This window comes from Oncorhynchus masou, chromosome 31 (assembly GCF_036934945.1).
Source record: "Oncorhynchus masou masou isolate Uvic2021 chromosome 31, UVic_Omas_1.1, whole genome shotgun sequence".
Lineage (NCBI taxonomy): Eukaryota > Metazoa > Chordata > Actinopteri > Salmoniformes > Salmonidae > Oncorhynchus > Oncorhynchus masou.
The window spans coordinates 92,718,629-92,862,807 of NC_088242.1; the positions used below are offsets into that span (position 1 = coordinate 92,718,629).

The following is a 144,179-nucleotide window of genomic DNA, read 5'->3' on the forward strand; positions in this document are numbered from 1 at the left end:
CTGGCCCGGGTATCCTGGAAGGACATTGACCTCATCCCGTCAGTTGAGGATGCCTGGTCATTCGTTAAAAGTAACTTCCTCACCATTTTAGATAAGCATGCTCCGTTCAAAAAATGCAGAACTAAGAACTGATACAGCCCTTGGTTCACTCCAGACCTGACTGCCCTCGACCAGCACAAAAACATCCTGTGGCGGACTGCAATATCATCGAATAGTCCCCGCGATATGCAACTGTTCAGGGAAGTCAGGAACCAATACACGCAGTCAGTCAGGAAAGCTAAGGCCAGCTTCTTCAGGCAGAAGTTTGCATCCTGTAGCTCCAACTCCAAAAAGTTCTGGGACACTGTGAAGTCCATGGAGAACAAGAGCACCTCCTCCCAGCTGCCCACTGCACTGAGGCTAGGTAACACGGTCACCACCGATAAATCCATGATTATCGAAAACTTCAACAAGCATTTCTCAACGGCTGGCCATGCCTTCCGCCTGGCTACTCCAACCTCGGCCAACAGCTCCGCCCCCCCCCCGCAGCTCCTCGCCCAAGCCTCTCCAGGTTCTCCTTTACCCAAATCCAGATAGCAGATGTTCTGAAAGAGCTGCAAAACCTGGACCCGTACAAATCAGCTGGGCTTGACAATCTGGACCCTCTATTTCTGAAACTATCCGCCGCCATTGTCGCAACCCCTATCACCAGCCTGTTCAACCTCTCTTTCATATCGTCTGAGATCCCCAAGGATTGGAAAGCTGCCGCAGTCATCCTCCTCTTCAAAGGGGGAGATACCCTGGACCCAAACTGTTACAGAACTATATCCATCCTGCCCTGCCTATCTAAGGTCTTCGAAAGCCAAGTCAACAAACAGGTCACTGACCATCTCGAATCACACCGTTCCTTCTCCGCTGTGCAATCTGGTTTCCGAGCCGGTCACGGGTGCACCTCAGCCACACTCAAGGTACTAAACGATATCATAACCGCCATCGATAAAAGACAGTACTGTGCAGCCGTCTTCATCGACCTTGCCAAGGCTTTCGACTCTGTCAATCACCATATTCTTATCGGCAGACTCAGTAGCCTCGGTTTTTCGGATGACTGCCTTGCCTGGTTCACCAATTACTTTGCAGACAGAGTTCAGTGTGTCAAATCGGAGGGCATGCTGTCCGGTCCTCTGAAAGTCTATGGGGGTGCCACAGGGTTCAATTCTCGGGCCGACTCTTTTCTCTGTATATATCAATGATGTTGCTCTTGCTGCGGGCGATTCCCTGATCCACCTCTACGCAGACGACACCATTCTATATACTTCCGGCCCGTCCATGGACACTGTGCTATCTAACCTCCAAACGAGCTTCAATGCCATACAACACTCCTTCCGTGGCCTCCAACTGCTCTTAAACGCTAGTAAAACCAAATGCATGCTTTTCAACCGATCGCTGCCTGCACCCGCATGCCCGACGAGCATCACCACCCTGGATGGTTCCGACCTTGAATATGTGGACATCTATAAGTACCTAGGTGTCTGGCTAGACTGTAAACTCTCCTTCCAGACTCATATCAAACATCTCCAATCGAAAATCAAATCAAGAGTCGGCTTTCTATTCCGCAACAAAGCCTCCTTCACTCACGCCGCCAAACTTACCCTAGTAAAACTGACTATCCTACCGATCCTCGACTTCAGCGATGTCATCTACCAAATTGCTTCCAACACTCTACACAGCAAACTGGATGCAGTTTACCACAGTGCCATCTGTTCTGTCACTAAAGCACCTTATACCACCCACCACTGCGACTTGTATGCTCTAGTCGGCTGGCCCTCGCTACATATTCATCGCCAGACCCACTGGCTCCAGGTCATCTACAAGTCCATGCTAGGTAAAGCTCCGCCTTATCTCAGTTCACTGGTCACGATGGCAACACCCATCCGTAGCACGCGCTCCAGCAGGTGTATCTCACTGATCATCCCTAAAGCCAACACCTCATTTGGCCGCCTTTCGTTCCAGTACTCTGCTGCCTGTGACTGGAACGAATTGCAAAAATCCCTGAAGTTGGAGACTTTTATCTCCCTCACCAACTTCAAACATCTGCTATCTGAGCAGCTAACCGATCGCTGCAGCTGTACATAGTCTACTGGTAAATAGCCCACCCATTTTCACCTACCTCATCCCCATACTGTTTTTATTTATTTACTTTTCTGCTCTTTTGCACACCAATATCTCTACCTGTACATGACCATCTGATCATTTATCACTCCAGTGTTAATTAATCTGCAATATTGTAATTATTCGCCTACCTCGTCATGCCTTTTGCACACAATGTATATAGACTCCCCTTTTTTTTCTACTGTGTTATTGACTTGTTAATTGTTTACTCCATGTGTAACTCTGTGTTGTCTGTTCACACTGCTATGCTTTATCTTGGCCAGGTCGCAGTTGCAAATGAGAACTTGTTCTCAACTAGCCTACCTGGTTAAATAAAGGTGAAATAAAATTTAAAAAAATAAAAACGTTGTGCCAAACTGAATAAGGCCTGGGATTCAATCCAATCACGGGTTATAAGCCATTTCTGATTGCGTCGCCATATGCAGTGTTTCCCGTAAATGTCATCTCTGCGAACACAGGAACATTACCTTAATACCAGGTGCTAACATGCCCTCATTTTTAGACCGGTGTAGATACAAAATAACTGATTGTGAAGGATATTGTTAGAGGATTGTTGGAGTTAGGTAAGAAAAAAAAAACAGGTATTTGAACTAGAAAAATATGTTTTTACAAACTAAAACCACAATGGAACTGAGCTTTTTTAAATTTTTATAATAAAAATAAAAAAGTTTACTCCAAAAACAGCTTGATACTTTGTCTTAATTAACAATAATCAAAACAAACCATACAGGCAATTCTACAAAGAATATAAAAATATTCATTTTCACCAACATCAGTGTTCAAATAGAGCTGATCTTTTCCAAAATCACACATCAACAGAACAGAAACATAGAACAGGTGTGTGCATAGGGAACTGGGTGTGTGCATTGGGAACTGGGTGTGTGCATAGGGAACTGGGTGTGTGCATAGGGAACTGGGTGTGTGCATAGGGAACTGGGTGTGTGCATAGGGAACTGGGTGTGTGCATAGGGAACTGGGTGTGTGGGAACTGGTGCATAGGGAACTGTGCATAGGGAACTGGGTGTGTGCATAGGGAACTGGGTGTGTGCATAGGGAACTGGGTGTGTGCATAGGGAACTGGGTGTGTGCATAGGGAACTGGGTGTGTGCATAGGGAACTGGGTGTGTGCATAGGGAACTGGGTGTGTGCATAGGGAACTGGGTGTGTGCATAGGGAACTGGGTGTGTGTGAATATTTTTTTAATTGAGGACATCTCTTCAGTGGCAGGTTATATGAAGCCCTGTACGTCATCGTTATAGTCGTTGTGGAAACCCTCCCTGTGGGACTGTTGTTGCATGTGAGGGTGGTGGGATGTCTCTGAACTGGAGGTATATCTGCAGTGGAGGGGGAAGAGGAAGCTGTCGGACCACATCTGTCTGCATCAGAACCACTGAACCTAACTCTTCCCTGACCCGCAGCCTGCAGAGGTGAGAGAGAGATGGCACACACTCTATACACACACACACACACACACACACACACACACACACACACTCATTACTAATCTGTTGACAGTGTTCTGTGTGTGTGCGCATGTCACTCTTCGTTGTGTGCATATTATCCAGTGGTTGAATGCCCTTATTGTAAGTCAGTCTGGATAAGACGTTCTTCAGCTAAATGCAAAAAAATGTCATTTGTACGTGTGTCTTACCGAGATGTGGCCTCCAGGTGCTCTCCTTTCGGGGTAGCAGTATCTCCTTTAGTGGCTGAGAGAGAGTCGACCAATTGACAAACTGGAGGAAGTAATTCAAAACCTCACTGTCTGCCTTCCTCAGGGTGTAAGGTTTCTGCAACAGTAGGGAGGGCTCCAGGCCTGCCTGAAGTAGCGTGGGCAACCAGTAGGAGGCATGGCGTACCATGTTGAGCGCCTCACACACCAGCCCACGCAACTCTTCTGGACTGAGTGGGCTGTTGCTCTGCTGCTCTGGCCTAGAGCACAGCGAGATGGTCCTGCTTCGCTGATCTGGTCTGGGGATGCTCCTTTGTTGTAAGACATACTGCAGCACATCGGATTTGCACATGGCCAGAATGTAGAGCCATTCCCGCCCGGTCAAAGTGGCCCCTGCGGCTACCAGCAAGCGCGCCGAATCGCTAAAGGGCTGGGAGGATGTGCATTTTAAGGCCAGGGTGAAGGTGAGCGGCGATGTGGTGTCTGAGCTGAAGAGGGAGCTACAGTCCTGGGCGTCTGGGCTGAAGCCGGCCCTCAGCAGCAGATCTACACAGTGGCTGTGATTGTTCTTCACAGCAGAGTACAGCGGACTCAACTCACCCTCTCCACGGTCACACACCCGGTGTGTCACAGCAATCAGCCTGGCCAGGACAGTGTTGTGGCCGAACTCGGCAGCTGCGTGGATGGGGAGCTGTGGCCAGTTGTTGGAACAAGACAGATTTGGGTTGGCATTGTGGTCCAGAAGAATCTCCACACAGCCCTCGTGGCCCTCCTGTGATGCAATCAGCAGCGGTGTTGCCAAGTCTGACGCCTGGGCGTTCACATTGGCACCTACAACCCCAACATGTAAACAACATACAATGTTTATACAGCGACTTAAAAGGCCCAATGCAGCCATTTTTATATCAATATCAAATCATTTCTGAGTAACAATTAAGTAACTTACTGTATAAGGTGCATTCACACTGCATTTCAACCCAGGGCTAAGGGAGATTTTGGCCCTGGTCTAAGCGAGTGTTCAGACTTGCGCATTGTAAAGTGGGCTAGCACCAACATTAGCCCAGGGCTAGCTGGCTCTGGGCCGGAGCAGGGTTAGCACTGACTTTTTGTGGCTAGCCCCAGAAACATGGTGCCAAAATAGCCCGTGTGAAACGAGGTCATGAACAGCGCATAGAATTCACTGTCTAATCACAATAACTGCACTTTCACTTAATTAGCACATGCTCGTGATGCCTTCTGCACGCTATATTAAATACATTTATAATATTTCATCCAGCCATATGCAGACAAAAACTTGAAATACTTTAATCCGTGTGAAAACATTGGTTGTTATGGCTATTTTCTATTGTCATTGAATTGGATATATCCATGATAATAATATTGTTGCATGATTTCGCCTGGACCAGAAATGTTCATGTCTCTTTCCTTCATAGCATTCTCTGTACAGGGGCGAGATCGCATTTTGAAAGTGAAACATTGTTGCCGAGGTCAGACAGGCAGACTGCAAGGTTTATACAAACCATCACTTATGGAAATCAAATGCTAGAAGCAGGAGGACTTCAAATGCTAGGCTACAAGCAGGAGGACTTCAAATGCTAGGCTACAAGCAGGAGGACTTCAAATGCTAGGCTACAAGCAGGAGGACTTCATGTGTTAATAAATGTCTTATTGTTTATAACATTGGTTGCGTGGCAGAGAGAATGTTGGTCGCCCGTTAGCCCAGGGTTAACAAATGGTTGTGTGAACACAGGATAAGCTAGCCAGTCTCGCCTGGGGATATGAACAATGCAATGTGAAAGGGCCTATAGATTTTCATTTAAAAACGGGCAAAAATGGCTTTTTAGCAACCTCGAGCAACAATTTTGTTAGGGCTGTCAGAGTGGTCTATGTGGGGAGGGTGAAAACTAGCTGTAATCGGCAGTTTTGGAACTTTTTGTTATTGGTCTAATAACCAATTTACTGTATAGTGACGTCACCATGGAAAGCCGCAACTCTCCATGGGCAACCATGCAAACCTGCTGATTAGAAGGTCCTGTGTAGATTCTATTTTTAACCAGCAACTATCAGGAAATAACACATTCAATTTTTACAGTGCTTGTTTCATCAGCTGTGGTACAATATGATATAAAACACAGAGATAAAAATAACAGAATTTTGACTGAACTGGGTCTTTTTTTAAATAAATAAATAAATAAATATATATATATGTTTTTTTTATAAGAAAGCGCACACACAGATATGTACCTGCGTCAGCGAGGATCTGGAGACACTGCTTTTGTCCGTACTGTGCAGCCACAAACAGGGGAGTGATCATGTGATCGTCAAACACCTCCAGGCGACACACACCCACCAGGATACGCACAATGTCACTGTGACCTTTATAGGCAGCCTGATGAAGGCAGGTCCAGCAGGAGGCCGTGTGTGTTCCGTTAACCTCTGCCCCTTTCCGCACCAGCAACTCCACGATATCTGTGTACCCACAGTCTACTGCTACACACACACACACACACACACTTTTAATAAGACCTATAACACAGTTCAAGTGTTTTGTCTATGTGGGTGTGCCTTACCTGCGTAGAGAGGGCAGGACAGGTCATTGGTTGGCTGGTTGATGTCAGCGTGTGCTCTGAGGAGGAGCTTGACCACGGCCAGGTGTCTGCGTTGCACGGCCAGGTACAACGCCGACTCACCCTCATGTGTCAGAGAGCCCACGTAGGCACTGCAACCACTGGAGGCTCCTGCTGAAGGAAGAGCCAATGGAAAGAGGAGCCAAGGAGGTTAGTGGAGGATTCCACAAAGAGGAGCCAAGGAGGTTAGTGAAGGATCCACAAAGAGGAGCCAAGGAGGTTAATGAAGGATCCACTTTTAGAATATTGAAATGCCCCTTTTAGGTGCCCTGTTCAGATAGGCTATATTCAAATTAATTGAAAACCCATCTCTTCCCTTTCACTAATTGGAAAAGACTTGACAGGTGAAAACAATATGGTGGAAGCTCATCATTAGGTTGCAGTGGAGGCTGGCTCATAATAATGGCTGAAATGGAGTCAGTGGGAATGGTATCAACCACATCGTTGATGTGTATGATACTATTCCATTGACTCGATGCCAGGTTTTCGCTTGGTCAGTTCCTTCGGATCAGAGCAATGAAGGAAGTGGATTCATTTTATTTTCACAAAGAGACATAGAATTATAGAGATGGTTCTCTTCTCTCAACTCAAACCTTACCGGCAGCCTTAAGTAGCTGGCGCACACATACGATGGTTCCGGCGGCTGCAGCCTCGTGGAGGGCGTTCCAGCCACGGTTATCCCTGCTGTCCACACTGCAGCCTCTCTGGATCAGTAAGCTCACACGCCTGACATTTCTCTCGCGTGCTGCCACGGCAAGACTGGACACCGTGTCGCTGTAACACTCAGTAAAGTCCATCCTCCTTACCTCTCATCTGAACGACTCTGACAAAAAAAAGACACGGATAGAATAGGCCTATGAGTAACGAGGCGACGGAGAGAGGGATGAAACAACACATTGGAGGGATCAGAAGAGGGAAAGGAGATCCACTTAATAGTCTGGACCTAGATCAGTTTGTGCTCTTTTCAACTCCATTGCTGTCATTATCGAGACAAATGAGTTGGGGTGATGGCACAAACGGATTGGCATGCAAACTAATTTCAATAGTCTTAATATATTAACCTGTATGTATAATGTTAGCTATCGTTACTTCAAGTAGCCAAAATCCTCTAGTGGTGATCCTGGCTAAGCTAACGGGTTAGCTAGCTAACAGAAGTAATAGGCTTGTAAGACTGCATGTTTAGTCGACAGAAGTGTGGTTGTCTATCAAAATTATTCTTACGCTGCTACAATTTCTAATAGGACATATTAATTCAATAGGAAAGCAGTTTTGCTACCTTTTCTCGTCTTCTCAGCTGTTTGCAACATTGACAAAACACACTCCGCACACACTCGATGTATACCCTATCATTGGACGAAGAGTGAAAACTCCGCCCATCCAGCGGCCCGAGGATGGTGACGTTGACCAATGCGTTCACCAATCATGAGCAAATGATGGTGAGGATATCGTTTAAAATAGAAGAGCTGACAGGTCCATCAGATTAACATGAGTAAAAATATGGAATTTAAAATCTTTGTAGGGGTGACCATCGAATAAAGAAACTTTAGTTCGTAAAGAGAATCAGAGAGGTACAGATGATCGGTTAACTTGTTTCATCAAGACATTTAATGTGAAATCAGTATTTACAAGATTTAAAAGAACACATGTGGAAAGCACGTATTTTAATAAACATTACTATTCATGTGAAATCTTGGATCGAAACCATTTATTAGAGTGGTTCAGGGTGTGCACTGAAACAGCTTCAGTCAACACTGGATGTAAGGCAAGTACGTCATCCTCTCATAGAAAGATGTACACACAGCACTTTTTATTTACCCAAAAGATTGGAGGATACCTGTATTGTTTTATCATGCTTTTCAGTACGGTGGTCACTGTTTCGGTGGAGGGTCTCAAAGTACACCAGGGAAGTTCTGTTGCCCACAATTCCACTGTAACAGAACCAGCAGTGTTGGCAGCCATCTTAGCTTGCCTATATGACAACTCTCAGATACAAAATGGGGGGGAAAATTAATTTAACCTCCGAAAACAAGAGGGGACAGAGCGGTGTCCTTTTACTCATTTCCTGTCAGGACGTCCTTTTCCACCCTTCATCCCTCCTCTTCCACCCTTAAATCCTCCTCCACCACCTCTGCCTTTTCCTTTGCCCCCTCCTCCTTTCCCCTTCCCTCCTTTCTTGCCCCCTCTCTCGCGCTGCTCTTTCCTCTGCATGCCTCTCATGTCCTTCTTCATGCGGCCGTCCACCACTTTGAACTGGCCCTTGACACCGCCTGGACGACGAACCCTCTTGGTACCAGAGCCCTTCTTGGCTACGACGTACGTGACCTCCCTCTTCTCTTTACCAAGGCCCGCCTTCTTATAGATACTAAAAAACAGAGAGAGAAGGGACTTGTTGGTGGTACATGTCACTGCCAGAGGTAGAGTAAAGTGGTATTTTATTTAGCTAGCCACGGGTGTAGTAAAGTCCTACTGTAATGGGACATGTCACTGCCAGAGATGTAGCCGTGTAAATGGTTGTGGTACATTGTCGTCGCAGAGGTTTTGATGGTGTAAAGTTGCATTTGTACCTCTTTAGCTGGGCCATCTTCTCCCTTTCACCAATGTCCACTGTGTTGACCACGGCCTCCGCCTTCTTCTTGGCTGACTCCATCTTCTTCAGCATCTGTCACACAGCACAGATAAACAAAGGTCACATACTGCATCCTCCATCTTTACACCCTGTCTCCCACCTTTTTACCCAACATCCTCCTCTACCCTCATTCCCCCGTCTCCCTTCATAATATTATCTTTCCCCCTCTACTTCTACCCTCTCGTTCCACCATCTCTCTCGCTCTCTTACCCTCCTCTTCTTCCTGGCCTTGGCCTCAGCCACTCTTTTAATGGGCCTGGCGTTGATCTCCTTCCATTTTGCCTTGTACTCCTCCACCATCTCCTTGGTGACGGGGATAGGCTTATTCCTGTGTTTCTTCTCGTCATCCACGAACCACTCGGGCACCTCGCACTGGTCCTCCGAGCTGGCAAACCTGAACACATACATCGTCACACAGAAATAATACATTACATGGCTAAATAAGTAGTATCATTAGTGAACACACACACAGAGAGAGTAATCAGCTAATCTTGCCTGTGGAAGGAGCCATCAACCAGGTCCCTTGATCTCTTCTTGGAGGTCGCGATCTGACAGCCCAGGGCCAAACCCTCTGCATTCATGATGCGAGCACGCTTGCCTGTGGGAAACACACACCGCTTAAAATCTTGCCATTGGTCTAAACAGTCACTAAGGCCTGCACCCTAGACATGTTCTCTTTACTCACTGGTGCTCTCCACTGGCACCACCTGGAAGTCGTCGCCGTCTGCGTCTCCTTGGATACCACCAGACCCTTTAGCCTTCATCTGAGCGATACTCCTGTAGACCACACACACGTTTACACTTTTAGATGATCGGGGAAAGTGCATATTGTGGTCATAAGCCAAGTCATAATGTCTACCAGAATTACCCCTGTTGGAATCGGTCAAATAGAAGACAATGTGCAATCTAATATTAATCTCAAATCAACAAATTCCTCCAATAATTTTTCAATCTGTTCGCTATCAGAATCCTACAAAATTATTGAAAAGGTATTTTGTTAACAATATGACAAAATGGGACAAAAGTTCTAGTCTATTCTTTAATAAGTCATGTGACACGAGTCCTGACTTCTCATCGTCCTCGTCACTGCTGTTGTCATCATCAGAGTAGCTGTCGCTATCCCCCTCTGCCCCAGCTTCCTGTGAAGGCCCCGCCTCTTCCCCCTCGGGCTGGGCCGTATCAGGCTCCTCTGGGGTTTTCCTCTTCTTCCCCTTGGCTGGAGACACAACAAAGGTGTTACAAAAAGTTCATCCAACAGTCTTCTCTCACTACGGACGGATCTCAGTCTAAAGTGGACTCTTCCCTGTTACCTACACTGGGCTGAAAGCACCTACTGGGAATTTCCACCTATCAAACAGGAGGGGAGGAAGACACTTTATTGCGATGCTGTACTCATCCTGTACCTGTAGGGTCCTTGTTTTGTAGCATCTGTGTCTGCCGCAGCTCGCTCGCTGCATCTCCGTCCAGATCCAGTTCAGCGAAGATGTCCTGTGTGGGTCAGAAAGTCAAATCATAAGGTCAGAGGTCGCAGAGATGAGAGAACCAAGGGTACTATAAAAGTACTCCATGTGCATGAGGAAGTCTGTTCGTGGGTGGACGCGTACAGCGTGTTGTGTGTCGGTGAGCATGTATGTGTGGGTGGGTGGGTCAGTGAGTGTGTGTGGGTGTGTGACTGTGTGCGAGTACAGCGTGTTGTGTGTGGGTGACTGTGTGCGAGTACAGCGTGTTGTGTGTGGGTGACTGTGTGCGAGTACAGCGTGTTGTGTGTGGGTGACTGTGTGCGAGTACAGCGTGTTGTGTGTGGGTGGGTGACTGTGTGCGAGTACAGCGTGTTGTGGGTGGGTGGGTAACTGTGTGCGAGTACAGCGTGTTGTGGGTGGGTGGGTAACTGTGTGCGAGTACAGCGTGTTGTGGGTGGGTGGGTAACTGTGTGCGAGTACAGCGTGTTGTGGGTGGGTGACTGTGTGTGAGTACAGCGTGTTGTGGGTGGGTGGGTGACTGTGCGAGTACAGCGTGTTGTGTGTGGGTGGGTGACTGTGTGCGAGTACAGCGTGTTGTGTGTGGGTGGGTGACTGTGTGCGAGTACAGCGTGTTGTGTGTGGGTGGGTGACTGTGTGCGAGTACAGCGTGTTGTGGGTGGGTGACTGTGTGTGAGTACAGCGTGTTGTGGGTGGGTGACTGTGTGCGAGTACAGCGTGTTGTGTGTGGGTGGGTGACTGTGTGCGAGTACAGCGTGTTGTGTGTGGGTGGGTGACTGTGTGCGAGTACAGCGTGTTGTGTGTGGGTGGGTGACTGTGTGCGAGTACAGCGTGTTGTGTGTGGGTGGGTGACTGTGTGCGAGTACAGCGTGTTGTGTGTGGGTGGGTGACTGTGTGCGAGTACAGCGTGTTGTGTGTGGGTGGGTGACTGTGTGCGAGTACAGCGTGTTGTGTGTGGGTGGGTGACTGTGTGCGAGTACAGCGTGTTGTGTGTGGGTGGGTGACTGTGTGCGAGTACAGCGTGTTGTGTGTGGGTGGGTGACTGTGTGCGAGTACAGCGTGTTGTGTGTGGGTGGGTGACTGTGTGCGAGTACAGCGTGTTGTGTGTGGGTGGGTGACTGTGTGCGAGTACAGCGTGTTGTGGGTGGGTGGGTGACTGTGTGTGAGTACAGCGTGTTGTGGGTGGGTGACTGTGTGCGAGTACAGCGTGTTGTGTGTGGGTGGGTGACTGTGTGCGAGTACAGCGTGTTGTGTGTGGGTGGGTGACTGTGTGTGAGTACAGCGTGTTGTGTGTGGGTGGGTGACTGTGTGCGAGTACAGCGTGTTGTGTGTGGGTGGGTGACTGTGTGCGAGTACAGCGTGTTGTGTGTGGGTGGGTGACTGTGTGTGAGTACAGCGTGTTGTGTGTGGGTGGGTGACTGTGTGTGAGTACAGCGTGTTGTGTGTGGGTGGGTGACTGTGTGTGAGTACAGCGTGTTGTGTGTGGGTGGGTGACTGTGTGTGAGTACAGCGTGTTGTGGGTGGGTGACTGTGTGAGTACAGCGTGTTGTGGGTGGGTGACTGTGTTTACTACAGACCTTGCTGAACCACATGCTGGTCTCACGGTCCCTCTTCTCCTCCTTTCCCTCCAGCTCCACTATCAGTCCACTCCCTTCTTCTTCTTCCTCCTCCTCCTCCTTCTTCTCCACATTGAAGGACACTCTGCAACACACACACACCAAGCATTGAAAAAAAAAGTAACATTGCAACAGCAGTTTTGCCAATATTTTTATGAAGTTATTATAGTTAAAAGTGGATTGAGTAGAAGTCATTTAATGTGTGAAGTTAAAGGGAATGCCCTGAGTGTCAAAAGCAGTGATACAGATCGATGCAGAGAGAGAGAGAGAAAGACGTACTTTTTCTTGGTGGCCTTGTCCTTGGCCATCTCCTTCTGTTTCTCTATGATCTCATCCAAGTCGTCATCGTCCAGGTCAGAGACCAGGGAGACCTCGTCACTGTCACCGTCGTCAGAGAAGTATAGGTCCTCCTCCCCTTCCACCATGGCATCTGCTAACTTCATGTCCCCCTTGGTGATCTCACACAGAGCCTAGGAGAGGGACGGAATGAGGGGAAAGATGACGCTTTTCACAATCATGAGAAATAAAACAAGACCTTTCTAAAAATCTATTCAAAACCATGTCCGTGGTCAATTGGTGTGTGTATGTGCATGCATATCGGTCTCTGTTACCGCGGCCTTGTTAATGGTAATGAGGGAGAACATGGAGGAGTCGTTGCCATCTGCGATCGAGACTCCCGGCAGGTCCATCTTCAGTGCCACCCTCTCCCTCTGCTTCCTCCTCTCCTTCAGAAGCTTCTTCTTCTTCCTGGTTGGCACAACACACCAGCACGCACATCAACACAACACCTCACATTGGACAATACAGCACTGGTCACAGAATACATCAGCAAACATGTCAACACACCTTACAAACAGGAAATATAGCACATCTGTGACATCATAACTCCCCCCTTAAAAATCAGGAAGCAGTTGCCTTCAGGCCGCAGATCAGGTCTCTACCTCTCAAGACCAAGACACCAGTTGTGCCAGCATCAGTAAGGCTTTTTAATGAACATTGATTCTTGGGACTTGTGTATTGTATCTGTAATGTGTGAATAGTGAAATTATTCTATATTGGTCCATCAAATCCCATTGTTGGTATATGCATTAGAGAGCATAAAGTTGAGCAGTTGAGTATAGACTATATAGACTTAGTCTCAGCTCTGCCATCTCTTCAGTATAAAGACTTACCGTCTCAGCTCTGCCACCTCCTCGGTATAAAGACTTACCGTCTCAGCTCTGCCACCTCCTCGGTATAAAGACTTACCGTCTCAGCTCTGCCACCTCCTCGGTATAAAGACTTACCGTCTCAGCTCTGCCACCTCCTCGGTATAAAGACTTACCGTCTCAGCTCTGCCACCTCCTCGGTATAAAGACTTACCGTCTCAGCTCTGCCACCTCCTCGGTATAAAGACTTACCGTCTCAGCTCTGCCACCTCCTCGGTATAAAGACTTACCGTCTCAGCTCTGCCACCTCCTCGGTATAAAGACTTACCGTCTCAGCTCTGCCACCTCCCTCTTACCGTCTCAGCTCTGCCACCTCCTCGGTATAAAGACTTACCGTCTCAGCTCTGCCACCTCCTCGGTATAAAGACTTACCGTCTCAGCTCTGCCACCTCCTCGGTATAAAGACTTACCGTCTCAGCTCTGCCACCTCCTCGGTATAAAGACTTACCGTCTCAGCTCTGCCACCTCCTCGGTATAAAGACTTACCGTCTCAGCTCTGCCACCTCCTCGGTATAAAGACTTACCGTCTCAGCTCTGCCACCTCCTCGGTATAAAGACTTACCGTCTCAGCTCTGCCACCTCCTCGGCTTTCAGCTCGGCAAGTTTCTGCTCCATCTCTTCCTCCTCCAACTCGGCCTCTTCTTCCTTCTTTTCAGCCACCGTCATTTTCTTTTTCTCCTTCTCCTCTTTCTTCTCTTCTTTCTTCTCCTCTGCGTCGCTCGCCTCCTCACCTGAACTCAGTCTGCAGACAAGCACAACAATAAAGGCCAATGTTATTGATGCCTACTGCTCTATATAATGGGATGTGCAACTTCAAATAATATTAATTTAGAACCTGACATACCTCATACCTTTGTAAAAGAGATTCTTGTCTACCAAAATCAGGCCCAATCCCTAGATAGGCAAATCATGATACTCTCATGTGTTCAGACTGGATGGGAGTAAAACAATATGGAGGGAACAAACAGAAGACCAGGTGGAGTCGATACCTACCTGGATCTGTTCTACTAGGGGCCTTAGGTAGTCACAGGGTTTCAATCCGGACTGGGAGCAACGGGCGGTTTCAATCCGGACTGGGAGCCACGGGGGTTTCAATCCGGACTGGGCGCCACGGGGGTTTCAATCCGGACTGGGCGCCACGGGGGTTTCAATCCGGACTGGGAGCCACGGGCGGTTCAATCCGGACTGGGAGCAACGGGCGGTTCAATCCAGACTGGGAGCCACGGGGGTTTCAATCCGGACTGGGCACGACGGGGGTTTCAATCCGGACTGGGCAACTTCAAACTAATATTAATTTCAATCCGGACTGGGAGCAACGGGCGGTTCAATCCGGACTGGGAGCAACGGGCGGTTCAATCCGGACTGGGAGCAACGGGCGGTTCAATCCGGACTGGGAGCAACGGGCGGTTCAATCCGGACTGGGAGCCACGGGGGTTTCAATCCGGACTGGGAGCAACGGGCGGTTCAATCCGGACTGGGAGCCACGGGGGTTTCAACCGGACTGGGAGCCACGGGGTTTCAATCCGGATCTGGGAGCCAGGGGGTTTCAATCCGGACTGGGAGTCACGGGGTTTCAATCCGGACTGGGAGCCACTGGGGGGGTTTCAATCCGGACTGGGAGCCACGGGGTTTCAATCCGGACTGGGAGCCACGGGGGTTTCAATCCGGACTGGGAGCCACGGGGTTTCAATCCGGACTGGGAGCCACGGGGTTTCAATCCGGACTGGGAGCCACTGGGAGCCACGGGGTTTCAATCCGGACTGGGAGCCACGGGGGTTTCAATCCGGACTGGGAGCCACGGGGTTTCAATCCGGACTGGGAGCCACGGGGGGTTTCAATCCGGACTGGGAGCCACGGGGGTTTCAATCCGGACTGGGAGCCACGGGGGTTTCAATCCGGACTGGGAGCCACGGGGTTTCAATCCGGACTGGGAGCCACGGGGGTTTCAATCCGGACTGGGAGCCACGGGGGTTTCAATCCGGACTGGGAGCCACGGGGGTTTCAATCCGGACTGGGAGCCACGGGGATTTCAATCCGGACTGGGAGCCACGGGGGTTTCAATCCGGACTGGGAGCCACGGGGGTTTCAATCCGGACTGGGAGCCACGGGGGTTTCAATCCGGACTAGGAGTCACGGGGGGGTTCAACCCGGACTTGGAGTCACGGGGGGGTTCAATCTGGACTGGGAGTCTCTCTCAATAGAACTTGCTGTAGATATAAAGATTAAGGAATGTTTAAAAGGATTCTTACTTGATGTCCCCATCCAGCTGCTTAGCCTCATCCTTTAGCTTCTTAGCCAGGTATCTCCTCAGCTTGGACCTCCAGTTCAGCAGCAGACTGAGGACACACACATACATACACAGGGTCAGAGGGCAAAGGTCATTGGAGAGCCCTATAGGATTGGCCGGCGGCGAGACTTGAGTTGCAGCACGTATTTGGGTCTATAAAAAAACACTTTATGAAGTCAGTGTATTGTTATCATTACAGTATAACAATCTCATTGGCTTACCGGAGCTCCTTGCGGCCCAGAACCTTGATGTCACGGCAACACTCTATGACCTCATCAGAGGTGGCCTCGTGAGACTCCAACTCAGGGTTGTCAAAATTGATCTGGAGGGACACCCCAATAAAAACAATATTAAAATCTGCTCAGAGACAAATGCTATCGTAGCTAAATGTGGTTTAGCTAGCCAGCAAGTTAACTTGCCATCAATGCTGACTGCCATTGTAAAGTTCTGTATGATGCGTCTCACCTCGTTGGCTTTGCTCAGGAAGTCCACAGGGTTGTCAGCCTTGAGGAAGGCGGTCGCTGAGAAGGTGTGATACAGGGTCAGATCACCATCTGTGTATCCCTCTGCCTGAAACACAGCATGAGTGAATGAAGCCACTAAAATACACAGTCTGTTCATTCAGAAGACTTCACTGTAAAGAATTACACACAGGTGCAGACACACACCTTCGGTTTCTTCAGAGGGACCAGGTCTTTGATAGCCTTGGCTTGGACCTCCACCTCTTTGAAAGCATGTTTGGGGTCGAAGAACTTGTTGTCAATTTTGTCTGGGGCCAGGTAGCCTGAAATGGAATGAAGTCCCATCCTCAGTTACTCAACAAGACCAATATTTACCACAATAAACCCAAAGTATATATTTCTCAATTTACTCTAGATACCCGGTGCTAAAGAGCAGGGTTGGAGTCAATTCCATGTCAATTGAGGAAGTGAATAGGAATACCAATCAGATTGAAAAATCCTCAATGAAAATCAATGTCACTTCTCACTTTTCCAACTCTGCTATAGAGAGTCTGGGTGAACCAACCCACCTTGGCAGATGACGAAGATCTCAGCCGACTCGTTTCTGGATGCCTGGGGCTTGGTAGCCTGCACCTTCTTGAAGAACTGCTGGAAGATCCACAGCAGTGGCTGGTAGTCTTTGGAGCGGAACACCTTGGTGACAAACGTGCCCCCTTTGGCCAGAAAGTCACACGCCAGCTTCAGAGCCATCAGGGTCAGATGAGCTGGTAGGGTGAGAGTAAGACAAAGATTGTTATCTGCTCCTCGACACTAATTTATTACCTTCGAATTTCATTAATTTATTGTTAATCTAATACGCATTTCTACTGTACATGTGTTATGAGAGTGAACATGCCATATAGCTGATGGACGGACAAACGTGGTGTTAAGGTTATCCCCTCTCAGTTTACATATAAAGGTGTTATCAGTGTGTTACTTACCCTGAGAGAAGGCATCATGCACCCAGTTGGCTCCAACATTTGGAGCTCCGTCGTTTAGGACCACGTCCACCTTCCATGTCTGGAGCTCCTTCCTCAGAGCCTGGGCAAAACAACAGTTACATTAAACACGGTCCTCTTTGGACTAAAAGTTGTTACAATTTGGTGACGTATGATGAAGTTACCAACGAATATGACTCGGACAGAATACTGTCCGAGAACATTCAATGGGAGTTATGTCAACACTGTACTGTGATGAACTACATTAAAACACCATCCTGTTATGGACAAATAACAGACTCACTCATTTGACCTCTGACCTACCTGCCGGCATTTCTCTGTGGTGATGTCCTCTGTCAGGGCGACCACGTTGGGGATAGATTTGATTGGGACCAAATCGACACCTTTGGAGATAGGAACGCAATGACCTCATCAAATAACTATAACAGCATTTCAACAGGGATTTTTTATTTATTTTTTAAAGATGTCGGCTAAGTATTACGGAACACAGTAGTCGGTATATGTTAGAGGTATATGTTCGAGGTGTCTGAGACGAGGTTTGACTCACCAATAATAAGACTGGAGACAGGCATAAACTTGGACGCCACCTGTAACCTATGGGTATGGGTATGACAGAGAGAAAGAATATTGACAAAAATAATAAATAAAACAAGATACGACAATTATTTCATAGGCCTACTACAGCACATGTTGATGTTTAACATATCAAATCGCATGTTAAAGTAAGACGTGACAGTCAGTAGCGTATGAAAGTATATTGAGATCATGTGACACGCGATGTAGATAGCTCCGGTACCCACCAACCACCCGGAGCAGCGCACAAGTCCACCAGAGCCCTGGCTTTCTGTAAGAACTGGAATTTTCGGTTCAGCTGAATAAGCTTGAAGGAAGAACGTGAACGATATCCTGAGGGAGAGGAGAGCGAGAGTATTACACATATATAACCAGACAATGTCATTTCTACATTACTAGCCAGCTGTTTTAATGCTACACGATCCAGCTGGCTTCAACTATCAGTATCACTATCACAATCCTGAGAAGCCAATTAGCTACAGTATCTCTCTAGATAGTTATGATCTTGAATATTGATGGCTATATGATCAAGGGTACCCAATCCCTGATGAGCAACAATAGCTAGGTAGCTATACATTATCTGTTTAAACTCAAAAGCACACAGTACAACGAGCTTACTGTTTAGTTACTGTATTAATTAACTTGGACTTGATTTAGCTAGCCCATTTAAATTAGGCTAATAGCGCGATGAGTTCTCTGCGTTTATAGATCTTACCCGTTTCCTTTGCTAAGTGGTAGAATTTATCTTTTCTGGTCTTTCCAACTTTGAGTTTCTTCCCCATGTTCGCTGGTGTTGTTGATCGCTTATTATTTAAATTGTGATTCCTTTGGAATATTACGATTTACAAATTACCGAAGCAGATTACCAACCACCTCCATGAAAACATAACACGTGTGGCTTCTATGCGCATGAAATTTACGTCACATATAAGTTTGAAGCCTGGAAACTTTATTGAACCAAGGACTACAACAGATGGTGGAACAGACAGATACATTCATTGCAACTATAAAATAATGTGAGCGACGTACTGCTTGGATTCTTTACCTACGATATAAATAAGTCGAAACAATTTTATGTAATTCATTTCATTATTCTTTTGGCCAAATTCCATATTCACAAATGTACATTTACAAAAAAAACACCACATGTTCTTACCTTACAAAAATAACTATATTTTAAGACAACTAAATACTATATTTTAAGACAACTAAAAGCTGTTCGAGTTATGAGTGTGTGTATGCCCCTTGAGGTGTAATGTGATATTTTACCCCCTAGCCCAAATTTCCTTTGTATATTCTTTAAATATACTTGTGTTCCCCCATGTACCTCTTGTATTGATATGTTAACACTAAAGAAAATATATAATAATTTTAAAAAATATATATACATTAGTTTGGACACACCTCCTCATTCAAAGGTTTTTCTTAATTTTTTTTACCATTTTCTACATTTTAGAATAATAGCGAAGACATGAAAACTATGAAATAACACTTATGGAATCATATAGTAACCAAAAAAGTGTTAAACAAATCAAAATATATTTGAGATTTGAGATTCTTCAATGTAGCCCTTTGCCTTGATGACAGCTTTGCACACTCTTGCCATTCTCTCAACCAGATTCATGAGGTAGTTACCTGGAATGCATTTCAATTAACAGGTGTGCCTTGTTAAAAGTTCATTTGTGGAATTTCTTTCCTTCTTATTGCGTTTGAGACAATCAGTTATGACAAATCAGTTGTGACAAAGTAGGGGTGGTATACCAGAGGGGGAGACTGTGAATCAGGCCTTCATGGTCGAATTGCTGCAAAGAAACCACTATTACAGGACACCAACAGGAAAAAGAGACTTGATTGGACCAAGGAACACAAGCAATGGACATTAGACTGGTGGAAATCTGTTTTTGGCTGTCAACTGTCTTTGTGAGATGCAGAGTAGGTGACGTTAAACAGGTGTCCTGACTCTCTGAGGTCATTAAAGATCCCATGACACATATTGTAAGAGTAGGGGTGTGAACCCCGGTGTCCTGGTTAAATTCCCAATCTGGCCCTCAAATCATCATGGTCACCAGTTTACAATTGGCTCATTCATCCCCCTCCTCTCCCCTGTAACTATTCCCCAGGTTGTTGCTGCAAATGAGGATGTATTCTCAGTCAACTTACCTGGAAAAATAAAAACAATTATTATAATACTAAAGACTCCAATAATGTTTCAGTTTTCTTTATGAATGATTCCTTTGTCACATTTTATATTTAATTTTCACCCAACCAATCATTTCAACATCTCAAAATGTGTATCTCCAGCAATATAGACATTTTACATTTTAATGTAGGCAACATCTCTACCTTATACAGTATTTGGTCTGCTTGGCCTTCAATACAAAGGACGATGAATGGGATAAATGCATACTTTTTTATGACATTGGGTAAAAATGAGGTATCCTCTTAAACTAAAGACTGAGGGGAAGTTTGAATCCCAGACCAGTAGCACAGGACAATACTGCTGTTGTTGAGGGTGCTCAGAAGGTTCTGTTTCTGGAGCGTGCGTTGATCAGTCCAAGCACTTGCTGCAGCCGTCACCAAAATGATGGCCCCAATGGCCCATGTGGCCTGTGGACACAACAGAAAATAACAATTGTACCCGGTAAATACAATAACGCCTAATGTAACGTCATTCAATTATATGCGTATGGTGGTGGAGAGGACAATACCTTAATGACTATACCAGGGTATATCGATTGTAAGTAGTGATAAGGGCTAGAATGACCTTGTATACATTGGAAAAAAGGAGAGAGTAATGCCATATGTCCAAATTGTCACCTAGGCACTTCTGCATGTAGGTCTCAGAGGAATACATAAGTATACAGCAATATGGTGGAAACTCCACCTGCCCTGTAGGAATTGGGCATCAAGAGAGAGAGAGAGAGAATACAGCGCATACACAGGAAGAAAGAGACAGGAAGAGTGAGAGAAAGAGATAAAGAAGGAGTAAAATACCTGCTCAGACACTCCCTCTCCGTAGCGCAACAAGGTGACAAAGTGCTCGCAGTTTGGTCAAGGTCATTAGTGGCCATCTATAGGGGAAGGAAGTGATCAACAATGTGGATATCGCTTGCATTTACAATCAATATGCTATTATTTAGTATCTACACCAGTTGAAAGAGTTTACACATTTACACTGACAACATGTGCATAAAACAAGCAGTGTTTGTCATTACTGCTACTGGTTTAAATGATAAATCAATCAAAACTGTATTTAGTGAGTGCACATTTATTTTATTTTTTTTCAGCATCTGAAAATACTTTTCTTATGTATAGACTGTGTAGAGAATGGCAGTTGCACACTCTACGGTCAATTAATTTAAAACGAAGTCAGTCGTCAAGGGAATCAACGTGAAATTTTAAAATGATATAATTGGAATTGAAGAAAACGAAAGAAAATGGATGTACACATTTGGAACCATATATGGTTCCATCTCCCAACCTGCCCCATCTAGCTGAGCTTTAAAGATAAAAAATAATCATATATATTGTTATTTGTCACAGATGTAGGCTAACAGTGAAATGTTTACCTACAGGTCCTTTCCCAACAATGCTTTCCCTAGAAGGTCAACAGGGTCATAGACATAGAGTAGATGCAAATATTGTATAGGCCTACATATTATTCATGCATTACAATAACAAATACAATTGTGAGGTGAAAATAAGAAACTTTCAACACACAAAATAATACTCACAGTAAAGGTTGCGTTTTTTTCTATCCATCCCACATCATGCTTCCACAAATTCTGAAAACAGAAACATTAATGAAACTATGTCACTCTTCCCTCCGCCCACCCTCCCTCCCTCCCTCCCTCCCTCCCTCCCTCCCTCCCTCCCTCCCTCCCTCCCTCTGTTTGAGATACCCTATCGTTCTCTTTGTGCTATAGACTGCATGTATGCTGTGCACGATAACTCCACTATATCCAAATGGAATTTCAATAACAACCATTCTCTGAAGGTTCAATCAATAAAAAGGAAAAGTGAGATAGACTATTTACTTGGATTTTCATGTTTTTTTTATGGTAATATTATACTTTCAAGGTAGGAAAACTAATTTCATAGAGAGAGTGTGCTGGAGAACAGGGTACAATGTAGAGAGCAAAGGTCACACACATACACAGACAATAAACACACACACACACACGCACATACGCACACACACAGACAATAAACACAAGCTATTGTGCCACACACAGTCACAATAGCGCCGACTTAATAGAGAAACGGACAGAAAAATAGTTAGTCATTCCGGAAAATTGACTTTGACATGGGAAAAAACCTAAATGTGTAAAAGTCACAGTTCAATAACATAATTGTGACTCCATTAGAAAACTAGAGACAATAAATTCCAATAGAAAACATGTAAAGGGGAGATAGACAATGTCCATTCATTTGTATTCTGCCACACAGAATAATCTCTTGAGTTCACCTGGCATGTGATGAAATCTATATCATCCTGGGGGAGCTATGTATTAATTAATAATATCATTAATTAATAAGTCAAGTCTGAAGCTACAGTATGTGGTGAAAAATTACATGTTTTCTTTTACTAAATTATCAAACACATCAATATTTTAGTACTTCAACTTTAGCTACTTGACATAATTTAATAGAGGTCCTATTTGCCAATAGTTTAAGTAATGTGCTTTAGTTACGTATAACTAAACTACTATTCAAATGAATACAAAGACTTGAGGCAATACTTACTCAAATACCAACACCTTTTTCTTCCTCTCCATTTTAGCGTTCCATGATTTAACGTTATATTTACGTTTGAAAGTCAAATGAGAAAAATAATTGAATCCAAGTCCTTAAAATGGTCGGTTGTCTGAGAGAAAATTATAGTCACTCAGATTGCATGGCAAAAAAATGAAGTGTTGCTTGAGGTCCTACAGGTAGGTAGTGTTTGATGTATCTACTTTGACAAATGATGACAGTCACCGGGTTACCGCCATCCACAGGCCACTGATGCTCGAAGGCGATAACTTCGGCAGCAGCACTGACAGCGTTGATTCAGGTAATTGCTATCTGGGATCATTGGGACGTCCATACCCCTAAACCCTATCCTTACCCATCCCCCAACCAAACCATAACCATTCCTTAACCATAACCCGTACATTTACCATTGTAAACTTCAATGGGGTAGGGACGTCCCAAGGATTCTGATTGCACGGACCGTTCATTCTTGTATCAATTTGTAAAATGAAGAATGCCTTGATATTATGTAGTACTGATGACTGACTAGCCCTGCAGCACATCATCACTGGCATGGAAATGATTAACATAATTACAATTTGTGGCTTGATGATTAAAAGGTCAATCATTTTCGTGAGCCTTGAATATTTTTTCTGTTATGTCTGTTTTGAATAGGCTATAATGTAATTCCAATTGACATTTTTTCTTGAGTAAAACATTAACTCTTCAACAGAGGGCAGCATAGCCTACCTGCCTGTATTTGTTTTCTTTAGACTATGTCGTCAGTGATATTTAATCGGGCAAAACTTGATATAGGCTACAAAATGAAAGATGTTACCCATGGACATGAAGACAACTAGTTGAACTATGACCACACGTTATCTCATTTTCAAACACGGCCGATGGAAGTATTATTCTCGGCATATTGCAGTCATGTTCAACATTAAGGTGAACATATTTATATGGATACATTCCAGCCGTTTGTAGTCTTGGCTTTTATTGATCAGTTTAATATGATTGTTGTTGCACCATGCATACAAAGTCTATCGTACTGCAGTATACATTTGTTTCCACGATTTCAGCTTTGCTAATTTAAGTTGATGAAAAAGAGGTGCAGCGCAAATTTGCTTTCAGTTTCCTTTTTATTGCCGGTTCATTGAAGCACAATTTCATTGAAACAGCTCTGCTTCCTCGGGCTTTAATCTTACAAAACCGGTCCTCTTCATGAATAGTCTCACCCAATGTGGTATTTTAACATTCTCTATGAGCAAACTAGTTATTGGACAAGATTCCTCATGACATAGCTAATTAACTATTCATAATCCACATCTGGACATTTCATGTAGTCAGTGGTATTAGGCAAAACGTGATATTGTAGGCTACTAAATGACAGATTCAATGTTACCCAAGTTATCTTACTTTCGAACATAGCCCATAGAAGTGTATTTTACTGTAATAGCCCACTGCAGTCATGTTTAAAATTAAGGTAAACATACTTGTATTGATACATTTCATGCTTTTGTCGTTTTCTGTTTTGTAACATGCTTCTATAAGCATTGTTAAAAGTCAAGGTGCAGATTGTTCTTCTATTTAACGAAAAAAAAAACATTTCTGGCAGATTGTGTCAGATACAGTAACATTATTATCCACATTAGTCCATTGTCCCTGCCCGACATATGTTCAACTTTGGTCCTGAGCTGTTGCAGACACCATCTTCTTAAATAAGAAGAACTCTTGACTCTAGGTTTTAATGCACTCAGTCAAAACAATTCTTGTGCCCTTGCCAAAGTTGAAGAATGGGACACCAAGGAGTTGGTTGCATTCTTTGGCCATTGATTGGATGACTCGTGGTCACATGTTGACATATAGTCACTCCCCTTTGCCCTGATCGTTTGGAGCTGCTGGGACTGAGTAATAAATGAATTGTTAGCTAACGAGCTGTATCAATAACCTTACCAAATATTTACTATTCATTATCGGCAATAAGGGTTACTCCTGTCTGTGGTATGAAAAGGTAGCTTTGGCCATCTCGCCTGAAGTTGTGGTAAGGGGAATTCAATTGACTACCATGAAGATAGCTAACGTAAGCTAGTTAGCTGACATAAGACAATGACACGCGTTACAAAACAGCTGAATTTAAATAATGCGAAATAACACCAATTTGTTAGTTAGCAATACATATATAACAAATAACATTGTTTGTAATGTAAAGAAATTCCAATGTTGGTAGGTAGTTGGTTTCTGCTAATGACTTGTTAGCTAGCTAGCTGGGTGCACATAGCTAACATTAGCTACCCAGCCACATTCTTTCAATCAAGATGTTTGTTAACATGTCATTCAATATCTGTCGCTTGTCAGTGTAAGGTTACTCAACCTTTAGATAGTTGCTAATGTTTTGTCGACTGCTGGAATGTTTTGTAGCCAACCAAAGTATTTTAATTTGCTAACCAGACCCTGTTAACCAACCCAGACATGTAGCTAGTTGTGTCATACACAAGTCTTACAATAGTAATAATTCTTATTTGGCTTTGACTCATGAAGGCTGATATGGAATTATTATAATTATTTTTAAGTTGTGGTGTGAATGTCTGTTAGCTGACCAGCTGTGTTCATTGGGAAAGTGGTGGTGGTGGTGGTGGTGGTGATGATGATAATAATAATGCTAAGTATCTAGCATGGTCCAGGCACATGCTTGGGCATCACGGCTAGTCAATATGTCAAGGAACAGACTTGTCAGTATTTGGGGAGAAGGACAACTTGCAGTGTATAATGAGGTAGTGCACTTTTTTTGTAATGTGCATACTTTCTCTCTCTCTCTCTCTCTCTCTCTCTCTCTCTCTCTCCCTCTCTCTCTTTCTCTCTCTCTCTCTCTGAGATCAGAAAGCTGAAGCATGGATTCGCCTCAGGACGACTTTTCTCCACTCAAACGCTTTGTAGTGGCCAAGAAAAAGATAAGTGACGTGTTTGATCAACTGCTGGAGTATGTGAAGGAAGGTTCTGTGTTTGTAGAAGGTGAGTGTGCTGTATATTAAATCAGATGCTTCGACCACATTTTGAATGTCAAAGTAAGTAGTCGAATGCAGAAAGTGTTTTGATTTTTATGTTGTGAGTACACTGTTCTCTTATTATTATTTTTTCTGTTGTTGTGGATTTGTCAGAAACTTGTCGGAATGAAGCCTTAGAGAATATTGCAAGTCGGGAGCAACAGGAGCAGATTCGGGCGTATGCTGGCAAACTGCAAACTATAAAAGATGTGCTAGCACGCAGACACATGAAGGTGGCCTTCTTTGGCAGGTAAATGCGTATAGTCTGCTGCATTTTTATTTCTCCACTCTTTTGCATGTGTTTTTATTTTACACAGCTTCCAGGATAGAACTGAAGTGTGCAACCACATTTGAGCAAAGATCAATGGATTGTGACATTGAGTTTGGCCTTTATTGATCAGTTAACATTGTTCATGTTACACCATTGCATACTAAGCACTGTATTGTACTGTTGTAGACACTTGGTGTCCCAAGCTTTCAGCTTTGCTAATTGAGGATGAAGAAAAGGTGCTGTTCTGCTTTCACTTTCTGTTTTACTGCCTGTTCATTGAAGCACACGTTCGTTGAAACTGTTCTGCTCCATCAGGCTTTTATCTTATGAAACCGGTCCTCTTTATGAATAGTCTCGACCTGTGGTATTTCTGTATGTGCTAACTAGCTATTGGACAAGATTCATAATGATAAATTGCCTAGTCATAAGCCAGTAAAACCATAACAGTTTGACATTCCTGTAGTTATTTCCTTATAAGATTGTATGTATAGTTGAAGTCGGAAGTTTACATACACTTAGGTTGGAGTCATTAATACTCGTTTTTCAACAACTCCACACATTTCTTGTAAAAAAAAATAGTTTTGGCAAGTCGGTTAGGACATCTACTTTGTGCATGACACAAGTAGAGGTCGACCGATTAATTGGAATGGCCGATTAATTAGGGCCGACTTCAAGTTTTCATAACAATCGGAAATCGGTATTTTTGGACACCGATTTGGCAGATTTTTTTTGGACACTATTTAACTAGGCAAGTCAGTTAAGAACACATTCTTATTTTCAATGACGGCCTAGGAACAGTGGGTTAACTGCCTTGTTCAGGGGCAGAAGGACAAATTTTCACCTTGTCAGCTCGGGGGATCCAATCTTGCAACCGTACAGTTAACTAGTCCAACGCTCTAACCACCTGCCTCTCGTTGCACTCCACAAGGAGCCTACCTGTTACGCGAATGCAGTAAGCCAAGGTAAGTTGCTAGCTAGCATTAAACTTATCTTATGAAAAACAATCAATCACTAGTTAACTACACATGGTTGATGATATTACTAGATATTATCTAGCGTGTCCTGCGTTGCATATAATCTGACTGGGCATACAAGCATCTAAGTATCTGACTGAGCGGTGGTAGGCAGCAGCAGGCTTGTAAGCATTCATTCAAACAGCACTTTCTTGCGTTTGGCCAGCAGCTCTTTGTTGTGTGTCAAGCATTGCGCTGTTTATGACTTCAAGCCTATCAACTCCAAGATGAGTCTGTGTAACCGATGTGAAATGGCTGGCTCGTTAGTGGGCTGTGCGCTAATAGCGTCTCAAACGTCACTCGCTCTGAGACTTGGAGTGGTTGTTCCCCTTGCTCTGCATGGGTAACGCTGCGAGGGTGGCTGTTGTCGTTTTCCTGGTTCAAGTCCAGGGAGGAGCGAGGAGAGGGACGGAAGCTATACTGTTACACTGGCAATACTAAAGTGCCTATAAGAACATCCAATAGTCAAAGGTTAATGAAATACAAATGGTATAGAGGGAAATAGTCATATAATTCCTATAATAACTACAACCTAAAACTTCTTACCTGGGAATATTGAAGACTCATGTTAAAAGGAACCACCAGCTTTCATATGTTCTCATGTTCTGAGCAAGGAACTTAAACGTTAGCCTTCTTACATGGCACATATTGCACTTTTACTTTCTTCTCCAACACTTTGTTTTTGCATTATTTAAACCAAATTGAACATGTTTCATTTTACTTGAGGCTAAATTGATTTTATTGATGTATTATATTAAGTTAAAATAAGTGTTCATTCAGTATTGTTATAATTGTCATTATTACAAATGAATTTGTAAAAAATTGGCCGATTAATCGGTGTCGGCTTTTTTGGTCCTCCAATAATCGTATCGGCGTTGAAAAACCATAATCGGTCGACCTCTAGAGACAAGTAATTTTTCCAACAATTGTTTACAGAGATTATTCCACTTATAATTCCCGTGGGTCAGAAGTTTACATACACTAACTTGACTGTGACTTTAAACAGCTAGGAAAATTCCAGAAAATGAAATGCCTTTAGAAGCTTCTGATAGGCTAATTGACATCATTTGAGTCAATTGGAGGTGTACCTGTGGAAGTATTTCAAGGCCTACCTTCAAACTCTGCCTCTTTGCTTGACTTCATGGGAAAATCAAAAGCAATCAGCCAAGACCTCAGAAATTTTGTAGTCCTCCACAAGTCTGGTTCATCCTTGGGAGCAATTTCCAAACTCCTCAAGGTACCACGTTCAAAAATGTACAAGCAATAGTACGCAAGTATAAACACCATGGGACCACGCAGCCATCATACCGCTCAGGAAGGAGACGTGTTCTGTCTCCTAGAGATGAACGCACTTGGGTGCGAAAAGTGCGAAACAATACCAGAACAACAGCAAAGGACCGTGTGAAGATGCTGGAGGAAACTGGTACAAAAATATCTATCTCCACAATAAAACGAGTCCTATATCGTCAGAACCTGAAAGGCCGCTCAGCAAGGAAGAAGCCACTGCCCCAAAACCGCCATATAAAAGCCAGACTACGGTTTGCAACTGCACATGGGGACAAAGATTGTACTTTTTGGAGAAATGTCCTCTGGTCTGATGAAACAAAAATAGAACTGTTTGGCCATAAATTACCATTATGTTTGGCGGAAAAGGGGGGAGGCTCGCAAGCCGAAGAACACCATCCCAACCATGAGGCATCGGGGTCGCAGCATGTTGTGGGGGTGCTTTGCTTCAGGGGGGACTGGTGCACTTCACATAATTTCCCTTCCTCATGACGCCATCTATTATGTGAATATATTGAAGCAACATCTCAAGACATCAGTCAGGAAGTTAAAGCTCGGTTGTAAGTTGGTCTTCCAAAAGGATAATGACCCCAAGCATACTTCCAAAGTTGTGGCAAAATGGCTTAAGGACAACAAAGTCAAGGTATTGGAGTGGCCATCACAAAGCCCTGACCTCAATCCTATAGAACATTTGTGGGCAGAACTGAAAGCTTGTGCGAGCAAGGAGGCCTACAAACCTGACTCAGTCATACCATCTCTGTCACGAGGAATGGGCCAAAATTCTCCCAACTTATTGTGGGAAGCTTGTGGAAGGCTACCCAAAACATTTGACCCAAGTTAAACAATTTAAAAGCAATGCTACCAAATACTATTTGAGTGCATGTAAACTTCTGACCCACTGGGAATGTGAATAAATAAATAAAAGCTGAAATAAATTATTCTTTCTTCTTCTATTATTCTGACATTTCACATTCTTAAAATAAAGTGTTGATTCTGACTGACCTAGAACGGGAAATTTTACTAGGATTAAATGTCAGGAATTGTGAAACTAAATGTATTTGGCTAAGGTGTATGTGAACTTCCGACTTCAACTATGTTTGATGAAAATGAGTCACTAGACCTCTTAAGTTGTGTTCTTTGCTTAGGACGAGTAATGGGAAGAGTACAGTGGTGAATGCCATGCTGAGGGACCGGGTGCTGCCCAGTGGCATGGGTCACACCACCAACTGCTTCCTGAGTGTGGAGGGCACGGACTCGAACAATGCTTACCTCAAGACGGAGGGCTCAGAGGAGGAGAAGAGCATCAAGGTAAGTTCTCTGGTTATGTGGATATACTGGTTGGAAGATTAGGTTTACTTCTCTTACCACTCATACAGTGGGCTTGGAAACTTGCTACCTGATTGAGTTACTTAGAGATGAACTCTTACCACTAGTAGTACCCTCAGTCACATTTTTTTTTCTGACCCTCTAAGCAATTAATTATTAATCAACTTTAGTCTACATAAGATTATTATGCTGTCGGCAACTTTGACCTAAGACGCAGCCTCAACTTTGACCTAAGACGCAGCCTCAACTTTGAACATTACATACAAGTTGTCAGGCGGGCAGAGTTTGAGTGACTTGAAATCCATTGAAATTATACTACGACTCCCTTTTTCTCTCCAGACTGTGAACCAGCTGGGTCACGCGCTGCACATGGACCAGAGTCTGGATGCAGGCTGCCTGGTCCGAGTCTTCTGGCCCAAGACCAAGTGTGCCCTGCTCCGAGACGACCTGGTCCTTGTAGACAGGTACAGTAACGTTACCCTGACAACGCTACCACACCTTTCCAATTACACCGTTGGTCTTAACAACGTGTACAGTGCTCCAGAGCTTTACGAATTGCAAGATATACACGGTTGTCTGTTTTTGTTATTTGATCAGACACTGATGATCGTTATATACACAGGTCACCTATCAACTAAACACCGAAGGCTGAAGAAGTGAACCCACATTACACTTTTTTGCTTTTCTGAGTGCTTCCCTGTTTATGAGGATTGCAATTTTACCTCTGTGTAGCTTGCTCTGAGTCCATACAGGTTGATCTGTACTATTGCTAAGTAGGATAACTAGAATAGCCATCAACCACCAGTGTCCCAAGCCCCATGGTAAGGATTGGCCACCAGTAAACCGAGGTTGATTAGGCTGTATTACACTGAGAAGCAGTGTCCTTGACCTGCTCTAACATATCCTTTATCTTCTTTAGCCCTGGGACAGATGTCACCACTCAGTTGGACAGCTGGATCGACAAGTTCTGCCTGGACGCTGACGTCTTTGTGCTGGTGGCCAACTCTGAATCAACCCTCATGAACACGGTAACGGAGCTCACAATCTGACCAATCCCAACAGGATCTAGACAGTGCTGACCAGTCAATGCATCCACCTGAAAGATTGACAAAATTATCTTGTAGCAGAGCTTCCAGGAGCGCAGATAGCTGTGTGCTCATGGATTTTTCTAATGGATTCCTTATAGTTATTTTTCCACCACAAACAATACTGGTCTTTTTGGAGATGGGAAATACGAAAGGATTTGATTTAGTCATTTTAACAGTTCTATCAAGAGGTTTATGTGTTCTATAAAGCAGGAATGTTAAGCTCACTTGACGCAGCTACACTGAACAAAAATAAAAGCACGTTTAAAATGTATATATTTTTAATTTAACCTTTTATTTAACTAGGCAAGTCAGTTAAGGTACACTGGTGTAATTATCATGCTGTTTCATCAGCTTCTTGATATGCCACAGCTGTTTTTATTTATTTAACTAGGCATGTCAGTTAAGAACAAATTCTTATATACAACTGCCCACACCGCCCAAACCCGACAACGCTGGGCCAATTGTGCACCGCCATATGGGACTCCCCCAATCACGGCCGGATGTGATACAGCTTGGAATCGAACCAGTGACTGTAGTGACGCCTCTTGCACTGAGATGCCGTGCCTTAGACTGCTGCACCACTCTGAAGCCCAGGTGGATGGATTATCTTGGCAAAGGAGAAATGCGCACTAACAGGGATATGAACAGATTTGTGCACAACTTTTGAGAGAAATAAGCTTTTTGTGCATATGGAACATTTCTGTGAACTTTTATTTCAGCTCATGAAACATGGGACCCAAACTTAACCTGTTGCGTTTTATATTTTAGTACAGAAGGAATTGTCAATGTATTTTATGTATGTGTTTTTTAAGGTAATCTTTGCAAATGAACAGCTTGTGTAGTAGGCTGGTTAAAAGGTTGTAACTTTAACTGAGAGAATTGGTATGTCAAGTGACGGTAAAGGAAGTGTTCTCTTTCCAAAGCTTGTTAGTCATTAGTGCTAGGATACGGCTGTCTCCATTTTGCTCCAGCACTTAGGCCCAGCTCTGTTTATGTCTGCCGACGCATTCATGTTATGTCAGAGGCATGTCGTCAATCACTGGGCTCTCGTTATCTGTGCCAAATCTCTTCAAGGGACAGGTCCCGTTTACCCCTCCCACTTATCGTTTTGACTACGCACCCTAGGATACCCAGCCTCTGATTTTCAATCACAGAACCCAGTATATTGTAAGTGCTCTGAAGTACATTAGATTAGCGTTAGTAGACTGATAATGCGATGCACCTGGACACACACTTGTTAAAACCTCTTGAAACTCCCCATCCCGGATCCGGGATTGTGACTAAGCCTCAGGCTCATTAGCATAACGCAACGTTAACGATTTCTGAAAATCGCAAATAAAATTAAAATAATGCGTTTGCTCTCAAGCTTAGCCTTTTCTTAACAACACTGTCATCTCAGATTTTCAAAATATGCTTTTGAACCATAGAAATTGACTAATTTGTGTAAGAGTATGTAAAGCTAGCATAGCATTTTGTGTAGCATGTAGCACGCAACATTTTCACAAAAGCCAGATAACCAAATAAATAAAATCATTTACCTTTGAAGAGCTTCTGATGTTTTCAATGAGGAGACTCCCAGCCACATACCAAATGCGCAGTGTTTCCTGAAAGCGTCTGTGTGTAGGAGAAATCGTTCCGTTTTCTACATTGCGCCTGGCTACCGAAACGAACCGAAAATGCAGTCACCTACAACGTGAAACTTTTTCCGGATTAACTACATAATATCGACCGAAACATGGCAAACGTTGTTTGGAATCAATCCTCAAGGTGTTTTTTCACATATCTCTTCATTGACATGCAGTTCATGGAAGCTTGCTTCTCTCTGTGCCCCATGGAAAAATACTGGCAGGTGACTTTTGCGCACCAATTTCGGCACAGGACACCGGGCGGACACGTGGTAAATGTGGTCTCTTATGGTCAATCTTCCAACGATCTGCCTACAAATACGTCACAATGCTGCAGACACCTTGGGGAAACGACAGAAAGGGCAGACTCATTCCTCTTGCGTTCACAGCCATATAAGGAGATCATGAAAGACAGAGCCTCAAAAATCCTTGTCATTTCCTGGATGCCAAGTCATCTTGGTTTTGCCTGAAGCTCACGTTAAAGGGCACGCACAGAGAAGATATTTGTATTTCTGGACACGTCAGAGTGTTTTCTTTCGAACAGTAGCAATTATATGCATAGTCGAGCATCTTTTTGTGACAAAATATCTTGTTTAAAACGGGAACGTTTTTCTTCCAAAAATGAAATAGCGCCACCATAAGTGTAAGAGGTTAAGCAGATGAAGTGAAGAAGCATTTGTTCTGTTTTAGTTTAGGGAGTAAACTCCACTGTTTGTTGAATAACAGACAATAACAGTTTCAGTGACTGGAGACCTTTTCCTAGCTTATTAGCTATTTCATAACCTACAGTATCTTTGTGACCTTTTTTACAAATAGACTGAGTGAAAGTTTGTACTGCACTTTCTCTATAGTAAGGGCGTGTTTATGTATGTGGGGCACTTGCGCGCGCACGCTCTATTTACACAGAACTGCATTGGGACACCTTTATCTCTGAATTGTTTGTAAAGGTTAAACACATTGGGAAGTCGGGTGTAGACTGTAACGTTTGACTCCAAGCATGTGCCCCTGGCAACGAGGTTTCCAGCCTCGTGTCAGCCAGCTGTCTGTGTCCTTCCAATATCTATACACATATACTATGCTCTCTCCAACTCTCCTGTAAAATTTAAATCAATAAAATAAAGTAATTGAGTTCTCCTTACACAAATAATAATTAGATACATAATAAATGTTAACACTACACTTTGGTTTTAAGACTTAGTGCACTAACAATTCCTGACCTTGCATTGTTCTTGTTTTCCAGGAGAAGCATTTCTTCCACAAGGTGAACGAGAAGCTCTCCAAACCCAACATCTTCATTCTCAACAACCGCTGGGACGCCTCAGCCAATGAGCCAGAGTACATGGAGGATGTGAGTGTCTTACCAACAATAACTGGGCATTAATGGAAATTAATAATTAGTCAAAGTGGAAATGACCTTTTTATTCCTCCAGTTGACGATCAAAGTGTGTGTGACTGACAATTATGGACAATAACCGTTAACAAAATAAATGGTCATAAAAGGTATGAAACATTTTAACAGGGAATTATTAACTAGGCAAGTCAGTTATTTACAATGCCGGCCTAACCCAAACGACGCTGGGGCCAATTGTGAGCCGCCCTATGGGACTCCCAATCACAGCCGGTTATGATACAGCCTGGAATTGATCCAAGGTCTGTAATGACGTCTCTAGCACTGCGATGCAGTGCCTTAGACCGCTGCGCCACTTGGGAGCCCAAAAATACCCCCCCCTCATTAGCCTATTCACAACCTCTTGTCACCTAATTCCGGCAGATGGGAAGGGACACTGTTGTCCTAGCTTCAGGTGAAGTCGATTCCACCGTTGGGATGCCAGGACAGAGAAGAGATTGGAGTGGGTTGTGTGGGAGACCTGAGGTGTAAGAACGATGTGCTTCGGTTGTGATGTAGGGTTTGAGCCTTATTGTAGGGTGGGGCAGTTTCTGTTGCTGCTCCTTAGGCAGGTACCATGGTATTGTTGTGAATGCGTGCTTCGACTGGAAGGCAGTGGAGTGTGTGTGTGGTGGACCGGGGTAACATGGGAGAACTTGACGGTTGAACACCAGGTGTTCTGGATAAGTTGCCAGGGTTTGATGGCACAAGTGGGGAGCCCAGCCATCAGCGAGTTGCAGTAGTCCAGACTGGAGAGGAAAGGTACCTGGATTAGGACCTGCACCGCTTTCTGTTTTGGGGTAGGGTTCTACTCTATGGTTGTTGTCGAACATGAACCTGCAGGAGTGAGCCACTGCTTTGATGTTTGCAGAGAAAGACAGGGTGTTGTCCAGTGTCACGCCAAGGTTCTTTGCTCACTGGGAGGGTGACACCACAGGCAGGCCTTCCCCAGAAGAAAGAGCAGCTATGTCTTGTTGAGTTTGAGGTGTTAGGCTGCCATCCAAGTTGAGTTTTCTACCAGACACGCAGAGATGTGTTTTGACACCTCTGTGTCAGAGAGGGGGGGAGAAGTATAGCAATTCGCATAGCAATGATCGGAGAGACTGTGAGGATATGACTGAGCTGAGTGACTTGGTGTATAAAGAGAAGATTGCTTAGAACCGAGCCCTGGGGGACACCGGTCGTGAGAGTATGTGGAGCAGCCTGTGTGCAGAGAGGGTGGAGAGGAGGATTGGATGGTTCACGGTGTCAAGGGCAGCGGATACATTTTAGGAGGATGAGATTAGAGGACACAGATTTAGCTTTGGCACTGTGGAGAGCCTCTGTGATAAACAGAGGAGCAGTCTCGGTTGAGTGACATCTTGAAGCCTAACTGGTTAATGGTATAAAAAAAATGTATATTTCTGAGAGATTTGGTCTGACCACAGGCTCAAGTGTTTTTGTTTTTTTTAAAGAAGGGAGACCGTCTGTAGTTTAAAAAAATATATATAATAATTTTACATCTATTGCCGAGGGTTGGTTTGTTGAGGGGTGGGTTCAATTTCCTCTCAAAACAGACTACTTCTAATAAAGTTAACAAAGCACTTGCTAGTGTGGGCGATTAGGCCTGGCTCGCAGTCGGCGTTCCAATTAATTCGATGGGGTTGAGGTCAGGGCTCTGTGCAGGCCAGTCATGTTCTTCCACATCGATCTCGACAAACCATTTCTGTATGAACCTCGCTTTGTGCACGGGGGTGTTATCATGCTGAAACTGATACCACAAAGTTGGAAGCACAGAATCATCTAAAATCATTGTATGCTGTAGCATTCAGATTTCCCTTCACTGGAACTAAGGGGCCCGAACCATGAAAAACATCCCCAGACCAATAATCCTCCACAACTTCACAGTTCGCTCTATACATTGTGGCAGTGTTCTTCTGGCTTCCGCCGAACCCAGATTAGTCCGTCGGACTGCCAGATTGTGAAGCTTGATTAATCACTCCAGAGAACGTGTTTACAATGTCTCCAGAGTCCAACCGCAGCAAGCCTTACACCACTCCAGCTGACGTCTGACATTGCGCATGGTGATCTTAGGCTTGTGTGATGCTGCTCGTCCATGGAAGCCCATTTCATGACGCTCCTGACAGTTATTGTGCGGACATTGCTTCCAGAGGCAGTTTGGAACTCGGTAGTGAGTTGCAACAAAGAACAGACGATTTTTATGTGCTTCAGCACTCGGCCGTCCCGTTCTGTGAGCTTGTGTGGCCAACCACTTTGCGGCTGAGCTGTTCTTGCTCCTAGACGTTTCCAATTCACAATAACAGCCCTTACAGTTGACCGGGGCACCTCTTGCAGGGCAGAAATTTGACAAACTGACTTGTTGGGAAGGTGGCATCCAATGACGGTGCCACGTTGAAATTCACTGAGCTCTTCAGTAAGGCCATTCTACTGCCAATGTTTGTCTATGGAGATTGCATGGTTGTGTGGCTGAAATGGTTGACTCAACTAATTTTAAGGGGTGTCCACATTTTGTCAATTTACAGTAACTAATCAAAGCTGGTGGACATTCTCCTGATTGATGGAGTCACTTAGAATCTACTAGGCCACTGTATTATGGTCGCAGTATTGACAACAAATGTTATGGTCATTTCAATAAATCAGTAGAGTACTTCAATAAATTAACCAACCTTTTGGCTGGCTGTCATGTAGACTTAAATTAGTTTATGATCCATTTTTCTATTGTGATTATTTTTTATCTCACAACTGTGTGCATTGCATGATCAATGTTGCAAATGTGAAGTGATTGATCATATAAGCCTGTTGGATGTTCAAAATATATGTATTTTTATTTCTAGAATCAGATACTTATATGAATGAATAGGCAGTTCAGTCTTAATTCTGGTATTAGGCAATCGGGTATCATTTTCACATATTAATCCCTTTCCCATCTTTGTTTCTTTCTATAGCCTCTGCTGTAGTAATATGCTGCAGTTGATTGATTTAGGTCAGAGTGATGTCCATTGTTTCAGAATGCCAAACTTCCGGAACGTTCATAAGTACTTTGCCAACTGTTGGTTTAAAATTCATATCGCTTATTTTTGTGGGATCAAATGTTCATAAATGGAATGAAAAATAATACTATGGTGCCTGGTGAATGTATGTATTTCCCTGTTCCATATTCAGTGCCTTCAGAAAGTGTTCATACCTCTTGACTTATTCCACATTTTTGTTACAACCTGAAATCAAAAGGGATTAAATACACTATCCCATAATGTCAACGTGAAAACAGCATGTTTTCTAGACATTTTTTGCACATATTATTGAAAAATTAACTACAGAAATATCTTATTTCCAGAAGTGTTCACACCGATGAGTCTTTCTGGGTAAGTCTCTAAGAGCTTTGCACACCTGGATTGTACAATATTGGCAGTATAATTTTTGCTAAATTCTTCAAGCTCTGTCAAGTTGGTTGTTGATCATGGCTAGACAGACATTTTCAGGTCTTGCCATAGATTTTCAAGCAGATTTTAAGTTAGAACTGTAACTAGGCCACTCTGCAACATTCAGTGTTGCCTTGGTACTCAACTCCAGTTTATATTTGTCCTTCTGTTTTAGGTTAATTTTCCTGCTGAATGGAGAAATTGTCTGTCTGGAAAGCAGACTGAACCAGGTTTTCCTCTAGGATTTTGCCTGTGCCTAGCTCTATTCCGTTTTTCTTGTCATCATAAACTCCCTAGTCCTTGCCATAACATGATGCAGCCGCCACCATGCTTGAAAATAGTGATGTCTTGTTGGATTTGCCCCAAAATAGCAGTTTATATTCAGGACATAATGTTCGTTTTTCTTTTCTTGCAGTTTTACTTTTGTGCCTTTTTGCAAACAGGATGCATGTTTGGGAATTTCATTTTTTATTTAACTAGGCAAGCCTTTCGGTTACTGTCCCAACTCTCTAACCACTAGGCTACCTGCCTCCCCTTTTTCAATTTGGAGTGTAACTCAACAAAATGTGAATAACGTTGAGGGGTGTGAATAGTTTCTAAAGGCACTTTTTTTATGCATTAATTGTAAGGGGGGGGGAATTTTAACTTAATTTTCAAGTAAATATAGTTTAACAAATTTACCCTAAAATGTAAAAATTTAAAATGCTACTGGGTAATAATTTTAGATCCAGAACGGAATGGTCGGGAGAAGATTTATTTCCAAAAGTTCCAAGCTGTCAAAACCATTAGTTTGATACTGGGTTGTCACCAAAGCTGTGTTGTATTCTTTCAGTATGTCATAGTTCATTTTCAAAGATGGATTACACGCTCAAACATATATTATATTTATATATTTTATTATTATTATTATTATTATTATATTTATATATTATTTATATATATTTTTCAACAAGAATGACAACCGTGGACATTTGCATTACAATGACTCGTTACCCAGAATCATACACGGCTCTAGGCTCTGGAGTTGCTGTTATTGCTATGGGCTCTTAACATTGTGGTGATGTTCAAATCAAAGTTTATTTGTCATGTGCGCCGAATACAGCAGGTGTAAACCTTACAGTGAAATGCTTACTTACAGGCTCTAACCAATAGTGCGAAAAAAAGGAAAAAAGTGTGTTTAAGTAAAGAAATAAAACAGCAAAGAGACATTTGAAAAAAGAGTAGCAAGGCTTTATACAGACACCTGTTAGTCAGGCTTATTGAGGTAGTATGTAGACAGCTCGGTTAGCCGATGTGCGGGAGCACTGGTTGGTCGGGCCAATTTAGGTAGTATGTACATAAATGTAGCGTTAAAGTGACTATGCATATAAGATAAACAGAGTAGCAGCAGCGTAAAAAGAGGGGTGGGGGGGGCACACAATGCAAATAGTCTGGGTAGACATTTGATTACCTGTTCAGGAGTCTTATGGCTTGGGGGTAAAAACTGTTGAGAAGCCTTTTTGTCCTAGACTTGGCACTCCGTTACTGCTTGCCATGCGGTAGTAGAAAGAACAGCCTGACTGGGGTGGCTGACAATTTTTAGGGCCTTTCTCTGACACTGTCTGGTGTAGAGGTCCTGGATGGCAGGCAGCTTTGCCCCAGTGATGTACTGGGCCGTACGTACTACCCTCTGAAGTGCCTTGCGGTTGGAGGCCGTGCAATTGCTGTACCAGGTAGTGATGCAACCGGTCAGGACGCTCTCGATGTTGCAGCTGTAGAACATTTTGAGGATCTCAGGACTCATGCCAAATCTTTTTAGTTTCCTGAGGGGGAATAGGCTTTGTCGTGCCCTCTTCACAACTGTCTTGATGTGTTTGGACCATTCTAGTTTGTTGTAGATGTGGACAATAAGGAATTTGAAGCTTTCAATCTGTTCCACTACAGCCCTGTCGATGAGAAGGGGGGCGTGCTCGATGCTCCTTTTCCTGTATTCCACAATCATTTCCTTAGTCTTGGTTACGTTGAGGGATAGGTTGTTATTCTGGCACCACTCTGCCAGGTCTCTGACCTCCTCCCTATAGGCTGTCTTGTCGTTGATCAGGCCTACCACTGTTGTGTTGTCAGAACTTAATGATGGTGTTGGAGTCGTGCCTGGCCATGCAGTTGCGGGTGAACAGGGAGTACAGGAGGGGACTGAGCACGCACCCCTGGGGAGCTCCAGTGTTGAGGATCAGCGTTGCAGATGTGTTGCTACCTACCCTCACCACCTGGGGGCGGCCTGTCAGGAAGTCCAGGATCCAGTTGCAGAGGGAGGTGTTTAATCCCAGGATCCTTAGCTTGGTGATGAGGTTTGAGGGTACTATGGTGTTGAATGCTGAGCTGTAGTCAATGAACAGCATTCTCATATAGGTGTTCCTTTTGTCCAGGTAGGAAAGGGCAGTGTGGAGTGCAATAGAGATTGCATCATCTGTGGATCGTTTTGGGCGGTATGCAAATTGGAGTGGGTCTAGGGTTTCTGGGATAATGGCGTTGATGTGAGCCATTACCAGCCTTCCAAAGCACTTCATGGCTACGGACGTCTGTAGTCTGGGGTCTGTAGTCATTTAGGCCGGTTGCCTTTGTTCTTGGGCACAGGGACTATGGTGGTCTGATTGAAACATGTTGGTTTTAGACTCAATCAGGGACATGTTGAAAATGTCAGTGAAGACACCTGCCAGTTGGTCAGCACATGCGCAGAGCACACGTTCTGGTAATCCATCTGGCCCCGCAGCCTTGTGAATGCTGACCTGTTTAAAGGTCTTACTTACGCCGGCTACGGAGAGCGAGATCACACAGTCGTCCGGAACAGCTGATCCTCTCATGCATGCCTCAGTGTTGCTTGCCTTGAAGCGAGCATAGAAGTGATTTAGCTCGTCTGGTAGGCTCATCTCACTGGGCAGCTCGCGGCTGTGCGTTCCCTTGTAGTCTGTAATAGTTTGCAAGCTCTGCCACATCCAACGAGCGTCGGAGCCTGTGTAGTATGATTCAATCTTTGCCCTGTATTGGCGTTTTGCCTGTGTGATGGTTTGTCGCAGGGCATAGCGGGATTTCTTTAAAGCTTCCGGTTCAGAGTCCCGCACCTTGAAAGCGGCAGCTCTACCCTTTAGCTCAGTGCGAATGTTGCCTGTAATCCATGGCTTCTGTTTGGGATATGTACGTACAGTCACTTTGGGGACCACGTCCTCAATCCACTTATTGTAACGATGCCGTACTGTTCACCTCTCACAGGTTCGAAAGCAGCACACGGACCGCTGCGTCAACTTCCTGGTGGAGGAGCTGAAGGTGGTGGACCGGGAGCAGGCGCCCAACCACATCTTCTTTGTGTCAGCCAAGGAGGTGCTCAACTCCCGCATGCAGCGCGCCCAGGGTATGCCAGAGTCTGGTAAGCCCGGCCGGTGATGGTGGTGGTGAAACGGGGAGGGGATGTAGGCAAGCGTGGGTGTGAATAGTGGTAAACCGTGGTGTCCTGATCAAACCGGGTGTTGGGTGTGTAGGTGACTGTGTGGATGGATTGGGTGTGTGGGGTGAGCAAGCAGGCTCACTCAGGCCATGGGTTTTGTCCTGTCCACACTGTATCCCTGATAGGCTTCTCCAAATTAGATCCACAGTGTCCCGCTCCAAACAACATTTCCCCAGCCAAGCTATAAAACAAACTGAAACTTCACTATCGGCTCTTGTCAACACCAGCTACATGGGATCAAGGCACTTATGTAGTCCATTGGCTCACATATTCCAACATGACCTTTTTGTTTGGGTGGTGTCTGTCTTGAGCTCTGTTTTTAGCCTGGCATCCATCTTCTCCGTCTGTGATGTAATTTCTGATCCTTTCTAGTAGAGGTCGACCGATTATGATTTTTCAACGCCGATACCGATTATTGGAGGACCAAAAATACCGATACCAATTTAATTGGACTTTAAAAAGTGAATTTGTAATAATGACAATTACAACAATACTGAATGTACACTTATTTTAGCTTAATATAATACATCAATAAAATCAATTTAGCCTCAAGTAAATAATGAAACATGTTCAATTTGGTTTAAATAATGCAAAAACAAAGTGTTGGAGAAGAAAGTAAAAGTGCAATATGTGCTATGTAAGAAAGCTAATGGTTCAGTTACTTGCTCAGAACATGTGAAAGCTGGTGGTTCCTTTTAACATGAGTCTTCAATATTCCCAGGTAAGATGTTTTAGGTTGTAGTTATTATAGGAATTATATCACTATTTCCCTCTACCATTTGTATTTCATTAACCTTTGACTATAGAATGTTGTTATAGGCACTTTAGTATTGCCAGTGTAACAGTATAGCTGCCGTCCCTCGCCTGGGCTCGAACCAGCAACACAACGACAACAGCCACCATCGAAGCAGCGTTACCCATTCAGAGCAAGGGGAACAACTACTAGAAGGCTCAGAGCGAGTGACGTTTGAAACGCTATTAGATGCTTAGATGCTTGTATGCTCAGTCAGATTATATGCAACGCAGGACACACTAGATAATATCTAGTAATATCATCAACCATGTGTAGTTAACTTACATTTTACATTTACATTTAAGTCATTTGGCAGACGCTCTTATCCAGAGCGACTTACAAATTGGTGAATTCACCTTCTGACATCCAGTGGAACAGCCACTTTACAATAGTGCATCTAAATCATTTAAGGGGGGGGGGGGGCTAGTGATTATGATATAACTAGTATAACTAGTGATTATGATTGATTGTTTTTCATAAGATAAGTTTAATGCTAGCTAGCAACTTACCTTGGCTTACTGCATTCGCGTAACAGGCAGGACTAGGCGTTGGACTAGTTAACTGTAAGGTTGCAAGATTGGATCCCCAGAGCTGACAAGGTGAAAATCTGTTATTCTGCCCCTGAACAAGGCAGTTAACCCACCGTTCCTAGGCCGTCATTGAAAATAAGAATGTGTTCCTAACTGACTTGCCTAGTTAAATAAAGGTGTAAAAAAAACTGCAAATCGGTGTCCAAAAATACCGATTTCCGATTGTTATGGGAACTTGAAATCGGCCCTAATTAATCGGCCATTCCGATTAATCGGTCAACCTCTACTTTCTAGGTTAAAGGGATATTTCACTTTGGATCTTTCAGGTGTTTGACCACCACCGTTCAAAAGCGAGTGGACCAAAGCGGTGCTCTGCAGAGCTCTTTCCCCATGGTTTTTAATTCACTGCTAACTGATACAAAAGTGATGTGTCTCCTCTTTTTTTAATTTTTAAAATTATTATTTATTTTTGTAGTAGTTTATAGGCAAAATGGTGCTAGACTCAGTTTTGGAGAGATGTGGTGATCTTTGGATGACGATATGATGTTTCCCAGGTGGAGCTTTAGCCGAAGGTTTCCAGGAGAGGCTCAAGGAGTTCCAGAGTTTCGAGAGGATATTTGAGGCAAGTGTTTGTGTGTGGGGTGTGACAATGTCTAACACCACTCGTTCTCAAGCCTCCGATGGGTTTTAATGATTTAAATACAACGTAATTTAATAAAAGAGCCCCACAGTATGAATGTAAAATGAAATGACAGAAGTACAATGAAACATATTCCAAGCAATCAAAATGACCGTTAAAACAATGTGTAGTCAAGTCAAAAAGTGACTATTCCTCAGGCTGCAGCCTAGGACATTCGGAACATGCAGAGTGAGGCGTACCAGGCTCTGTCTCTCTGAATTCTCTGGCCTGGCTTTTCCGGTGGGATTCTGAACATCGTGTTGGAGCCCGTGTTGGACGAGAGACAGAACTGTGTCAAAGTGTGTGTGTGTGCTTGTTATGGCAGAGAAAAGATTAGCGATAGAGAATTCCTTGTCTATAGCTCAGCTTAGTTACGCTGCCCCATACCATTTACCTCTATAGGGTCGGACACCTGAAGGGAAAGCTGTGTGATGATAGGTTAGCTAGATTATATTCGTGCCACTGCAGATAGTAGTGTTGAACCATTCTAATCACTGTATCTCTATGATCCTGTGCTGTGAGAAACAACTCTAGTCTTTCCACCTCATCACCAGACTACTCGTCTCTCCACCAATCACACGTCTCCAATCCAAGCCCGCCCCGCTGACTCCCTGCTTAGGCCAATCAATGTGCATATTACCATCAATCTGCGTCTTCATTGCTGAAGTCTAGATTTGCTTTAGCGAGGATCATCAATTTCATTCAGTTTAATTTTCATTCTGTTCACTGTCATTTGTTGCGTTCTTTTGCCTGCATTTTGTCTGGTCAGAGTTGTTTTATGTTTAGTATTTCCTGATCTCCCTTTCTTAGAATTGCTGTACTTCTATGATTTTGCTATGTCTACACTAACACGTTACTGTGAGCCTAAGAACCAAGGGGCTGTGAGACTTGAGATGCAGAGCTGCTGCCGGAATTTTTTTTTTTTTTCCCCACTTGATTTATTCCACAAAATCCTACATAAATTGCGGCAGCAGGTGTATATCTCGTCCTTTTTTGTCCTGCCTATACCCTTTTCACACGCGCTGACCCGAACCAAACTGTTCTGGCTTCACATGGTCCTTTTCAAACTATGGTGGATGCTTATGGCGCAATCAGGCCAGCACAGCTTGGTTGGGCTCGCCTCAGTAGGTTGAAAAGCCCAGTAGGTCGTGTCGCAGCCCCCTGTCACAGTAACGTGTGTTATATGGCCTCCCAGGAGTGTATCTCGCAGTCAGCAGTGAAAACAAAGTTTGAGCAGCACACTATCAGGGCCAAGCAGATCACTGAAACGGTCAAAGCCATCATGGACGCCATCAACATCAAGGCAGCAGAGAAGAGGTGAGTGTCCTCTGATCCATCCGCTCACAGCCCATCCCTCTTCTTCCTGGATGTTCTGTTTAGTCAGTCATTCCCAAAATGTTTTGTATGGAAACGGTAACATGTATGATTTAGCAATTGTTGTCCAATGCTAAGATGTTTTAGAATGTGAGGTGGGTTCCAACAGGGCAGGCCCAGTGCATTTTCTAAGTAATATGGATATTGGAACACAAACCTTTGCACTTCCTGTGGAAGCACGGATTTACTACACCTTATCACTTCCTGTGTGTCCTGTAGAGTGGCCTCATTGGAGGACCGTGAGTACCAGATTGACCGTCTGGAATTTGTGACGAACCAGCTCCAGCTGCTCATAGAAGACATCAAGAAGAAGATCAAGGCTGTCACAGTGGAGGTGGAGAACAAGGTAAACCGTGGCCATCGAATAACATAACTGTTTACAATATGTTTTGAAATCCCTTAAAGCCTCAACACTGCAGGGAATGGCCTTTCCTGGTCATGCTGCCAACGGCATTTTATGGATTTAATACAGCACTAATCCTCAATCCATTCCAAGGGTTACTTACCCCTGATTGTTAAAAATGTTTGTTTTAGCCAGGTACTGACACAACTGTTTTCTCAAGGTGTCCAGCGCCATGGGCGAAGAGATCTGTCGTCTCAACGTGCTCATCGAGGAGTTCCGCTCGGACTTCCACCCCTTGCCCGACATCCTCAAGCGCTACAAATCAGTGAGTTTGAGTACCATTACACCAATGACTAACACACAGGTCTTCTCCATGAAATGGAAGCGTTGTCACTGATGTAGCGCATTTAGGTTAGTACCATCAGGACTCTTAACATCTCAGTAGTGACCTCTCTTCTACGCACTCTGTTTCTGCAACCATTCCATGACCACCTGACCCTCCCTTACAGGAGCTGCTGAGCCACATCGAGGAGGGCATGGGTAAGAACCTGGCCTTCCGCTGCTCCAACGCCGTCAACGCCTCCGTGCAGTCCTCCCAGAGAGACATGATCGGTAGGTAGGGAGCAGTCCTCCCAGAGAGACGTGATCGGTAGGTAGGGAGCAGTCCTCCCAGAGAGACGTGATCGGCAGGTAGGGAGCAGTCCTCCCAGAGAGACGTGGTCGGCAGGTAGGGAGCAGTCCTCTCCAGTGAGACGTGATCGGCAGGTAGGGAGCAGTCCTCCCCAGTGAGACGTGATCGGAAGGTAGGGAGCAGTCCTCCCCAGTGAGGTAGGGAGCAGTCCCCCCACAGTGAGACGTGACCGGCAGGTAGGGAGCAGTCCTCCCCAGTGAGGTAGGGAGCAGTCCCCCCACAGTGAGACGTGATCGGCAGGTAGGGAGCAGTCCTCCCCAGTGAGACGTGATCGGTAGGTAGGGAGCAGTCCTCCCCAGTGAGACGTGATCGGCAGGTAGGGAGCAGTCTTCCCCAGTGAGATGTGATCGGTAGGTAGGGAGCAGTCCTCCCCAGTGAGATGTGATCGGTAGGTAGGGAGCAGTCCTCCCCAGTGAGACGTGATCGGCAGGTAGGGAGCAGTCCCCCCCCATTGAAACGTGATCGGTAGGTAGGGAGCAGTCCTCCCCAGTGAGATGTGATCGGTAGGTAGGGAGCAGTCCTCCCCAGTGAGACGTGATCGGCAGGTAGGGAGCAGTCCCCCCCAGTGAGACGTGATCGGTAGGTAGGGAGCAGTCCTCCCCAGTGAGACGTGATCGGCAGGTAGGGAGCAGTCCCCCCCCCCCCCAGTGAGACGTGATCGGTAGGTAGGGAGCAGTCCCCCCAGTGAGACGTGATCGGCAGGTAGGGAGCAGTCCCCCCCCCCAGTGAGACGTGATCGGTAGGGAGGGAGCAGTCCTCCCCAGTGAGACGTGATTGGTAGGTAGATGGTGCACCATGTAACACAACCCCATAATAAATACTATATTTAGGCTAGCCCTGTTCATGACTTGTCTGGTCTTAGATCTGTTAGCACAAACTGATCTGGGATCGGGTTTGGTCATGACACCGGCTCACAACCCCCCCCCCCCCCCCAGTGTTTGTCATGAGGTGTGTGAGTGACACGGCTACCAGTCAAAGCAGACTGTCGTCAATGTTATTGACCTCTATAATGTTCAGGACTGGAACTATTGCTGAAGGGAGTAAACCAATTGAATGAGGGGAAAATACGCCTCGCGCACGCAACAGGATTGTTCCATATTGCTGTCTTCTCACCCATCTATCCCTCTTGGATCATTGTGTATTTTAGACACTTGTGGAAAGGAGGGCCCTTTTTGTAACAGTTGAATAGTGTGCCAATTCAGGTTCTATAACACAGCTTCCACTGATCCAGTTCTGTCAAATCTTTGACTTCAAGGAAATCAGGAAGCATTCAAATTGTTTGGGTCTGATGTCATCTAGACCCGTCAAACTTAACTCTGGACCTTGAAGACAGTTCCACTGCCCCCCCCCTTGGTCTAAATTAGGGACTAATTTAGACCAGGGACACCAGATGGGTGCAATGAATGATCAGGTAGAACAGAACCAGCAGGCTCTCAACTCGTAGGGTTAGTTGAATACCCCTGCTCTAGATTGGTGTCATTGTTTCCTTCCTTTTTTTCCAACCACCAGAGAGTCTGCAGCCTCTGCTGCCCCCTGCTGTTCAGAACCAGATACAGATGCTGGTGCCCTGTCACAAATTTGACCTGAGCTACGACTTGAACTGTGCCACGCTCTGCTCGGACTTCCAGGAAAACATAGAGTTCCAGTTCTCGATGGGTTGGACGGCGCTGGTCAACCGCTTCCTGGGGCCCACCAACGCCAATCGGGCCCTTATGCTGGTCGACAAGAACTTCCCGGTAAGGTGGCTCCAGGGTTGAAGTTTCCCCTTGGTGCAGAGCTAGAATCAGCTTCCTCTACCAATCTTAACCATAACCATTGGTGAGTGGAGGGGGAATGCAAAACTGACCCAAGATCAGCGTGTAGGGGGCAACTTCACTTTATTCCAGTAAGGCATGAGTGTGAGAAACAATGGGGATAGATGTCATCTGTAGTGTATTATGTTGTATATAAGGAATGGCATGTTATGACTGTGCTCAATGGTTAAGAGTTGTGATACTGGTTGACCAGCATCTTCAGGTAACCACAGTTAAAACACATGGGTGGGTTGAAAGTAACTCCCAGAGTGCAGGGTTCAATCACCGCGTCCACCTCTCTTACTCTCTCTTCCATCTGTGTCTTCATCTGTGTCCACCTCTGTTTCCATGTCTAATCAAGCATCACAAAACCCAAGGCTGAGGAACAGTCATTGGTGAGGATTGGTGATATGTTCTTGGTGTTGTATAGATAGTTTTGGTCATGAAGTGTATGTGGACACCTGCTTGTCAAACATCTCATTCCAAAGTCATGGGCATTAATATAGAGTTGGTCCCCCCCTATAACAGCCTCCACTCTTATGGAAAGGCTTTTTGCTAGATGTTGGAATATTTCTGCAGGGACTTGCTTCCATTCAGCCACGAGCATTGGTGAGGTCGGGCCCTGATGTTTGGCAATTAGCCCTGGCTCGCAGTTGGAATTTCAATTCATTCCAAAGGTGTTTGATAGGGGTTGAGGTCAGTGCTCTGTACAGGCCCCTCAAAGTTGGAAGCACAGAATTGTCTGGAAAGTCATTGTATGCTGCAGCATTGCGATTTTTCCTTCACTGGATCTAAGGGGCCTTAGCCCGAACCATGAAAAGCCCCAGACCATTCATTATTCCTTCTCCACCAAACATTACATGTTGGCGCTATTCATTGGGGCAGGTAGCGTTCTCCTGCTATCCGACTAAACAAGATTTGTTCGCTGGACTGCCAGATGGTGAAGCGTGATTTTCACTATTGCTCCAGAGTCCAATGGCGGCCAGCTTTATACCACTCCAGTCGACGCTTGGCATTGCACTCGTGTGCGGCTGCTCGGCCATGGAAACCCATTTCATAAAGCTCCCAGTGACCAATGATTGTGCTGCCGTTGCTTCCAGAGGCAGTTTGGAACTCTGTAGGGAATGTTGCAACAAAGGACAGACCATTTGTGACACACGAGGTGCTTCAGTACTCGTCTGTCTCCTTCTGTGAGCTCGTGTGGCCTACCACTTCACAGCTGAGCCATTGATGCGCCTAAACATTTCCACTTCACAATAACACTACTTACAGTTGACTGGGGAAGCTCTAGTAGAGCAGAAATTTGATGGACTAACTTGTTGGAAAGGTGGCATCCTATGACGGGCCACGTTGAAAGTCACTGAGCTCTTCAATAAGACCATTCTACTGCCAATGTTTGTCTATGTAGACTTCACGGCTGTGCGCTCAATTTTATACCTGTCGGCAATGGGTGTGGCTGAAATATCAGAGTCCACTAATTTGAAGGGGTGTCCACATACTTTTATGTATACAGTACCAGTCAAAGTTTTGGACACCTACTCATCAAATCAAACTTTATTTGTCACATGCGCCGAATACAACAAGTGTAGACTTTACCGTGAAATGCTTTACTTACAAGCCCTTAAACAACAATTTACCGAGTAGACTAAAATAAAAAGTAATAATAAAAAGTAACACAATGAAGAATGAGGCTATATACAGGGGGGCACCGGTACCGAGTCAGTGTGGGGGGGTACAGGATATTTGAGGTAATCTGTAGATGTAGGCGGGGGTGAAGGGACTATGCATAGGTAACAAACGGCGAGTAGCAGCAGTGTACAAAGGGGGGTGGATGTAAAAAGTCCGGTAGCGAGTTTATTAATTGTTCAGCAGTCTTATGGCTTGGGGTAGAAGCTGTTGAGGAGCCTTTTGGTCCTAGGCTTGGTATTCCGGTACCGGTTGCAGAGAAAAGTCTGACTTGGGTGACTGGAGTCTGCCACTTTTATGGGCTTCCTTCTGACACTGCCATTCAAGGGTTTTTCTTTATTTGTACTATTTTCTACATTGGAGAATAATAGTGAAGACATCAAAACTATGAAATAACACATGGAATCATATAGTAACCAAAAAAGTGTTAAACAGATTCTTCCAAATAGACACCTTTTTGCCTTGACAGCTTTGCACACTCTTGGCATTCTCTCAACCAGCTTCACCTGGAATGCTTTTCTAATAGTCTGCGTCTCACAAAGACACGGCGGTTGGAACCAAAAATCTCAAATTTGGACTCCAGACCAAAGGACAGATTTCCACCGGTCTTAATGTCCATTGCTCATGTTTCTTGGACCCAGCAAGACTCTTCTTATTGGTGTCCTTTTAGGAGTGGTTTCTTGGCAGCAATTTGACCATAAAGGCCTGATTCGCGCAGTCTCTTCTGAACAGTCGATGTTGAGATATGTCTGTTACTCTACCTCTGTAGAATTTATTTGGGCTGCAATTTCTGAGGTTCAGTTAACTCTAATGAATGTATCCTCTGCAGCAGAGGTAACTCTGGCTCTTCCTTTCCTGTGGCGCGCCTCATGAGAGCCAGTTTCATCGTAGCGCTGGGTTTTTGCGACTAAAAGCACTTTATTCAAATGCAAAGTTCTTAATGTTCCGCATTGACTGACTTTCATGTCTCAAAGTAATGGACTGTCGTTTCTCTGCTTGTTTGAGCTGTTCTTGCCATAATATGCACTTGGTCTTTTACCAAATAGCCCTATCTTCTGTATACCACCCCTACCATGTCACAACACAACTGATTGGCTCAAACGCATTAAGAAGGAAAGAAATTCCACAAATATAACTTTTAACAAGGCACACCTGTTAATTGAATAGCATTCCAGGCGACCTCCTCATGAAGCTGTTTAAGAGAATGCCAAGAGTGTGCAAAGCTGTCATCAAGGCAAAGGGTGGCTACTTTGAAGTATCTCAAATATATAAAATATATTTTGATTTAACAAAAACATTTTTTGTTAACTGAAATAACACATGGAAACATGTAGTTTTCATGTCTTCACTATTATTCTACAATGTAGAAAATGGTAAAAATGAAGAAAAACCCTTGCATGTGTAGGTGTCCCAACTTTTGACTGGTACTGTCTATGTTTAAACATGACTGAAATAGATGCCTCGTAGATATGTTTTAACATGTAATGAATGATATAGAATAGACATGCCATCGATACCACTTCAAAAATATAAACTAAATGTGTCGTTCTCTTTCTGTTCCATTCATGTTCTGGCTTTTATTGAAGTTACTGAGTTCTAAATGACATGCTCCATCTGACCAGTGAAACAATGGGTCAGTTTGGAACCCAGGTTATCATCTCGTGGTTCTTTATTCAAATGAACTGGTAGTTAATTTCCTACATCGTCTCAATAACATCCCAGGTTTAGTATGTAATATTAGGAATCCCACCACACTCGGTAAGCCTGTGTCTGTCTCTCTCCTGTCCTGTTCAGATGACGCGCTCCCTGTCCACCACACCCTCCAGCGGACCCTCCAGTGTTGCCGTTGCCCAGCCCCAGGACACCGCGCTCTCCCAGGAGGACCTGATGATATCCGTGGCCACCAATCTGGCCTCCCTCGCCTCCCGCACATCCATGAGCATGGTCATCGTCGGAGGAGTGGTGAGTAGTTGTCTTTCTGCACCCACCCTCCAGGTCACCGATCTGGCAACCTTGTTTACAGTTATACAGGGCTACACTGTAGGGCTTTAATCAAGCTGGAAGAGGCAGATGACGGAATACTTTATTTCTCCCCACAAAAATACAACTTTGTTTTTCCAGAATGTAGGTGGGTGCTGCTCTTCAACTTCCCTTCAGTGTTTTGGAAACTATTTTATAACAACACCCCCAGATTAGGCCTGTCAACCCATAGAGGTACACTGCTCAAACTACAACCCACCTCCTCTCCCGCGTGTGTCCTAGGTGTGGCGGACGGTGGGCTGGCGGCTCATAGCCTTGTCGGCCTCCATGTACGGCCTGCTCTACCTGTGGGAGAAGCTCACGTGGACCACCAAGGCCAAGGAGTGCGCCCTGAAGCGCCAGTTTGTGGACTACGCCACAGAGAAGCTGCAGCTGATTGTCAGCTTCACCAGTGCAAACTGCAGCCACCAGGTTCAGCAGTAAGTAGTCTGCACCTCTGGGAATAAGGATACTCTCTTAAAGGGGAAGTTTCCCCTGACATCAAGGTTTGTTTCTATTGTAGACTGCGTTTGAAGGTATGAAAACAGCTGTCAGTCAATATTCCTGTGTCATCTGTCTTGGTAGAACTTGTTCATTCAGACATCTGCAGGCCTCAATCCCAGTACAGTAACTCATAGTTAAGAAACATCTACATACGAGGCTTAACACTTCCTTTATGAATCAATTCTCTACTGATGTATTGTATAGGGCTGAATCTGCTGATGGACAAATCTACGCCCCCCCCCACCCCATCTTTTCTGTTAAGTGGGTAATAAAATAAGTGATGAAATGCTTTGATCTTTGCGTTGCTCAGGGAGATGGCCACGACCTTTGCTCGGCTGTGTCAGCAGGTTGACCTGACAAAGAGGGAGCTGGAGGGAGAAATCAGCCGACTGACCGCCAAGGTCCAGACTCTGGAGACCGTCCAGTCCCGCTCCAAGATCCTCCGGTCAGTCGAACTAGCTCCTGGGTCCAGTGTTACCCCTACCATTGCCCCCCTGCATAGCTCTGTTAAAATAATTCACCCCCCAATGGTTACCATTGAACATTTTTGATGCCTGTGGTGGTTTAGTGTTTGTGTTTTGCCTCAAATGTAATTTCTTCACCATTGGTTACATTGAGGGTTAAAGGTCAGAGTTGTAACCTTTTGAACGGCATTCATTTACAGTAGATGTTTTGACCTGGGTTATAATTGGTTCTACAACAATATTGTACCAATAGGTGTGGTCTGTGTGTAACAGCTTTTTCCCCCCATGTCTTCAGGCACAAAGCCACAGAGTTGGAGAGGCAGTTGGAGACTTTTACAGACCAATATCTGAATCCCCATCATTGATAGACTGGTTCCTCTTCACTGGAGCCTGTCTTGGCATTGACTCGCCACGCCTGGACTCCCCTCCCCCTCAGAGAATATGTCCATGCTTGATAGTGTTCCTCCTGGAATTTACCCACCTCAAAACAGATGTTTCTCCAAGAGATTTGTGGAAGTGTCCAGTCTTCCACACACACATTATTGAAGGACTTTGCAGAGAACAAACTGCCTGTTTGTTGAACTAACACAACTGCCTGTTGTGTTACAAACTCAAACTGTGAATACAGTTCTGAAGTTGGAGACATAAAACCTGGGCTGTGATGAGGTTGGGTGCTGTATCCTGTACATTGAAACTACTGCTCTTTTTAACTGTGAATATGCTTTTTACTCATGAAGTAAATGTGTGTGTGTATGTTTAGACAAATGTAGGCAGGTGATTTTCATTCAGTGCTGAATTTGTTTTGGTTCACCCTTGGTACTGGTACCCCCATTGTGTGGATGTATAAATAAATAAAAATAAAAATATATATATATATATATATATCATTTTTAAAGACATTCGGAAAGTATTCAGACAGCCGTATTCTAAAATGTTTTTGTTTTGCTCATCAATCGACACACAATACCCCATCAAGGCAAAGGGTGGCTACTTTGAAGAATCTCATATATTGATTTAACACTTTGATTACTACATGATTCCATAGTTTTGATGTCTCTGCTATTTTTCAATGTAGAAAAATAGTAAAAATAAAAAAAACTTTAAGTAGGTGTCCAAACTTTTATAACGCGTGTATTTTTTACAATGGGGTACTAGTTCCAAAAGGTCAACCAGAACAAATTCAGCTCTGAATGGAAATCGCATGTCTCAACTCTCTCACAAACCCATTTACTTCAGGAGTTAGTGAAAGGCAGATGCGGTTATAAAAGCTGTTGTTTTGTGAGGGACCTTCTTGAATTCAGCGGCAATCCATTTGTCTAAAAGAAAATGCCTTTTCTCTTCAGAAGAAAGACTTATCAGCCATGTCTGACTGAGGAAATACGACACTGTGTAGATAGTCTTAACAAGAAGCATTTTGTAGTTTCTCTGCTGTTTGTTCCATCATGACAGGTCAAATTAGTCTCCACTTTTTTTTCACAAGGTTTTCTTGAATTAATTTAAATACCTCTTACCAGAATTGATTAAAATTATATGCTATGTAATTGTCTAGATGCTCTTTTTTTTTCTCTCTCTCAATAGCAATCGTTGTAGAATCTCTAATCGACTCAAAATGAAACTGAAGGACTCCACTTCTTAGAAGTGGAAAGGGGATGTGCAGTGCCTTGTAAAAGTATTCACCCCCCTTGGTGTGTTTCCTATTTTGTTGCATTACAAACTAACTTAAATTGATTTTGGGGGGGATTTCATGTAATGGACATGTCCAACTTGGTGATGCGAAACAAAAATAACTTGTTTCAAAAAAGTTAGTGGGTCTTGCATATGTATTCACCCCCTTGCTATGAATCCCCTAAATAAGATCTGCTGCAACCAATTACCTTCAGAAGTCACATGTTTAGTTAAAGTCCACCTGTGTGCAATCGAAGTGTCGTGTGTGTGTGTGTGTGTGTGTGTGTGTGTGTGTATATATATATATCTGTTCTCAAAGGCCCCAGAGTCTGCAACACCAAGCAAGTGGCACCAAGGAGCTCTCCAAACAGGTCAGGGACAAAGTTGTGAAGCTACAGATCAGGGTTGGGTTATAAAAAAATATCCTAAACTTTGAACATCCCACGGAGCACCATTACATCCATTATTAAAACATGGAAAGAATATGGCACCACAACATACCTGCCAAGAGAGGGCCGTCCACAAACTCACGGACCAGGCAAGGAGGGTATTAATCAGAGAGGCAACATAGAGACCAAAGATAACCCTGAAGGAGCTGCAAAGCTCCACAGCAGGGATTGGAGTATCTGTCCATAGTACCACTTTAAGCCGTACACTCCACAGAGCTGGGCTTTACGGAAGAGTGGCCAGAAAAAAAGCATTGCTTAAAGAAAAAAAATAAGCAAACACATTTGGTGTCCCAGCTAGATGTGTCAAGCTTATAGAGACATACCCCAGGAGACTTGCAGCTGTAATTGCTGCAAAAGGGGGCTCTACAAAGTATTGACTTCGGGGGGGGGGGGTGAATAGTTATGCACGCTCAAGTTTTTTTTTTCATATTTCTGGCTTGTTTCACAAAAAAATATTTTACATCTTCAAAATTGTAGGCATGCTGTGTAAATCAAATGATACAACCCCCCCCCTCCAAAAAAAATATATATTTTAATTCCAGGTTGTAAGGCAACAAAATAGAAGAAATGTCAAGGGGGTGAATACTTTCACAAGCCACAAACAATTGAAAGAAAAGCTTTTACTGAACGGTAGATGGTCAGCATTCAAGCAACTGTTGTTGGAAAAGTCATGTTAACCAATTTGTAGCAGTTTTTTTCTCATCATAATAGGCTTCAACACGTAAATCCTTGGTTAAAAGCTTTTTTTATTGGTTACAATATCAACTCCTGGCAACCCATCAGTATCACCAAGCCACTGTACAAATACAAAAAAAAAAAAAAATCTGGTGTGAAAAGACTATATAAAAAATTATTCCATAACAAGTGATTATAATTTCACACAATAGCACTGTCAGAGTAATCATGGCACCAAGTCCCTGGGTTTCACTGGCTTAAAACACAAAACAAATAAATAAAAGACGTATCTATTAAGACTGTCCCAATAGATCCAACAGCCAAAAGGCTTCCTTTGTGTTTGTGGTGATCACTAAATGTAATGCTTATTATCAACGTCTGTTTGTTTTTCTCTACATACGCTCCTCCGTTTTCCAAACTCTGAAGCTGTAAAAGGCGCACCTCTAAAAATACTGCTTTAATAATATTATACCTCAATCCCCAAGGCAAGACCATCCACAAGTCAACAGAACACATGCTGCTTCCTTACTTTTGCTTTGACCTGGAAATCCAGGCCAGTACACTCTCAGGCTTTTTAATGACTTTGAATATATATATGTCAAGGAGACTTAAAAAATAAAAACCATCACGCACACTGTTCATTGCAGCCTGAGGCTCAGCATCTTATCAGGTAGGATACTCGTCATGGCTGCTCTTACCAAGTAGTTGTTTCATATGATGAATACAACTATAGAAGACTGTAAAGAAATACAATGACATGGTCAAATACAGGGAGGTTGAGCACCTTCGACTACTGAAGCCTAGAAACCATTGGTCCCAGCTAACCAACACGATCAGTGGGACTGCACAGGCACATTTCAATGCGGTCACTATTTCAGGTTCAAATCGTTAATATCGGTGCATCTTATAGGGTGCTGTGGTCAAGCCTCAATTATCAGTGTTATAGGACATCCTTTTTTGGTCATGAATAGCTATGGTGCTCTGTTGTCCCGGGTGATGTCTGAGCTGAGGAATCAACACAGTCAACAATGCTTTCAGGAGTTGGGGATTGTTTCACTGGCAGCCATGTTGGTGTAGAAAAAAAAGAGACCAAACATCATCCCGCCATTTTGTTATGTCTTTCCTGTCTTAAAAAGGGTCACATTTCTCATTGGATCCTCATCATTCACAATGAGATTAATTTAATTTGGGGAAAACAAAAGTGTTTTAATAACATTGAAGGAATGTCCATATGTTCTGGACACATCTCTTATATTGGGCACTTTATGAAGTCAGGCATCAGAGGACCTTGTTACAGGCCAAGCGTAATAAAATTACATTGATTTGATTCAGATTTAGGGGGGGGGGGGGGAGCTGGCACTTTCTGTAAGCAAGCGAAGAGAAACAATGAATTGTCAATGATGACTTGTTTTCAGTTCACAGCTGCGGGTCAGCGAATGACATTGGCACAAATGTGAAAGCTAACAACCGACATGTATGTTACCCACACGAATCAGTGAGAATATCAACACTGATATGGAGTACTTTTCCCATCCAAGTCACCTCCACGATGTGTTTTCGGGGCGTAATAAACCACCAGCCATTTCTTTGACATTTATCTAAATAATGCAAAGCCAGGTAAAGCAGCTAAAAACATACAACTAAATAATCGTATATAAATCACTATGATCACAGGGTGCTCCTTGTAATCAATAAATACAACATTGTACGGTAGAAATCAGAATTGTATAAAATAATATACAGCACTGTTGAGAACTGCATGCTGTTTGCACTTCTTCGGTTGTGGTCATCTGTTAAGCTTGGCTTTTAGTGTTTACTATAGTACTGATGTGGCTCTGTGCTTCACAATTGCTTGATTTCAGCAAATCATTTGACTGTTATAGCAGGTTAAAGCCTGCCTCATTCTTTACCCAGTGCCAATTTTTCTAAACGAGACAATTATCTTCTAACGTTCTCTTGGGGCCCACTGAAATAGTGGCGCCTCATTAGGCAACTGGGTGATTGAGGTCAACTGAAATGTTGGAAAAAGTGAAGGCTTGAACTACAGGCCCAACATCTGAGTTTCTGGCCAGTTCCGGTCAATGTTGGCAATGAGATTGGCAGAATGATCTCAAGCCACAGATCATTCTAATACGAACCACATGGATCCAATGCATGTACTAATATATATAAATATATATATATATAGTGGTTTAGGAAGTTAGGGTGTATAACTAAAAAAATAGGTACCCTCATTCAAGTGTTGTCTCCAAACCAAAGTTTTCTTGCGAGGACAACGGAAGATGACTGATGGCACAAACTAACAAAAGTCTTGTGAGAGACACAGGCAACTGCCAAAATAAAGAATATGCCAACATAAAGTGTGTTTAAGGTGTCGGGCCACCATGAGCTGTCAGAGGAACGTCAATACACCTTGGCATAGATTCTACAAGTGTCTGGAACTCTATTGGAGTGATGCGACATCAGTCTTCCACAATAAATTCCATCATTTGGTGTTTTGTTGATGTTGGTGGAAAACGCTCTCAGGCGCCTCTCCAGAATCTCCTACAAGTATTCAATTGGGTTGAGATCTGGTGACTGAGACGGCCATGGAATAGGGACTTACATTGTTGTCATTCTCATCAAACCATTTAGTGACCACTCGTGCCCTGTGGATGGGGGCATTGTCATCCTATGGGGGGGGCATAGCCACGATAGCCAAAATAATGGCCTGCCCAGAATGTTACTACATGACCCTAAGCATGCTGGGATGTTAATTTCTTAACTCAGGAACCACACCTGGGTGGAAGCACCTGCTTTCAATACACTTTGTATCCCTCATTTACATTATTTTAGCAGTTACCTGTACCTTCTCCCTGCTGTTGGGAAGTATGTTGCATGTGTTCTTTGTTTACATTTGAGGAGCATAATCGAGCCCTCTACCAAGTTTACTTTCTTCTCCAGCAATACTTAAAACTGTTGATAATGTTTGTTTTGGTGAGGGGGAGGGAAGAAAAGTGTTAGATATGGACCAACATTTTTTTTATAATAACATTACAGGCTTTATGGTGGCACTGCTGATTTTTAGTGACAAGATTTTTTAAACCAACAGCTTTAATGTTACTCACTCAACTAAACCACCCTGTTGATGGTTTATCAAGAGCTTCTAAAATAAAAATTGAAGATGACATAGCAATAAGCTATTAAAGGCATCTTCCCTCGAGTCCACTCAGGGGAAGGAATGACAAGGATTTACTCACAGCTCATTGAGCAGTTATTTTTTTCACATCTTAATGCTTCGACTGACCAGCCTCTGGTAGAGACTGTATAGACTGCAAGCATTTCCAATTCTCTGTACTGCTTTAGTCCTATGATACAGGCCTGAGCTCACAGTAGCCCCAGGATCACATTCCTTGGAACCCTCCCCTGTCAGTTTGATACCATTGGGCCCGAGATTTCCCCTATCCTCAGTGGTCAGATGGAGGCCGCCATTGTAAATAAGAGATTGTTCTTAACTGACTTGCCTAGTTAAATAAAGGTTAAATGTAAAGGCCTTTGGGGTATATGCAGTAAAGCCTCTATTAGTAATTGATCGCAACATATGTATTACATATCACACTATTGTTGCTTTGCAAGGCGTGGGCGTGATGTAATACTATTTACCATACAATCGCGGTTTTGAACGTAGCCCAAGACCCCGTTTGTAAAGGGCTTTAGGCTGTACGCTTCACGCTGTTTTGAGTTTGTTAGACTGCAGAGAGACTGTGCCTCCAACAACTACAGTGGCTGTGTATCACAGCCTAGATGAACTCGTTTCTAGAAAAAGGAATTTGGCTAAAACTGCGGCATGACTAAAAAGAAACTAACGTTATTAGTCTCTACAAAACGACCACAACAGTTGTGTTCCAAAAACAACATGTTTGTTGAGAGGAATGCCAACAGCTCATAACTCATATCGTTACCTATCATCAACATGAATATACAGTATTTTAGTTACAGTACATGTGTGCATGCCTTTGCCGGTAGACCATCACACGTGCACATGCACACACATGCGCGCGCACACACACACACACACACACACACAGAAATGTCCATTATGTTGTACATGAGGCAAGTGACAAAATCAGAATTGTGTTATCGTCTAGTACTGTGAATATTATATACATTAAACAATGTAAGGCAAATAAAACAAAAAGGGTGGGGTAAAAACTACAAAAATATATACATACACATTATATATGCATATATATACACACACACACACATAATGCTATGCATATATACTGTATTTATATATACATTTACATATTACACACGGGACTGTCCTCTAATTTGGCGGTAACCACGGTAACATGCGCTCTAGTGCTTCACCTGTCCAAAAACAAGAGGGGATGCGAGGTTGTGTTTCTTCTTTGCTTGGTCATTCTACCTGTGGGTGCTGAGAGCTCTGTGTAATTAATAAGTGGGTAAAAAAAAATGTAGAAAGAGTTGTTACTCTGGCTGTGGATTGGACGGGTGGAAGGTGGGAGGTGGTGGACGGGACGTTAGTGGTGGGAGACAGTGTTCACCCTCAAGTCCAAGCCCAGCAGTATGGGTGGGTGGAATGGTGGAGGGGGGGGAGAGGAGGACGTGAGCTGGAGGGTTTAATTCCAGATTCTGAGGAAACTGTCCCATGAGCCCGTGGCTACAGCCATGCCGTCGTCTGTCACGCCTAAACAGCTCACCCTGTTGTCGTGACCGGCCAGGACACCTAGAAATAGAAAAGAGAGAGAAGAGAGAAGAAGTGAGAGAAGAGAGAGACGTGGAGATGGAGAGAGCAAGGGGAACAATAGAAGGGGGAGTCATTGTGAGTGAACGTACAGCCAGTGTTTGATCAACTATGTACCGACTACGTTTCCGTCGATGAGTGCAACTGCCAAATGAATCCCTAGCATAAAACCTTAAGGGGGGACCAAGAAAGGTTGTGTTTAAAAAAATTTAAAAAAGGGATTTGAATTAATGGCCTGGTGCGGCCCCCTCCACTACCGTACCTGCACGCTCGGCCTTGAGGGTGTCCCACACGTTGCAGTTGAAGTCGTCGTAGCCGGCCAGCAGCAGACGGCCACTCTTGGAGAAGGCCACCGAGGTGATGCCGCAGATTATGTTGTCGTGCGAGTACATCATCAGCTCTTGGTCGGCGCGCAGGTCAAACAGGCGGCAGGTGGCATCGTCCGAGCCCGTGGTAAAGGCGTTGCCGTTGGGGAAGAACTGCACCACAAAGACAGAGAGAATGGGTTAGGTATAGTGAATTAAGCTATAACAAGAGAGAATGGGTTAGGTATAGTGAATTAAGCTATAACAAGAGAGAATAGGTTAGGTATAGTGAATTAAGTTATAACAAGAGAGAATGGGTTACGTATAGTGAATTAAGTTATAACAAGAGAGAATGGGTTAGGTATAGTGAATTACGCTATAACAAGAGAGAATGGGTTAGGTATAGTGAATTACGCTATAACAAGAGAGAATGGGTTAGGTATAGTGAATTAAGCTATAACAAGAGAGAATGGGTTACGTATAGTGAATTACGCTATAACAAGAGAGAATGGGTTAGGTATAGTGAATTAAGCTATAACAAGAGAGAATGGGTTAGGTATAGTGAATTAAGTTATAACAAGAGAGAATGGGTTAGGTATAGTGAATTAAGTTATAACAAGAGAGAATGGGTTAGGTATAGTGAATTAAGTTATAACAAGAGAGAATGGGTTAGGTATAGTGAATTAAGCTATAACAAGAGAGAATGGGTTAGGTATAGTGAATTAAGTTATAACAAGAGAGAATGGGTTAGGTATAGTGAATTAAGTTATAACAAGAGAGAATGGGTTAGGTATAGTGAATTCAGTTATAACAAGAGAGAATGGGTTAGGTATAGTGAATTAAGTTATAACAAGAGAGAATGGGTTAGGTATAGTGAATTAAGTTATAACAAGAGAGAATGGGTTAGGTATAGTGAATTAAGTTATAACAAGAGAGAATGGGTTAGGTATAGTGAATTAAGCTATAACAAGAGAAAATGGGTTAGGTATAGTGAATTAAGTTATAACAAGAGAGAATGGGTTAGGTATAGTGAATTAAGTTATAACAAGAGAGAATGGGTTAGGTATAGTGAATTAAGTTATAACAAGAGAAAATGGGTTAGGTATAGTGAATTAAGTTATAACAAGAGAGAATGGGTTAGGTATAGTGAATTAAGTTATAACAAGAGAGAATGGGTTAGGTATAGTGAATTAAGTTATAACAAGAGAGAATGGGTTAGGTATAGTGAATTAAGCTATAACAAGAGAAAATGGGTTAGGTATAGTGAATTAAGTTATAACAAGAGAGAATGGGTTAGGTATAGTGAATTAAGTTATAACAAGAGAGAATGGGTTAGGTATAGTGAATTAAGTTATAACAGTGTACTTTATCTTACACATTTTCTACATTCACTGCTTCATCTAATGTGACATGATGATTTATAATAATCTATGTTAGTGTAAGGTGATCGTGAAGTTTAAGTAAGAATTTTCTGTAAAAGCTGTTCACCACTGGAACCAACTTCCAGAATGGTTCAAATGTGTCGCTAGTTGGCAAGATCGAGATACCTGGAATTATACAGATAATAGTCAAATCGTGTTTTTTATTCCCTTATTTTTTTTGTGGTGGAAAACGGAATGCATGAAACATAACACATCAACCAGAATGAAGTGAATTGTTAAAACATTTCTAGGCTGTTTGTGAAGCTTTCATTCAATTGCCCATCCCTGTTGCACACAACAAGCTTCCCTGTCACAAGGGGATTTATGACAAATTTCAAATAAAAGCCTCAACTGTGATAAAGTCTAATCTGTTACTTAATTGCACTTTAAATGGCACTTACTATAGTCTTTTTTAAATTTTACCCCTTGAGATGGGAAAACATGTTTTTTTATGAAGTTGAACATGTACTCTTTATGACAGAATGTAAAATGTTAAACTACCCAAAATGTAGTCTATTTGTAGAAAGACCCATTTAGTTTCCTTATATCCTACAATCCATTTTCAGGTTGTCTTCTTTTTACTTGAATAAGAATCAGATTACATTGTCAGACAAATCTGTATCTTTTTCTGGCGATGTTAGCAAAAAAAGTGAATGTGATATTCGGTACCAAATATAATATTTGTGGTATCTGGTCTGGAAAGCTTTATGATAACATGATTGTGTGCTCTATGTAAATTACCATCCTACAATGTAAAAGTTATTCATATCAAAACACTATATAACTCCTGGGTCTACTACTCACGCAGACAGCGTTAATGTCGGACACGTGGCCAGTGAAGGACTGCCTGCACATGCCGTCCCGGACATCCCACAGCTTGGAGGAGGCGTCACAGGCCCCCGACACAAAGGTCTTGAAGTCGGGACTAAGGGACAGGCTCATCACGTCCCCCGTGTGGCCCGTAAAGCTGGTGGCCATCTGACCCGTCTCGATGTCCCACAAAGCACTGATACAAAGAGGGGGAGGGGAGGGAGGTGAGGGGGAGAAAGAGAAGAGGTATGAGGGTACAGGGAAGATGTTGAGACTTGAAATGATTGGATGATGAATGGGGAGGTGCACTGGTTTCTCCTGTGTGTGTGTGTGTGTGTGTGTGTGTGTGTGTGTGTGTGTGTGTGTGTGTGTGTGTGTGTGTGTGTGTGTGTGTGTGTGTGTGTGTGTTACAGTCTGACACACACAGGCGTTAAGGTAAAAATCTAGATGTTAAGGTAAAAAGTGTTGAAGGGTATATCTGAGTGTTGCTTCTAGTGGGGTTAACGCCAGTGTTATATCTGAGTGTTGCTTCTAGTGGGGTTAACGCCAGTGTTATATCTGAGTGTCGCTTCTAGTGGGGGTTAAAGCCAGTGTTATATCTAAGTGTTGCTTCTAGTGGGGGTTAACGCCAGTGTTATATCTGAGTGTTGCTTCTAGTGGGGTTAACACCAGTGTTATATCTGAGTGTTGCTTCTAGTGGGGTTAACGCCAGTGTTATATCTGAGTGTTGCTTCTAGTGGGGTTAACACCAGTGTTATATCTGAGTGTTGCTTCTAGTGGGGTTAACGCCAATGTTATATCTGAGTGTTGCTTCTAGTGGGGTTAACGCCAATGTTATATCTGAGTGTTGCTTCTAGTGGGGTTAACACCAGTGTTATATCTGAGTGTTGCTTCTAGTGGGGTTAACGCCAGCGGGATTGAAATTGACACCACGTGGAGAATAAATTAAATGTCATTTGAATCAAAACTACACGGTGTTGTGGTTTCTCAACTGAGTTGAATTAATTTCAGTTTTTTATTTATTTTATTTAACCTTTATATAACTAGGCAAGTCAGTTAAGAACAAATTCTTATTTACAATGACGGCCTACCCCGGCCAAACCCTAACCCAGACGACACTAGACCAATTGTGTGCCGCCCTATGGGACTCACAATCACGGCCGGTTGTTATACAGCCTGGAATCGAACCAAGGTCTGTAGTGACGCCTCTAGCACTTGAGATGCAGTGCCTTAGACCGCTGTACCACTCGGGAGCCCACTCTGTTCTCTGTGTGAAAAGACCTGGAAGAGGCCTCATAATCATTCTTCCCAGAATGCTTTGTTGCAGGTATATAATATCTATGTTTCTGCACGCACGTTGATTGATTAATTGATCTCATACTAAGATAAATAACTAAAATAATTCTAAACTAATCCACCCGTTACTGAAATGGTTGTTCCAGTTTAGGTCAGGGATTGGCATTTGTTGGTCTGCGAAATGTGTAGAATTACAGGAAATGAACTCTAAAACCATCTACATTTACATTTACATTTAAGTCATTTAGCAGACCCTCTTATCCAGAGCGACTTACAAATTGGTGAATTCACCTTCTGACATCCAGTGGAACAGCCACTTTACAATAGTGCATCAAAATCATTTAAGGGGGGGTGAGAAGGATTACTTATCCTATCCTAGGTATTCCTTGAAGAGGTGGGGTTTCAGGTGTCTCCGGAAGGTGGTGAATAGTACTTGAGTACCCCTGATCTAGAGAGTCAAGTTGTGTTCTTCCTCCCACACTACATCAATAAACTCACCAGGTTGTGTCCCCGGAACTAGTGACAATCTGGTTGTCATCCAGGAAACGACAGCAAGACAAATAGCCTGAAAAATAGAGGTTGAAAATAACCATTTCGGGCTAAATACGCAGTATTAACATCAATACCATATTATGTCATTACCGCTACATTTCATAGCGGTTCTCAGAGCATCCTTTTTAAAATGAAATGTTCTTAGTATAAGATAAACTGGGCTTGAACCAATCAAAGACGTTGATGAGTTGAAATGGTTCCATTTCCTCTCTAAAATGGCAGTATTCCGCCTCTCTAAAAAAAAGAAGCTTTCTCCAGTGTGTACCTGTGTGTCCGGGTAGCTCGCGGGTGACGCGCACGTTTCCCTCGCGGGTCTTCAGGCTGTAGATAGAACAGATGTTGTCCAGGCCTCCGCACGCCACGTAGTTCCCAGAGGGCGCGTAGGCACAGGTCATCACCCAGGAGGAGCGCAGCGGGATGGCATGCATCTACGGAACACACACACACACATTATTGTTTAACGCTTGTTAGCACCAGGGCTGAACAAACGAGAATTCTGTCCATTCAGAAAGGACCAAATCCTAACTTGAGCTCTGCACACATAACCTGTATTGTGGCATCCAAAGTCCAAGTTCAAGTTATGGGTTCAGATCTTATGTTAGGATCCATCCTGAAGTGAATTGACATTCAAATTCGGGAATAGAAATATCCTAGAAAATATAGAAAATAAGGAGGCAATTCTTTCAGACAAATTCACTTTTTTATTTAACCTTTATTTAAGTCAGGGCGAATTTACTTCCTGATATGACCGAATTGGAAATTGAGTTGAACCCAACCATGCTTAACTTAATCACTCAGGAGTAGAACGTAAGACAGTATGCAGAAAAGAACCAAGGACAACGAGGATAGCAAGGAGGTATTTTACTGGTGTCCGTTTGTCTTTGATGTTATGCAGGTGCAGTATAACGTCTCACTATGTGAGAGAGGTTACACAGGTGCAGTATAACGTCTCACTATTTGAGAGAGGTTACGCAGGTGCAGTATAACGTCTCACTATTTGAGAGAGATTAAGCAGGTGCAGTATAACGTCTCACTATTTGAGAGAGATTACGCAGGTGCAGTATAACGTCTCACTATTTGAGAGAGATTACGCAGGTGCAGTATAACGTCTCACTATTTGAGAGAGGTTACACAGGAGCAGTATAACGTCTCACTATTTGAGAGAGGTTACACAGGAGCAGTATAACGTCTCACTATTTGAGAGAGGTTACACAGGAGCAGTATAACGTCTCACTATTTGAGAGAGGTTACACAGGTGCAGTATAACGTCTCACTATTTGAGAGAGGTTACACAGGAGCAGTATAACGTCTCACTATTTGAGAGAGGTTACGCAGGTGCAGTATAACGTCTCACTATTTGAGAGAGGTTACACAGGAGCAGTATAACGTCTCACTATTTGAGAGAGGTTACACAGGAGCAGTATAACGTCTCACTATTTGAGAGAGGTTACACAGGAGCAGTATAACGTCTCACTATTTGAGAGAGGTTACACAGGAGCAGTATAACGTCTCACTATTTGAGAGAGGTTACGCAGGTGCAGTATAACGTCTCACTATTTGAGAGAGGTTACGCAGGTGCAGTATAACGTCTCACTATTTGAGAGAGATTACGCAGGTGCAGTATAACGTCTCACTATTTGAGAGAGGTTACGCAGGTGCAGTATAATGTAAGGCTTACCTTGTTAGTTGTGTAACTGTCCCAAATGATTAATTTGCCATCTTGGGAGGCGCTTACAAGTAACCTAGACGACAGAGAGTATGGTTTCATTATATTGAAGGGTTTGACCTGTCATCACATCACACTGGCATACAAAAAAAAGCAATGGAGCTAGTTAGAGGACAGCTAATGCATGCATAACTAATGTAGCCAGAAAACCTTCTGCTTCCAAAGCAGTTTAAATACGGTGTGACTCCGGAGACCTCTACTCCCCCCCCCCGCCCCCACACACTCTGGTGGGACACCCCACATGCCAGGATCGCTGTACGAGCCTTCCAGGATAGCCACCACTTTGGATGAGCCATTTCATGTAATATTAATTGCCTCAGTTATCTAAAAGGCGCTACAGTCGAGAGGGGAGACAGGAAGAGAAAGAGAGGGAGAGTGAGAGAAAGGTGGAGAGACGGGGGAAGGAAACCAATAGAGCGACAGAGGAAGAATAGAGAGGTAATGATAGAGAAAATTAGGGACAGAAAGAGATGGAGACCCCCCCATTTCCCTGCCACCCACTGTCTGTGTTTCCATCTCTCCAGTGATAGGAAGTGGGTTGTCCTGTCCCTGTCCCCCCCCCCCATCTGAAGCGAGCCAAGCGCTCAATAAAGGGAGAGCTGTGCTGCTAAAATGTCAACTACTGTATATAAAATAAACACAGGCTGTTTGTCCTCCAGGTGGTTCACTCAGAGTGCAGATGCACAAATCGGATGTATTTGGGAGCTGTACGAATGAGCACCGGTAAAACATACATACTTGTACTCCAATGGCTCAGATTTAAAATCAGAGTATCAATTTGAAATCAGTCGATGTGACTGTACCAGTCCGCATGGCAACAGTACTGTGATTGGTTAAAAATGTGCCTCTGCTCCATGTGGCGTAGTATTGAACTAGTAGCACATAGCTAGTTATGGATTCAATCCAGTTCTAACAGTGAAAGGAACTTTTGACTTTCTGTCCAAAACCCACAGGACACAAGCAGCCAGTGCTTAAGAATATGTAGTTTTAGTAGTGGTGATAGTAGTGGTGGTAGTAGTAGTAGTGGTGTAGTATAGCAGCCATAGTGGTAGTAGTATATTAGTAGTATAGTAGCAGTAGTGGTACAAACTAGTAGTAGTACTAATAATAATACATTTCATTTCTATAGTGCTTTTCATTAGAGTTACCTCATAGGACTTAGGCAAAAATAAAAAGGACAAAAACATTTAGAATCAAGGGAGATAAAATATCAGTATCAATAGAAGTATAGTAGTAGAAGTATTGTAGTAGTATAAATAGTGTAGAAGTAGTAGAAGTATTATATAAATAGAAGTAATGTAGTAGTAGAATGATTATGTCAATAGAAGTATAGTAATAGTAGTAGTATAGTAGAATATTATTAGTGTAGTAGTAGAAGTATAGTAGTAGTATAAGTATAGTAGTATTTTATAAGTAGTAGTATTGCAGTAGTAACAGCGTAGTAGTATTGTAGAAGTATTATGTCAATATAAGTATAGTAGCCGAATAGAAGTAGTAGTATAGTAGTAGTAGAACTATAGTAGTAGTACAAGTATAGTAGTAGTATAGTAATATTAAAGTATAAGTATTGTAGTAGTATAGTCTAAGTAGTGTAGCAGTATAGTATAAGTATTGTAGTAGTAGTAGTACTATGGTATTGGTAGTAGTAGAAGTATAGTAGTAGAAGTATTGTAGTAGTAGTAGTAGTAGTAGTATAATTATTGTAGTAGTAGACATATTGTTATTGTAGTAGTAGAGGTATTGTAGTAGTACAAGTATTGTAGTGGTAGTAATAGTAGTAGTAGTACTATAAATAGGGTGGTAGTAGTAGTAGTAGAAATATTGTAGTAGTAGTAGTAGTAGTAGAAGTATTGTAGTAGTAGTAGAAGTATTGTAGAAGTAGTATTGTAGTAGTTGAAGTATAGTAGTACTATAGTATCAGAAGAAGCATTGCCGGACCTGGAGTCGGTGCCCCAGTGCATTGCATAGATCTTGGCGAGGTGGCCCCTGAGAGTACGCCGCGTCCTCATCTGTATCCGGCCCACTGAGTCCAGACCAGCTGTGATCTGCCAAGACACCCAAAGGAAACATCACCAGCATAATACACCACAGCCTTTCAGAAACTTCAGTCTGGAGTTCAATCCATAAAAGTCAATGTTATTTCATAGCCTAATAGCCACGCCATTTGTTTCATAGCTATTTGAGTCTTAGCTTAGTGGTTAATATTCAATCAAAACGGATACAGGGTCTACATGGTAAGACTAGAAACACCCTGGGATTTCAGATGGTCAAGAGGCTCAAATTCAAGCGTAACAATGTACTTCCTTATCCTGAAAGCTGCTTACTGGTTGCGATTGGAAGGATACCAACAGGTCATGTATATGTAGATGGTCGTAAATGTTTGGCGTTAACAAGCACACAAGATAGCTTGATCCAAGTTGTAACATGCACTTATTTCTATATACAGTTGAAGTCGGATGTTCACATACACCTTAACCAAATACATTTAAACTTCGTTTTTCACAATTCCTGACATTTAATCCTAGTAACAATTCCCTGTCTTAGGTCAGTTAGGATCAACACTTAATTTTAAGAACGTGAAATATCAGAATAATAGTAGAGAGAAGGATTTATTTCAGCTTTTATTTCTTTCATCGCATTCCCAGTGGGGCAGATGTTTACATGCACTCAATTAGTATTTGGTAGCATTGCCTTTAAATTGTTTAACTTGGGTCAAATGTTTCGGGTAGCGATCCACAAGTTTCCCATAATAAGCTGGGTGAATTTTGGCCCATTCCCCGTGACAGAGCTGGTGTAACTGAGTCAGGTTCGTAGGCCTCCTTGCTCACACCCGCTTTTTCAGTTCTGCCAACAGATTTTCTACGGGATTGAGGTCAGGGCTTTGTGATGGCCACTCCAATACCATGACTTTGTTGTCCTTAAGCCATTTTGCCACAACTTTGGAAGTGTGCTTGTGGTCATTGTCCATTTGGAAGACCCATTTGCGACCAAGCTTTAACTTCCTGACTGATGTCTTGAGATGTTGCTTCAATATATCCACATAACTTTCCATCATGATGCCATCTATTTTGTGAAGTGCACCAGTCCCTTCTGCAGCAAAGCACTCCCACAACATGATGCTGCCACCCCTCGTGCTTCACGGTTGGGATGGTGTTCTTCGGCTTGCAAGCCTCCCCCCTTTTCCTCCAAGCATAATGATGGTCATTATGGCCAAACAGTTCTAGTTTTGTTTTATCGGACCAGAGGACATTTCTCCAAAAAGTACAATCTTTTTCCCCATGTGCAGTTGCAAACCGTAGTCTGGCTTTTTAATGGCGGTTTTGGAGCAGTGGCTTCTTCCTTGCTGAGCGGCCTTTCAGGTTATGTCGATATAGGACTCGTTTTACTGTGGATATAGATACTTTTGTACCTGTTTCCTCCAGCATCTTCACATGGTCCTTTGCTGTTGTTCTGGGATTGATTTGCACTTTTCGCACTAAAGTGCGTTCATCTCTAGGAGACAGAACGCATCTCCTTCCTGAGCGGTATGACGGCTGCGTGGTCCCATGGTGTTTATACTTCCGTACTATTGTTTGTACAGATGAACGTGGTACCTTCAGGCGTTTGGAATATGCTCCCAAGCATGAACCAGACTTGTGGAGGTCTACAATTTTTTTTCTGAGGTCTTGGCTGATTTCTTTTGATTTTCCCATGATGTCAAGCAAAGAGGCACTGAGTTTGAAGGTAGGCCTTGAAATACATCCACAGGTACACCTCCAATTGACTCAAATTATGTCAATTAGCCTATCAGAAGCTTCTAAAGCCATGACATAATTTCCTGGAATTTTCCAAGCTGTTTAAAGGTACAGTCAACTTAGTGTTTGTGAACTTCTGACCCACTTGATTTGTGAGACAGGGAATTATAAGTGAAATAATCTGTCTGTAAACAATTGTTGGAAAATGACTTGTGCCATGCACAAAGTAAATGCCCTAACCGACTTGCCAAAACTATAGTTTGTTAACAAGAAATTTGTGGAGTGGTTGAAAGAAATACGTTTTAAATGACTCCAACCTAAGTGTATGTAAACTTCCGACTTAAACTGTAAGTAAATGTGTAATCTCAATTTGTTGAATCCTTTACCTGTGAAAGAGTGGAGTCACTACAGGCTTTCCTAGCATCCTGTAAAAAAACAACATGGCAAAGGTCAGAGTTTTGAGAGACTGAAAGGTGCTAACATATAAGGTGCTAAGGAAACAGAGTATATCAGACAGCAGTTCCAGTATGAATATACTATGATTTGAATGGCTGAAAGATAGATGCCAAGGAATGGCATCGAATGCTTATCTGAAACATTATTCTGCAAAGATCTTTACGGTTTAGATTTCTCGAGTCAAGGAATCAGAGACACACACACACACACACACACACACACACACACACACACACACACACACACACACACACCATACCCGGATTTGATTGCGTAGTTGCTCTGCTTCCTGCCGTAACTGTTCCAGCTCACTCATTGTCCCTCTGTGATGTGTTCAGGAATACTGGGTTTGTAAAAAAAAAAAACACACACACAGACGAGTTGATACCTGCAAAACACAGAGACAAACTTTCAGAGGAGCACTTCCCTTGGCTCGAATAAACACGGACATCCTGTGGATGGGGCTGCTTTGGCCTGAGTGGAGGGGAAATAGCCTGTACCCAGATACAGACAGCCTGTACCCAGATACAGACAGCCTGTACCCAGATACAGACAGCCGGTACCCAGACACAGGCAGCCGGTACCCAGACAGCCTGTACCCAGACACAGACAGCCTGTACCCAGACACAGGCAGCCTGTACCCAGACACAGACAGCCTGTACCCAGATACAGGCAGCCTGTACCCAGACACAGGCAGCCTGTACCCAGACAGCCTGTACCCAGACACAGGCAGCCTGTACCCAGACAGCCTGTACCCAGACACAGGCAGCCTGTACCCAGACAGCCTGTACCCAGACACAGACAGCCTGTACCCAGACAGCCTGTACCCAGACACAGGCAGCCTGTACCCAGACACAGACAGCCTGTACCCAGACACAGGCAGCCTGTACCCAGACACAGGCAGCCTGTACCCAGACACAGACAGCCTGTACCCAGATACAGACAGCCTGTACCCAGACACAGGCAGCCTGTACCCAGACACAGGCAGCCTGTACCCAGACACAGACAGCCTGTACCCAGACAGCCTGTACCCAGACACAGGCAGCCGGTACCCAGACACAGGCAGCCTGTACCCAGACACAGGCAGCCTGTACCCAGATACAGACAGCCTGTACCCAGATACAGACAGCCTGTACCCAGACACAGGCAGCCTGTACCCAGACACAGGCAGCCTGTACCCAGACACAGACAGCCTGTACCCAGACAGCCTGTACCCAGACACAGGCAGCCGGTACCCAGACACAGGCAGCCTGTACCCAGACACAGGCAGCCGGTACCCAGACACAGGCAGCCTGTACCCAGACCCAGGCAGCCTGTACCCAGACAGCCTGTACCCAGACACAGGCAGCCGGTACCCAGACAGCCTGTACCCAGACACAGGCAGCCGGTACCCAGACACAGGCAGCCTGTACCCAGACACAGGCAGCCGGTACCCAGACCCAGGCAGCCTGTACCCAGACCCAGGCAGCCTGTACCCAGACAGCCTGTACCCAGACACAGGCAGCCGGTACCCAGACACAGGCAGCCTGTACCCAGACCCAGGCAGCCTGTACCCAGACAGCCTGTACCCAGACACAGGCAGCCGGTACCCAGACACAGGCAGCCGGTACCCAGACACAGGCAGCCTGTACCCAGACCCAGGCAGCCTGTACCCAGACACAGGCAGCCTGTACCCAGACACAGACAGCCTGTACCCAGACACAGGCAGCCGGTACCCAGACACAGGCAGCCGGTACCCAGACACAGGCAGCCTGTACCCAGACACAGACAGCCTGTACCCAGACACAGGCAGCCGGTACCCAGACACAGGCAGCCTGTACCCAGACCCAGGCAGCCTGTACCCAGACACAGACAGCCTGTACCCAGACACAGACAGCCTGTACCCAGACACAGGCAGCCGGTACCCAGACAGCCTGTACCCAGACACAGGCAGCCTGTACCCAGACAGCCTGTACCCAGACACAGGCAGCCTGTACCCAGACACAGGCAGCCGGTACCCAGACACAGGCAGCCGGTACCCAGACACAGGCAGCCTGTACCCAGACCCAGGCAGCCTGTACCCAGACACAGGCAGCCTGTACCCAGACAGCCTGTACCCAGACACAGACAGCCTGTACCCAGACACAGGCAGCCGGTACCCAGACACAGGCAGCCTGTACCCAGACCCAGGCAGCCTGTACCCAGACACAGACAGCCTGTACCCAGACACAGACAGCCTGTACCCAGACACAGACAGCCTGTACCCAGACACAGGCAGCCGGTACCCAGACACAGGCAGCCGGTACCCAGACACAGGCAGCCGGTACCCAGACACAGGCAGCCGGTACCCAGACACAGGCAGCCGGTACCCAGACAGCCTGTACCCAGACACAGACAGCCGGTACCCAGACACAGACAGCCTGTACCCAGACACAGACAGCCGGTACCCAGACACAGACAGCCGGTACCCAGACACAGGCAGCCGGTACCCAGACACAGGCAGCCGGTACCCAGACACAGGCAGCCTGTACCCAGACACAGACAGCCTGTACCCAGACACAGACAGCCGGTACCCAGACACAGACAGCCTGTACCCAGACACAGACAGCCGGTACCCAGACACAGGCAGCCTGTACCCAGACACAGACAGCCTGTACCCAGACACAGGCAGCCGGTACCCAGACACAGGCAGCCTGTACCCAGACAGCCTGTACCCAGACACAGGCAGCCGGTACCCAGACACAGGCAGCCGGTACCCAGACACAGGCAGCCGGTACCCAGACACAGGCAGCCTGTACCCAGACACAGGCAGCCTGTACCCAGACACAGGCAGCCTGTACCCAGACACAGGCAGCCCAGACCCAGCCTGTACCCAGACACAGGCAGCCGGTACCCAGACACAGGCAGCCTGTACCCAGACACAGGCAGCCGGTACCCAGACACAGACAGCCGGTACCCAGACACAGGCAGCCTGTACCCAGACACAGGCAGCCTGTACCCAGACACAGGCAGCCGGTACCCAGACACAGGCAGCCGGTACCCAGACACAGGCAGCCGGTACCCAGACACAGGCAGCCTGTACCCAGACAGCATGTACCCAGACAGCCGGTACCCAGACACAGGCAGCCGGTACCCAGACACAGGCAGCCGGTACCCAGACACAGGCAGCCGGTACCCAGACACAGGCAGCCTGTACCCAGACAGCATGTACCCAGACACAGACAGCCGGTACCCAGACACAGACAGCCGGTACCCAGACACAGGCAGCCTGTACCCAGACACAGACAGCCTGTACCCAGACACAGGCAGCCTGTACCCAGACACAGGCAGCCGGTACCCAGACACAGGCAGCCTGTACCCAGACAGCCTGTACCCAGACACAGACAGCCGGTACCCAGACACAGGCAGCCGGTACCCAGACACAGGCAGCCGGTACCCAGATACAGGCAGCCGGTACCCAGACACAGGCAGCCGGTACCCAGACACAGGCAGCCGGTACCCAGACACAGACAGCCGGTACCCAGACAGCCTGTACCCAGACACAGACAGCCTGTACCCAGACACAGACAGCCGGTACCCAGACACAGGCAGCCGGTACCCAGACACAGGCAGCCTGTACCCAGATACAGGCAGCCTGTACCCAGACACAGGCAGCCGGTACCCAGACAGCCTGTACCCAGACACAGACAGCCGGTACCCAGACACAGGCAGCCGGTACCCAGACACAGGCAGCCTGTACCCAGACACAGGCAGCCGGTACCCAGACACAGGCAGCCGGTACCCAGACACAGGCAGCCTGTACCCAGATACAGGCAGCCTGTACCCAGACACAGGCAGCCGGTACCCAGACACAGGCAGCCTGTACCCAGACACAGGCAGCCGGTACCCAGACACAGGCAGCCTGTACCCAGATACAGACAGCCGTTACCCAGACACAGACACTACTAGGGGAGGCCCGGTTCTTCAATCCCCTCTCGTCTGGTTCAAAAGGCCATAGACTCTGACTTTTTCCACTCAATCTGGCCTGGTGTTTTGCACTGTGCTGCTTTAGCTCCATGCCCGGCAATTGATTGTTTGAATGTGATTTGATGTGCAAATGAAGGGTGTTACTGTACTATAACACTAGGCTGTGTGTGTGTGTGTGTGTGTGTGAGACCACTTCCTTTACCTAGGGGAGCCTGAATGTGGGTCACAGAGGACTCTTCAGAATGTTTGGAGCACCAGGCCCCTTTCATTTTTGCAGCATTCTATCCAGAATCAAATCAATCAAATGTATTTATAAAGCCCTTTATTTACATCAGCCGATGTCACAAAGTTCTATACAGCCTAAAACCCCTAAACAGCAAGCAATGCAGATGTGGTGCAACACAACCCTGGATTAGTGTTTAAGTTCCATTTCGATAATTTAGCAATTAGTCTGCTAGAGAATTTATTTGTTCCACATTGGAAAATAAATAACATTTGTGAGAGAATGTGCAAAGCTGTCTACAAGGCAAAGGGTGGCTACTATGAAAAATCTCAAATATAAAATAGATTTGGATTTGTTTAACACTTTTTTGGTAACTACATGATTTCACATGTGTTATTTCCTAGTGTTGATGTCTTCACTATTATTCTACAATGTAGAAAATAGTAAAAATAAAGAAAAACCCTGGAATGAAAAGGTGTCCAAACTTTTGACTGGTACTGTGTACCATATACACAGTGCCTTGCGAAAGTATTCGGCCCCCTTGAACTTTGCGACCTTTTGCCACATTTCAGGCTTCAAACATAAAGATATAAAACTGTATTTTTTTGTGACTTTTTTTTTTGTCACTTTTGAATGCTGGCGGTGCTTTCACTCTAGTGGTAGCATGAGACGGAGTCTACAACCCACACAAAGGCTCAGGTAGTGCAGCTCATCCAGGAGGGAACATCAATGCGAGCTGTGGCAAGAAGGTTTGCTGTGTCTGTCAGCGTAGTGTCCAGAGCATGGAGGCACTACCAGGACACAGGCCAGTACATCAGGAGATGTGGAGGAGGCCGTAGGAGGGCAACAGACATGACAGAGTCTGGAGATGCCGTGGAGAACGTTCTGCTGCCTACAACATCCTCCAGCATGACCGGTTTGGCGGTGGGTCAGTCATGGTGTGGGGTGGCATTTCTTTAGGGGGCCGCACAGCCCTCCATGTGCTCGCCAGAGGTAGCCTGACTGCCATTAGGTACAGAGATGAGCTCCTCAGACCCCTTGTGAGACCATATGCTGGTGCGGTTAACCCTGGGTTCCTCCTAATGCAAGACAATGCTAGACCTCATGTGGCTGGAGTGTGTCAGCAGTTCCTGCAAGAGGAAGGCATTGATGCTATGGACTGGCCCGCCCGTTCCCCAGACCTGAATCCAATTGAACACATCTGGGACATCATGTCTCGCTCCATCCACCAACGCCACGTTGCACCACAGACTGTCCAGGATTTGGCTGCTTCAGTCCAGGTCTGGGAGGAGATCCCTCAGGAGACCATCCGCCACCTCATCAGGAGCATGCCCAGGCGTTGTAGGGAGGTCATACAGGCACGTGGAGGCCACACACACTACTAAGCCTCATTTTGACTTGTTTTAAGGACATTACATCAAAGTTAGATCAGCCTGTAGTGTGGTTTTCCACTTTAATTTTGAGTGGGACTCCAAATACAGACCTCCATGGGTCGATAAATTTCATTTCCATTGATAATTTGTGTGATTTTGTTGTCGGCACATTCAACTATGTAAAGAAAAAAGTATTTAATGAGAATATTTCATTCATTCAGATCGAGGATGTGTTATTGTAGTGTTCCCTTTATTTTTTGAGCAGTGTGTGTGTGTGAGCACACACACACACACACATACACGCACACGCACTACAAGTCAAGGCTCTGCAGGGTCCTTGCTTCACCAGGTGTCCGGACTGGTGTTTGATATATATATATATTTTAATACACACCTACTGTATATTCACTTGAATGCCACTGTACGTACAACCTTCTTATTCCAAAACTATTCGATTCCAAGCTCTATTTAAGACTGTTTGCCATTCTATTTCCACTGCAGAATACATGTAAAAATATGTCTGCATCAGATAGGAAGCGCACTGACAAAGGTAAGACAGCGGAGAAAGCAACACTTCTGTCTGGGAATGCTGTTTCCGTCATGACACATGCTGAAGCAAGCCCCCTGCAGAGCCTTTGACGTCAGCTTACCGGTGACTTGCTGCTACCTTACACTATAAAGTAGCTTACATGTCTCACTGGCCAACATATAAGCTCATTCCATTTGAACCATTAAGCATAACATTATGCACACATGCTTAATTAAACATATTTGCGCCTGTGAAATGCAAAATAATTAATTCAATCCTCAAAAATGGAACACTACATTTCTAGAAAGACAGACTTCAAAAGTATGCCCTAAAAAGGTTAAATCTGGAATGTTTACTTTTGTAATCTACTCAAATGACACATTTCTCGAACAAGGCGTTAACCCCCAACAACTGCTTCTCGGGGGCAGATAGTGATTAAGGCAGTCCCCCCGCACCCCTCTGATCCAGAGGGGTTGGGTTATACCACATCCTATATGTATACCACATCCTATATGTGGAAGACATTTTGGTTGAATGCATTATTGTGCAACTGATTAGGTATCCCCTTTGCCTTTCCCATTTCCATTTATGAGGCTCTCTCTGATTCTAATAACCCATATTCAGTGGTGGTGGTGGACTGGGAGTAGGGCTGGGCGGTATACCGTCTTTTACTATATACCGGTATTGATGCACGGACCGGTTTGTGTTTTTACCTTCTATAAAAGGTATTTGAATGTTTGGTTTCTTAAATGTGATACGCCGTGTGTAGTTCTCTCTCTCCTCTAGCTCTCTCGATGTCGCTTTCCACACAGACCTAGCCCTGCCCACAGACCTAGCCCTGCCCACAGACCTAGCCCTGCCCCGTCACGTAACGAGCGCATTTGTTGTCGCTCGACTACAAGACACTTGGGTTCAGTCTGCAGCATCTGCAACAATGTTGATGACTAGGATGCGGTTTCCACTTTGCTTCTTAATATAAATCCACAAGCATTCTATAATTACACTTAGTTCGTGTTTCTTACATCTGCGAACAGCTAGTTTGTCTTTTCTTAGCAAGTTGTGGCTAAATCGTGTTAGGTGCTAATGCTAATCGCTAGGTAGCTAGCTCATAAATGTACTGCGTCAGACCATTTACATTACATTTACATTTAAGTCATTTAGCAGACGCTCTTATCCAGAGCGACTTACAAATTGGTGAATTCACCTTCTGACATCCAGTGGAACAGCCACTTTACAATAGTGCATCTAAATCATTAAGGGGGGGGTGGTGAGAAGGATTACTTATCCTATCCTAGGTATTCCTTGAAGAGGTGGGGTTTCAGGTGTCTCCGGAAGGTGGTGATTGACTCCGCTGTCCTGGCGTCGTGAGGGAGTTTGTTCCACCATTGGGGGGCCAGAGCAGCGAACAGTTTTGACTGGGCTGAGCGGGAACTGTACTTCCTCAATGGTAGGGAGGCGAGCAGGCCAGAGGTGGATGAATGCAGTGCCCTTGCTTGGGTGTAGGGCCTGATCAGAGCCTGGAGGTACTGCGGTGCCGTTCCCCTCACAGCTCCGTAGGCAAGCACCATGGTCTTGTAGCGGATGCGAGCTTCAACTGGAAGCCAGTGGAGAGAGCGGAGGAGCGGGGTGACGTGAGAGAACTTGGGAAGGTTGAACACCAGACGGGCTGCGGCGTTCTGGATGAGTTGTAGGGGTTTAATGGCACAGGCAGGGAGCCCAGCCAACAGCGAGTTGCAGTAATCCAGACGGGAGATGACAAGTGCCTGGATTAGGACCTGCGCCGCTTCCTGTGTGAGGCAGGGTCGTACTCTGCGGATGTTGTAGAGCATGAACCTACAGGAACGGGCCACCGCCATGATGTTGGTTGAGAACGACAGGGTGTTGTCCAGGATCACGCCAAGGTTCTTAGCGCTCTGGGAGGAGGACACAATGGAGTTGTCAACCGTGATGGCGAGACCAAACGTGGCTAACTATACAGCCTGATACCAGTGATGGGGTAGGCCTAAATCAGTAGGTTGTTTGTGCAACAGTGTATTCTAAATCAAAGAGGAATAGGTGAAGCATGAATATGTTAGCTACATGAAGTACCTAAGAGAAAATGTTTAATGTAGCCAAAGATGATAGGGTCAACCTAGGAAACACTGACCAACACCTTGGTTCCTACCCTGTCACAATAACTCCTCCCTGGCATTTTTCATTCGTTGTCATTTCAAATATTGTACTCAAAGTGCCCACTATTATCTTCTAACTATAGAATTAGAATAATTGTAACGAGTGCGCTGAGAGTCGGGAAGCAAGTTTAGGGAGTGAGTGATTTAATCAATAAACAAAACGAACCATAAAACAAGAAAACACAAACAATGCACAGACATGAAACAGAAACAATGATGCCTGGGGAAGGAACCAAAAGGAGTGACATATATAGGGAAGGAACCAAAGGGAGAGACAGATATAGGGAAGGAACCAAAGGGAGTGACATATATAGGGAAGGAACCAAAAGGGAGTGACATATATAGGGAAGGTAATCAGGGAAGTGATGGAGTCCAGGTGAGTCTGACGACACGCAGGTGCGCGTAATGATGGTGACAGGTATGCACCATAATAAGCAGCCTGGGGACCTAGAAGCCGAAGAGCGAGCACAAGTGACAAAAATCATTATTTTTCCATGATTCCAACAGTTCACCCAAGTGTTTTGATCAAAATCAGAAGTCAAATCACAAATGCAACATTTGGTTAAAAATAAGCCCTAGATTTTTTGCCCATATCTTGCAGCCCTACATGGCAGTAAGGAAAATATCTCAAATGAATGCAGGAAATAAAGAAATTTATGAAAATGTATACAATTATTTTTGATTGAAGCTTATTTGAACAGTAGAAAACAATCAGAATGGAGAAAGACTCGTTGAAATCACTTAGAATGTACAGTCGTGGCCAAAATTATTGGCACCCTTGCACTTTTTTTTCTCGAGTAACTCAATTTTCACCTAAAAATAAGTTGAAATTGAACAAAGTATTTGGTCTCCACAATTCTTTATTTCACTGTTAATATTACAGAACCGTTGTTATGATTCAGAACTTAATATATCCATTTAAATCCAAAAATAAACAGACAATGGCACTGACAAAATTATTGACACCCTAAACTTAATGTAAAGGCATAGCCTTTGGTAAAAATAACTGCAATCAAGTGTTCCTATTAGAGGTCGACCGATTATGATTTTTCAACGCTGATAACGATACCGATTATTGGAGGACCAAAAAAGCCGATGCCGAGTAAATCGGCAAATTTTTATTTTATTTATTTGGACACGCTAGATAAACTAGTAATACGCTAGAAAAACTAGTAATATCATCAACCATGTGTAGTTAACTAGTGATAATGATTGATTGTTTTTCATAAGATAAGTTTAATGCTAGATAGCAACTTACCTTGGCTTACTGCATTCGTGTAACAGGCAGTCTCCTTGTGGAGTGCAACGAGAGAGAGGCAGGTCGTTATTGCATTGGACTAGTTAACTGTAAGGTTGCAAGATTGGTTCCCCGAGCTGACAAAGTGAAAATCTGTCGTTCTGCCCCTGAACGAGGCAGTTAACCCACCGTTCCTAGGCCGTCATTGAAAATAAGAATGTTTTCTTAACTGACTTGCCTAGTTAAATAAAGATTAAATAAAAGGTGTAAAATAATAATATATATATATATATATATATATATATATATATATATATATTTTAAATATATTTTTTTTTTTTTTTTTTTTTTTTTTAAATCTGCCAAATCGGTGTCCAAAATTACCAATTTCCAATTGTTATGAAAACTTGAAATCGACCCTAATTCAACAGCCATTCCGATTAATCGGTCGACCTCTACTTCCTATAACCATCAATGAGCTTCCTGCACCTCTGTCCTGGCAGTTTGGACCACTCCTCTTGGTCAAACTGCTCCAGTTCTCCCAGATAAGAAGGGTGCCTTCTCCTAACTGCTGTTTTCAGATCTCTCCACAAGTTTTCAATAGGATTTACATCTGGACTCATTGCTGGCCACTTCAGAACAGTCCAGAGTTTTGTCTTGAACCATTCCTGGGCTCTTTTTGAAGTGTGCGTGTGGTCATTGTCCTGCTGGAAGACCCATGACCTTCGATGGAGACCCAGCTTTCTGACACTGGGTCTGACACTGCGCTCCAAAATACCTTGGTATTCTCCTGATTTCATGATGCCATGCACAAGTTCAAGGCACCCAGTGCCAGAAGCAGCAAAGCAACCCCAAAACATCACAGAACCTCCTCCATGTTTTACTGTAGGGAAGGTGTTATTTTCTTTAAAAGCTTCATTTTGTTTTCTGTAAACACAGAGATGGTGTGCTTTACCAAAAAGCTCTAATTTGGTCTCATTCTGTCCACAGGACATTCTCCCAGAAGGACTTTTGGCATGTTCAGTTGTGTTTTGACAAATTACAGTCGGGCTTTCTTATGTCTTTCTCTCAGTGGTGGGGTCCTCCTGGGTCTCCTACCATATAACCCCCTTTCATTGAGTTGGCGACGGATGGTGCGAGTAGACAATGTCGTAACTTGTGTCTGAAGGTCAGCTTGAATCTGTGTGGCAGTTGACCGAGGTGCTTTCTCCACCATTCAAACAATCCTTTGCTGCAATCTTCCATCAAGTTCTCTTGCAGCCATGTCCAGTGAGGTTGGATACAATGGCATTGGCCTTAAACGTCTTCATAACATTACGTACGGTGGAAACAGGAACATCAAGGTCTCTGGAGATGGACTTGTAGCCTTCAGATTGTCCATGTTTGGCTACAATCTTGTGTCTGACCTCCTCAGATCATTTTCTGTTTTTCTTTATTTTGTCCATGCTCATTGCAGTACACAGTGACACAAAAACAGGAAAATTTGTCCTTTTCTCTACTCAAACTGGTTGAATATGTGAATTTAAAACTGCAGGCGCCTTCAACTCCCCATAGGTGGGTTCAATTCCAAAGTGAATGAGAATCGCCTGCTTGAAATCTCATTATTTCTAAAACTACTTCTAAAAGGTGCCAATAATATTGTCCGGGACATTTTAGGATTTCTTTTAGTAAATTATTCAGATTGTTTTTGTTTTGTTCAACTGCACACCAAAGACATACATATGTGGATACCAAAATATGTTTTAATTTCAACAATTTTCTAGACAAAATGATGCATTATTTGAAAAAAGTACAAGGGTGTAAATATTTTTTCCACGACTGCATGCGTTGCACCCAAGGCCCATGCACTACTCATGAAGCAAATTTTTTACTCTCATTATTCAAAAACATAAAAATACCTTCAAATACTGTAAACATTTCAAAAAATGAGGCCTCACAAGTGGCGCAGGGCTCTAAGGCACTGCATCGCAGTGCTAGAGGCATCACTACAGATCCGGGTTCGATCCCAGTGCAGCTGGCTTCCAGGTTAAGTGAGCAGTGTCAAGAAGCAGGCAGCTTGGCGGGGTTGTGTTTCGGAGGACGCATGGCTCTTGACCTTCACCTCTCTCGAGTCTGTACGGGAGTTGCAGCGATGGGACAAGACTAACTACCAATTGGATATCATGAAAAATACAAAAAAAGTACAAATTTTAAATGGTTTAATAATAAAAAACATCATATGATGTTTTGGCCATATCACCCAGCCCTAAATGAGAGGCCCAGTGAATGGCACAGAGACGGTGATGACAATGTGGAGTTCTGCACTGGCTCCCTGTTGTTTAGTGCTTGGCACCACCTCAGAATGCAGGCCCTAAGTCTGGCCATGGATGGAAGGCTCTACAACAGCCACCACCTGCCCACCTGCCCTGTTCAGCACTATTGTAACCAACGCTGACACACACATGCATAAATGAATTCCCAATTCAACATGTGAAATAAACAAACATGTGCATGGACACACAACACACCCACAAAATAATGCCTCTCACACACACACACACACACACGCAATGTCTGCTGGGTTAAAGTCACTGGAAATTCAACAAGATGTCCTCAAAGCACATTCTGTTGTAATATCACATGTAGCTTTGGTTTCCAGGCCTCAATTCAACTTCTAGGCTTCACTTACAGTTGAAGTCGGAAGTTTACATACACCTTAGCCAAATACATTTAAACTCAGTTTTCACAATTCCTGACATTTAATCCTAGTAACAATTCCCTGTCTTAGGCAGTTTGGACCACCACTTTATTTTAAGAATTATGAAATGGCAGAATAACTAGTAGAGAGAATGATTGATTTCAGCTTTTATTTCTTTCATCACATCCCCAGTGGGTCAGAAGTTTACAATACACTCAATTAGTATTTGGTAGAATTGTCTTTAAATTGTTTAACTTGGGTCAAAAGTTCCGGGTTGCTTTCCACAAGCCTCCCACAATAAGTTGGGTGAATTTTGGTCCATTCCTCCTTTTTTCCTCCCAACATAACGATGGTCATTATGACCAAACAGTTCTATTTTTGTTTCATCAGACCAGAGGACATTTCTCCAAAAAGTACAATCTTTGTCCCCATGTGCAGTTGCAAACTGTATTTTTTACGGCAGTTTTGGAGCAGTGGCTTCTTCCTTGCTGAGTGGCCTTTCAGGTTATGTCGATTTAGGACTAGTTTTACTGTGGATATAGACAAACACAGTGTGCTTAGATGAAGATTAGATCAAATTTTATGACCAATTTATGCAGAAATCCAGGTAATTCCAAAGGGTTCACATACTTTTCTTGTCATGGTAATTTGGTTGTAATGACACTACCCCTCGTGGGCACCATTGAATATTATTGGCTTTCAGTTTCACATCTTCACCACTGTTTAAACGTGCCAATTCCACCTTCTTTAAGCCTCTTTCTGACAAGACCTTCCACACTGAAGGTGTATACGAAGATTAGATGAAAGCCTGCTAGGGGCTATATCAAATGCTACCACGCTGAATCTTCCCTGACGTCCACATCCACTCCACAACATCAAAATAGCATTAATGGATTTTCAAGTTACACTTGCATCTGAAAATAGCCCACGTTCAGTTTGAATTTTGAACTGTATTATTATAGACCAATTCCCAGGTCGCGTCATGAAAAGTTGCGAGCGCAGTTCGTCATTAGAAACCTCTTTGTTTACCTAGCAGTGGATACAATCGCATGCAAATTCAAATGCAGATTGTGCAAGTTAAAACCTCTACAGGATTGGTGGGTCCCCCTCGGGATGGTTGAGCTAATGTAGGCTAATGCGATTAGCGTTGTAAGTAACAAGAACATTTCCCAGTACATAAGACATATCTGATACGGACAAAAAGCTTACATTCCTGTTAATCTAACTGCAGTTTCCAATTTACAGTAGCTACTACAGTGAAAGAACGCCATGCTATTGTTTGAGGAGAGTGTACAGTTATGAACTTGAAAGGTATGGTGTTACTACACCAATTAGACACATTTGGGCAGTCTTGATACCAAATTTTGAACAGAAATACAATGGTTCATTAGATCAGTCTAAAACCTTTCACATACACTGCTGCCATCTAGTGGCCAAAATCTAAATTCGGCCTGGGCTAGAATAATACATTATGGCCTTTCTCTTGCATTTAAAAGATGATGGTACAAAAACAAAATACAAAAGAACGGTTGGTTTTCTCTCTGTATTATCTTTTACCAGATCTAATGTGTTATATTCTCCTACATTCATTTCACATTTCCACAAACTTCAAAGTGTTTCCTTTCAAATAGTATCAAAAATATGCATATTTTGCTTCAGGTCGTGAGCTACTGGCAGTTAGATGATTTGGGTATGTCATTTTGGGGGAAAACTGGAAAAAAAGGTCCGATCCTCATTAAGAAACACGTGATCAGATGGTTATCGTCTACAACGTCACAGACATCAGAGGATTGATTACCTAGCATGCCAGTGAGGCGAGAAAATATCACAAATAGAGCTAGATAAAGCCAGACGAATAATAGACTTGCTAATAGCTATAGCCATCAGTCTTGCGCGTTTTCATGATCATCACATCATCACTCACTGTTCAGTTTGTCAAGCTATCCTGCTAGAGAACCTTAGATGTCGGGAAGTCCGCGCATCACTTGAAAAGAGCTCTATTGGGAGTACTGTTTGTGTGTCTCACCCAAACCCTCTTACGGTCACAAGGCCACTAACTTCACCTCTCCTGAGTAGATCACAATGTTAGACTTCACTGTAATCCTAAGGATTATCATGCTTTAGTATTATCTAGGGCTGTGACGGTCATGGATTTTTGGATGACAGTTATTGGCCAGCCAAATGACCGCAGTTCCTGTAATAACCATTCAAATATCCCCCCCACCCCCCCAAAAAATAGATATATAATATATAATACAACTACCATTCAAAGGTTTGGGGTCACTTAGAAATGTCCTTGTTTTTTAAAGCAAAGCCCATTTTTTGTCCATTAAATAACATCAAATTGATCAGAAATACAGTGTACAGTCGTGGCCAAAGGTTTTGAGAATGACACAAATATAAATTTTTACAAAGTCTACTGCCTCAGTTTGTATGATGGCAATTTGCATTTACTCCAGAATGTTATTAAGAGTGATCAGATGAATTGCAAAGTCCCTCTTTGCCATGCAAATTTACTGAATCCCCCCAAAAAAATTCCACTGCATTTCAGCCCTGCCACAAAAGGACCAAGCTGACATCATGTCAGTGATTCTCTCTTTAACACAGGTGTGAGTGTTGACGTGGACAAGGCTGGAGATCACTCTGTCATGCTGATTGAGTTTGAATAACAGACTGGAAGCTTCAAAAGGAGGGTGGTACTTGGAATCATTGTTCTTCCTCTGTCAACCAGGGTTACCTGCAAGGAAACACGTGCCGTCATCATTGCTTTGCACAAAAAGGAATTCACAGGCAAGGATATTGCTGCCAGTAAGATTGCACCTAAATCAACTATTTATCAGATCATCAAGAACTTTAAGGAGAGTGGTTCAATTGTTGTGAAGAAGGCTTCAGGGCGCCCAAGAAAGTCCAGCAAGCGCCAGGACCATCTCCTAAAGTTGATTCAGCTGCGGGATCGGGGCACCACCAGTACAGAGCTTGCTCAGGAATGGCAGCAGCCAGGTGTGAGTGCATCTGCACGCATAGTGAGGCGAAGACTTTTGGAGGATGGCCTGGTGTCAAGAAGGGCAGCAAAGAAGTAACTTCTCTCCAGGAAAAACATCAGGGACAGACTGATATTCTGCAAAAGGTACAAGGATTGGACTGCTGAGGACTGGGGTCAAGTCATTTTCTCTGATGAATCCCCTTTCCAATTGCTTGGGGCATCCGGAAAAACAGCTTGTCCGGAGAAGACAAGGTGAGTGCTACCATCAGTCCTGTGTCATGCCAGTAAAGCATCCTGAGATCATTCAGTGGGTTTGCTTCTCAGCCAAGGGAGTGTGCTCACTCACCATTTTGCCTAAGAACACAGCCATGAATAAAGAATGGTACCAACACATCCTCCGAGGTGCAACTTCTCCCAACCATCCAGGAACAGTTTGGTGATCCAGTTATCCAGCATGATGGAGCACCTTTCCATAAGGCAAAAATGATAACTAAGTGGCTCGGGGAACAAAACATTGATATTTTGTGTCCATGTCCAGGAAACTCCCCAGGCCTTAATCCCATTGAGAACTTGTGGTCAATCCTCAAGCGGCGGGTGGACAAACAAAAACCCACAAATTCTGACAAACTCCAAGAATTGTTTATGCAAGAATGGGCTGCCACCAGTCAGTATGTGGCCCAGAAGTTCATTGACAGCATGCCAGGACGGATTGCAAAGGTCTTGAAAAAGAAGGGTCAACACTGCAAATAGTGACTCTTTGCATCAACTTCATGTAATTGTCAATAAAAGCCTTTGACACTTATGAAATTCTTGTAATTATACTTCAGTATTCAATAGTAACATCTGACAAAAATATCTAAAGACACTGAAGCAGCAAACTTTGTGAAAATTAATATTTGTGTCATTCTCAAAACTTTTGGCCACGACTGTAGACATTGTTAATGTTGTAAATGACTATTGTAGCTGGAAACAGCTGATTTCTTTTCTAGAATATCTACATAGCGTACAGAGGCCCATTATGAGCAACCATCACTCCTGTGCTCCAATGGCACGTTGTGTTAGCTAATCCAAGTTTATCATTTTAAAAAGCTAATTGATCATTAGAAAACACTTTTGCAATTATGCTAGCACAACTGAAAACTGTTGTCCTGATTAAAGAAGCAATAAAACTGGCCTTCTTTAGACTAGTTGTATCTGGAGTATCAGCATTTGTGGGTTCAATTACAGGCTCAAAATGGCCAGAAACAAAGCACTTTCTTCTGAAACTCGTCAGTCTATTCTTGTTCTGAGAAATTAAGGCTATTCCATGCGAGAAATTGCCAAGAAACTGAAGATCTTGTACAACGCTGTGTACTACTCCCTTCACAGAACAGCACAAACTGGCTCTCACCAGAATAGAAAGAGGAGTGGGAGGCTCCGGTGCTCAACTGAGCAACAGGAAAAGTATATTAGTGTCTAGTTTGAGAAACAGACGCCTCACAAGTCCTCAACTGGTAGCTTCATTAAATAGTACCTGCAAAACACCAGTCTTAACGCCAACACTGAAGAGGCGACTCTGGGATGCTGGCCTTCTAGGCAGAGTTGCAAAAAAAAGCCATATCTTATACTGGCCAATAAAAAGAAAAGATTAAGATGGGCAAAAGAACACAGACACTGGACAGAGGAACTCTGCCGACAAGGCCAGCATCCCGGAGTCGCTCTTCACTGTTGACATTGAGACTGGTATTTTGCGGGTACTATTTAATGGGTGTGGGTGAAATAGCAGAATCCACTAATTTGAAGGTGTGTCTACATACTTTTGTATACAGTACCAGTCAAAGGTTTAGACACACCTACTCATTCCAGGGTTTTTCTTTATTTATTTAGACTATTTTCCACATTGTAGAATAACAGTGAAGACGTCAAAACTATGAAATAACACATATGGAATCATGTAGTAACCAAAAAAAAGTGAGATTCTTCAAAGTAGCCACATTTTCCACTCTCCTCCTCTCCTGACTGCAGGTGCTACATTGAAATAGAATGAATAGAACTGGCATCCTCATTCAAGTCAATGATGGCATAATGGGTGGACTGGCGGCCATTGCGAGTGTACCCATAGGAGCAAAGCAGGAAGTCAAAGTAGGAAGTAAAAGCAGGAAGAGTACCCATCAATATGTACTGTGATTTCTTTTTAAATATGAAACTCAACTGACATAACAGAGCCACATCAGTTAACCGGTAGACTCAGCGATATGACGTAAATGCAGAAAGCAAACAGCATTGTGGGTCACACAAAAATGAAGACCTTTGTAGTGCAAGGCTAGGCTAAACTTCTCAGCTGTTTTGGTCTGAACCTACCATGCTCTAACAGCGCGAAGCGAACCCAATGTACATGGCAGATACTGCGTGTGACTGTGTGGGAGCAAAGTCTTGCATCTCACTAATCTCAGTATCTGCGGCGCTGCTAGTGGCAAAGGTCATTTTGCTGTGTCTACCTTAAACATTACTTGAAATGACCATTTCTACATTAGCATGGCATGTAGACTGTTTGCTTACGACACCTTGTTTGTTTCAGCAAAGAAGCAACCAAGTTTAATCACATCAAGAATCCACGCTACCACAGAAACGGAATCAACCACACCAATGCCAGGCTGTCCCGTCTTCAGTCAGCTGTTCGTTCCACCCCCCCAAAAAAATCAAATGATATATACATTTTTTTTAAACATTTTATTATTACGGTTATGACCAATATTTTATTTTCATGACAGTTTTACGGTCTTCATTTATAACCGTCAGTTACACAGTTGTACGGTAATTGTGCCAGCCCTAAATGTATCCAGCTTTAAATTGAAGATTGGATTAATTTTCAAAGTAACATTGTCTCTGGTGAATTGGTATTGCTGGCTGAATAGGACTTATTCATGTGTAATGAATGGGTTTGATCTGATATGCGTTTTGTGTTAAACCACTGTAACAGGTCGGTCAAAAGCCATGGTTGTAAGAATGTTATTGTGAATGTTTGGAGTGGTAGATATTGGTCACGTCACACTGTGACAGAGTGTGATGTGAGTATGAAATGTCAGTCTTGGGGGAATTAAACAACATTTTGTGTGTGTGTGTGTGTGTGTTGTGTGTGAGCAGGTGCGGTGGTATACATGCATAAAAAATTTTAAACTAGGCAAGTCAGTTAAGAACAAATTCTTATTTACAATGACGACCTACACCGACCAAACACAGATGACACTGGGCCAATTGTTCACCACCCTTATGGGACTCCCAATCACAGCCAGATGTGATACAGCTTGGATTCGAACCAGGGACTGTAGTGACACATCTAGCACTGAGGTGCAGTGCCTTAGACCACTGCTCCACTCAGGAGCAATCTCCAATAGGGTGATGCATAGTTGCCAAGAGGTGGACATGACTTAAACCTGTGTGAAGACGAAAGGAGATGTGGAAGCCAGGTGACAACTTGTTCACTTCCTAGAATGACTATTCCAAACATCTGGAGAATTATATCACTCGAATTGACTGCCCAGATAGGCTAATTATTTCCCGGACAAGCTGAGTATTTACACAGTATTTACAAGTGCGGACATTAGGAAATGCATGAAATGCATGCAGTATAAAATAGATGCATATCAATCATGATCTTCATATCTTCTCTAATAAATCATTTGCCACTTATCGCATAGCCACTGTAACAAGATAAACCTTACTAAAACATACCCAGCATGTTTTTGTTCTATTGCCTACCCGTTCACAAACAGCTACAGTATTACAGGTCAAAGTTTACATACTATGATAACAGATAGTGGTAATGCTGTTTACAACACTGCATTACCTCAACTGGTCTTGTTTGAGGCCTTATTAAACATGTCATGATATTGTTTTAAACTGTATCATACTGCAGATGTACTGTATAAATAATAACTACAGCAAAAACAAACAGTGCGCTAGTTACAGGACTAGACAACAGGCGTATTGTAAGAAACTATAGGAAAATGGCTATCATTTTAATGCGGATTGTGGATACAATCAGAGAGATGGGATATATGAAAGTCCCAACTTTGTTACAATATTGTTACGTTGTAACAGCACCTCAACACTGAACCTGAAGGTTCTTCTCTGTTCTGACAGACTCTTGAACACGTGTTGCTTTGACAAAATGAAATATTGAGATATTTTATATCTCCAAAAACATATCAATGATCGTTGCAGGTATTTTCAAGACAAAATGTGCAGCAAATTAAGCAATATATGCGCCCCGTTACATTAGCAGGCTTGCTACAAGTTGCCGCTCAAATGAACAGAATGTCATCTATAATTGATATGTAAATAAAAAAATAAAAAGACGAAAAATGAATACCACCGGTATCTTGCTCTACATATCTGAATAAGGCTTCGTTATTATAATCGTGAATATAGTCTTATTAATCTATAGCCTACAGTAGGTCGTTTATTTCCGTCAGACGTGCAAGGCCGCGTTTCGATAACACCGAATCATCACCAATAAAAGCTTCGGTGAGAAAAACAGCAAGCCTTGAAAGATATATAAAGTAGCTATTATGATGAACACTATTCAATATATGGGGTTTTTAATGTATCAATTCATCTCTTAATGTTTTGAAACCTCAATGCAAAACAAAGGCCGACATCAAACCGTATTGTATAGGGTGTACTCAAAGCAGGAAATAAAAGCAAGAAAATGCCAAGAGGTTCAGCTCGTTTAGCACACGTTATTACCTGAAACTGGATTTTTTTGGGACTGTCCACGTCGTTCCAATCAGTGTCACGATAGTCCGTTTTCAAATGGCAAACATGGTCTCGGTTGTGAAAGAAATGTCAAGATAGCGGTATTAATTTTAAGACAATTTAACTGATTTAAAGGGCCAGGGACTCGCGCAACTCGGTCAGGATTTGACAGAATGTTCACCAACCAATCTAATCACCACACCCATGAGGAAACTGGGAACATGGCAACAGTGCGCCGAGGGGTGCACACACAGAGATGTAGTGTGTTTTAATATGACCTATTTCTAAAACATGTTCAAACGTATTCATAAGACACGTTTTTACATTTATTTCAGTGAGTTTGCTCTACTTACTTAAGTGTCCGTTTTTCTTGTACAATAATGAGCAAATCAATCGTGTCGCAATAGCTTTGTTTTACCCACAGGAAAATGGTATTGTCTTTCAGCTCCCTCAATAAAACGAAAGAACGGAGTTCATAAAACAAATAGGTACAATGATGTGCGTGAAAAGCTATTGCAGAGGTCTGGACACATTTGATATTATTTTCAAATGTTGAAGGAGCTTTAACCGCCGACTGCATTTATTATTCCTTCATCATGTTGTATCGGTTACAGCTGTGTCTCTTGAGCCACACAGTGGATTGGGAAGGGAAGTGTGCAGTAAGAGGACCGACAGAGTGCTTTACGATGACGAAATTCCAAAGTAATTCCGTGTTTACTCAAAACGTCAATCAGCAGTTGAAACAATATCAAAGCTGGTCTCCGCCTGTTAAGGGAAAAGGCTGTGGTATGAGGTTGGAGAAATCTAACCACTCTCAAATTAATAACAGAGCTATGGATGTGAGGACGGAGCATCCATGATATCAAAATGATAATTTTAAACATGTTTTGAAGTGTTTGTTTACATTTGCAGTGTTTGTTTACATATGTAGTATTTGTTTACATTTACTTTGTTTACAAACGTTGGAGTAAAATAAGTTCATATTATTGGTTCTGATGGGGTATGACAGTTGAATTAAGCTTATAAAATAAAATGTTATTGTTCACACATTTAGCAGATGTTATTGCGGGTGTAGAAAAATGCTTGTGTTCCTAGCTCCAACAGTACAGTAGTATCTAACAATTCACACAAATCTAAAAGTAAAAGAATGAAATTAAAAAATTAGATCGGAGTGGCATTGCCTAAAATACAGTAGAATAAAACACAGTATATATATATATATATATATATATATATATATATATATATGAGATGAGATGAGTAAACCAGTATGCAAACATTTTTAAAGTGACTAGTGTTCCATTATTAAAGTGCCCAGTGATTCCAAGTCTATGTACAGTCGAAGTTGGAAGTTTACATACACTTAGGGTTAGAGTTATTAAAAGTCGTTTTCCAACACCTCCACAAATGTCTTGTTAACCGACGATAGTTTTGGCAAGTCGGTTAGTACATCTACTTTGTGCATGACACAAGTCATTTTTCCAACAATTGTTTACAGACAGATTATTTCACTTATAGTTCACTGTATCACAATTCCAGTGGGTCAGAAGTTCACATACACTAAGTTGACTGTGCCTTTAAACAGCTTGGAATATTCCTGAAAATTATGTCATGCTTTAGAAGCTTCTGTTAGGCAAATTGACATCATTTGAGTCCATTGGAGGTGTACCTGTGGATGTATTTCAAGGCCAACCTTCAAACTCAGTGCCTCTTTGCTTGACATCATGGGAAAATCAAAATAAATCAGCCAAGAAAAATTGTAGACCTCCACAAGTCTGGTTCATCCTTGGGAGCAATTTCCAAATGCCTGAAGGTACCACATTCGTCTGTACAAACAATAGTACGCAAGTATAAACGCCATGGGACCATGCAGCCGTCATACCGCTCAGGAAGGAGACACGTTCTGTCTCCTAGAGATGAACGTCCTTTGGTGCGAAAAGTGCAAATCAGTCCCAGGACAACAGCAAAGGACCATGTGAAGATGCTAGAGGAAACAGGTGCAAAAGTATCTATATCCACAGTAAAAACGAGTCCTATATCGACATAACCTGAAAAGACGCTCAGCAAGGAAGAAGCCACTGTTCCCAAACCGCCATAAAAAAAACAGACTACGGTTTGCAACTGCACATGGGGTCAAAGATCGTACTTTTTGGAGAAATGTCCTCTGATCTGATGAAACAAAAATATAACTGTTTGGCCATAATGACCATCATTATGTTTGGAGGAAGAAGGGGGAGGCTTGCAAGCCAAAGAACACCATCCCAACAGTGAAAAACGGGGGTGGCAGCATCATGTTGTGGGGTGCTTTGCTGCAGGAGGGACTGGTGCACTTCACAAAATAGATGGCATCATGAGGTAGGAAAACAATGACCCCAAGCATACTTCCAAAGTTGTAACAAAATGGCTTAAGAACAACAAAGTCAAGGTATTGGAGTGGCCTTCACAAAGCCCTGACCTCAATCCTATGAAACATTTGTGGGCAGAACTGAAAAAGTGTGTGCGAGCAAGGAGGCCTACAAACCTGACTCAGTTACACCAGCTCTGTCAGGAGGAATGGGCCAAAATTCATTGACATTTCACATTCTTAAAATAAAGTGGTGATCCTAACTGACCTAAGACAGGGAATTTTTACTCAGATTAAATGTCAGGAATTGTGAAAAACTGAGTTTAAATGTATTTGGCTAAGGTGTATGTAAACTTCCGACTTCAACTGTATATAGGGCTGCAGCCTCTAAGGTGCAGGGTTGCGCAACCGTGTGGAAGCCGGCTAGTGATGGCTATTTAACATTCTAATGGCCTTGAGATAGAAGCTGTTTTTCAGTCTCTCGGTCACAGCTTTAATGCACCTGTACTGACCTCACCTTCTGGATGATAGCTGGCCGTGGCTCAGGTGGTTGATGTCCTTGTTGATCTTTTTGACCTTCCTGTGACATCGGGTGCTGTAGGTGTCCTGGAGAGCAGGGAGTTTGCCCCTGGTGATGCATTCGGCAGTCTGCACCATCCTCTGGAGAGCCCTGCGGTTGTGGGCGGTGCAGTTGCTGTACCAGGCAGTGATACAGCCCGACAGGATGCTCTCAATTGTGCATCTGTAAAGGTTTGTGAGGGTTTTAGGGGCCAAGCCAAATTTCTTCAGCCTCCTGAGGTTGAAGAGGGGCTGTTGCCTTCTTCACCACACTGTCTATGAGGGTGGACCTTTTCGGATCGACAGTGATGGGTACGCTGAATAACTTGAAGCTTTCCATCTTCTCCTCTGCCATCACGTCAATGTGGATAGGGGCGTGCTCCCTCTGCTGTTTCCTGAAGTCTACGATCAGCCCCTTTGTTTTTCTGACGTTGAGTGAGAGATTATTTTCCTGGCACCACTCTCCCAGGGCCCTCACCTCTTCCCTGTAGGCTGTCTCGTTATTGTTGGTAATCAGGCCTACTACTGTTGTGTCGTCTACAAACTTGATGATTGAGTTGGAGGCGTGATTGAGTTATGATTGAGTTATGAGGCTTTCTAAGTTATATTCTTCAAGAATCAATGGGCAGCCAACATATAAATAATTTATATGTCCAAAAATGGATGTAGCAACTGCAGATTGCCCATTTAATATGTATTATTATCAATTTTTTGGAAGAATTTAGGAATACAGCGTGATTAGGCCTACACAATTTTGCAATTGATATGCAAAACATACACTATTAGAACAAGGAACCGTGGAGATCTTCAAGGAACCCCTGGAGTTCCTCAAGTAAACATTGCCAGTTAATGGTTCATATTTGTCAGGATTTGGCCAGGGTTGTTCCGGGTTTTGGTCAGTAGATGCCCCCATTGTGCTTTTTGTCCTTATGTTTTTCCCTTGATCCCCATTAATTATTTGCACCTGTGCCTCGTTTCCTCTAATTGTATTTAAACCCTTAGTTTCCCTCAGTTCTGTGCTCTGTGTTTGTATGTTAGCACCCTGCCCTAGTGTTCTGTGTACTCTTGTCGATTCCGGGTGACGCTCTTGTGGTATTCTGTTTTTGTTTATTTTTTGTGAGTTTCTTTTGAGGCCTTTTTGTGCTTTTCCTACCACCTTTTGGATTTGCCATTTTTTGTATTTAAGGATTTTTTCTTTATTAAATACACCGTCTTAAGTACTGCTGTGTCTGCCTCATCTTCTGGGTTCTGCTGACTATTCGTGGCTCAGTTGGTTAAGTGACTGTTTCTCACTCCGGAGACCCAGGTTCGAAACCGGGTCCTGACAATATTTGCACCTTTGGTTAGTTGTCGGGTTCTTGGAGGAACCTTTAATGTTTAAATGTAGAAAAGGGTTCCTGGAGGAACTTCCTGGACTGGAGGTGTGGCTTAGTAGAGGCGTGGCTTTCATATAGATATTTTAGGCCACACTTGGTCCTAAACGTCATCGCTGTTAATCTGTTATGTTATATTGTAATCAAATGGTAAATATAATTCACCCAAATTTCTAAATTGTAAATGGGTTTCCTTATCCTGTAAACAGTTTATGGACAAATTATGACAGCAATCCATGCTTCGGTTTAGTTTCTCTGGCAGTAAGCAAACGTAGCAGGCGTAGAAAGGAGTTCCAACATCTGTTTTTAAGGGGAAATTGACGTTAGGTTGAAAATACTGTATCCCCTTAAACAGGATGTTGACGTTTCATCTGACTCCGCATAGGTTTCCACATTCTAATGTTTCAGCATTTGTGGCGCAATTCCCATTCAAATCATGGGAACAATATTAGCATTTTTCAAAAGTATCCAAAATTGATTGTGAAGCTCAACAAAGTCACTTCTTTATGTTTGGAACATGAACATTGTGATGACAATCAAACATAACACATGAACAGGAATGACATTTATGCCCACGGGTGGCTTAAAAAGATCTAACTCAATGCCACGCCCCTACTAAGCCACACCTCCAGTCCAGGGTTCCTCCATGAACCCTTTGAAACGTTAAAGGTTCCTCCAAGAACCTCTCAACTAACCGAAGGTGCAAATATGAACCATTGACTAGCAATGGTTCCTTGAGGAACTCCAGGGTTCCTAGAGTCACCACTAATTCTAAGAGAGTATGATATTATAGCGACCTTAACCAAACACCTATGTTTGTTTGTTTTTGCATTTGTGGCACAAATCCCATTCAAATCATGGGACTGATATTTTAATTTTTTGAGTTATTATGTCCAAATCATCCGAAAGTAACTCAAATTGATTGTGACTCGCGAAAAATTCTTATATCGGGTCCCATGACTTGAATGGGAATTGTGCCACAAATGCATTTGGAAACAGTGCCAGGGAAACTATAACCAAAGCATAGATTGCTGTCATACCTTGTCCGTAGACTGCTTACAGGGAAAGGAAACCAAAATGTAATTTTGGAATTTGGGTGAACTATCCCTTTAACACATCACCTAGCGACCTCATCAAGGGGTTCGTAACTCTTGGTATAATAGTTAAAGTGTTGGTTTGACAGTCGCTGAACTTGGGTTTGAGTCCCGGTCCAGGCTACATCTCAAATTAGCTACAATGTGATTCATCATGTATACGTATTATGAATGGCAGTACCAGGGAAAGGTGTGTCTGGTCTCATTCCAGTGTATAGGGGGTAAATAGTAGAACAGGATTTCTCTCCATTAGAACGGCGCTGAATTTTTTATGGGGCCAATGAAAGAGAGCAAGTGGGACAGGCTTTTCCTAATCTCTGCGAGCGCTATAATCAATTAAGGGGAGATAAAAAAAATTGCACAGCCCTAGTCTTCCTCTTGGAATGGCACGGGGTCAGATTAAGAATTGAATTCACACAGCAGTAGATTACCCCAGAAAATCCCTTTTCCCTAAATGCATTATGGGGATTAGGATTACAATGGCAGCTAATAAAGATCCCTGTGTTGTTGATTCAAGGATGTAGGCCTATGATGCAGGGTAATGGTATGTTGCTTTGACGTTTCACCTTTCAGACTGTTTTTGGACCAGTGCTAAACCAACAATTGTTTCTGGTTTGATATGCTGTGAAGGCCATTTAAATAAACATTACCGCAACAAGACTGGACAAAGTCTATTCCCGGCAAATGTTGTAGTATTCTCACAGTTTCATAACAATGTCAATTATTCCTATATTAGCTGGTATCTCTGTAGTTTCTTGGAAAAAGAGAGGAGGTTGGTCACGTCCCCAGTAACACAACACAGGGCAAATTATGTCATGTCACTGTTTCGTTTGGACCCTTTTATCTGGGTGTATGGCTAAATGCAACCTTGTCCAATATTCTGGCCTGCCCTAATTTTGCCATATCTAAGCGTTGTCGAGACAAACCTCCAAAGATCTATCTCATAAAGTGCAAAATATTACACTGACGACAACACAATAATGGTAATAACTCTGTAGTCAATAATGCATTAATCTAATACCAAATTCATATGAATCTATGAAAACTCAAACCAGATGTACCCCTCTAATAATGGCAGGCCACTGCATTATACATTTGATTTGATACCAACATTCAAGTCAGTAAATTACAGGTGTAGGATCATAATTTGATCACTCTTTTGTCACTGAGAATATTCCTGCGCAGCAGGAAATGCAGATGAGCTTTGCGATTTAAATTCACTGAAAACCCACACTAACACTTTTTGTGTGCCCTACTTTTGTTCAGCTACAGTGCATTTGGAAAGATCTTGACTTTTTCCACATTTTGTTAGGTTACTGCCTTATACTAAATTAGAATTTTTTTTTAAAGTATGTCCTCATCAATCTACATCCAGTACCCATAATGACAAAGCGAATACAGGTTTTTAGATTTTTTGGGGAAAATGTATTAAAAATTAAAAACAGAAACACCTAATTTACATAAGTATTCAGACCCTTTGCTATGAGACTCGAAATTGAGCTCAGATGCATCCTGTTTCCATTGATCATCCTTGAGATGTTTCTACAACTTGATTGGAGTCCACCTGTGGTAAATTCAATTGATTGGACATGATTTGGAAAGGCACACACCTGTCTGTCTATATAAGGTCCCACAGTTGACAGTGCGTGTCAGAGCAAAAACCAAGCCATGAGGTCTAAGGAAATGTCCGTAAAGCTCCAAGACAGGATTGTGTCGAGGCACATATCTAGGTAAGGGTACCAAAAAAAGTCAGCAACATTGAAGGTTCCCAAGAACACAGTGTCCTCCATTATTCTTAAATTTAAGAAGTTTGGAACCACCTAGAGTTGGCCATCGGGACAAACTGAGCAATCGGGTGAGAAGGGCCGGGCCTTGGTCAGGGAGCTGACCAAGAACCTGATGGTCATTCTGACAGAGCTCCAGAGTTCCTTTGTTGAGATGGGAGAACCTTCCAGGACAACCATCTCTGCATTACTCCACCAATCAGGCCATTATGATAGTGGCCAGATGGAATTCACTCCTCAGTAAAAGGCACATGACAGCCCACTTGGAGTTTGCCAAAGGACTCTCAGACCATGAGAAACAAGATTCTCTGGTCTGATGAAACCAAGATTGAACTCTTTGGCCTGAATGCCAAGCGTCACGTCTGGAAGAAACATGACACCATCCCTACGGTGAAGCATGGTAGTGGCAGCATCATGCTGTGGGGATGTTTTTCAGCGGCAGGGACTGAGAGACTTGTCAGGATCAAGGGAAAGATTAACAGAGCAAAGTACAGAGAGATCCTTGATGAAAACCTGCTCCAGAGCGCTCAGACCTGAACCCGATCGAACATCTCTGGAGAGACCTGACAGTAGCTGTGCAGCGATGCTCCCCATCCAACCTGACAGAGCTTGAGAGGATCTGCAGAGAAGAATAGGAAAAATTCTCCAAATTCAGGTGTGCCAGGCTTGTAGCGTCATACCCAAGAAGACTCAAGGCTGTAATCGCTGCCAAAGGTGCTTCAACAAAGTACTGAATAAAGGGTCTAAATACTTATGGAAATGTGATATTTCAGTGTTTTTATTTGTGATAAATTTGCAAAAATTTCTAAAAACCTGCTTTTGCTTTGTCATTATGTGGTTATTGTGTATAGATTGATGAGGGGGGAGAAAAACAATTTAATCAATTTTAGAATAAGGCTGTAACGAAACAAAATGTTGAAAGAGTGGAAGGGGTCTGAATACTTTCCGAATGCTCTGTAAACGCCTAACCCCCTATCAAGCAACATTATGGACTAAAACATTAAAATCCTGTTGCTGCAGGATTATTTTTGCTACGGTAATAATGAGTAAAAGAGATCTGACATCTGTATCAAGTCAATAAACTGAAATGCCTCCCAGTGAATTTATTTCTCTCATGCTTGGTCGTTGCTTCACCCAACAGATGTGAAAGGGTGAAATAGCAATGGCATTTAACATCTTAGATCACATCAAACCCCCCAACCATCTCACGGGTATCATCCACCCCCTATTAAAAGGAGTTTATTAGCCAACTGAAATCAGAGTCAAGATGTCCAGCAAGCAGCACATCATTCTCCAATCAGGTCCCTTGGTCGATTGCTTGGCAACCAAAAGGAGAGGGAGGGAGCGAATTGACACTGTAAAAATAGAACATCAATAACTTGGTGTCCTGACAAAAAGAAGCAGCAGAAGCTCTAAATAGTCTCAGAGCTCTGAACCAGGTACCCTGCCTGTACAGTATACCTCTATTGTTTTCCAGCCATGATTGACAGATACAGTAACACTTCATAAACACTGGGGAATTTGGCTTGCTGAAATACTGTATCTGATAAAGGTGATGCATTGATATCCTTAATTTAAAAAAAGTTCCTCTTGATTGCTAGAGTCATTGACATATGGTAAAAACTATAGTGCAGGTAAAAGAAGTAGACAAGGCCTACTTTAATAAAATAAATACAATATACAATAATAACACACACACGCTATTGCAAATTAAGGCCAGGCTTCACAGGCTGAAATTACATTTTTGCATCAAGCTATACATTGAGGTTTGTTTGTGTTTTGGCCCATTAATATTAGTATTTTCAAAAGGTTAACAGAAACATTTCAAAAATTTGATGGAAATGTATATTTTCTTTAGTTCATCATACAACTGTCATCAACATTTTAATTTTATCCATTTTAAAGTGGACTTAGGTCAATAATTTCGATTTGCATTTGAAGTACATGTCTAATATTTTACAGATAGAAAGATTGAAAAAATAATTTGTCCACAATCTGCTCTGGACAAGTTAGAGTGTCTTAACAACATTAAACCAAAATATTTACTTCATCCAGTGTCCCAATTTTTTTTTGCATTGTATGCAAATTTGTGAATATTTAATGAGATATCGCCTCAGTTGCATATTTTAATAAAATATTTCATTTAAAAAAAAAATACAGACAGATTTCCTATTTGTGCCTACGTTCAACTGGCATACCGTGCATTCGGAAAGTATTCAGACCCCTTTCACTTTTTCAACTTTTTGTTACGTTCCAGCGTGATTATAAAATAGATTTAATTGCTTTCCCCCCTCATCAATCTACACACAATACCCCATAATAACAAAGCAAAAACAGGTTTTTATATATTTTTTTTACAAATGTATTACAAATAAAAACACTGAAATATCCCATTTACATAAGTATTCAGACCCTTTACTCAGTACACTACCGGTCAAAAGTTTTTGAACACATACTATTTCAAGGGTTTTTCTTTATTTTGACTATTTTCTACATTGTAGAATAATACTGAAGACATCAAAACTATGAAATAATACATATGGAATCATGTAGTAACCAAAAAAGTATTCAACAAATCTAAATATATTTTATATTTGACATTCTTCAAATAGCCACTTTTTGCTTTTATGACAGCTTTGCACATTATTGACATTCTCTCAACCAGCTTTATGAGGTAATCACCCGGAATTGGTTTCAAGTAAAATGTGTGCCTTGTGAAAAGTTAATTTGTGGAATTTCTTTCCTTCTTAATGCGTTTGAGCCAATCAGTTCTGTTATGACAAGGTAGGGGTGGTATACTGAAGATAGCCATATTTGGTAAGAGACCAAGTCCATATTATGGAAAGAACAGCTCAAATAAGCAAAGAGAAACAACAGTTCATCATTACTTTAAGACATGAAGGTCAGTCAATACGGAAAATTTCAAGAACTTTGAAAGTTTCTTCAAGTGTAGTCGCAAAAACCTCCAAGCACTATGATGAAACTGGCTCTCATGAGGACCGCCACAGGAAAGGAAGTTACCAGCCACAGATTGCAGCCCAAACAAATGCTTCATAAAGTTCAAGTAACAGACACATCTCAAAATCAACTGTTCAGAGGAGACTGTGAATCAGGCCTTCATGGTTGAATTGCTTCAAGAAACACAAGCAATGAAACATGAGCAATGGACATTAGCCCAGTGGAAATTTGTCCTTTGGTCTAGAGTCCAAATTGGATATTTTTGGTTCCAACCTCCGTGTCTTTGTGAGTTGAGGTGTGGGTGAACTGATGATCTTCACATGTTTATTTTCCACTGTCACCCATGGAGGAGGAGGTGTTATGGTGTGGGGGTGCTTTGCTAGTGACACTGTCTGTGATTTATTTTGAATTCAAGGCACATCGCTGCAACTTCCGTACGGACTCGGGAGAGGCAAAGATTGAGAGCCATGCATCCTCCGAAACACAACCAAGCCGCACTGCTTCTTAACACAATGCACATCCAACCCGGAAGCCAGCCACACCAATGTGTCTGAGGAAACACCGTACACCTGACGACCTGGTCAGCGTGCACTGCGCCCGGCCCGCCACAGGAGTCGCTAGTGCGCTATGAGACAAGGATATCCCTGCCAGCCAAACCCTCCCTAACCTGGACGACGCTGGGCCAATTGTGCGTCGCCCCATGAACCTCCCGATCGCGGCCGGCTGCGATAGAGCCTGGGCTCGAACCCAGAATCTCTTGCCTTATACCACTGTGCCACCCGGGAGGCCCTGAGGCACACTTAACCAGCATGGCTACCTCAGAATTTTGCATTGATACGCCATCCCATCTGGCTTGGGCTTAGTGGGACTGTTATTTGTTTTTCAACAGGACAATGACCCAACACACCTCCAAGCTGTGTAAGGGCAATTTTACCAAGAAGGAGAGTGATGGAGTGCTGCTTCAGATACGTTTTTTGGTTACTACATGATTCCATATGTGTTATTTAATAGTTTTGATGTAATCACTATTATTCTACAATGTAGCAAATAGTCAAAATAAAGAAAAACACTTGAATGAGTGTTCTAAAACTTTTGACCGGTAGTGTACTTTGTTGAATCCCCTTTGGCAGTGATTACGGCCTCGAGTCTTCTTGGGTATGATGCTTGGCCCACCTGTATTTGGGGAATTTCTCCCATTCTTCTCTGCAGATCTTCTCAAGCTCTGTCAGGTTGGATTCGGGAGTGTTGCTGCACAGCTATTTTCAGATCTCTCCAGAGATGTTCGATCGGGTTCAAGTCGGGCTCTGGATGGGCCACTCAAGGACATTCAGAGACTTGTCCCGAAGCCACTCCTGCCTTGTCTTGGATCTGTGCTTAGGGTCGTTGTCCTGTTAGAAGGTGAACCTTCGCCCCAGGTTTTCATCAAGGATCTCTCTGTACTTTGCACCGTTCATCTAACCCCTCGATCCTGACTGGTCCCTGCCACCGAAAAACATCCCCACATCATGACGCTGCCACCATCATGCTTCACCATAGGGATGGTGCCAGGTTTCCTACAGACGTGAGGCTTGTCATTCAGGCCAAAGAGTTGGTTTCAACAGACCAGAGAATCTTGTTTATCATGGTCTGAGAGTCCTTTAGATGCCTTTTGTCATGTGCCTTTTACTGAGGAGTGGCTTTCGTCTGACCACTCTACCATAAAGGCCTAATTGGTGGAGTGCTGCAGAGATGGTTGTCCTTCTGTAAGGTTCTCCCATCTCCACAGAGGAACTCTGGAGCTCTGTCAGAGTGATCATCGGGTTCTAGGACAATTCCTTCAACCTCATGGCTTGGTTTTTGCTCTGACATGCACTGTCAACTGTGGGACCATATATAGACAGGTGTGCCTTTCCAAATCATGTCCAATCAATTGAATTTACCACAGGTGAACTCTAATCAAGTTGTAGAAACAAAGAAGATCAATGGAAACAGGATGCATCTGAGCTCAATTTCGAGTCTCATAGCAAAGGGTCTGAATACTTATGTAAATAATGTATTTCTGTTTCTATATTTAATATATTTGCAAAAAAAATGTAAACCTGTTTTCACTTTGTCATTATGGGGTATTGTATGTAAATTGCTGAGGAAAAATAATAATTTAATCCATTTTAGAATAAGGCAGTAAAGTAACAAAATGTGTAAAAAGTGAAGGGCTCTGAATACTTGTAAGTTGATTGTGATATGATTAATAAGGGGAGAAATTACCCTATTAGGGTGCGGTGTCTGGCCTTAATCGCCTGCAACACGCAATAATACCAGATCACATCATCTCATGTTGAACTACATTACTACCACTTTAAGGCACACAATACCCTTGGAGGACTGCTCCAAAACAGCTATTAACACAATATGTAGCTGGGTGCCAGAGGACGGCTGGTGGGAAGAGCTATACGGGCTCATTGTAATGACTGGAATGGAATAAATAGAACGATATAAACACATCAAACATATGGAAACCACGTTATGACTCCGTTCCATTTATTCCATTCCAGACATTACAATGAGCATGTCCTCCTATCCCACCAGCCTCCTCTGCTAGATGCCCATGGTAGGATGAGATGAGAAGCACTAATGAGATATCATGTTAGGATGAGATGAGAAGCACTAATGAGATATCATGCCAAAACAGATTTTAATATGCTATTTTTATATGCATTCCCATGTTTTCTTCTTCATGCCCTGATGTACTTCAATGGCCTACGTGTATTATTGCCACTGTATCGAAGGCAATTAAAACATGTACAAAGAGTAAACCCTGTCTTGTCCACCAGACATATCTCCCGGGGAGGATGGATGTTGCCCAGGCAACCCTCATAAATGGCAAATGACGTCAAGTAGGTAGGTGAAATACCAGGGAGAGCCAGAGCTTCTGTAGCATAATGGATCTTCTTTTTTTTATGAAAAAAAAAGGCCCTCTTGAAGAGCGCTAAAGTGACTTAAAATATGGCCAGTACCTCCCTCTCTGCAACTCTTCATCTGTGGAGGAAAATAGATGTTGATACGCCCAGTGTTCCACATTCTTTCACCGCCCTGGCATGGCCTGACCCCATTTATAATAAGCCATTTGGAACAACTATTCAGCAACCATCTCACCATCTGGTGAACTATAAAATAAATGCTTTATAATTTATATAATTTGACACCCACGGTTTTGAGATGGCTGGTCTGGGTTTGTATGTGCTCATTGCTGATCTGGTCTTTTTTTCATATGAACCTGCTCTGTTAGCTGTATTTCTCCATGGGAATGCATAAAATGACATTGTGTGTGTATACTGTGTATACTCACTGAAACTCAGTCTATGTAACTGCAAAGACAATAAGATAGATCAACCTTGCTCCCCATCCCAAACCTGAAAAACCCTCTAACCCATTTCAGAGAGACACACTGCTGTTTTCCAAAACAAATCATCAATTTCAATATCTTGAAAATGTTATAGATATTACATTACATATAGAGTGTAATTACTATGTTCCCATGGAAGGTTCTGGTCTTATCTCTGCTATTGTTGGCACATAAGAGACACAGTGGCAGTTGCTGAAGTGTCCTCGTCATTTCTGTGATAATGCCTCTTGTGCAGTGTCGAAGTCACACACTCAAGAAGCGTGACAAAGATAGTGATAGAGCAACTCAGTATACAGATGGAACGGGTCAAGCAATCACCATATGTGCTCTACAATGGGCCAAGAAACCACCAGATGTAGTCTAATATACCACAGGATAAACACAGGCACATACTCTGGAAAATTGCTTTGGTGCCCTACTTGAAATGGTTCCAATGTTTGTGGATGAGCAGAGAGCAGTGTTTCCATATACAGTAGTCAACAGACCATATTTGAGGAGAAGTATCCTCTTAAACTGCATGAGTATTTGGCTTTGTTTTTAAGGAGGAAGCTGAAGAGACTGTGAGAAGAAGTGAGAAAAGGCGTGTAGCACAAGGGGGTTCCCAGTTAGACTTGCTCAAATCAGGGATGCAATAAAATACAAAAAAAACAGGACATGAGCTGACCTGCGGCACTTTTCCTATGAAATATCCTGAGTCACTGAAATGCCCTGAGTCACTGAAATGTTCAGCTCTTGTGTAAATGTTCAGCTCTCACGGAAATGTTCAACTTTCTCTGAAATGTTCCATTCTCACTGAAATGTTCAATTCTCTCTGAAATGTTCAAACTCTTTTTGAGAAATTAGGAAAAGGTCATTTTTCAGAATTGACAGTAACTGTTCTGGATTCTATTGACTGTCAAGATATATATATTGTAATATTTCCACTTGACCTCCCTCTCTATTCATCAAATAATAGTACAGAAAGTACTGCCCATCTCTTCACAGTCAAAACCCTGTGATACCCGATTACTAATTTATTAGTAGGCATAAGCCCGCAATTAATTTGATTTGACATTTTGGTGCACACCAGGCTCAAGACACACGATAAGACCGAGGAATTACCTCAGACTTTGATACCACACACACACACACACACACACACACACACACACACACACACACACACACACACACACACACACACACACACACACACACACACACACACACACACACACACACACACACAAATAAATACATACACATATCCCACCACACCACACCTTGCTTGAAGCAACACTCACAACTGATCTGTCTGGCTTACCAACTACACACATTTCTCAAGCCATAAATCCACACAACAAAAAGCAAGATTGACAGTAAAATGCATTCAGCTTTTACCTTTTTTTCAGTGTAGATAAGTGGGAGAGGAAGTAGGCGTTTTCCACATATGTCCTTAAGTGCATGGACTGTAAGCAGACAGACGGCGTGAGGTTTTAGTTCTCCCTCTACACTCAGTGACTAAATATTGCAAGGAAGAGCAGTTATGTAGACAGCTGATGCATGAGGTCGCAGGCTGGGTGTGGGTGTGTGTGTGTGTGTGGGGGGGGGGGGGGAATGGGGGGGGGGAGTATTTTTTTTAAAGGGACAGAACTTTATTTCTGAGAGGTAGACAGCTTGACAATGGCAATCAATAAAATACTATGCAATTTGTGTCATGCAACTGTCAGAGCTGAAACCTGATTCAATAACTAACCTGGCCACAATATGCAAATACATTATATGGCTACTATAAATTATAAGGTCTTTGACAGACAGTTGTCCTACTATAGATGAGCGATATGAACAAAACCCCATATCACGATAAATGAACTGAATTATAACGTTTACGATAAATACAATGATAAGTTTATGACATTAATGTGAACCAGTTTGTCTACTATTGTACATTACCGTACCCTTAGACCTACTACTACTGCTACTACTGCTGCTGCTGCTACTACTGCTACTACTACTGCTACTACTGCTGCTACTACTACTACTACTACTACTGCTACTACTGCTACTGCTGCTACTACTAATGCTACTGCTGCTACTACTAATGCTACTGCTGCTACTACTAATGCTACTGCTGCTACTACTACTACTACTGCTGCTACTACTACTACTGCTGCTGCTACTACTGCTGCTACTACTAATGCTACTGCTGCTGCTGCTACTGCTACTGCTGCTGCTACTACTACTACTACTGCTACTGCTACTACTACTGCTGCTGCTGCTACTGCTGCTACTACTGCTGCTACTACCACTACTACTACTGCTACTGCTACTACTACTCCTACTACAACAACTACTGCTTAACAATAGCCCTTAGCATATATTAGCAGACTGATTTCATTTCAAATTTCACATTTATCTACTATAGACTACCTATCGAAATTATCGATATCAGTCAAATGTCCTTGATAAAATAGTTGGTATTTTTGGATTATCGTCCAAGGTCTATGCTCTACCCATTGACAGTCAAACACCATTACTAGTCTAAAACAAATTAACCAATATGATCAATTTGACCGTTTATTTGATTAAATATGGTGATTGAACTCCACTGCTGCTGTCTTGATCATCTTTGGGTATTCTTATCTTTGACCAGTGTAAAAATGGTTTGACTACTTGTGACTGACTTTTTATTTTATTGACCTCCTGAGTGGTGCAGTGGTCTAAGGCACTACATCTCAGTGCTAGTGGTGTCAACACAGATCCTGGTTCGATTCCAGGCTGTATCACAACTGGCCATGATTGGGAGTCAGATAGGGAGGGGCACAATTGGCCCAGCGTCATCCGGGTTACGGGTAGGCCGTCATTGTAAATAAGAATATGTTCTAAACTGACATACCTCGTTAAATAAAAATAAACACGTATACAACTCTTTAACCACTGGGGGCTGTTAGGTTCACTCATTCCAATTTCGTTCCCTCTCACAGTAACTTAACAGAGGCGGATCTAGTTATGTCGTTGCGATGTTTGATTGGATAGCGTGGTAAAGTCTGTATGGCGGGGTTAGGTTGATCCACGTTACTTAATTTATTTTGTTGTGATAAAAGGTTTAGCTAGCTGCCGGGATTTTTTTCTTCAATCGTATTAACCAGAAAGTAAAATTGTTTTGTGCATCATTTTCAAGGATGAGTGGCGGAGTGTATGGAGGCGGTGAGTGTGATTTTTGACGACAAAATTAAATGAATGAACGCGCCACGTTGTAGGGCGAAAGATGCTACAACTAGCTAGCCTGTTAGCAAGTGCTCTGCAGACTGATATTATCAGATCGGAAATATTTGGTATTATCTTTAGCTGGCTAACTAGTTAACTGTCAATGACGGGCAAAATCATGTATTTTCTCAGGTACTTGCTTGTTTGTGATATGACAGCATGTCTCCCATCTAATGAGTGAAAGCTGTAACTAGCTAGCTAAATTAGCTAAGCGCTAGCTACATGTTTCCCAGCTCTGCAGATAAATTACTCGCTACTTTAGCCTGCTGAATTTGATAATTTTAGCTAAGCTTTTAGTTGTCCAGGATATTAACATTATCTGCAAGTTCAACCAAAATAATATACGTTTAGATTTAATACAGACCTTTCATATTTTCTTTAGCTTTCTAAGTATAAATATAGCTAGCTATAAGTGTATTGTAAACTTGCCTCAAGTCTTGATGTAAATCATAACATCGCTCCAATGTTGTACTTGTAACTTCTTCACTTTGGCATCTTCTCTCTGCAGATGAGGTTGGAGCCCTAGTGTTTGACATAGGCTCTTACACAGTGAGAGCAGGGTATGCTGGAGAAGATTGTCCCAAGGTAAGCGCCCAAGTGTAGTGACCTATCTTCCTTTGCGTATTAATTTTATTTTAGAGGGTATAGTACGAGTCAAAAGTTTGGATACCTACTCATTCAAGGGGTTTTCTTTATTTTTACTATTTTTCTATATTGAAGATTAATCGTGAAGACACCAAGTATGGAATCAGGTAGTAACCAAAAAAGTGTTAAACAAATCAAAATATATTTTAGATTCTTCAAACAGCCACCCTTTGCCTTGACAGCTTTGCCTATATTGTTATTTCAATAAAAATGTAAACATTTTTTTTATAGTGGGCAATCTGTCTTATTTTATTAGAAGCCTAATTTCCAATTTTCTCTCCATTTGTTATGAATATGACTTGGCCTATAAGCCACACTCGGTTTTATGCATGCCGGATTTCTCCCTCAATGCAATTTCATGATCAAACAATGAATGAAGCCTAGAACTCCGTTAGATAGCTCAGAAGAAAAAAAAATATATATATACATACAGTGCCTTGCGAAAGTATTCGGCTCCCTTGAACTTTGCGAACTTTTGCCACATTTCAGGCTTCAAACATAAAGATATAAAACTGTATTTTTTTGTGAAGAATCAACAACAAGTGGGACACAATCATGAAGTGGAACGACATTTATTGGATATTTCAAACTTTTTTAACAAATCAAAAACTGAAAAATTGGGTGTGCAAAATTATTCAGCCCCCTTAAGTTAATACTTTGTAGCGCCACCTTTTGCTGCGATTACAGCTGTAAGTCGCTTGGGGTATGTCTCTATCAGTTTTGCACATCGAGAGACTGAATTTTTCCCATTCCTCCTTGCAAAACAGCTCGAGCTCAGTGAGGTTGGATGGAGAGCATTTGTGAACAGCAGTTTTCAGTTCTTTCCACAGATTCTCGATTGGATTCAGGTCTGGACTTTGACTTGGTCATTCTAACACCTGGATATGTTTATTTTTCAACCATTCCATTGTAGATTTTCCTTTGTTTTGGATCATTGTCTTGTTGGAAGACAAATCTCCGTCCCAGTCTCAGGTCTTTTGCAGGCTCCATCAGGTTCTCTTCCAGAATGGTCCTGTATTTGGCTCCATCCATCTTCCCATCAATGTTAACCATCTTCCCTGTCCCTGCTGAAGAAAAGCAGGCCCAAACCATGATGCTGCCACCACCATGTTTGACAGTGGGTATGGTGTGTTCAGGGTGATGAGCTGTGTTGCTTTTACGCCAAACATAACGTTTTGCATTGTTGCCAAAAAGTTCAATTTTGGTTTCATCTGACCAGAGCACCTTCTTCCACATGTTTGGTGTCTCCCCCAGATGGCTTGTGGCAAACGTTAAACGACACTTTTTATGGATATCTTTAAGAAATGGCTTTCTTCTTGCCACTCTTCCATAAAGGCCAGATTTGTGCAATATACGACTGATTGTTGTCCTATGGACAGAGTCTCCCACTTCAGCTGTAGATCTCTGCAGTTCATCCAGAGTGATCATGGGCCTCTTGGCTGCATCTCTGATCAGTCTTCTCCTTGTATGAGCTGAAAGTTTAGAGGGATGGCCAGGTCTTGGTAGATTTGCAGTGGTCTGATACTCCTTCCATTTCAATATTATCGCTTGCACAGTGCTCCTTGGGATGTTTAAAGCTTGGGAAATATTTTTGTATCCAAATCCGGCTTTAAACTTCTTCACAACAGTATCTCGGACCTGCCTGGTGTGTTCCTTGTTCTTCATGAGGCTCTCTGCGCTTTTAACGGACCTCTGAGACTATCACAGTGCAGGTGCATTTATACGGAGACTTGATTACACACAGGTGGATTGTATTTATCATCATTAGTCATTTAGGTCAACATTGGATCATTCAGAGATCCGCACTGAACTTCTGGAGAGAGTTTGCTGCACTGAAAGTAAAGGGGCTGAATATTTTGCACGCCCAATTTTTCAGTTTTTGATTTGTTAAAAAAGTTTGAAATATCCAATAAATGTCGTTCCACTTCATGATTGTATCCCACTTGTTGTTGATTCGCAAGGCACTATATATATATATATATATATATATATATATATATGGCCTAAAGTAATAATGAGAAAGATGGAAGGAACAATAGCAAGATAAAACAATCAAATGAGAAATTTAAACAAACCGTGGTTTGTTATAAGACAGAAATTTGGCTAAAAGCCTAATCCTACGAATTGAAGTATCATAAAGGCGTTAAAACAAATGAAAGTTATGAATATTAGAGATAGAAACGACGCATAGCCTGTCGTTGACCTTGGCCTATTTCCATTAGAGCCCAACCAAGTTATTATTTTGTTGTTTGTCCGATGTTGATTTCTTACATTGTGAGTTTAACAATAATGACTCTTGAAAATGGCCACAAGTGGTCAGATAAGCATGAGATTACCTTTTTTCTATTCAGGGAATATCAGTTATCGGTGGAATTATCGGTTTATACCGATATCATTTTTTTAAAGGCCGATATCTGCCGATTTGTCTTTAAAAAAATAATTTTTAATGAAAGTTTTAGTTTTTTATACATCTATTTTTTTAAACCATATATCAGTCAGGCTCTAATTTCCATATTATTTTAGAAGTGTGCAACCTACCTACAACGCATATAGTATCCTAGCTCTAATAAGAGAGGAGGAAGAATGTGAATCAGTGTATAATTATCCAGTTGTGAGGACAACAGAGTTGATCTGCAGTCCATGATGATTTACACCCCTATCACATGACAGCCAGCGAGGCTCGTTGACTGTGTCACTCGCTCCATCTACGCGCTTCGGCGCACACACACACACACGCACTACCTCAGATAGGCCTACACACCTCTTTTGCTCCACAGCTACACCAGAGTGGAATAGCCTACTAGAAAAGGTTTGGCTCCAATATATTTAGTCAATGTCATGATTCCTGGCGTCCCTCCCGTAGTATGCGAGCTCGTGCTTGGGGCAAAAAAATATATTTTATTTTCGGATAACATGGTCTAGAGGGCGATTTTTATATATACAGAATCATGATAGGACAAAAGTTGACATCACCCAACCCTAAAATACATGTTTATTTGTGCCCGTAGGCCGACTTCCCCACGGTGATGGGCGTTACCCTGGACAGGGAGGATGGTAGCACCCCGATGGAGACGGACGGCGGGGACAAGGGCAAGCAGGGCACCAACTACTTCATCGACACCAACCAGCTGAGGGTGGCCCGCGAGAATATGGAGGTCATGTCACCGCTCAAAAACGGCATGAGTGAGTCTCTTTCCCCCGTCATGTGATCGTGAACAATGTGGAAGTTGTATTGACAGCATTCTGCCCGGATGAAATAAAAGCCACTGCTGGGACATGGCATGCAGAGCGTATAGGCAGAACAGGTAGTGGGAATACCAGGCGATGCCTTCAATATCCAGGACAATGCTCAATGTTTTGTGAAGAGGAGCCTTGTCTTGACTTTCACTGACCTGAGAATCTTCCTGCGAGATTAACACAAACGGCAGTATTGACATGTCCGGAAGGTTTGCCTTTCTGAAATTGTCTATACTTTATCACTAACAATATACTTTATTGTCCATTTAAACATGGACATTTGTTTTGTGAAGCCAGCATATAAACACACAGAAAAACAACACGTTGACATGTTCAACAGTCAACACAGTGATTTGGAAGTTATGGAGAGGATGGTCTCTGTTAGAAAAGAGAAATGATGGTATGTCATTGGTCAGACTGAGAACCATAATGGATGATGTATTGGGGGTCTTTCTCCTGAACTGTCCATGGTGTTTATTTGATGCCCTATTTAAAACATTGTTATTTATTTTTTTATGGCAATGCCATTTCTGACTTTTCTGCTTGCGTGATCCTGACTTCAATGTGAATTCAGTACGTGGGCTATTTTAGAGGAAAGTGTGACAAAGATCTTAATAGACTCTGAGCAGCACTATATATCAAAGAGCTCCTTGGAGTGCTGCCCTGGATTAGAATTCACACATTGCGCTTAAATTAGCCAAATTCATCAGTCTATTTTCTCCAGTATCCGACCTAGCAATAGAGATTGAAGATGTAGGTTAATATAATGTAGTTGTGAGGAGACGTAAGTATGCACACCTTTTAAAGGTCGAGTCAGCGATATGACGTAGATGCACAAGGTAAACAGCACAGTGGGTCAATTTCCGCAACAACAAAGAGCGTTGGAGGGAGAGGCTAAACTTCTACGCTGTTTTTGTCACGTACCTACCATTCTAACAGTGTGAAGCAAACCCATGTGCAGTTACTGTATGGGTGTGAAGTCTTGCATCTCGCTCATCTCAATATCTGCGGTGGTGCTCGTGGCGACGCCATATTTGCTGTTAAGTATTAACTATTCAACATTACCGGGCTTTATTGCAGGTGACTTGCATGACTTGCCCAAAGAGAGAGGACTGGCCACCCCTCAGAGCCTGGTTCCTCTCTAGGTTTCTACCTCGGTTCCTGGCTTTCTAGGGAGTTTTTCCTAGCCACCGTGCTTCTACATCTGCATTGCTTGCTGTTTGGGGTTTTAGGCTGGGTTTCTGTATACCACTTTATGACATCAGCTAATGTGAAAAGGGCTTTATAAGTACATTTGATTCGATTTTGATCATTTTCTATGGGTATTTTATACAAGGAAAACTACCTTGGCCCAACCCCTTGCCTACGTGATTTCTTGTGGGGAAATTTGCACTGGTTACCATGACATCCTCTAACTCGGTACATTGGTCTTTTTGTTTGTTTTGTTATCTGTGAAGTCGAGGACTGGGACAGCTTCCAGGCCATTCTAGACCACACCTACAAGATGCATTTCAAGTCAGAACCCAGCATCCATCCTGTACTCATGTCAGAAGCCTCGGTGAGTAGGCCTCGCCTTCCATTTTGGCATTTAGAACACACACAGACTTAATGGTACATAGGTTTCATGATCAACTCATTCAGTATGTCGCGAGCCCAATGTACATTGGAATGAGTGCACACCGACAGCCAGTAGTGCACACCGACAGCCAGTAGTGCACACCGACAGCCAGTAGTGCACACCGACAGCCACACCGACAGCCACACCGACAGCCACACCGACAGCCAGTAGTGCACACCGACAGCCACACCGACAGCCAGTAGTGCACACCGACAGCCAGTAGTGCACACCGACAGCCACACCGACAGCCACACCGACAGCCAGTAGTGCACACCGACAGCCACACCGACAGCCAGTAGTGCACACCGACAGCCAGTAGTGCACACCGACAGCCAGTAGTGCCCTCATTGTCCGCAAGGGGATCAGCCCCGATTTTTGAATGAAAACTATCCACTGTGGAGTTATTATACTGTAAAATATAGTATTTGGTTTTCTGTAGTATTCAGCCTATGGTGTCCTGCTGGTTCATTGTACACTGATATCTGACATTAGACACCAAACAAAGAAAATGCTCTGAAACAGAAGGTTTCACTTTCAAAATGTTTTGCTATGGTGTGCCTTGTAAAAAAAAAAAAAAAAGAGGGTCGTCATGGTTTTCTCTTCCGTTTCCTCTTTTTTCTCTTATCTCTGCAGTGGAACACACGAGCCAAGCGGGAGAAGCTCACCGAGCTGATGTTTGAGCATTACAACATTCCTGCCTTCTTCCTGTGCAAAACGGCGGTGCTGTCTTCGTATCCTTACACAGTGAATTTAAATAATATAGGGATGTTGTCGGAAGGCTAATGAAGTGGTGGCTCGATGGCGTCACTGTAGTGAAACACTGGTCAAATGACACGAGCCATCTGCTGTTTAATAATGACCTTCTTTGCAATTTTTTTATTTAACCACTTTAGTCACCTAAAAAAAATAAAAACCAAACATTCTCAGTAGTTGTTTGCTAATAGTGATTGTTTGCTAATTGTTCGGCCTAAAAGACATTGTATCTCATCTCTGTAGAAACGCCCCTTCTGTTCCCTTAACTCTGAGTGTCTCAGCTTTGCCAATGGACGATCCACCGGGTTGGTGTTGGACAGCGGCGCCACACACACCACAGCCATTCCAGTGCACGACGGTTACGTGCTTCAGCAAGGTCATTGTCCAGCTCTCCCACCGCACTCTTTTCTATTTTAGTTTGCCTGGATTTTATTATCCACATCATGTACATGTCTTAAAAGTGCTGGATAAACTCTTACCATTATGGGGGATGGATAAACTCTTACCATTATGGGGGATGGATAAACTCTTACCATTATGGGGGATGGATAAACTCTGACCATTGTGAGTGATGGATAAACTCTGACCATTGTGAGTTGACAAGAAATGCCCTCCGTCCACTTTGAAGCCATCATGTCTCAGGATGTGGGTCGAAATTACTTTAGATAGATACTGATATGGTTTTGAATACTTCATACTTGTGGAAACCCCCAAATCAATCAATCAACTGAAAAGCAGCGAACTGGGTAGCACTTCTGTCCCTGCAGCAAGTTGAATCCCCAGCAATAAGTAGCAGGAAGATGATGGAAACACAGTGAAGGGGTTTGACATTGGTATCCACCTTCAAGTCATCTCCTTACACGAAAGAGACATGTTGGGGAAAAATTAGGTAACAGCAACCGTCTTGGTAAAGCATCAAGGGCTAGGTTTTCTGCAGTGAGGCAATTTGAGTCTGCTGCAGTGAAATACAAGACCGAGGACTATGGCACAGGAGTCTGGCATATAAACATCAACAGAGCCACTTTAGTTGATATGAGGAAATGGTCATTTGGGAAAGGAGCAGTATGTTTGGGTCGTTGGGGTCGCCCGAGGAGCACAATGACACAATGCCTCCATTCACAATGGTGCAAAGTCGATTCAGTGTTCTTGGCCTGTGCGTGTCATTGTTGTTATAAGCCTTCATAATAGGTGTGTAACGCTCTAAATGATTGGAAGGGAAAAGCGTTTTGATGTTCTGATCAATTATCCTTTCCTCAACTATCCAAGTGACACGTTTTATGTTCTTTTATTTCAGGCATCGTCAAGTCTCCCCTTGCTGGAGACTTTATGAGCATGCAATGTAGAGAGCTATTTCAAGAGTTAAATGTTGAAATAGTCCCTCCTTACATGATTGCATCAAAGGTGAGACCTGCTAAAGTAAGTCAAAACTACTAATTTCAGAGATTCCACATCTCACTTTTTGGTGCTATTGCTCACGTTATGGTGGTGGGGCATTTTGTAAGTATAGAACTTAGATATTAAAAAAATATATATATTTTTTTTCTCTTTACATATTCAGGTTGTCTCATGTATTTCCCTTCATCCACTAGTCATTAATCACTTTTGTCATAGTGTAACATATTCAAAAGGGGATTTTATATTGGGTTTGTTTGAGAATATGCATGTAATATTAATTTTGTCTAGATTTGTGCTTCGTAATTTTATGATTGGCCAATAACAATGAAAACAGAGATGCTCTAACTCTGGTATTTTGTTCCCGTACATTGCATGCATGAGCATCTGATAGAGGAATTCTAAATTCCTATATGTTTTGTAGCCAAAACCAAATTCGCACTCATTTCTAATTCATTAATGAGTTGTAAGTTCATTAATTATGCATGAAGTAGATCGAGACCAGTCTTAAAAGCCAAAGGTAACAGCGTTTATTCTTGATGAGTACTGACACAAAATACAAAGAACATTACATTTTAAAGAGAGAACCTAAAATGACGTCATCAGTTTCACACTCTCTCCCATCCTTACAATAGCGTAGTATACTCAGGCCTGGAGATCTTCTACTCCCCTCATAAAACAGACATTCCAATCTGTCTAAAAGATATACTTTTTCTCCCCTAATGGAACATAACCCAGACATTCTTATCTTGTCTGAAAAGCTATATCATCTCTCCCTCTTAAACTTCCCAAGAGGCACAGACAACTAATTTGTTTCTGCTTACATTTTCAGTAACAGCTTAATTAAAAACTCATACTTTTCATATCATAACATAATAGTATTAGAATAAATGGTTCTAATCAATAATGTATACATAATTAATCATTTCAACTATAATTTCCTCTAACAGCATCGGATTGACATGCGCTATAAATTGGGATAGATGGAATCCGTTTAATCAAGTCTTTACCAAAAGTCCTACATTGAGGGAATTTCAATTAAGGGGCCAATTTCTATTGTCTTATACTTGTATTCAAATTAATTCAAATGAGCATGTCGCACAGCGTGCTTGAAAAAGTCATAATCTACAAAACGTAAAGCAAGGAAATATCTAGAATTTAATAAGCTCTGGAAGGAAGAAACCATTTTAGCACGAAGGAAGAAACCATGATAGGAACCATACTTCACAGGAATCCCATCCTTCTTTCATGTCTTGATTTTTTTCATATCACAAAATGTGCCTTTGTTCTGTGATGGTCTTCACCATCACCCGTCAGACTCTGAGATGTGATTTCTCCGAATTAATCAGGAATTCCTCATTCCTGACCTCAACCCTGTTTGCCTTTTATCCCTGGCTCTCTTTTTTTTTATTTTTGATCGCTTCCTCCTCCTCTTGCCTGGTCCCAGATCTGTTGGTGCTGTCTCGCCAACTCCTGCTGTCATTTTCATTGACGGCACAAGCAGATCTAGAACCAGGCTACTTGTCAACTATGACAACGTCATTGCAGATATAGAACCAGGCTACTTGTCAACAATGACAACGTCATTGCAGATCTAGAACCAGGCTACTTGTCAACTATGACAACGTCATTGCAGATATAGAACCAGGCTACTTGTCAACTATGACAACGTCATTGCAGATCTAGAACCAGGCTACTTGTCCACTATGACAAGGTGACTGCAAATCTAGAACCAGGCTACTTGTCCACTATGACAACTTGACTGCAGATCTAGAACCAGGCTACTTGTCCACTATGACAACGTGACTGCAGATCTAGAACCAGGCTACTTGTCCACTATGACAACGTGACTGCAGATCTAGAACCAGGCTACTTGTCCACTATGACAACGTGACTGCAGATCTAGAACCAGGGTACTTGTCCACTATGACAACGTGACTGCAGATCTAGAATCAGGGTACTTGTCCACTATGACAACGTGACTGCAGATCTAGAATTAGGGTACTTGTCCGTTGTGACAACGTCCCTGCTGACCTTGTGTTTCTCACTGTAGGATGCTGTACGTGATGGAACCCCAGCCAGCTGGAAGAAGAAGGAGAAACTACCTCAAGTCACCCGGTCCTGGCACAACTACATGTGTAATGTAAGCAGCTTTGTGTTCTAATCATAAAATAGAAAGTCCTAAACAGTCCAATGTAGGTGGTCGGTGCTGCATCACCGTAACATATAGACGTGTGATGTTAACCGGTCTTCATCATTCACATTTTCCTAATGTGAATATTCGTTACTGTACTGCTAGAACAATTATTTCATATGTTTTTGTCCCCCTGCCTCCAGACTGTTATTCAGGATTTCCAAGCGTCCGTTCTGCAGGTTTCAGACTCGCCGTACGATGAACAGTGAGTCCACCATACTCCCAATCTATCATGTCACAATAACCACCACAGAATAGTTCTCTCCCTTTTCTAAGGGTTAATTTTCATTGTGTTGAAATGTAATCCTCGTACAGAGTTGCAGCCCAGATGCCCACGGTTCACTACGAGCTGCCCAATGGATACAACTGTGACTTTGGGGCAGAGAGGCTGAAGATTCCAGAAGGCCTTTTTGACCCTTCCAATGCCAAGGTAAGAATCGTTTGAATGCCATAATGCATCAATCATTCTCTTTGACCGGACCTGTCTGAAATGTGGTGTTCTTGGAATGTTCCGGTTCTCCTCCACAGGGTCTGTCTGGCAACACCATGTTGGGAGTCGGCCACGTGGTGACCACCAGTGTGGGAATGTGTGACATCGATATTCGGCCGGTAGGTGCCCACATTAAGAACCTATCACGTTACTTGTTTTGGCTGCCATGGTTACTAGGCCTGTGTATTTTGTGATTGATACGTGATCTATTACTGTTATTCGGGAATTACGTATTGAGGCCAGGTGACCTTTATTCCCACAAGAGGTTGTACAGAACTGACCTTTGACCTTTGTCTCAGGGTCTTTATGGTAGCGTGGTGGTCACCGGCGGCAACACACTCATCTCGGGCTTCACGGACCGACTCACCAGAGAACTCTCTCAGAAGACCCCCCCTGTGAGTGGAAGCACTAAAATATTTATTGTTTACTTATTTTGTCCTCTTCTTAGCAAATGTTCCTGTCCACAGTTCCTGTCCACAGTTCCTGTCCACAGTTCCTGTCCACAGTTCCCGTCGGTGTCTAATTTTGTCTTCTCTCCTGTGTTCAGAGCATGAGACTGAAATTGATAGCCAACAACACAACGGTGGAGCGCAGGTTCAGTGCCTGGATAGGAGGCTCCATCTTGGCATCACTAGTGAGTTCACATTCATGTATACAGAGCATTCAGAAAGTATTCAGACCTTGACTTTTTCTACATTTTGTTACGTGACAGCCTTCTAAAATTTATTAAATTGTTGTTGTTTTTCTCCTCATCAATCTACACTTTACCCCATAATGACAAATCAAAAATAGTTATATTTTTTTAATTTTGCAAATGAAAAAAAAATATACACTGCCGTTCAAAAAGTTTGGGGTCACTTAGAAATGTCCTTGTTTTTGAAAGGAAATCCCTTTTTTTGTCCATTTTAAAATAACATCAAATTGATCAGAAATACAGTTTAGACATTGTTAATGTTGTAAATGACTATTGTAGCTGGAAACGGCAGATTTTCTAATGGAATATCTCAAATCAAATCAAATTTTATTTGTCACATACACATGGTTAGCAGATGTTAATGCGAGTGTAACGAAATGCTTGTGCTTCTAGTTCCGACAATGCAGGAATAACCAACAAGTAATCTAACTAACAATTGAAGTCGGATGTTTACATACACCTTAGCCAAATACATTTAAACTGTTTTTCACAATTCCTGACATTTAATCCTAGTAAAAATTCCCTGTCTTAGGTCAGTTAGGATCACCACTTTTATTTTAAGAATGTGAAATGTCAGAATAAAAGTAGAGAGTGATTTATTTCAGCTTTTATATCTTTCATCACATTCCCAGTGGGTCAGAAGTTTACATGCACTCAATTAGTATTTGGTAGAATTGCCTTTAATTTGTTTAACTTGGGTCAAATGTTTTGGGTAGCCTTCCACAAGTTTCCCACAATAAGTTGGGTGAATTTTGGCCCATTTCTCCTGACAGAGCTGGTGTAGCTGAGTCAGGTTTGTAGGCCTCCTTGCTTGCACACGCTTTTTCAGTTCTGCCCACATATTTTCTATAGGATTGAGGTCAGGGCTTTGTGATGGCCCCTCCAATACCTTGACTTTGTTGTCCTTAAGCCATTTTGCCACAACTTTGGAAGTATGCTTGTGGTCATTGTCCATTTGAAAGACCCATTTGCGACCAAGCTTTAACTTCCTGACTGATGTCTTGAGATGTTGCTTCAATATATCCACATAATGTTCCTACCTTTAAGTCATACCCCAGTTTCTAAAGTCTCCCAGTCCCTGCTGCTGAAAAACATCCCCACAATATGATGCACCACCACCATGCTTCACCGTAGGGATGGTGCCAGGTTTCCTCGAGACGTGACGCTTGGCATTCAGGCCAAAGAATTCAATTTTGGTTTCATCAGACCAGAGAATCTTGTTTCTCATGTCTGAGTCCTTTAGGTGCCTTTTACTGAGGAGTGACTTCCATCTGGCCACTATCATAAAGGTCTGATTGGTGGAGTGCTGCAGAGATGGTTGTCCTTCTGGAAAGTTCTCCCATCTCCACAGAGGACCTGGAGCTCTGTCAGAGTGACTATCAGGTTCATGGTCACCTTTCTGACCAATGCCCTTCTCCCCTGAATGCTCAGTTTGGCCCGGGCGGCCAGCTGTAGGAAAAGTCTTGGTGGTTCCAAACTTCTTCCATTTAAGAATGATGGAGGCCAATATGATCTTGGGGACCTTCAATGCTGCAGGCAGTTTTTGGTATCCTTCCCCAGATCTGTGCCTCAACACAATCCTGTCTCTGAGCTCTATGGACATTTCCTTAGACCTCATGGCTTGGTGTTTGCTCTGACATGCACTGTCAACTGTGGGACCTTAATCAGTCTAGAACCCAGCTATGTCTCCTGCTATTTATAGTATCTTTCAAGTACATCTTATTACAGTTTAGGCCTATCTTATTATTTTCTTCCATCTAGCAATATCATTTTAAGGGCAAATACACACACGTGTTGTAGGCCAATGAACTCCATAGTTTTAATCAGAGTTTATAATAAGGAAGGGGAATTCTGTAACAGTTTATGACATCAAAGGTATGGCAGCTATGGAGAATCATTTTCAAAACAATGTCCAAAGCGGGAAATCATTGGATGTGATTCATTCGATTCTATGCAATTTCATCTTTGAGGACTGACATGGAAGCAACCATTACACAACCCTGAACTCAATAACCCCACCCCAGTTTCAGAAGAGATATCAAACCATATCTGGTCATATTGTATTACATCCACCCAGGCTGTGCCTGGACAGTGATGGATGGCTATATGGAGCATCCTTGTCCATCATGTTCAGTGTGTTAGTGCTCTCACCACAGAGAGGCAGCAGCCTCCACTGAGCAGCTCAGCAGCCTCCATTGATATATACTTATACTGTATTGCAATGCTTCTGGTCACTTGCACACTGATTTGTCTATTTGTTTTGGGATTTGTGTGTTGGCCTGTTTTGAAATAGTTTGATAATAACCTATTACTTTGACCTAATGCACTTCATCAATGATGGTGGTTGTATTGTTTTGGATTTGTACTGATAAGCATCATGTTGTCTTACTCTAGGGAACTTTCCAGCAAATGTGGATCTCAAAACAGGAGTACGAAGAGGGCGGGAAACAGTGCGTAGACAGGAAGTGCCCTTGATCGACCACCAACAGCATCTGCTGCCTCCAGAACTCACAATAACATGTCTAGTTTAACCTTTTACTGTGTGCTCAGGAACACCCAAGGACGGTAGTTCTGTCGATTTAAAAAAATGTTTTTTTTAAACTGGATTCTCAACCTTCTTGACAGGTACGAAACACTTGGTTAGTGTATGTGTCTTATCCAAAGGGTTGTCAAGTGAACGTTGAAGATGCTTCTTGGAGGTGATCTAATGATGTCATTGAATCGCTGTCATCGAGTTGCTCACTGGACAAGACAATTATTCACTGAAAATGAAATCTGTATTTAATTTAACTTTTTTGTTGATATTTGATTGCAGTCTTTTGAAAATAAAAAGCATTTTTTAAGTGACGTTGAAATATTTTATGACACTTGCAAGCATGAATTTTTCAGCCTAACAAGTGCATCATTTTACAAACTGCTTAAATAAATTCACAGGTTGTGGTAAGTCTGCACACAGTCACCAAGTAATCATATTTTATTTTATTTGTCACATGCGCCGAATACTACAGGTGACGACCTTACTCTGAAATGCTTACTTACAAGCCCTTATCGTCTTAAATGTAAACTCCCCATATTTGGGGAACCTATTAGATATTTTTTTAATTTAGTATGGTATGGAAACAGTTTTCCCTTTCTGCAAAAGCAGGGTGTCTCTGGAAAGCTGAGTATCTTGGCTATTGATCTGTGCCTTAATACAATATATAGGCATACAAATGTATAAGGGCTGGCTGAGCAAATTACCTAATTTCAAGGTGGCTGCTACCTACATTACTGTTAGCATTGTGAAGCATAAACTAAATAAACACAGAATACGTTGATTTGCACCGAAAGCTGGGACTCCACAGATCATGAGGATGTATTATTTGTCTGCCTGTGACCTACCGTTATTGATCACAAGCCCCGAGATTCAAAATGTTTATTTTACCCAACGTTTTCACCAAACATCTTACAAGGTAAGCTTCGATTTGGTCTGTGTTCGAGCTGTAGCTACATGGGGTGGTATCAAATGAATCCTTAGGTTGGTAGGAACAAATCTAGCCTATTGCCAATGTTATCTGATGTATGACTTAATGTCAACATTGAATGTCCACGGAGTGACACTATCTTTGTGCATCAAAAATATGTTGCCTGCTTAGGCATCCATTACACAGGGGATTGGCTACTATGGCACCTTGACAGTCTTGTAGCCAATGAGATAAGCATTCCAGGGATATGCGGTTGACCTGGGTGGGACAAAGCAAGGACTTTAATCTTTTATGCGTAATGCATACTATTGCTACCTGGCTCAGAGATGAAACGCACAGAACACGCTGCATTACATTGTAAACAGATTTCATTGCTTTAATATCATCGCTAAAGCATAAAAGATGGCTTCTCAAATGGGGGATAAACAAGATAAAAATGAAGAATATTGAATAGGAAGCTAAAAAGAAAGCAACTATGAATAAGTATACCAACATAAAATATGTTTGAATAAAATACTGGAGCAGGACTCGGGTTCAGGAGAGTAGGACTTGGGTTCAGGAGAGTAGGACTTGGGTTCAGGAGAGTAGGACTTGGGTTCAGGAGAGTAGGACTCGGGTTCAGGAGAGTAGGACTCGGGTTCAGGAGAGTAGGACTTGGGTTCAGGAGAGCAGGACTTGGGTTCAGGAGAGCAGGACTTGGGTTCAGGAGAGTAGGACTTGGGTTCAGGAGAGTAGGACTTGGGTTCAGGAGAGTAGGACTTGGGTTCAGGAGAGTAGGACTTGGGTTCAGGAGAGCAGGACTCGGGTTCAGGAGAGTAGGACTCGGGTTCAGGAGAGTAGGACGGAGAGTAGGACTCGGGTTCAGGAGAGTAGGACTTGGGTTCAGGAGGAGAGTAGGACTCGGGTTCAGGAGAGCAGGACTCGGGTTCAGGAGAGTAGGACTCGGGTTCAGGGACTCGGGTTCAGGAGAGCAGGACTCGGGTTCAGGAGAGCAGGACTCGGGTTCAGGAGAGCAGGACTCGGGTTCAGGAGAGCAGGACTCGGGTTCAGGAGAGTAGGACTCGGGTTCAGGAGAGTAGGACTCGGGTTCAGGAGAGTAGGACTTGGGTTACTTGGGTTCAGGACTTGGGTTCAGGAGAGTTTGTAGGACTTGGGTTCAGGAGAGTAGGACTTGGGTTCAGGAGAGTAGGACTCGGGTTGTAGGACTTGGGTTCAGGAGAGCAACTCGGGTTCAGGAGATAGGACTTGGGTTCAGGAGAGTAGGACTCGGGTTCAGGAGATCGGGTTCAGGAGAGTAGGACTCGGGTTCAGGAGAGTAGGACTCGGGTTCAGGAGAGTAGGACTTGGGTTCAGGAGAGTAGGACTTGGGTTCAGGAAGTAGGACTCGGGTTCAGGAGAGTAGGACTCAGGTTCAGGAGAGTAGGACTTAGGTTCAGGAGAGTAGGACTCGGGTTCAGGAGAGTAGGACTTGGGTTCAGGAGAGCAGGACTCGGGTTCAGGAGAGTAGGACTCGGGTTCAGGAGAGTAGGACTCGGGTTCAGGAGAGTAGGACTTGGGTTCAGGAGAGCAGGACTCGGGTTCAGGAGAGTTCAGAGACTCGGGTTCAGGAGAGTAGGACTTCCGGAGAGCAGGGTTCAGGACTCGGGTTCAGGAGAGCAGGACTCGGGTTCAGGAGAGCAGGACTCGGGTTCAGGAGAGTAGGACTCGGGTTCAGGAGAGTAGGACTCGGGTTCAGGAGAGTAGGACTCGGGTTCAGGAGAGTCAGGACTTGGGTTCAGGAGAGCAGGACTTGGGTTCAGGAGAGCAGGACTTGGGTTCAGGAGAGTAGGACTTGGGTTCAGGAGAGTAGGACTTGGGTTCAGGAGAGTAGGACTTGGGTTCAGGAGAGTAGGACTCGGGTTCAGGAGATTAGGACTTGGGTTCAGGAGAGCAGGACTTGGGTTCTTGGGTTCACTTGGGTTCAGGAGAGTAGGACTCGGGTTCAGGAGAGTAGGACTCGGGTTCAGGAGAGTAGGACTCGGGTTTAGGACTCGGGTTCAGGAGGAGGACTCGGGTTAGGACTCGGGTTCAGGAGAGTAGGACTCGGGTTCAGGAGAGTAGGACTCGGGTTCAGGAGAGTAGGACTTGGGTTCAGGAGAGTAGGACTTGGGTTCAGGAGAGTAGGACTTGGGTTCAGGAGAGTAGGACTCGGGTTCAGGAGAGTAGGACTCGGGTTCAGGAGAGTAGGACTCGGGTTCAGGAGAGTAGGACTTGGGTTCAGGAGAGTAGGACTCGGGTTCAGGAGAGCAGGACTCGGGTTCAGGAGAGCAGGACTCGGGTTATATTAGTTCACTGTTTGCTGCTCTATTTTCCATCCTTGTAACTCAACTCTCATGGCCATTGTTTATTTTTGGTTCTCACCTGTCTTTTTTTTAAGTGTTTTTGTTTTTACATTGTGTGTGTGCTTCACACCTTCTATGTGAGTCACTGTACAGATAAAGTTTAGGCTTGGTGTTTTTACTTTACAGTAATGTTGTTTTTGTAAACAGTTCATTTGTATGTGGGACCAATACATTGGATATGCCTAGGATAAACATTCAGGCACTTTGGAGAGATTGAAAAAAAAACACTTGGATATGTTCTCCTTGTTCTTCCAAACATAACAATGGTCATTATGGCCAAACATTTCTATTTTTGTTTCATCAGACCAGAGGACATTTCTCCAAAAGTACGATCTTTGTCCCTATGTGCAGTTGCAAACCGTAGTCTGGCTTTTATATGGCGGTTTTGGAGCTGTGGCGTCTTCCTTGCTGAGTGGCATTTCAGGTTATGTCGTTATAGGACTCGTTTTACTGTGGATATAGATACTTTTGTACCTATTTCCTCCAGCATCTTCACAAGGTCCTTTGTTGTTGTTCTGGGACTGATTAGCACTTTTCGCACCAAAGTGCGTTCATCTCTAGGAGACAGAACGCGTCTCCTTCCTGAGCGGTGTCACGGCTGCGTGATCCCATGGCGTTTATACTTGCATACTATTGTTTGTACAGATGAATGTGGTACCTTCTAGCGTATGGAAATCGCTCCCAAGGATGAACCAGACTTGTGGAGGTCTACAATTTACAGGAGGTCTACAAATCATACATCCACAGGTACACCTCCAATTGACTCAAATGATGTCAATTAGCCTATCAGAAGCTTCTAAAGCCATGACATCATTTTCTGGAATTTTCCAAGCTGTTTAAAGGCACAGTCAACTTAGTGTATGTAAACTTCTGACCCACTGGAATTGGGATACAGTGAATTAAGGGAAATAAGGGAAATAATCTGTCTGCAAACAATTGTTGGAAGAATTACTTATGTCATGCACGAAGTAGATGTCCTAACCGAGTTGCGAAAACTATATTTTGTTAACAAGAAATTTGTGGTGTGGTTGAAACATGAGTTTTAATGACCAACCTAAGTGTATGTAAACTTCCGACTTCAACTGTATCTTTCTGCGCATATAAAGTGAGGTACAATCTACCATTTGGTACAATGTGCAATGGTGGGTGAGTGACTTGGCATTTGTAATAAAGCGCAAGGTTGCATGCATATACAATAATCAATTACAGAGAGAAACGTGGCATGAACAAGCTTCTTTCGAGCCATAAGTGGGATGCAAGCCTTATTATGACAATAAAACCCAATTTCAATGGAAGTTTTTTCACAAGATTATCCACATGAACTTTAAAGGACAACTTGTCATCCAAATAAATACCTATGTAGGTATTTGTAGGATGACACTTTTTCAATGGATAAGCCACCAGATGTGACAATGCTAACATTCTCTGGCAGAGTTCTAGCTCTTGTAAAGGTCATGAATGTAGTTTTTGTACATTCAAGACCTGTTTGAGACCATAAAGGGAGGCCTGGAGTGACTGAAAAGCAGTCTGGTGCTCTTCAACAGCCTGAACCAGAGAAGGTTCAGAGAAGGCTTGGGGGTAGAAGCTGTTAAGGATCATATTGGACCTAAGGATCATTTTGGACTTGGCGCTCCGGTACCGCTTGCCGTGCAGTAGTGTAACCGATGTGAAATGGCTAGCTAGTTAGCGGGGTGCGCGCTAATAGCGTTTCAATCGGTGACGTCACTCGCTCTGAGACCTTGAAGTAGTTGTTCCCCTTGCTCTGCAAGGGCCGCGGCTTTTGTGGAGCGATGGGTAACGATGCTTCGAGGGTGGCTGTTGTTGATGTGTGCAGAGGGTCCCTGGTTTGAGCCCAGGGAGGGGTGAAAAGAGGGATGGAAGCTATACTGTTACAGTAACAAGTCTATGACTTGTGGGACTGGAGTCTTAGACAAGTTTTTGGGGCCTTCTGACACCGCCATGTATATAGGTCCTGGATGGCAGGAAGCTTGTCCCCAGTGATGTATTCAGCTGTATGCACCACCCTCTGTAGTGCCTTAAGGTTGGATGCCGAGCAGTTGATGCAACCAGTCAGGAGGCTCTCTGGTGCAGCTGCATAACTTTTTGAGGATCTGGGGACCCATGCCAAATCTTTTCAGTCTCCTGAGGGGAAAAGGCGTTGTTGTGCCCTCTTCATGAGTGTCTTGGTGCGTTTGGACCATGATAGTTTGTTGGTGATGTGGACACCAAGGAACTTAATTCTCAATCCGCTCCACTACAGCCCTGTTGATGTGAATGGGGGAGTGTTCTGCCCTCCTTTTCCTGTAGTCCACGATCATCTCCTTTGTTTTGCTCATGTTGAGGGAGAGGTTGTTGTTCTGGCACCACACTGCCAGGTCTCTGACCTCCTCCCTATAGGCTGTCTCATCATTGTCGGTGATCAGGCCCACCCCTGTTGTGTCGTCAGCAAACTGAATGTTGGAGTCGTGCTGGCCATGCAGGAGGGGACTATGCACGCACCCCTGAGGGGCCCCCATGTTGAGGATCAGTGTGGCAGATGTGGTGTTGCCTACCTTTACCACCTGGGGGAGGCCCTTCAGGAAGTCCAGGATCCAGTTGCAGAGGGAGGTGTTCAGTTCCAGGGTCCTTAGCTTAGTGATGAGCTTTGTGGGCACTGTGGTGTTGAATGCTGAGCTGTAGTCAATGAACAGCATTCTCACATAGGTGTTCCTTTTGACCAGGTGGAAAAGGGCAGTATAGATCACGATTGATATTGCATCATCTGTGAAGCTGTTGGGGCGGTATGCAAATTGAATTGGATATATAGGGTTTCTGGGATGATGGTGTTGATGTGAGCCTTGACCAGCCTTTCAAAGACTATGGGGTAATAGTCATTTAGGCAGGTTACCTTCACTTTCTTGGGCACAGGGACTGTGGTGGTCTGTTTGAAACATGTAGGTATTACAGAGGTTGAAAATGTCAGTGAAGACACTTGCCAGTTGGTCCGCGCATGCTCGGAGCACACGTCCTGGTAATCCATCTGACCCCTTGTGAATGTTGACCTTTTTAAAGGTTTTGCTCTCATTGGCTACAGAGAGCGTTATCACAGTCGTACAGAACAGCTGATGTTCTCATGCATGCCTCAGTGTTGCTTGCCTTGAAGCGAGCATAAAAGGCACTTAGCCCGTCTGGCAGACTTGTGTCTCTGGGCAGCTTGCGGCTGGGTTTCCCTTTGTTGTCCGTAATAGTTTGCAAGCCTTGCCACATCCAACGAGCATCAGAACCGGTGTAGTAGGATTCAATCTTAGTCCTGTATTTACGCTTTGTGTTACGCTCGTCGTCGGAATGAGGAGACCAAGGTGCAGCGTGGTAAGTGTACATCTTACTTTATTAGATGAACACCAAAGAAAATATATATGTAAACAAACATAATGTTCATAAGTATGATCCCCAATCAGAGACAACGATAGACAGCTGCCTCTGATTGGGAACCATACCAGTCCAAACAAAGAAATAGATCACCTAGATTGCCCACCCTAGTCACACCCTGACCTAACCAACCACTTTGCCTGTTTGATGGTTAGTCTGAGGGCATAGCAGGATTTCATATAAGTGTCTGGATTAGTGTCCCGCTCCTTGAAAGAAGCAGCTCTAGCCTTTAGCGCGGTGTGGATGATGCCTGTAATCCATGGCTTCTGTCGGGGATATGTACATACGGTCACTGTGGGCACGACGTTGTCGATCCACTTATTGATGTAGCCTGTGACTGAGGTGGTATACTCCTCAATGCATGTGGATGAATCGCAGAACATATTACAGTCTGTGCTCGCAAAACAGTCAACATATGACAACAAATGAATGCAATCTCATTTAATGAGGAAAATTATCTTGGGTTGGAGAAGCTTCTAGTGATGGCTCTATACATTCTGGTGAAAAGGGAGGGTTTGTGACTCTTCTCTTCAGGTGGGAAGGAATATGCGATGTCATTTCCCTCTCAAAGGAGCCATGAGAATTTGTCCTCGACTCTGCAAAGAAAGACCATCCAGTATGTCATGGGTAACAATTCAGAGCAGAGTGCAATGTCTTTCCAAATGAATTAGTTGAACGCTAAAGTAATAATATCTTAGTCTTGAATGAGCAGCAGCAGGGCTTACCTGTAAAGTACACAGTAGGGGAAGTGTTCTGAGGCTGGTACTCCATAGACTTTTGAGGACAGTGGTCCTTTCTAACTTTCTTGGAACCCTGTTTGGTGGGAAAAGGCACATTAAAACAAACTGTTATATATCTTAAAGTACAGTATATCAACTGCAAAAGGGCAATACAATGCTAAAATACTGAATTATATAAACAAATAATATCTCATACATTCAAAAGCAGTGTTATTCATGAAAAATCTGTACTTGTACTATACCTTTGTGTTAAAGCATATCTTGCTGAACATGGTTTTCTTGCTTTTCTTGGACTTGAAGATGGGGATCTGCTCTCCAGTACTGCTGGTGCTATCCCTTACCAAATCCAACATCCCTTCTACAATGTCACTGGTGGCCATGCTGGTACCGGACTCAAAAGAACATTTGGCATTGGCTTTGGTGATCATTTGATGACTTGAGCCAACTGATAAGGCATCCATCATTTTGTTGACCATGACCTTCGTGAGCTGATTCATTGTGTCACTATCCTCTGGCTTGCTCTGATTGAGCTGGATAGGAAAGACCATGCAAGTAGAGGTGCTTGGTTCATTCTGGACTGAAACATCAATGTTGATATTTTCATACTCATCTAACCACTGTTTTAGGAAGCCCTTCACTGTCTCTTCAGCAAATATCTGGAGAAGCTGAGAGGAGAGCTTCCTGGATATGGCACATTGTTCCTTTCCCCATTTCAGCCTTGAAAGAATGGAGTCTGAAGCACTTCTGGCTGCTTCCAATGTTAAGACCTGTGGAGTGCTGTGGCTGTCCTGAAGGGCTATCACTTTATCCACAAATTCATGGCTGAAAATGTGGATGGTCCCAGTGGAAATTATTTTTCTCAATTTCCTAACAGCAGATCGGAGGTTGTCAGGATGAGAAGCAACTTTTCCATCTTCCTGTGTGTTCTCAACACTTTCCACCATTTCGTCCACTACCACCCCGGCAGCTTGCCTGACTTTGTCCACAAAGGATGGGGGAAGTAAGTTCTCTGTGTGAAACAAGTCCTGAATGATCATGTTTCTTACAATGGGAAAGTCACTCTGAGCAGGTAATTCAGTGGGGATGGGAGTACCGGGCAAGGTGAAGTCCCATTCTGACTGCTTTGATTTTGAAGTAGGTGTTAGAGGGATGGAGGAGCGTGAAGAAGAGGTATTTCTTGTGTTTTGGCTGTCAGCACTCCTACAACGGATCGTGCCAATATCCTCCAGCATGGATCCTGAGAGCTTAGTGGTTTTAGGTAGTAATTTGTGCGGAATGTCCACTTGCTCTTTGTGGCAGGACTGCTTTGATATGTAAATATTTGGATTGAACCAAGTGTTGTGTCTGACTGAAAATCCAGAAACTGGATTCCTCAGAAATCGGCATCGTTTCCACCAGGTGTAACACTGCTCTGGTTGACCTCAAGATGGCCGAGACTTGCTCTTTGTGAAGCAGGACTGCTTTGATATGTAAATATTTGGATTGAACCAAGTGTTGTGTCTGACATTTGAAGATCTTTTCTGAGAAACTCCGTAATCTTACTTTGCAGACTGTAGTAGATGTTACGAGCAACAGACCAGATTCTTTTCTCAGAAACCTGTCCAGTGGTGAGCAGGGAGGTTCCAGATACCATGTCAGATGATTGGGTGGTCTGGGTGAGCTCCTGCAGATCTTTCACTATGGTTTGTATAATATCAGAAGATGTGGTGGATGTAGATACAGACTGGAGGTACTTATCTGTTGTACCTTCCTCCACAATGTTAAATGATCTAGAGAGGACCTCACTCACTCCTTTCTCAGCTTTGGTTTGGAACTCATGACTAGAACGTTTTTGGAGGCTCTTTGTTGAAAGACTGTGGGAAGATGCAATGCCTTTGGAGGCAGACGTGCTGCAATCTAGACTTACTGGAGAGGTTCGCTCAGTAGAATCTTGGAGACGTTCAAACATGTCTCCACATGGTGTTGGGGACCTTGACAAGGGGATGTCCTTCAGCTGAGACAGAACACCACCTACCAATATGTTGACCTCAAGGGACATATCAGATATTTTCTTTCCTACTGTGGAGAAGCAGGGTGCATTTGATGTCTGATCCTCGCATGAGGTCAAGATTGTTGAAATTACCTGTTTGGTACTATTGTTCATTAGACCCTCGTCTGTTTCAGTCCAGAGAAGTTTTGAACTCCCGCTAACACCCCTGTGTAGAGCCACATCAAGGTTCAAACTGGGCAAGTGAGGCACACTCTTACTAGCTTGTGTCAAGTTCTGGCTTGCCAAACCAAGGTACTCCTCAGTCACAAGATGTCCAGAGTCCTCTGTGGGTGTATGGCTAGACATTCTGCTCAGCATGTCTGACCTCCGCCGTTGAATGGTGAAGCCCTTCAATGTCTTCTTAATATTGTTATATAAACTAGTGGTAGCAGACCAGATCCTGCTCTTTCGCTTTTGTGCATTTTCCTGGAGGTCAGGTTCTCTCTCCTCTACTTCTGAAGGTTGCGCCAAGCTCTGCAGGTCTTCCACAAATGTGTCAATGATGCCAAAGGCAGCAGAATCCGCACAAATATCCTTTGACAAGGTGCTCTGGTTTTGAACGGAACAAGACCTGGATGCTACAGAATACGCAGGCTGTACACTAGTTAAGCTACTGTTGGACTTTTTAACTAGGAATTCACTCACTGCTTGAGTGGTGTCTCTCTTGAATTCCTCACTTGAGAGTTTTTTCATGCAATCTAACAGACTGGTCAAAGAAGCTGTGGCCTTACTTCTGCTGTCCTCAATTTGACAGGGGAACTCATATACTATTGGTGATGAGGCCCTGGAATGGGAGATATCCCCAAGCTGAACCAGAACACCCTCTACAAATTGTTGTATCTCAATAGAGAAGTCTGATCCTTTTTCTCCAACAGTGTACAGGGGGTCCTCCTTTGACATCTCAGTCTTGTACAAGACCAGAAGCTCTGAGATGACTTCTTTGGTGCAAGTTGTCAGAAGGAGCTTGCATTCTTCTGACTCAGTTTGTGCCCAAAGAAGTTTTGAGCACTCACTTAGGCCTCTTTGTAAAGTAACTTCACCAGTGGACTCTGGCAACTGAGGCTCACTCTTACTGGGCCTATATTTCATGTCTAAGCAAGGTAGTGGAACTGTCTCCGTAAACTCAGCATTTGTGATGTTGTCATCAGATGTGACAATACTCTTTAAGGCACATCGCTGAAGCTTGCCGAAATAATCTTTCAAGTTGTTTTGGATGCTGTGGTAAATGTGAACAGCAGCAGACCAGGCACTCTTCTGTTGGGGACTCTCTTCAGATTCAGCCAAGGACTTCATATCTGACACGAAAGTCTTAACAACTACTGACGCTGCTGAGCCCACTGGGTGAATTGACTCTGTCTTTACAATGGCAGACAATGTTTGACCTGATACAGCACCTGTTAACTCAGACTGAATGACTGAACTAGGAAAGCTCAAACTACTGACTTTTTTGGCAAGAACTCCACTCACTGCTTGTATTGCTGATGTTTGAAACTCCCGGCTGGAGAGTTTTTGGATGCTCTTAGATGTGAGCGTGCAGGAGGAACCAGATTCACCAATATTGTAGCTGCTCTCGTATTTCCTTATCAGGGCATCAAGATCGTCAATGAAGCCAACATGCGATGCCAAAAATGTGATCTTGTCCTTCAGATCTTTCAGCAAATTCTGTTCGTTCTTGTCAACAAAAGCCACCATTGTGTCAGAGATCATGGTCATGACTTGCCCTGTTAGACTCTTGCTCTCTTGGTCAACTTTTTCAAGTTTAGCAGCCAGCTCTCTCACCATGCTCTCAGTCACCTTGGTCTGTGAGTCTCCACTTACCGGTGTCACTTGAGAGGTTTGGCTATCGGAGGCACTCTTAACGACCACTGATAAGGCCGACTTGACATCTTTAATCACTTCTGCCATTACAGCAGGGGTCATCTTCGGAGAGCCTGCACTTCCAGATGGAGAATTGGACATGCATGCAAGTTTGGAGAGAGAACCTTGCAAGCTGTCCTGCACACAGGTGACGAGGGTGTCCTCTGAGACACCTAAGAGGACTTGTAGCGAGTCAGAGTTGGTTGTCTTCTTCTGCACATCAGACAGAGAGGTGAGAGTCCTTAAAAAAACAGAAATCATCACAGTCAAACAAATAATATGTAAGGCTGTGAGGAACGTTGCTCTGGTGGAGGTGTGTCAAACACATCTGCACCATTGAAAATAGTGGGGGAATCGTTGCTTTTGCTCTGGGAAAACACCTTAGTGTGGTGGAGGTGTGTCAACCACATCTAATGATAAAAAATAATAATTTATTCAACTTCTATAGTTCTTTTCATTACAGAAAGATAAAAGAGAAAAGCTTCTGCTGGTTTGGAGAAGGAAAAAAAAACTAAATTATTCTGTTTTAAAGTCAAATAATATGATAAATTAGAGTACTTTTTTGTAGAAGTAATTTGTATTGAAACTGGCTTGTACAGTTCAAGTCGGAAGTTTACATACACTTAGGTTGGAGTCATTAAAAGTCGCTTTTCAACCACTCCACAAATTCCTTGTTAACAAACTCTAGTTTTGGCAAATCGGTTAGGACATCTACTTTGTGCAAGACACAAGTAATTTTTCCAACAATTGTTTACAGACGGATTAGTTAACTTATAATTCACTGTATCTCAATTCCAGTGGGTCAGAAGTTTACATGCACTAAGTTGACTGTGCCTTTAAACAGCTTGGAAAATTCCAGGAAAGGATGTCATGGCTTTAGAAGCTTCTGTTAGGCTAATTGACATCATTTGAGTCTTTGGATGTTAGTCAAGGCCAACCTTCGAACTCAGTGCCTCTTCGCTTGACATCATGGGAAAATCAAAAGAAATCAGCCAAGACCTCAGAAAAAAATTGGTTCATCCTTGGGAGCAATTTCCAAACGGCTGAAGGTACCACGTTCATCTGTACAAACAATAGTACGCAAGTATAAACACCATGGGACCACGCAGCCGTCATACCACTCAGGAAGGAGACGCGTTCTGTCTCCTAGAGATGAACGTACTTGGGTGCGAAAAGTGCAAATCAATCCCAGAACAACAGCAAAGGACCATGTGAAGATGCTGGAGGAAACAGGTACAAAAGTATCTATATCCACAGTAAAACGAGTCCTATATCGACATAACCTGAAAGGCCGCTCAGCAGGGAAAAAGCCACTGCTCCCGGAAGCCGACATAAAAAACCCAGACTACGGTTTGCAACTGCACATGGGGACAAAGATCGTACTTTTTGGAGAAATGTCCTCTGGTCTGATGAAACAAAAATAGAACTGTTTGGGCATAATGACCATCATTATGTTTGGAGGAAAAAGGGTGAGGCTTGCAAGCCAAAGAACACCATCCCAACCGTGAAGCACGGGGGTAGCAGAATCATGTTGTGGGGGTGCTTTGCTGCAGGAGGGTCTAGTGCACTTCACAAAGTAGATAGCATCATGAGGATGGAAAATTACGTGGATATATTGAAGCAACATCTCAAGACTTCAGTCAGGAAGTTAAAGCTTGGTCGCAAATGGGTCTTCCAAATGGACATGACCCCAAGCATACTTCCAAAGTTGTGGCAAAATGACTTAAGAACAACAAAGTCAAGGTGTTGGAGTGGCCATCACAAAGCCCTGACCTCATTGCTATAGAACATTTGTCGGCAGAACTGAAAAAGCTTGTGAGAGCGAGGAGGCCTACAAACCTGACTCAGTCATACCAGCTCTGTCAGGAGGAATGGGCCAAAATTCTCCCAACTTATTGTGGGAAGCTTGTGGAAGGCTACCCAAAACATTTGACCCAAGTTAAACAATTTAAAGGCAATGCTACCAAATACTATTTGAGTGTATGTAAACTTCTGACCCACTGGGAATGTGAAGAAAGAAATAAAAGCTGAAATAAATTATTCTTTCTTCTTCTATTATTCTGACATTTCACATTCTTAAAATAAAGTGGTGATCCTAACTGACCTAAAACAGGGAATTTTTACTAGGATTAAATGTCAGGAATTGTGAAAAACTGAGTTTAAATGTACTTGGCTAAGGTGTATGTAAATTCCGAATTCAACTGAATATGGCCATATCTATCCTCTAAAAAAAGTGAAATTGCTATAAACATCAAATACTGCTGAAGAACAATCATAAATAAAAGAATGGTTACAGACATACCTCATGGCTGGCTTGGGCAATGGTTTTGGGCAGTAGCTTCCACTGCCCAGACTGCCCATCTCCTTAGTCAGGTAAATCTGGAATTAAAATTTATGCCTACCACTTATAACATGCCTACCACTTTGAAGATGCAAAATACTTTTTATTGTGAAACAAACATGAAATAAGACACACAAAAAAACTGGAAACTTGAGCGTGGATAACTATTCACCTCCCAAAGTAAATACTTTGTAGAGCCACATTTTGCAGCAATTACAGCTGCAAGTCTCTTGGGGTACGTCTCTATAAGCTTGGCACATCTAGCCACTGGGAATTGCCCATTCTTCAAGGCAAAACTGCTCCAGCTCCTTCAAGTTGGATGGGTTCCGCTGGTGTACAACAATCTTTAAGTCATACCCCAGATTCTCAAGTCTCCCAGTCCCTGCTGCTGAAAAACATCCCCACAGCATGATGCACCACCACCATGCTTCACCGTAGGGATGGTGCCAGGTTTCCTCTAGACGTGACGCTTGGCATTCAGGCCAAAGAGTTCCATTTTGGTTTCATCAGACCAGAGAATCTTGTTTCTCATATCTGAGTCCTTTAGGTGCCTTTTACTGAGGAGTGGCTTCCGTCTGGCCACTCTACCATAAAGGTCTGATTGGTGGAGTGCTGCAGAGATGGTTGTCCTTCTGGAAGGTTCTCCCATCTTCACAGAGAAACTGGAGCTCTGTCAGAGTGACTATCAGGTTCATGGTCACCTTCCTGACCAATGCCCTTCTCCCCTGAATGCTCAGTTTGGCCGGGCGGCCAGCTGTAGGAAAAGTCTTGGTGGTTCCAAACTTCTTCCATTTAAGAATGATGGAGGCCACTGTGATCTTGGGGACCTTCAATGCTGCAGGCAGTTTTTGGTATCCTTCCCCAGATCTGTGCCTCGACACAATCCTGTCTCGGAGCTCTACGGACATTTCCTTCGACCTCATGGCTTGGTCTTTGCTCTGACATGCACTGCCAACTGTGGGACCTTAGGTATGTGCCTTTCCAAATCATGTCCAATCAATTGAATTTGAAAATAAAATAAAAGAGAGCCGCACACTCTTGGAGCTCAGATGGAATAATTTAATTACCAACGTTTGGACAGCCAAGCTGTCTTCATCAGGGTATAATCACAAACACTGCGGGATGACTCGTTTATATCGTGTCAAAAGACACAGGTGTCTGTAATCATGGCCAAGAGTGGCCTAATATCATTGGTTAATAATCAAATATTAAAATGTCATACAAAGAACAGCATACAAACAAATGGATAACATACAATCATAGATAAATTTGACTACACAAGCTTACAAACAATTACAATGGCAAAGTCACAATAATCACAAGAATGGCTTCAGATCAAAGTCTACGTTGAGACCGAAGGGCGCAAGGGTCTTTTAAATTATAGATCCAGGCAGTCTCTCGTTTTAACAATAAATTATCAAGGTCACCCCTCTCCTTGGGAGGGTGACATGTTCGATGCCAATATAACGCAGAGACGAAATCGAGTGGCCTGCCACCAAGAAGTGGGCCGCAACTGGATAAGTAAAGTTTTTACACCTAATGGTACTAAGATGCTCTGAGATACGTACTTTTAATTCGCGCTTTGTTTTACCTACATAATGTTTACCACAAGGACAAGTTATAAGGTAAATAACTGCCTTAGTGGAGCACGTAACAACACCTTTGATTGGGATCGATTTCCCTGTTTGTGGGTGTTTGAAGGACCTACATTTATAAGTGCCATTGCATTGAGCACAGCCATTACGTTTGTAATTTCCATCCAGTAGGGGAACAAATAGACGTTGTTCAGGAATATCTTGGGGTGGTAAATTAGAGTTAACCAATTGGTCTCTGAGATTTCTGCCCCGTGAGAATACGACCAAGGGAAGGTCCGAAAACACATTACCGAGACTATCATCGGATTTTATGATGTGCCAATGTTTGTGAACAATTCCCTTAATTTGTTCAGAGCACTTTGAATATCGGCTAGTTAGAACGCAAGAATGCGTCTTTTTGCGAGACTGACCTTGAAAAAGGTAGTGTCTCGTTTTGTTTTGAATTTTCTCAATGGCAATATTAATCTGATCATTCTTGTAGCCCCTCTCCTTGAACTTTCTTTGCGTCTCAGCCATATTTCTGTCAAAATCAAGGTTCTGCAGGAAGTTCAATCAATTGAATTTACCACAGGGGACTCCAATCATTTTGTAGAAACATTTCAAGGATGATCAAGGGAAACAGGATGCTCAATTTCGAGTCTCATAGCAAAGGGTTTGAATACTTATGTAAATAAGGTATTTCTGTTTTTTTCCGTTTTAAATTGCAAAAATGTCTAAAAAACAGTTTTTGCTTTGTCATTATGGGATATTGTGTGTAGATTGATGAGGAAAATGTTGTATGTAATCCATTTTAGAATAAGGCTGTAGCGTAAAAAATGAAATGTGTAAAAAGTCAAGGGGTCTGAATACTTTCCAAATGCACTGAAGCAGTCTATAAGATATATCTTATTACAGTTTAGGCCTACCTTGTTATTTTCTTCCATCTGGCAATATCATATTAATGGATTAAATCTATTTAGTTTGTTTTGTTGCTAGTATTTTTATTAATTGTTTGAAAACACAAGTATTATCTACTTTCTGAAGGACAGCCAAGTTGATAGGCAACATAGAAGCTACAGACAATTATGACATCATTGGAACACATGCACGTGTCACAAACACCTTTAGCCCAAAAAAGCAGTGTAGCAGTGCTGCCCAAGCTGGGGGCAATACACTTTTATTAGGCTTTTATTCAGATTCACAAACAATGCTCTACTTGAAGTCAATGAGTAAACATGTAGCAACATGGCTGAGCTTTAACGTGTAAGTAGAAGTTGACACTAACCATATGTATAATCCTAAAATGCTTGCCCTAAATACCAGTCTAGAACCCAGGTATGTCTCCTGCTATTTATAGTATCTTTCAAGTACATCTTATTACAGTTTAGGCCTATCTTATTATTTTCTTCCATCTAGCAATATCATTTTAAGGGCAAATACACACACATGTGTTGTAGGCCAATGAACTCCATAGTTTTAATCAGAGTTTATAATAAGGAAGGGGAATTCTGTAACAGTTTATGACATCAAAGGTATGGCAGCTATGGAGAATCATTTTCAAAACAATGTCCAAAGCGGGAAATCATTGGATGTGATTCATTCGATTCTATGCAATTTCATCTTTGAGGACTGACATGGAAGCAACCATTACACAACCCTGAACTCAGTAACCCCACCCCAGTTTCAGAAGAGATATCAAACCATATCTGGTCATATTGTATTACATCCATCACAACTGGACAGTGATGGATGGCTATATGGAGCATCCTTGTCCATCATGTTCAGTGTGTTAGTGCTCTCACCACAGCGAGGCAGCAGCCTCCACTGAGCAGCTCAGCAGCCTCCATTGATATATACTTATACTGTATTGCAATGCTTCTGGTCACTTGCACACTATGATTTGTCTCTTTGTTTTGGGATTTGTGTGTTGGCCTGTTTTGAAATAGTTTGATAATAACCTATTACTTTGACCTAATGCACTTCATCAATGATGGTGGTTGTATTGTTTTGGATTTGTACTGATAAGCATCATGTTGTCTTACTCCAGGGAACTTTCCAGCAAATGTGGATCTCAAAACAGGAGTTCGAAGAGGGCGGGAAGCAGTGCGTAGACAGGAAGTGCCCTTGATCGACCACCAACAGCATCTGCTGCCTCCAGAACTCACAATAACATGTCAAGTTTAACCTTTTACTGTGAGCTCAGTGTAACGGATGTGAAACGGCTAGCTTAGTTAGCGGTGTGCGCTAAATAGCGTTTCAATCGGTGACGTCACTTGCTCTGAGACCTTGAAGTAGTTGTTCCCCTTGCTCTGCAAGGGCCTTTTGTGGAGCGATGGGTAACAACGCTTCAAGGGTGACTGTTGTTGATGTGTGCAGAAGGTCCCTGGTTCACGCCCGGGTATGGGCGAGGAGATGCCCCAAAATTATACTGTTACATCAGGAACACCCAAGGACGGTAGTTCTGTCGATTTAAAAAAAAAAAAACTGGATAATCGAATCTGCCTTTGTAATTTTTTGTAGATAACGTGAACTATAACGAACTGTGTCACATATTCCATTGCTATGAAAAGGGTGAAAGGCTGAGTTCCTTTTGACTCCATCTTCAGTATGCCATTTTCAGTTTGTTTATGGACCTTATATTCTGATCTCAACCTTCTTGACAGGTACGAAACACTTGGTTAGTGTATGTGTCTTATCCAAAGGGTTGTCAGGTGAACATTGAAGATGCTTCTTGGAGGTGATCTAAAGATGTCATTGAATCGCTGTCATTGAGTTGCTCACTGGACAAGACAATTATTCACTGAAAATTAAATCTGTCTTTCATTTAACTTATGTTGATACTTGATTGGCTATTTGCTGTCTTTTGAAAATACAAAAATAAATAACTGTTTTATGAAGCACTGGTAGACATTCATTGTTTTCAAAATCATATTTTCAGCAAAACAGATACATACGTTTACAATATGACATCAAATAAAAATAAAATAAGTGATATGTAAATGATTGGCAAAAGGCTCCAACCACCCAAGTCATAGACTGTTCACTCTGCTACCACACGGCAAGCGATACGAGAGCACCAAGTCTGGGACAAAAGGCTCCTTAACAGCTTCTACCCCCAAGCCATTAGACTGCTGAACAGCTTCCACCCCCAAGTCATTAGACTGCTGAACAGCTTCTACCCCCAAGCCATTAGACTGCTGAACAGCTTCCACCCCCAAGTCATTAGACTGCTGAACAGCTTCTACCCCCAAGCCATTAGACTGCTGAACAGCCATTTGAATGCTGAACAGCTTCCCCCAAGTCATTAGACTGCTGAACAGCTTCTACCCCCAAGCCATTAGACTGCTGAACAGCTTCTACCCCCAAGCCATTAGACTGCTGAACAGCCATTAGACTGCTGAACAGAACAGCTTCTACCCCCAAGCCATTAGACTGCTGAACAGCTTCCACCCCCCATTAGACTGCTGAACAGCTTCTACCCCCAAGCCATTTGAATGCTGAACAGCTTCTACCCCCAAGTCATTAGACTGCTGAACAGCTTCTACCCCCAAGCCATTAGACTGCTGAACAGCTTCTACCCCCAAGCCATTAGACTGCTGAACAGCTTCTACCCCCAAGCCATTAGACTGCTGAACAGCTTCTACCCCCAATCATTAGACTGCTGAACAGAACAGCTTCTACCCCCAAGCCATTAGACTGCTGAACAGCTTCTACCCCCCCATTAGAATGCTGAACAGCTTCTACCCCAAGCCATTAGACTGCTGAACAGCTTCTACCCCCAAGTCAATTAGACTGCTGAACAGTTTCTACCCCCAAGTCATTAGACTGCTGAACAGCTTCTACCCCAAGTCATTAGACTGCTGAACAGCTTTACCCCAAGTCATTAGACTGCTGAACAGTCATTAGACTCTAGCTTCTACACCCAAGTCATTAGACTGCTGAACAGCTTCTACCCCCAAGTCATTAGACTGCTGAACGTTAATGAAATGGCCACCTGCACTATTTGCATTGACCCCCTTTGTTATTGATGTATTTTTCTAATTGTTTTCCACTGACTCTCTTGAATTGGCTCGATGCACACTCACTAGACTCTACCCACACATTCACTGTGACACTGACCGACTTTCACACTAGCTGCTGCTACTGTGTTTATTATCTATGCTGATTGCATTGTCACTTTTACCCTTACCTACATGTACATACTGGATTACCTCGACTACCTTGCACATTGACTCGGTACTGGTACTCCTTGTATATTGCCTCTTTATTGTTATTGTGTTACTATTTAGAAAATATTTTCTTACTTTTTTAACTCTGCATTGTTGGGAATGGGCTCGAAATAAAGCCTCTCACAGTTGTTTTCGGCGTATGTGACCAATACAATTAGATTTTCATCTGAACAAATGAATGCTCTCGTTGTTATAATGAGGAATTTATTTAAATAATTTGGTTTTCCTTGAAGATTTGAATAGGCTGAGAAAGCCTTTCGTGATGGATCTAGACAATCTGGTGAAAAGGGAGGGTTTGCGACTCTTCTCTTCAAGTGGGAAGGACGATGCGATATCATAAATTACCTCTGGAGAAAAGGAGCCATGAGATGTTGTCATCGTCTCTGCAACGAAAGACCATCCAGCATGCCATCAATTTACATTTTTACTCATTTATCAGACACTGTTTGTTATCCAGAGAGACTTACAAGGAGCAATTAGGATGAAGTGCCTAGCTCAAGAGCACATTGACAGATTTTGCCTCGTGAACTCAGGGATTCTGAACCAGCAACCTATCGGTTACTGGCCCAACCTCTTAACCCACTAGGCTACCACCCAGCCCACAGTACAGTATGTCATAGGTAACAACTCAGAGGAGTACAATGTCTTTCCAAATGAATTAGTGGAATGGTAAAGGGATAATGTCTCAGTCTTGACTGAGCAGCAGCCTAAACAACAGCAGGGCTTACCTGTAAAGTACACAGTAGGGGAAATGTTCTGAGGCTGGTACTCCAGAGACTCTTGAGGACAGAGGTTCTTACTAACTTTCTTGGAACCCTGGTTGGTGGGAAAAGGCACATTAAAACAAACTGAAAAATGTTCGATATCTTAAAGTACAGCATATCAATTGTAAAGAAGCAGTGCAATGCCATGACACAAAGAATCATATATCTCATAAAAGGTCAACAGCAGTGTTATTCATGAAAGATGTATGTGTACTATACCTTTGTGTTAAAGGTGAGGACCTGCTCTCCAGTACTGCTGATGGTATCCCTTTCCAAATCAAACACGCCTTCTACAATGTCACTGGTGGCCACGCTGGTAGCGGACTCAAAATAACATTTAGCAGTGGCTTTGGTGATCATTTGAAGAATGACCATGCAAGTCGAAGTCTTTGGATCGTTCTGGACTGAAACATCAAAGTTTATATTGTCATACTCATCTGACCACTGTCTCAGGAAGCCCTTCACTGTCTCTTCAGCAAATATCTGGAGAAGCTGAGAGGAGAGCTCCTTGGATATGGCACATTGTTCCTTTCCCCATTTCAGCCTTGAAAGAATGGAGTCTGAAGCACTTCTGGCTGCTTCCAATGTTAAGACCTGTGGAGTGCTGTGGCTGTCCTGAAGGGCTATCACTTTATCCACCAATTCATGGCTGAAAATGTGGATGGTCCAAGTGGAAATTATTTTTCTCAATTTCCTAACAGCAGATCGGAGGTCGTCAAGATGTGAAGCACCCTGTCCATCTTCCTGTGTGTTCTCAACACTTTCCACCATAATGTCCACTACCACCCCAGCAGCTTGCCTGACTTTGTCCACAAAGGTTACAGGAAGTAAGTCCTCTGTGTGAAAGAAGTCCTCAATGATTGTGTTTCTAACAATGGGAAAGTCAATCTGAGCAGGAAACTCAGTGGGGATGGGAGTCCCGGGTAAGGCAAAGTGCCATTTCGACTGCCTTAATTTTGAAATAGGTGTTAGAGAGATGGAGGAGCGTGAAGAAGAGGTATTTCTTGTATTTTGGCTGTCAGCACTCCTACAACGGATCGTGCCAATATCCTCCAGCATGGATCCTGAGAGCTCAGTGGTTTTAGGTAGTAATTTGTGCGGAATGTCCACACAGGCATCGTTTCCACCAGGTGTAACACTGCTCTGGTTGACCTCAAGATGGCCGAGACTTGCTCTTTGTGATGCAGGACTGCTTTGATATGTAAAGATTTGGATTGAACCAAGTGTTGTGTCTGATCTTTGAAGATCTTTTCTGAGAAACTCCGTAATCTTACTTTGCAGACTGTAGTAGATGTTACGAGCAACAGACCAGATCCTTTTCTCAGAAACCTGTCCAGTGGTGAGCAGGGAGGTTCCAGATACCATGTCAGATGATTGGGTCGTCTGGGTGAGCTCTTGCTGGTCTTTCACCATGGTTTGTATAATATCAGTAGATGTGGTAGATGTAGATACAGACTGAAGGTACTTATCTGTTGTACCTTCCTCCACAATGTTAAATGATCGAGAGAGGACCTCACTCACTCCTTTCTCAGCTTTGGTTTGGAACTCATGACTAGAGAGTTTTTGGAGGCTCTTTGTTGAATGACTGTGGGAAGATGCAATGCCTTTGGATGCAGCTGTGCTGCAATCTAGACTTACTGGAGAGGTTCGCTCAGGAGAACCTTGGAGACGTTCAAACATGTCTCCACATGGTGTTGGGGACCTTGACAAGGAGATGTCTTTCAGCTGAGACAGAACACCACCTACCAACATGTTGACCTCAAGGGACATATCAGATATTTTCTTTCCTACTGTGGAGAAGCAAGGTGCATTTGATGTCTGATCCTCGCATGAGGTCAAGATTGTTGAAATGACCTCTTTGGTACTATTGGTCAGTAGAGCCTCGTCTGTTTCAGTCCAGAGAAGTTTTGAACTCTCGCTGACACCCCTGTGTAGAGCCACATCAAGGTTCAAACTGCGCAAGTGAGGCACACTCTTACTAGCTTGCCTCAAGTCCTGGCTTGCCAAACAAATGTGCTCCTTAGTCCCAAGATGTCCAGAGTCCTCTGTGGGTATATGACAAGACATTCTGCTCAGCATGTCTGACCTCCGCTGATGAATGATGAAGTCCTTTAATGTCTTCTTAATATTGTTATATAAACTAGTGGTAGCAGACCAGATCCTGCTCTGTAGCTTTTGTGCATTTTCCTGGAGGTTAAGTTCTCTCTCCTCTACTTCTGCAGATCGCGCCGAGCTCTGCAGGTCTTCCACAAATGTGTCAATGATGCCAAAGGCAGCAGAATCCGCACAAATATCCTTTGACCATGTGTACTGGTTTTGAATGGAACAAGACCTGGATGCTACAGAATAAGCAGGCTTTGCACTAGTTAAGCTACTGGTGGACTTTTTAACTAGGAACTCACTCACTGCTTGAGTGGCATTTCTCTTAAATTCCTCACTTGAGAGTTTTTTCATGCAATCTAACAGACTGGTCAAAGAAGCTGTGGCCTTACTTCTGCTGTCCTCAATTTGACAGGGGAACTCACATACTAATGGTGATGAGGCCCTGGAATGGGAGATATCCCCAAGCTGAGCCAGAACACCCTCTACAAATTTCTCTCTCTCAATAGAGAAGTCTGATCCTTTTTCTCCAACAGTGTACAGGGCGTGCTCCTTTGACATCTCAGTGTTGTACAAGACCAGAAGCTCTGAGATGACTTCTTTGGTGCAAGTTGTCAGAAGGAGCTTGCATTCTTCTGACTCAGTTTGTGCCCAAAGAAGTTTTGAGCTCTCACTTAGGCCTCTTTGTAAAGTAACTTCACCAGTGGACTCTGGCAACTGAGGCTCACTCTTACTGGGCCTATATTTCATGTCTAAGCAAGGAAGTGGAACTGTCTCCTTAAACTCAGCATTTGTGATGTTGTCATCAGATGTGACAATGCTCTTTAAGGCACATCGCTGAAGCTTGCCGAAATAATCTTTCAAGTTGTTTTGGATGCTGTCGTAAATGTGAACAGCAGCAGACCAGGCACTCTTCTGTTGGGGACTCTCTTCAGATTCAGCCAAGGACTTCATATCTGACACGAAAGTCTCAACAACTACTGACGCTGCTGAGCCCACTGGGTGAATTGACTCCGTCTTTACAATGCCAGACAATGTTTGACCTGACACAGCACCTGTTAACTCAGACTGAATGACTGAACTAGGAAAGCTCAAACTACTGACTTTTTTGGCAAGAACTCCACTCACTGCTTGTATTGCTGATGTTTGAAACTCCCGGCTGGAGAGTTTTTGGATGCTCTTAGACGTGAGCGTGCAGGAGGAACCAGATTCACTAATATTGTAGCTGCTCTCGTATTTCCTTATCAGGGCATCAAGATCCTCAATGAAGCCAACATGCGATGCCAAAAACGTGATCTTGTCCTTCAGATCTTTCAGCAAATTCTGTTTGTTCTCGTCAACAAAAGCCACCATTGTGTCAGAGATGGTGGTCATGACTTGCCCTGTTAGACTCTTGCTCTCTTGGTCAACTTTTTCAAGTTTAGCAGCCAGCTCTCTCACCATGCTCTCAGTCACCTTGGTCTGTGAGTCTCCCCTTACCGGTGTCACTAGAGAGGTTTGACTTGCGGAGGCACTCTTAACGACCACTGATAAGGCCGACTTGACATCTTTAGCCAACTCTGCCATTACAGCAGGGGTTAGCATCATCGAGCCTGCACTTCCAGATGGAGAATTGGACATGCATGCAAGTTTGGAGAGAGAACCTTGCAGGCTGTCCTGCACACAGGTGACGAGGGTGTCCTCTGAGACACCAAAGAGGACTTGTAGCGAGTCAGATTTGGTTGTCTTCTTCTGCACATCAGACAGAGAGGTTAGAGTCCTTGAAAAAAACAACAGAAATCATCACAGTCAAACAAATAATATGTTAGGCTGTGATGCACATTCAGTGTGTCAAATACATCTGCACCATTGAAAACAATGAGGAAAACGCTGCTGTTTCTCTGAGAAAAAACCTTAGTGTGATGTCAGCCTCACTGCTTAATTTCTAAAGCCCAATTAAATGTTTTTTTTTGTATAAGTCATTTGTATTGAAACTGGCCTGTAGATATCTATCTATCCTGGCAATATCTATCCTCTACAAAAATCCAAATTGCTATAAACTTCAAATACTGTAACATCTAATAACTTCAAGGACAATCATAAATACAAGGCAGTTTGAAGAAATGTTAAAGGGAAATTTCTAAATGTTTCAACTTCATATTCATCATCTCCAGCACCACCCCAACATCAGCATGTGAAAAACGGGCATTTCTATGTTTTGTAGTAAAAAAGAAAGAGGAAGATAAGTGTTTTCTATGACATCATCAACCAATTAGTAGGCAATGCCTACTCATAATTGGTTAAAATCACACAATGCACACTGATGATGTCATTAGAATCTAGAGCTGAGCATTTAACTTACATTTTTGTTATTTTTCGGTTCTTAAACAACTAATTGACCGACGTCGGCTCAATAATTTGAATTCCATATAGACAATTGTTTTCCTCTTCTGTGAGCTCGATGCTCAGTTTCTGTAGAGATAAATCCAATCAAGCACGAACTATGCAATGTAGTAGGGAGTTGTAGTTTCCAACAGGCCAATATTCTACATAGTTTAGCACAGAAAATATGGCAATTAATTACCATAATCCATTGCACGC

At 43.3% G+C, this 144,179-nt stretch overlaps 5 protein-coding genes across 12 annotated transcripts; 2 read left to right on the top strand and 3 right to left on the bottom strand.

Annotated features, from left to right (window-relative positions):
• Positions 1-3,158: 3,158 nt before the first annotated feature.
• asb3 (ankyrin repeat and SOCS box containing 3) lies at positions 3,159-7,789 on the bottom strand. 3 transcript variants are annotated; one of them, XM_064952551.1, is made up of 6 exons: positions 7,721-7,789; positions 7,043-7,267; positions 6,388-6,555; positions 6,062-6,307; positions 3,800-4,648; positions 3,159-3,598 (listed from the first exon to the last, which is right to left on the bottom strand). In XM_064952551.1, the coding sequence occupies exons 2-6, from the start codon at positions 7,239-7,241 to the stop codon at positions 3,402-3,404; spliced, it is 1,659 nt and encodes a 552-aa protein (XP_064808623.1). In that variant the 5' UTR covers positions 7,242-7,267; positions 7,721-7,789; the 3' UTR covers positions 3,159-3,401. The 3 variants fall into 3 exon arrangements, with proteins under 3 accessions (XP_064808623.1, XP_064808624.1, XP_064808622.1); XM_064952552.1 differs by having other exon boundaries at positions 6,062-6,304; positions 6,388-6,558; XM_064952550.1 differs by having other exon boundaries at positions 6,388-6,558.
• A 232-nt stretch (positions 7,790-8,021) lies between these two features.
• Positions 8,022-18,610, bottom strand: ftsj3 (FtsJ RNA 2'-O-methyltransferase 3). Its single transcript, XM_064952549.1, has 21 exons — positions 18,407-18,610; positions 17,919-18,024; positions 17,666-17,712; positions 17,422-17,501; positions 17,101-17,200; positions 16,690-16,884; positions 16,328-16,443; positions 16,125-16,229; positions 15,881-15,981; positions 15,622-15,708; positions 13,935-14,114; positions 12,776-12,911; positions 12,444-12,634; positions 12,126-12,249; positions 10,474-10,558; positions 10,139-10,286; positions 9,756-9,847; positions 9,566-9,668; positions 9,281-9,464; positions 9,009-9,103; positions 8,022-8,806 (listed from the first exon to the last, which is right to left on the bottom strand). Exons 1-21 carry the CDS (start codon positions 18,471-18,473, stop codon positions 8,500-8,502), a joined length of 2,649 nt encoding a protein of 882 aa, XP_064808621.1. The 5' UTR covers positions 18,474-18,610; the 3' UTR covers positions 8,022-8,499.
• A 5,692-nt stretch (positions 18,611-24,302) lies between these two features.
• Positions 24,303-52,777, top strand: LOC135524754 (mitofusin-1-like). 2 transcript variants are annotated; one of them, XM_064952554.1, is made up of 18 exons: positions 24,303-24,469; positions 25,301-25,437; positions 25,584-25,719; positions 29,183-29,345; positions 29,703-29,827; positions 30,283-30,391; positions 33,317-33,424; positions 40,129-40,282; positions 42,238-42,305; positions 43,558-43,679; positions 43,956-44,082; positions 44,300-44,404; positions 44,589-44,691; positions 46,280-46,506; positions 50,044-50,211; positions 50,512-50,708; positions 51,083-51,217; positions 51,532-52,777. In XM_064952554.1, the coding sequence occupies exons 2-18, from the start codon at positions 25,317-25,319 to the stop codon at positions 51,599-51,601; spliced, it is 2,238 nt and encodes a 745-aa protein (XP_064808626.1). In that variant the 5' UTR covers positions 24,303-24,469; positions 25,301-25,316; the 3' UTR covers positions 51,602-52,777. The 2 variants fall into 2 exon arrangements, with proteins under 2 accessions (XP_064808626.1, XP_064808625.1); XM_064952553.1 differs by having other exon boundaries at positions 25,306-25,437.
• Positions 52,778-54,076: 1,299 nt separating this feature from the next.
• LOC135524755 (guanine nucleotide-binding protein subunit beta-4) lies at positions 54,077-103,946 on the bottom strand. 4 transcript variants are annotated; one of them, XM_064952559.1, is made up of 10 exons: positions 103,824-103,946; positions 69,335-69,418; positions 69,006-69,044; positions 66,824-66,930; positions 64,838-64,901; positions 63,425-63,587; positions 63,106-63,172; positions 61,306-61,507; positions 59,038-59,254; positions 54,077-58,757 (listed from the first exon to the last, which is right to left on the bottom strand). In XM_064952559.1, the coding sequence occupies exons 2-10, from the start codon at positions 69,389-69,391 to the stop codon at positions 58,651-58,653; spliced, it is 1,023 nt and encodes a 340-aa protein (XP_064808631.1). In that variant the 5' UTR covers positions 69,392-69,418; positions 103,824-103,946; the 3' UTR covers positions 54,077-58,650. The 4 variants fall into 4 exon arrangements, with proteins under 4 accessions (XP_064808631.1, XP_064808629.1, XP_064808630.1 ...); XM_064952557.1 differs by having other exon boundaries at positions 69,335-69,463; XM_064952558.1 differs by lacking the exon at positions 103,824-103,946 and adding an exon at positions 88,942-89,172.
• Positions 103,947-105,452: 1,506 nt separating this feature from the next.
• On the top strand, positions 105,453-119,313 carry LOC135524756 (actin-like protein 6A). Of its 2 annotated transcripts, none has more exons than XM_064952560.1 (14): positions 105,453-105,629; positions 106,198-106,274; positions 109,343-109,517; positions 111,029-111,129; positions 111,823-111,920; positions 112,224-112,318; positions 113,237-113,358; positions 115,388-115,477; positions 115,672-115,733; positions 115,844-115,958; positions 116,057-116,137; positions 116,318-116,413; positions 116,566-116,652; positions 119,107-119,313. In XM_064952560.1, exons 1-14 carry the CDS (start codon positions 105,605-105,607, stop codon positions 119,185-119,187), a joined length of 1,305 nt encoding a protein of 434 aa, XP_064808632.1. In that variant the 5' UTR covers positions 105,453-105,604; the 3' UTR covers positions 119,188-119,313. The 2 variants fall into 2 exon arrangements, with proteins under 2 accessions (XP_064808632.1, XP_064808633.1); XM_064952561.1 differs by having other exon boundaries at positions 113,237-113,343.
• The last annotated feature ends 24,866 nt before the right edge of the window (positions 119,314-144,179 follow it).

Coding starts and splice junctions, on each gene's coding strand:
- asb3 (XM_064952550.1), bottom strand. CDS start 7,241: ATGGACTTTACTGAGTGTTACAGCGACACGGTGTCCAGTCTTGCCGTG. Junction 6,559..7,042: donor CCAGCTACTTAAGGCTGCCG/GTAAGGTTTGAG, acceptor CTCTTCCTTCAG/CAGGAGCCTCCAGTGGTTGC. Junction 4,649..6,061: donor CCAGATCCTCGCTGACGCAG/GTACATATCTGT, acceptor TTGGGGTTGTAG/GTGCCAATGTGAACGCCCAG.
- ftsj3 (XM_064952549.1), bottom strand. CDS start 18,473: ATGGGGAAGAAACTCAAAGTTGGAAAGACCAGAAAAGATAAATTCTAC. Junction 16,230..16,327: donor TCCCTCTGAAGAAACCGAAG/GTGTGTGTCTGC, acceptor GCTGTGTTTCAG/GCAGAGGGATACACAGATGG. Junction 12,635..12,775: donor TTACCATTAACAAGGCCGCG/GTAACAGAGACC, acceptor TCCCTCTCCTAG/GCTCTGTGTGAGATCACCAA.
- LOC135524754 (XM_064952554.1), top strand. CDS start 25,317: ATGGATTCGCCTCAGGACGACTTTTCTCCACTCAAACGCTTTGTAGTG. Junction 40,283..42,237: donor CCAGGGTATGCCAGAGTCTG/GTAAGCCCGGCC, acceptor GATGTTTCCCAG/GTGGAGCTTTAGCCGAAGGT. Junction 44,083..44,299: donor CAGTGGAGGTGGAGAACAAG/GTAAACCGTGGC, acceptor TGTTTTCTCAAG/GTGTCCAGCGCCATGGGCGA.
- LOC135524755 (XM_064952559.1), bottom strand. CDS start 69,391: ATGAGTGAGCTGGAACAGTTACGGCAGGAAGCAGAGCAACTACGCAAT. Junction 64,902..66,823: donor CACTGGGGCACCGACTCCAG/GTCCGGCAATGC, acceptor TCTGTCGTCTAG/GTTACTTGTAAGCGCCTCCC. Junction 61,508..63,105: donor AGTTCCGGGGACACAACCTG/GTGAGTTTATTG, acceptor TCTTTGTATCAG/TGCTTTGTGGGACATCGAGA.
- LOC135524756 (XM_064952560.1), top strand. CDS start 105,605: ATGAGTGGCGGAGTGTATGGAGGCG. Junction 115,734..115,843: donor GACTCGCCGTACGATGAACA/GTGAGTCCACCA, acceptor ATCCTCGTACAG/AGTTGCAGCCCAGATGCCCA. Junction 116,414..116,565: donor TCTCTCAGAAGACCCCCCCT/GTGAGTGGAAGC, acceptor TCCTGTGTTCAG/AGCATGAGACTGAAATTGAT.